Below are 141871 nucleotides of genomic sequence, written 5' to 3' on the forward strand. Positions count from 1 at the left end.
ACGCGAGGTCATTACCCACGCGAGGCCATTACCCACGCGAGGTCATTACCCACGCGAGGCTGAGGCCATTACCCACGCGAGGCCATTACACACGCGAGGCCATTACCCACGCGAGGTCATTACCCACGCGAGGCCGAGGTCATTACCCACGCGAGGCCATTACCCACGCGAGGTCATCACCCACGCGAGGCCATTACACACGCGAGGCCATTACCCACGCGAGGTCATTACCCACGCGAGGTCATTACCCACGCGAGGCCGAGGTCATTACCCACGCGAGGTCATTACCCACGCGAGGTCATTACCCACGTGAGGCCATTATCCACGCGAGGTCATCACCCACGCGAGGCCATTACCCACGCGAGGTCATTACCCACGCGAGGCCGAGGTCATTACCCATGCGAGGTCATCACCCACGCGAGGCCATTACCCACGCGAGGTCATTACCCACGCGAGGTCATTACCCACGCGAGGCCATTACCCATGCGAGGCCATTACCCAAGCGAGACCGAGGTCATTACCCACGCAAGGTCATCACCCACGCGAGGCCATTACCCATGCGAGGCCATTACCCACGCGAGGCCGAGGTCATTACCCACGCGAGGTCATCACCCACGCGAGGCCATTACCCACGCGAGGTCATTACCCACGCGAGGCTGAGGTCATTACCCACGCGAGGCCGAGGTCATTACCCACGCGAGGTCATTACCCACGCAAGGCCGAGGTCATTACCCACGCGAGGTCATTACCCACGCGAGGCCGAGGTCATTACCCACGCGAGGCCGAGGACATTACCCACGCGAGGTCATTACCCACGCGAGGTCATCACCCACGCGAGGCCATTACCCACGCGAGGCCGAGGACATTACCCACGCGAGGTCATTACCCACGCGAGGTCATCACCCACGCGAGGCCATTACCCATGCGAGGTCATTACCCACGTGAGGCCGAGGTCATTACCCACGCGAGGCCATTACCCACGCGAGGTCATTACCCACACGAGGTCATTACCCACGCGAGGCCGAGGTCATTACCCACGCGAGGTCATTACCCACGCGAGGCCGAGGTCATTACCCATGCGAGGTCATTACCCACGCGAGGCCATTACCCACGCGAGGCTATTACCCACGCGAGGTCATTACCCACGCGAGGTCATTACCCACGCGAGGCCGAGGTCATTACCCATGCGAAGTCATTACCCACGCGAGGCCATTACCCACGCGAGGCCATTACCCATGCGAGATCATTACCCACGCGAGGCCGAGGTCATTACCCACGCGAGGTCATTACCCACGCGAGGCCGAGGTCATTACCCACGCGAGGTCATTACCCACGCGAGGCCGAGGTCATTACCCACGCGAGGCCATTACCCACGCGAGGCCGAGGTCATTACCCACGCGAGGCCGAGGTCATTACCCACGCGAGGTCATTACCCACGCGAGGTCATTACCCACGCGAGGCCGAGGTCATTACCCATGCGAGGTCATTACCCACACGAGGCCGAGGTCATTACCCACGCGAGGCCGAGGTCATTACCCACGCGAGGCCATTACCCACGCGAGGCCGAGGTCATTACCCACGCGAGGTCATTACCCACGTGAGGCCGAGGCCATTACCCACGCGAGGCCATTACCCACGCGAGGCCGAGGTCATTACCCACGCGAGGTCATTACCCACGTGAGGCCGAGGCCATTACCCACGCGAGGTCATCACCCACGCGAGGCCGAGGTCATTACCCACGTGAGGCCGAGGCCATTACCCACGCGAGGTCATTACCCACGCGAGGCCGAGGCCATTACCCACGCGAGGTCATTACCCACGCGAGGCCGAGGTCATTACCCACGCGAGGCCATTACCCACGCGAGGCCGAGGTCATTACCCACGCGAGGTCATTACCCACGCGAGGTCATTTCCCACGTGAGGCCATTATCCACGCGAGGTCATCACCCACGCGAGGCCATTACCCACGCGAGGTCATTACCCACGCGAGGCCGAGGTCATTACCCACGTGAGGCCGAGGCCATTACCCACGCGAGGCCATTACCCACGCGAGGCCGAGGTCATTACCCACGCGAGGTCATTACCCACGTGAGGCCGAGGCCATTACCGACGCGAGGTCATCACCCACGCGAGTCTGAGGTCATTACCCACGCGAGATCATTACCCACGTGAGGCCGAGGCCATTACCCACGCGAGGTCATCACCCACGCGAGGCCGAGGTCATTACCCACGCGAGGTCATTACCCATGTGAGTCCATTACCCACGCGAGGTCATCACCCACGCGAGGCCATTACCCATGCGAGGCCATTACCCACGCGAGGTCATCACCCACGCGAGGTCATTACCCATGCGAGGTCATTACCCAAGCGAGGCCGAGGTCATTACCCACGCGAGGCCATTACCCACGCGAGGCCATTACCCACGTGAGGCCATTATCCACGCGAGGTCATCACCCACGCGAGGCCATTACCCACGCGATGTCATTACCCACGCGAGGCCGAGGTCATTATCCACGCGAGGCCATTACCCACGCGAGGCCATTACCCATGCGAGGCCATTACCCACGCGAGGCCATTACCCACGTGAGGCCGAGGTCATTACCCACGCGAGGCCATTACCCACGCGAGGCCGAGGTCATTACCCACGCGAGGTCATTACCCACGCGAGGCCGAGGTCATTACCCACGCGAGGTCATTACCCACGCGAGGCCGAGGTCATTACCCATGCGAGGTCATTACCCACACGAGGCCGAGGTCATTACCCACGCGAGGCCGAGGTCATTACCCACGCGAGGCCATTACCCACGCGAGGCCGAGGTCATTACCCACGCGAGGTCATTACCCACGTGAGGCCGAGGCCATTACCCACGCGAGGCCGAGGTCATTACCCACGCGAGGTCATTACCCACGTGAGGCCGAGGCCATTACCCACGCGAGGTCATCACCCACGCGAGGCCGAGGTCATTACCCACGTGAGGCCGAGGCCATTACCCACGCGAGGTCATTACCCACGCGAGGCCGAGGCCATTACCCACGCGAGGTCATTACCCACGCGAGGCCGAGGTCATTACCCACGCGAGGCCATTACCCACGCGAGGCCATTACCCACGCGAGGCCGAGGTCATTACCCACGCGAGGTCATTACCCACGCGAGGTCATTACCCACGTGAGGCCATTATCCACGCGAGGTCATCACCCACGCGAGGCCATTACCCACGCGAGGTCATTACCCACGCGAGGCCGAGGTCATTACCCACGCGAGGTCATTACCCACGTGAGGCCGAGGCCATTACCCACGCGAGGCCATTACCCACGCGAGGCCGAGGTCATTACCCACGCGAGGTCATTAACCACGTGAGGCCGAGACCATTACCCACGCGAGGTCATCACCCACGCGAGGCCGAGGTCATTACCCAAGCGAGGTCATTACCCACGTGAGGCCGAGGCCATTACCCACGCGAGGTCATCACCCACGCGAGGCCGAGGTCATTACCCACGCGAGGTCATTACCCATGTGAGTCCATTACCCACGCGAGGTCATCACCCACGCGAGGCCATTACCCATGCGAGGCCATTACCCACGCGAGGTCATCACCCACGCGAGGTCATTACCCATGCGAGGTCATTACCCACGCGAGGCCGAGGTCATTACCCACGCGAGGCCATTACCCACGCGAGGCCATTACCCACGCGAGGCCGAGGTCATTACCCACGCGAGGTCATTACCCACGGGAGGCCATTATCCACGCGAGGTCATCACCCACGCGAGGCCATTACCCACGCGATGTCATTACCCACGAGAGGCCGAGGTCATTATCCACGCGAGGCCATTACCCACGCGAGGCCATTACCCATGCGAGGCCATTACCCACGCGAGGCCATTACCCACGTGAGGCCGAGGTCATTACCCACGCGAGGTCATTACCCACGCGAGGCCATTACCCACGTGAGGCCGAGGTCATTACCCACGCGAGGCCATTACCCACGCGAGGTCATCAACCACGCGAGGTCATCACCCACGCGAGGCCATTACCCACGCGAGGCCATTACCCACGCGAGGCCGAGGTCATTACCCACGCGAGGCCGAGGCCATTAACAACGCGAGGTCATTAACCACGCGAGGCCGAGGTCATTACCCACGCGAGGTCATTACCCACGCGAGGCCGAGGTCATTACCCACGCGAGGCCATTACCCACGCGAGGCCGAGGTCATTGCCCACGCGAGGTCATTACCCACGCGAGGCCATTACCCACGCGAGGTCATTACCCACGCGAGGCCATTACCCACGCGAGGCCATTACCCACGTGAGGCCGAGGTCATTACCCACGCGAGGTCATTACCCACGCGAGGCCATTACCCACGCGAGGCCGAGGTCATTACCCACGCGAGGTCATTACCCACGCGAGGCCATTACCCACGCGAGGCCGAGGTCATTACCCACGCGAGGCCATTACCCACGCGAGGTCATCAACCACGCGAGGTCATCACCCACGCGAGGCCATTACCCACGCGAGGCCATTACCCACGCGAGGCCGAGGTCATTACCCACGCGAGGCCGAGGCCATTAACAACGCGAGGTCATTACCCACGCGAGGCCGAGGTCATTACCCATGCGAGGTCATTACCTACGCGAGGCCGAGGTCATTACACACGCGAGGCCATTACCCACGCGAGGCCATTACCCACGCGAGGTCATTACCCACGCGAGGTCATTACTCACGCGAGGCCATTACCCACGCGAGGTCATTACCCACGCGAGTCCATTACCCACGCGAGGCCCAGGTCATTACCCACGCGAGGTCATTACCCACGCGAGGCCATTACCCAAGCGAGGTCATTACCCACGCGAGGCCGAGGTCATTACCCACGCGAGGTCATTACCCACGCGAGGCCGAGGTCATTACCCACGCGAGGTCATTACCCACGCGAGGCCATTACCCACGCGAGGCCATTACCCACGCGAGGTCATTACCCACGCGAGGCCGAGGCCATTACCCACGCGAGGCCATTACACACGCGAGGCCGAGGTCATTACCCACGCGAGGCCATTACCCACGCGAGGTCATTACCCACGCGAGGTCATTACCCACGCGAGGCCATTACCCACGCGAGGTCATTACCCACGCGAGGCCGAGGCCATTACCCACGCGAGGCCATTACACACGCGAGGCCATTACCCACGCGAGGTCATTACCCACGCGAGGCCGAGGTCATTACCCACGCGAGGCCATTACCCACGCGAGGTCATTACCCACGCGAGGCCGAGGTCATTACCCACGCGAGGTCATTACCCATGCGAGGCCATTACCCACGCGAGGCCATTACCCACGTGAGGCCGAGGTCATTACCCACGCGAGGCCATTACCCACGCGAGGCCGAGGTCATTACCCACGCGAGGTCATTACCCACGCGAGGCCGAGGTCATTACCCACGCGAGGTCATTACCCACGCGAGGCCGAGGTCATTACCCATGCGAGGTCATTACCCACACGAGGCCGAGGTCATTACCCACGCGAGGCCGAGGTCATTACCCACGCGAGGCCATTACCCACGCGAGGCCGAGGTCATTACCCACGCGAGGTCATTACCCACGTGAGGCCGAGGCCATTACCCACGCGAGGCCATTACCCACGCGAGGCCGAGGTCATTACCCACGCGAGGTCATTACCCACGTGAGGCCGAGGCCATTACCCACGCGAGGTCATCACCCACGCGAGGCCGAGGTCATTACCCACGTGAGGCCGAGGCCATTACCCACGCGAGGTCATTACCCACGCGAGGCCGAGGCCATTACCCACGCGAGGTCATTACCCACGCGAGGCCGAGGTCATTACCCACGCGAGGCCATTACCCACGCGAGGCCATTACCCACGCGAGGCCGAGGTCATTACCCACGCGAGGTCATTACCCACGCGAGGTCATTACCCACGTGAGGCCATTATCCACGCGAGGTCATCACCCACGCGAGGCCATTACCCACGCGAGGTCATTACCCACGCGAGGCCGAGGTCATTACCCACGCGAGGTCATTACCCACGTGAGGCCGAGGCCATTACCCACGCGAGGCCATTACCCACGCGAGGCCGAGGTCATTACCCACGCGAGGTCATTAACCACGTGAGGCCGAGGCCATTACCCACGCGAGGTCATCACCCACGCGAGGCCGAGGTCATTACCCAAGCGAGGTCATTACCCACGTGAGGCCGAGGCCATTACCCACGCGAGGTCATCACCCACGCGAGGCCGAGGTCATTACCCACGCGAGGTCATTACCCATGTGAGTCCATTACCCACGCGAGGTCATCACCCACGCGAGGCCATTACCCATGCGAGGCCATTACCCACGCGAGGTCATCACCCACGCGAGGTCATTACCCATGCGAGGTCATTACCCACGCGAGGCCGAGGTCATTACCCACGCGAGGCCATTACCCACGCGAGGCCATTACCCACGCGAGGCCGAGGTCATTACCCACGCGAGGTCATTACCCACGGGAGGCCATTATCCACGCGAGGTCATCACCCACGCGAGGCCATTACCCACGCGATGTCATTACCCACGCGAGGCCGAGGTCATTATCCACGCGAGGCCATTACCCACGCGAGGCCATTACCCATGCGAGGCCATTACCCACGCGAGGCCATTACCCACGTGAGGCCGAGGTCATTACCCACGCGAGGTCATTACCCACGCGAGGCCATTACACACGTGAGGCCGAGGTCATTACCCACGCGAGGCCATTACCCACGCGAGGTCATCAACCACGCGAGGTCATCACCCACGCGAGGCCATTACCCACGCGAGGCCATTACCCACGCGAGGCCGAGGTCATTACCCACGTGAGGCCGAGGCCATTAACAACGCGAGGTCATTACCCACGCGAGGCCGAGGTCATTACCCACGCGAGGTCATTACCCACGCGAGGCCGAGGTCATTACCCACGCGAGGCCATTACCCACGCGAGGCCGAGGTCATTGCCCACGCGAGGTCATTACCCACGCGAGGCCATTACCCACGCGAGGTCATTACCCACGCGAGGCCATTACCCACGCGAGGCCATTACCCACGTGAGGCCGAGGTCATTACCCACGCGAGGTCATTACCCACGCGAGGCCATTACCCACGCGAGGCCGAGGTCATTACCCACGCGAGGTCATTACCCACGCGAGGCCATTACCCACGCGAGGCCGAGGTCATTACCCACGCGAGGCCATTACCCACGCGAGGTCATCAACCACGCGAGGTCATCACCCACGCGAGGCCATTACCCACGCGAGGCCATTACCCACGCGAGGCCGAGGTCATTACCCACGCGAGGCCGAGGCCATTAACAACGCGAGGTCATTACCCACGCGAGGCCGAGGTCATTACCCACGCGAGGTCATTACCCACGCGAGGCCGAGGTCATTACCCACGCGAGGCCATTACCCACGCGAGGCCGAGGTCATTGCCCACGCGAGGTCATTACCCACGCGAGGTCATTACCCACGTGAGGCCATTATCCACGCGAGGTCATCACCCACGCGAGGCCATTACCCACGCGAGGTCATTACCCACGCGAGGCCGAGGTCATTACCCACGCGAGGCCATTACCCACGCGAGGCCGAGGTCATTGCCCACGCGAGGTCATTACCCACGCGAGGTCATTACCCACGTGAGGCCATTATCCACGCGAGGTCATCACCCACGCGAGGCCATTACCCACGCGAGGTCATTACCCACGCGAGGCCGAGGTCATTACCCACGCGAGGTCATTACCCACGTGAGGCCGAGGCCATTACCCACGCGAGGCCATTACCCACGCGAGGCCGAGGTCATTACCCACGCGAGGTCATTACCCACGTGAGGCCGAGGCCATTACCCACGCGAGGTCATCACCCACGCGAGGCCGAGGCCATTACCCACGCGAGGTCATCACCCACGCGAGGCCGAGGTCATTACCCACGCGAGGCCATTACCCACGCGAGGCCGAGGTCATTACCCACGCGAGGTCATTACCCACGTGAGGCCGAGGCCATTACCCACGCGAGGCCATTACCCACGCGAGGCCGAGGTCATTACCCACGCGAGGTCATTACCCACGTGAGGCCGAGGCCATTACCCACGCGAGGTCATCACCCACGCGAGGCCGAGGTCATTACCCACGTGAGGCCGAGGCCATTACCCACGCGAGGTCATTACCCACGCGAGGCCGAGGCCATTACCCACGCGAGGTCATTACCCACGCGAGGCCGAGGTCATTACCCACGCGAGGCCATTACCCACGCGAGGCCATTACCCACGCGAGGCCGAGGTCATTACCCACGCGAGGTCATTACCCACGCGAGGTCATTACCCACGTGAGGCCATTATCCACGCGAGGTCATCACCCACGCGAGGCCATTACCCACGCGAGGTCATTACCCACGCGAGGCCGAGGTCATTACCCACGCGAGGTCATTACCCACGTGAGGCCGAGGCCATTACCCACGCGAGGCCATTACCCACGCGAGGCCGAGGTCATTACCCACGCGAGGTCATTAACCACGTGAGGCCGAGGCCATTACCCACGCGAGGTCATCACCCACGCGAGGCCGAGGTCATTACCCAAGCGAGGTCATTACCCACGTGAGGCCGAGGCCATTACCCACGCGAGGTCATCACCCACGCGAGGCCGAGGTCATTACCCACGCGAGGTCATTACCCATGTGAGTCCATTACCCACGCGAGGTCATCACCCACGCGAGGCCATTACCCATGCGAGGCCATTACCCACGCGAGGTCATCACCCACGCGAGGTCATTACCCATGCGAGGTCATTACCCACGCGAGGCCGAGGTCATTACCCACGCGAGGCCATTACCCACGCGAGGCCATTACCCACGCGAGGCCGAGGTCATTACCCACGCGAGGTCATTACCCACGGGAGGCCATTATCCACGCGAGGTCATCACCCACGCGAGGCCATTACCCACGCGATGTCATTACCCACGCGAGGCCGAGGTCATTATCCACGCGAGGCCATTACCCACGCGAGGCCATTACCCATGCGAGGCCATTACCCACGCGAGGCCATTACCCACGTGAGGCCGAGGTCATTACCCACGCGAGGTCATTACCCACGCGAGGCCATTACCCACGTGAGGCCGAGGTCATTACCCACGTGAGGCCATTACCCACGCGAGGTCATCAACCACGCGAGGTCATCACCCACGCGAGGCCATTACCCACGCGAGGCCATTACCCACGCGAGGCCGAGGTCATTACCCACGCGAGGCCGAGGCCATTAACAACGCGAGGTCATTACCCACGCGAGGCCGAGGTCATTACCCACGCGAGGTCATTACCCACGCGAGGCCGAGGTCATTACCCACGCGAGGCCATTACCCACGCGAGGCCGAGGTCATTGCCCACGCGAGGTCATTACCCACGCGAGGCCATTACCCACGCGAGGTCATTACCCACGCGAGGCCATTACCCACGCGAGGCCATTACCCAAGTGAGGCCGAGGTCATTACCCACGCGAGGTCATTACCCACGCGAGGCCATTACCCACGCGAGGCCGAGGTCATTACCCACGCGAGGCCATTACCCACGCGAGGCCGAGGTCATTACCCACGCGAGGCCATTACCCACGCGAGGTCATCAACCACGCGAGGTCATCACCCACGCGAGGCCATTACCCACGCGAGGCCATTACCCACGCGAGGCCGAGGTCATTACCCACGCGAGGCCGAGGCCATTAACAACGCGAGGTCATTACCCACGCGAGGCCGAGGTCATTACCCACGCGAGGTCATTACCCACGCGAGGCCGAGGTCATTACCCACGCGAGGCCATTACCCACGCGAGGCCGAGGTCATTGCCCACGCGAGGTCATTACCCACGCGAGGTCATTACCCACGTGAGGCCATTATCCACGCGAGGTCATCACCCACGCGAGGCCATTACCCACGCGAGGTCATTACCCACGCGAGGCCGAGGTCATTACCCACGCGAGGCCATTACCCACGCGAGGCCGAGGTCATTGCCCACGCGAGGTCATTACCCACGCGAGGTCATTACCCACGTGAGGCCATTATCCACGCGAGGTCATCACCCACGCGAGGCCATTACCCACGCGAGGTCATTACCCACGCGAGGCCGAGGTCATTACCCACGCGAGGTCATTACCCACGTGAGGCCGAGGCCATTACCCACGCGAGGCCATTACCCATGCGAGGCCGAGGTCATTACCCACGCGAGGTCATTACCCACGTGAGGCCGAGGCCATTACCCACGCGAGGTCATCACCCACGCGAGGCCGAGGCCATTACCCACGCGAGGTCATCACCCACGCGAGGCCGAGGTCATTACCCACGCGAGGCCATTACCCACGCGAGGCCGAGGTCATTACCCACGCGAGGTCATTACCTACGCGAGGCCGAGGTCATTACACACGCGAGGCCATTACCCACGCAAGGCCATTACCCACGCGAGGTCATTACCCACGCGAGGTCATTACTCACGCGAGGCCATTACCCACGCGAGGTCATTACCCACGCGAGTCCATTACCCACGCGAGGCCCAGGTCATTACCCACGCGAGGTCATTACCCACGCGAGGTCATTACCCACGTGAGGCCATTATCCACGCGAGGTCATCACCCACGCGAGGCCATTACCCACGCGAGGTCATTACCCACGCGAGGCCGAGGTCATTACCCACGCGAGGTCATTACCCACGTGAGGCCGAGGCCATTACCCACGCGAGGCCATTACCCACGCGAGGCCGAGGTCATTACCCACGCGAGGTCATTACCCACGTGAGGCCGAGGCCATTACCCACGCGAGGTCATCACCCACGCGAGGCCGAGGCCATTACCCACGCGAGGTCATCACCCACGCGAGGCCGAGGTCATTACCCACGCGAGGCCATTACCCACGCGAGGCCGAGGTCATTACCCACGCGAGGTCATTACCTACGCGAGGCCGAGGTCATTACACACGCGAGGCCATTACCCACGCGAGGCCATTACCCACGCGAGGTCATTACCCACGCGAGGTCATTACTCACGCGAGGCCATTACCCACGCGAGGTCATTACCCACGCGAGTCCATTACCCACGCGAGGCCCAGGTCATTACCCACGCGAGGTCATTACCCACGCGAGGCCGAGGTCATTACCCACGCGAGGCCATTACCCACGCGAGGCCGAGGTCATTGCCCACGCGAGGTCATTACCCACGCGAGGTCATTACCCACGTGAGGCCATTATCCACGCGAGGTCATCACCCACGCGAGGCCATTACCCACGCGAGGTCATTACCCACGCGAGGCCGAGGTCATTACCCACGCGAGGCCATTACCCACGCGAGGCCGAGGTCATTGCCCACGCGAGGTCATTACCCACGCGAGGTCATTACCCACGTGAGGCCATTATCCACGCGAGGTCATCACCCACGCGAGGCCATTACCCACGCGAGGTCATTACCCACGCGAGGCCGAGGTCATTACCCACGCGAGGTCATTACCCACGTGAGGCCGAGGCCATTACCCACGCGAGGCCATTACCCACGCGAGGCCGAGGTCATTACCCACGCGAGGTCATTACCCACGTGAGGCCGAGGCCATTACCCACGCGAGGTCATCACCCACGCGAGGCCGAGGCCATTACCCACGCGAGGTCATCACCCACGCGAGGCCGAGGTCATTACCCACGTGAGGCCATTACCCACGCGAGGCCGAGGTCATTACCCACGCGAGGTCATTACCCACGTGAGGCCGAGGCCATTACCCACGCGAGGCCATTACCCACGCGAGGCCGAGGTCATTACCCACGCGAGGTCATTACCCACGTGAGGCCGAGGCCATTACCCACGCGAGGTCATCACCCACGCGAGGCCGAGGTCATTACCCACGTGAGGCCGAGGCCATTACCCACGCGAGGTCATTACCCACGCGAGGCCGAGGCCATTACCCACGCGAGGTCATTACCCACGCGAGGCCGAGGTCATTACCCACGCGAGGCCATTACCCACGCGAGGCCATTACCCACGCGAGGCCGAGGTCATTACCCACGCGAGGTCATTACCCACGCGAGGTCATTACCCACGTGAGGCCATTATCCACGCGAGGTCATCACCCACGCGAGGCCATTACCCACGCGAGGTCATTACCCACGCGAGGCCGAGGTCATTACCCACGCGAGGTCATTACCCACGTGAGGCCGAGGCCATTACCCACGCGAGGCCATTACCCACGCGAGGCCGAGGTCATTACCCACGCGAGGTCATTAACCACGTGAGGCCGAGGCCATTACCCACGCGAGGTCATCACCCACGCGAGGCCGAGGTCATTACCCAAGCGAGGTCATTACCCACGTGAGGCCGAGGCCATTACCCACGCGAGGTCATCACCCACGCGAGGCCGAGGTCATTACCCACGCGAGGTCATTACCCATGTGAGTCCATTACCCACGCGAGGTCATCACCCACGCGAGGCCATTACCCATGCGAGGCCATTACCCACGCGAGGTCATCACCCACGCGAGGTCATTACCCATGCGAGGTCATTACCCACGCGAGGCCGAGGTCATTACCCACGCGAGGCCATTACCCACGCGAGGCCATTACCCACGCGAGGCCGAGGTCATTACCCACGCGAGGTCATTACCCACGGGAGGCCATTATCCACGCGAGGTCATCACCCACGCGAGGCCATTACCCACGCGATGTCATTACCCACGCGAGGCCGAGGTCATCACCCACGCGAGGCCATTACCCACGCGAGGTCATCAACCACGCGAGGTCATCACCCACGCGAGGCCATTACCCACGCGAGGCCATTACCCACGCGAGGCCGAGGTCATTACCCACGCGAGGCCGAGGCCATTAACAACGCGAGGTCATTACCCACGCGAGTCCGAGGTCATTACCCACGCGAGGTCATTACCCACGCGAGGCCGAGGTCATTACCCACGCGAGGCCATTACCCACGCGAGGCCGAGGTCATTGCCCACGCGAGGTCATTACCCACGCGAGGCCATTACCCACGCGAGGTCATTACCCACGCGAGGCCATTACCCACGCGAGGCCATTACCCACGTGAGGCCGAGGTCATTACCCACGCGAGGTCATTACCCACGCGAGGCCATTACCCACGCGAGGCCGAGGTCATTACCCACGCGAGGTCATTACCCACGCGAGGCCATTACCCACGCGAGGCCGAGGTCATTACCCACGCGAGGCCATTACCCACGCGAGGTCATCAACCACGCGAGGTCATCACCCACGCGAGGCCATTACCCACGCGAGGCCATTACCCACGCGAGGCCGAGGTCATTACCCACGCGAGGCCGAGGCCATTAACAACGCGAGGTCATTACCCACGCGAGGCCGAGGTCATTACCCACGCGAGGTCATTACCCACGCGAGGCCGAGGTCATTACCCACGCGAGGCCATTACCCACGCGAGGCCGAGGTCATTGCCCACGCGAGGTCATTACCCACGCGAGGTCATTACCCACGTGAGGCCATTATCCACGCGAGGTCATCACCCACGCGAGGCCATTACCCACGCGAGGTCATTACCCACGCGAGGCCGAGGTCATTACCCACGCGAGGCCATTACCCACGCGAGGCCGAGGTCATTGCCCACGCGAGGTCATTACCCACGCGAGGTCATTACCCACGTGAGGCCATTATCCACGCGAGGTCATCACCCACGCGAGGCCATTACCCACGCGAGGTCATTACCCACGCGAGGCCGAGGTCATTACCCACGCGAGGTCATTACCCACGTGAGGCCGAGGCCATTACCCACGCGAGGCCATTACCCACGCGAGGCCGAGGTCATTACCCACGCGAGGTCATTACCCACGTGAGGCCGAGGCCATTACCCACGCGAGGTCATCACCCACGCGAGGCCGAGGCCATTACCCACGCGAGGTCATCACCCACGCGAGGCCGAGGTCATTACCCACGCGAGGCCATTACCCACGCGAGGCCGAGGTCATTACCCACGCGAGGTCATTACCTACGCGAGGCCGAGGTCATTACACACGCGAGGCCATTACCCACGCGAGGCCATTACCCACGCGAGGTCATTACCCACGCGAGGTCATTACTCACGCGAGGCCATTACCCACGCGAGGTCATTACCCACGCGAGTCCATTACCCACGCGAGGCCCAGGTCATTACCCACGCGAGGTCATTACCCACGCGAGGCCATTACCCAAGCGAGGTCATTACCCACGCGAGGCCGAGGTCATTACCCACGCGAGGTCATTACCCACGCGAGGCCGAGGTCATTACCCACGCGAGGTCATTACCCACGCGAGGCCATTACCCACGCGAGGCCATTACCCACGCGAGGTCATTACCCACGCGAGGCCGAGGCCATTACCCACGCGAGGCCATTACACACGCGAGGCCGAGGTCATTACCCACGCGAGGCCATTACCCACGCGAGGTCATTACCCACGCGAGGTCATTACCCACGCGAGGCCATTACCCACGCGAGGTCATTACCCACGCGAGGCCGAGGCCATTACCCACGCGAGGCCATTACACACGCGAGGCCATTACCCACGCGAGGTCATTACCCACGCGAGGCCGAGGTCATTACCCACGCGAGGCCATTACCCACGCGAGGTCATCACCCACGCGAGGCCATTACACACGCGAGGCCATTACCCACGCGAGGTCATTACCCACGCGAGGTCATTACCCACGCGAGGCCGAGGTCATTACCCACGCGAGGTCATTACCCACGCGAGGTCATTACCCACGTGAGGCCATTATCCACGCGAGGTCATCACCCACGCGAGGCCATTACCCACGCGAGGTCATTACCCACGCGAGGCCGAGGTCATTACCCATGCGAGGTCATCACCCACGCGAGGCCATTACCCACGCGAGGTCATTACCCACGCGAGGTCATTACCCACGCGAGGCCATTACCCATGCGAGGCCATTACCCAAGCGAGACCGAGGTCATTACCCACGCAAGGTCATCACCCACGCGAGGCCATTACCCATGCGAGGCCATTACCCACGCGAGGCCATTACCCACGCGAGGCCGAGGTCATTACCCACGCGAGGTCATCACCCACGCGAGGCCATTACCCACGCGAGGTCATTACCCACGCGAGGCTGAGGTCATTACCCACGCGAGGCCGAGGTCATTACCCACGCGAGGTCATTACCCACGCAAGGCCGAGGTCATTACCCACGCGAGGTCATTACCCACGCGAGGCCGAGGTCATTACCCACGCGAGGCCGAGGACATTACCCACGCGAGGTCATTACCCACGCGAGGTCATCACCCACGCGAGGCCATTACCCACGAGAGGCCGAGGACATTACCCACGCGAGGTCATTACCCACGCGAGGTCATCACCCACGCGAGGCCATTACCCATGCGAGGTCATTACCCACGTGAGGCCGAGGTCATTACCCACGCGAGGTCATTACCCACACGAGGTCATTACCCACGCGAGGCCGAGGTCATTACCCACGCGAGGTCATTACCCACGCGAGGCCGAGGTCATTACCCATGCGAGGTCATTACCCACGCGAGGCCATTACCCACGCGAGGCTATTACCCACGCGAGGTCATTACCCACGCGAGGTCATTACCCACGCGAGGCCGAGGTCATTACCCATGCGAAGTCATTACCCACGCGAGGCCATTACCCACGCGAGGCCATTACCCATGCGAGATCATTACCCACGCGAGGCCGAGGTCATTACCCACGCGAGGTCATTACCCACGCGAGGCCGAGGTCATTACCCACGCGAGGTCATTACCCACGCGAGGCCGAGGTCATTACCCACGCGAGGCCATTACCCACGCGAGGCCGAGGTCATTACCCACGCGAGGCCGAGGTCATTACCCACGCGAGGTCATTACCCACGCGAGGTCATTACCCACGCGAGGCCGAGGTCATTACCCATGCGAGGTCATTACCCACACGAGGCCGAGGTCATTACCCACGCGAGGCCGAGGTCATTACCCACGCGAGGCCATTACCCACGCGAGGCCGAGGTCATTACCCACGCGAGGTCATTACCCACGTGAGGCCGAGGCCATTACCCACGCGAGGCCATTACCCACGCGAGGCCGAGGTCATTACCCACGCGAGGTCATCACCCACGCGAGGCCGAGGTCATTACCCACGTGAGGCCGAGGCCATTACCCACGCGAGGTCATTACCCACGCGAGGCCGAGGTCATTACCCACGCGAGGTCATCACCCACGCGAGTCCGAGGTCATTACCCACGTGAGGCCGAGGCCATTACCCACGCGAGGTCATTACCCACGCGAGGCCGAGGCCATTACCCACGCGAGGTCATTACCCACGCGAGGCCGAGGTCATTACCCACGCGAGGCCATTACCCACGCGAGGTCATTACCCACGCGAGGCCGAGGTCATTACCCACGTGAGGCCGAGGCCATTACCCACGCGAGGCCATTACCCACGCGAGGCCGAGGTCATTACCCACGCGAGGTCATTACCCACGTGAGGCCGAGGCCATTACCCACGCGAGGTCATCACCCACGCGAGTCTGAGGTCATTACCCACGCGAGATCATTACCCACGTGAGGCCGAGGCCATTACCCACGCGAGGTCATCACCCACGCGAGGCCGAGGTCATTACCCACGCGAGGTCATTACCCATGTGAGTCCATTACCCACGCGAGGTCATCACCCACGCGAGGCCATTACCCATGCGAGGCCATTACCCACGCGAGGTCATCACCCACGCGAGGTCATTACCCATGCGAGGTCATTACCCAAGCGAGGCCGAGGTCATTACCCACGCGAGGCCATTACCCACGCGAGGCCATTACCCACGCGAGGCCGAGGTCATTACCCACGCGAGGTCATTACCCATGTGAGGCCATTATCCACGCGAGGTCATCACCCACGCGAGGCCATTACCCACGCGATGTCATTACCCACGCGAGGCCGAGGTCATTATCCACGCGAGGCCATTACCCACGCGAGGCCATTACCCATGCGAGGCCATTACCCACGCGAGGCCATTACCCACGTGAGGCCGAGGTCATTACCCACGCGAGGCCATTACCCACGCGAGGCCGAGGTCATTACCCACGCGAGGTCATTACCCACGCGAGGCCGAGGTCATTACCCACGCGAGGTCATTACCCACGCGAGGCCGAGGTCATTACCCATGCGAGGTCATTACCCACACGAGGCCGAGGTCATTACCCACGCGAGGCCGAGGTCATTACCCACGCGAGGCCATTACCCACGCGAGGCCGAGGTCATTACCCACGCGAGGTCATTACCCACGTGAGGCCGAGGCCATTACCCACGCGAGGCCATTACCCACGCGAGGCCGAGGTCATTACCCACGCGAGGTCATTACCCACGTGAGGCCGAGGCCATTACCCACGCGAGGTCATCACCCACGCGAGGCCGAGGTCATTACCCACGTGAGGCCGAGGCCATTACCCACGCGAGGTCATTACCCACGCGAGGCCGAGGCCATTACCCACGCGAGGTCATTACCCACGCGAGGCCGAGGTCATTACCCACGCGAGGCCATTACCCACGCGAGGCCATTACCCACGCGAGGCCGAGGTCATTACCCACGCGAGGTCATTACCCACGCGAGGTCATTACCCACGTGAGGCCATTATCCACGCGAGGTCATCACCCACGCGAGGCCATTACCCACGCGAGGTCATTACCCACGCGAGGCCGAGGTCATTACCCACGCGAGGTCATTACCCACGTGAGGCCGAGGCCATTACCCACGCGAGGCCATTACCCACGCGAGGCCGAGGTCATTACCCACGCGAGGTCATTAACCACGTGAGGCCGAGGCCATTACCCATGCGAGGTCATCACCCACGCGAGGCCGAGGTCATTACCCAAGCGAGGTCATTACCCACGTGAGGCCGAGGCCATTACCCACGCGAGGTCATCACCCACGCGTGGCCGAGGTCATTACCCACGCGAGGTCATTACCCATGTGAGTCCATTACCCACGCGAGGTCATCACCCACGCGAGGCCATTACCCATGCGAGGCCATTACCCACGCGAGGTCATCACCCACGCGAGGTCATTACCCATGCGAGGTCATTACCCACGCGAGGCCGAGGTCATTACCCACGCGAGGCCATTACCCACGCGAGGCCATTACCCACGCGAGGCCGAGGTCATTACCCACGCGAGGTCATTACCCACGGGAGGCCATTATCCACGCGAGGTCATCACCCACGCGAGGCCATTACCCACGCGATGTCATTACCCACGCGAGGCCGAGGTCATTATCCACGCGAGGCCATTACCCACGCGAGGCCATTACCCATGCGAGGCCATTACCCACGCGAGGCCATTACCCACGTGAGGCCGAGGTCATTACCCACGCGAGGTCATTACCCACGCGAGGCCATTACCCACGTGAGGCCGAGGTCATTACCCACGCGAGGTCATTACCCACGCGAGGCCGAGGTCATTACCCACTCGAGGTCATTACCCACGCGAGGTCATTACCCACGTGAGGCCGAGGTCATTACCCACGCGAGGTCATTACCCACGCGAGGCTGAGGTCATTACCCACGCGAGGCTGAGGTCATTACCCACGCGAGGTCATTACCCACGCGAGGCCGAGGTCATTACCCACGCGAGGTCATTACCCACGTGAGGCCGAGGCCATTACCCACGCGAGGCCGAGGTCATTACCCACGCGAGGTCATTACCCACGTGAGGCCGAGGCCATTACCCACGCGAGGTCATCACCCACGCGAGGCCGAGGTCATTACCCACGCGAGGTCATTACCCACGTGAGGCCGAGGCCATTACCCACGCGAGGTCATCACCCACGCGAGGCCGAGGTCATTACCCACGCGAGGTCATTACCCATGTGAGTCCATTACCCACGCGAGGTCATCACCCACGCGAGGCCATTACCCATGCGAGGCCATTACCCACGCGAGGTCATCACCCACGCGAGGTCATTACCCATGCGAGGTCATTACCCACGCGAGGCCGAGGTCATTACCCACGCGAGGCCATTACCCACGCGAGGCCATTACCCACGCGAGGCCGAGGTCATTACCCACGCGAGGTCATTACCCACGTGAGGCCATTATCCACGCGAGGTCATCACCCACGCGAGGCCATTACCCACGCGATGTCATTACCCACGCGAGGCCGAGGTCATTATCGACGCGAGGCCATTACCCACGCGAGGCCATTACCCATGCGAGGCCATTACCCACGCGAGGCCATTACCCACGTGAGGCCGAGGTCATTACCCACGCGAGGTCATTACCCACGCGAGGTCATTACCCACGCGAGGCCGAGGCCATTACCCACGCGAAGTCATTACCCACGTGAGGCCGAGGTCATTACCCACGCGAGGTCATTACGCACGCGAGGCCGAGGTCATTACCCACGCGAGGCCGAGGTCATTACCCACGCGAGGTCATTACCCACGCGAGGTCATCACCCACGCGAGGCCATTACCCATGCGAGGTCATTACCCACGTGAGGCCGAGGTCATTACCCACGCGAGGCCATTACCCACGCGAGGTCATTACCCACACGAGGTCATTACCCACGCGAGGCCGAGGTCATTACCCACGCGAGGTCATTACCCACGCGAGGCCGAGGTCATTACCCATGCGAGGTCATTACCCACGCTAGGCCATTACCCACGCGAGGCCGAGGTCATTACCCACGCGAGGTCATTACCCACGCGAGGTCATCACCCACGCGAGGCCATTACCCATGCGAGGTCATTACCCACGTGAGGCCGAGGTCATTACCCACGCGAGGCCATTACCCACGCGAGGTCATTACCCACACGAGGTCATTACCCACGCGAGGCCGAGGTCATTACCCACGCGAGGTCATTACCCACGCGAGGTCATTACCCACGCGAGGCCGAGGTCATTACCCACGCGAGGCCATTACCCACGCGATGTCATTACCCACGCGAGGCCGAGGTCATTACCCACGCGAGGCCATTACCCACGCGAGGCCATTACCCACGCGAGGTCATTACCCACGCGAGGTCATTACCCACGCGAGGCCGAGGTCATTACCCATGTGAGGTCATTACCCACGCGAGGCCATTACCCACGCGAGGCCGAGGTCATTACCCACGCGAGGCCGAGGTCATTACCCACGCGAGGTCATTACCCACGCGAGGCCGAGGTCATTACCCACGCGAGGTCATTACCCACGCGAGGCCGAGGTCATTACCCACACGAGCTCATTACCCACGCGAGGCCGAGGTCATTACCCACGCGAGGCCGAGGTCATTACCCATGCGAGGTCATTACCCACACGAGGCCGAGGTCATTACCCACGCGAGGCCGAGGTCATTACCCACGCGAGGTCATTACCCACGTGAGGCCGAGGCCATTACCCACGCGAGGCCATTACCCACGCGAGGCCGAGGTCATTACCCACGCGAGGTCATCACCCTCGCGAGGCCGAGGTCATTACCCACGCGAGGTCATTACCCATGTGAGTCCATTACCCACGCGAGGTCATCACCCACGCGAGGCCATTACCCATGCGAGGCCATTACCCACGCGAGGTCATTACCCACGCGAGGCCGAGGTCATTACCCACGCGAGGTCATTACCCACGCGAGGCCGAGGTCATTACCCATGCGAGGTCATTACCCACACGAGGCCGAGGTCATTACCCACGCGAGGCCGAGGTCATTACCCACGCGAGGTCATTACCCACGTGAGGCCGAGGCCATTACCCACGCGAGGCCATTACCCACGCGAGGCCGAGGTCATTACCCACGCGAGGTCATCACCCTCGCGAGGCCGAGGTCATTACCCACGCGAGGTCATTACGCACGTGAGGCCGAGGCCATTACCCACGCGAGGCCGAGGTCATTACCCACGCGAGGTCATCACCCACGCAAGGCCCAGGTCATTACCCACGCGAGGTCATTACCCACGCGAGGTCATTACCCACGCGAGGCCGAGGTCATTACCCACGCGAGGCCGAGGTCATTACCCATGCGAGGTCATTACCCACACGAGGCCGAGGTCATTACCCACGCGAGGCCGAGGTCATTACCCACGCGAGGTCATTACCCACGTGAGGCCGAGGCCATTACCCACGCGAGGCCATTACCCACGCGAGGCCGAGGTCATTACCCACGCGAGGTCATCACCCTCGCGAGGCCGAGGTCATTACCCACGCGAGGTCATTACCCATGTGAGTCCATTACCCACGCGAGGTCATCACCCACGCGAGGCCATTACCCATGCGAGGCCATTACCCACGCGAGGTCATTACCCACGCGAGGCCGAGGTCATTACCCACGCGAGGTCATTACCCACGCGAGGCCGAGGTCATTACCCATGCGAGGTCATTACCCACACGAGGCCGAGGTCATTACCCACGCGAGGCCGAGGTCATTACCCACGCGAGGTCATTACCCACGTGAGGCCGAGGCCATTACCCACGCGAGGCCATTACCCACGCGAGGCCGAGGTCATTACCCACGCGAGGTCATCACCCTCGCGAGGCCGAGGTCATTACCCACGCGAGGTCATTACGCACGTGAGGCCGAGGCCATTACCCACGCGAGGCCGAGGTCATTACCCACGCGAGGTCATCACCCACGCAAGGCCCAGGTCATTACCCACGCGAGGTCATTACCCACGTGAGGTCATCACCCACGCGAGGCCGAGGTCATTACCCACGCGAGGTCATTACCCATGTGAGTCCATTACCCACGCGAGGTCATCACCCACGCGAGGCCATTACCCATGCGAGGCCATTACCCACGCGAGGTCATCACCCACGCGAGGCCATTACCCATGCGAGGTCATTACCCACGCGAGGCCATTACCCACGCGAGGCCGAGGCCATTACCCACGCGAGGCCATTACCCACGCGAGGCCATTACCCACGCGAGGTCATTACCCACGCGAGGTCATCAGTCGCCCAACCGCAGTGACACCCTCGCATCGTCGGCGGGAAATGCCGTTGCTGATGGGCGCCGCCTCTAAACCCGTTTAGCACACCGATCTAATTCGGGGGCAGCGTTTCGTAAGTATCAGAGCAGCTACCTCACTGCGAGCTACTGAAACAAACTTTCGTCGGCCGATAGATCCTACAAGCGGGGCGGGCGCGGGCCCTGTCGCACTCCTCGCTCGGTCAGTCGCTCTGTCCGGACTGCGACCGCCGTGAACCCGGTACGCGGACCTTCGGCCCTGAACTTGCCCTCTCACTGGTGTGTTGCAATGATTTTATATGTTCATATGAGGAAAACATGCACTGTGTGTTTAATATCCAAGCATTACTTAAAATGTTCTGATGCTATTGACTTGTATGTGAGTTATAACTGACTTATCACTATGTTCATGTGAGGAAAATATGGGTTGTGTGTTTAATATTAAATTCATTAGATAACCCTTTTAAAAACAATATTGAGTGTATTAGCCATTTATAAGTGACTTATAGCTGACTTGTCACCTATATTCCGGTCGATATTAACACCCACACCACCCCCCCCCCCCTTGGTCCGCAAGAATATTGTCAATATTAAACGGTCTGCAGTGCAAAAAAGGTTAGTGATCCCTGCCCAAAGATAACAATGATAATTAACTACTGTTTCAATTGTTATAATTGCTATAACATTTGGAAGATAGTCAAGGAAAAATGTCATGCTAGTGCTCAGACAGGACAGACTAGAAAGCTTATCTGCCGAGGCTAAATTGGTGGAATTGAGGAATAAGAAAGTGATGACCACATTAATGGAATTATATTATAGGGTACCCAATAGTCAGTGGGATTATTGTCAGGTCACTTGTCTGAGTGCTACTGGTCCCATGTAACCCAGAACTACATATCGCATGGTCGGGTGGTTGGTGACTAAACCAGCTCCCCCACCAGGCCTACCTGGTGAGGAGGGTAGCTATACACCCTGCAGGATGAAAAACAAGACCTGTCAAAGGGCAGACGAACCCTCTCATAGGGCTAACGGCCATCTAGTAAACACGTGCTGTGAAGCGCGGGAAGGGCATCCCTTGCATCGATGCTTGGTCTGGCCATTCACTGCAACAGAACTTCCTCCAGCTGTCTTGGACCCCACCATGCCACTGGATCAGGGAGGGGATGTCAAGAGGGTGGGTCTGGACCTGTGCAACCCCCTACTCACCTAAAATCCATTCACACACACGCTGTTCCTTTCTGAGGAGTGGGGTATCCCCACTAACTGTCTGAAAGGAATTGTCATCATCATAGCGAGAGAGTCTGGGATTTAGAGAGCAAATCTGAGGGGAGATTGTGGACCATTGCAAGAAGCTTAAAGTTGTGAGAGCAGGTGATTTTAACTTTACACATATTGTTTGGGCTCCCATACTATAAAAGGGCAGGATGGGATAGAGTGTATCAAATGTATTCAGTGAAGTCTCCTTCACCAATACATAGTCCAAAGCAATGGGAGTGCAATGCTAGATCTCCTATTAGGGAATGAGTCAGTACAGGTGACAGAAGATTGTGCAGGGGAACACTTTGCATCTAGTGATCATAATGCCATTAGTTTCAAGACAATTACCTAGAAGGATAGATCTGATTCAGGCTTGAGACTCTACACTGCAGAAAGGCCAATTTTGATGGTATCGGAAAGGATCTAAAAGGTGGATTGGGACAGGCTGTTTTTGGGCGAATGTGCACTTGGTAAGCTGGAGGCCTTCAGAAGTGAAACTTTGAGAGTACAGATTTTGCATGTTCCTGGCAGAATAAAAGGCAAGGATATCAGGCTTAGGGCATCTTGGTTTTTGACAGATATTGTACTGGTTAAGAAGTAGAAGGACGTTCATAGCAGGTACAGATAGGCAGGAACAAATGAGGTACTTGAATAATACAAGAAATGCAAGAGAACATGGAAGAAGAAAATCAAGAGAGCTGAAATAAGGCATGAGGTTGCTCTAGCAGACAAGGTGACAGACAATCCCAAGGGCTTCTACAGTTATATTAAGAACAAAAGGATAGCAAAGGACAAAATTGGTCTTCTTGAAGATTAGAGTGGTCACAGAGCAAAAGAGACGGGAAGATCTTAAATAGATTTTTTACATCTGCATTTACTTGGGAACCTAGTAATGAGGCAAAGCAGCGGGGAAGTCATGGACCGTATACAGATTCCAGAGCAGCAGAGGTTTGCAGTTTTGAGGCAAGTCCCAGGGCCTGATAAAGGGTTTCGTCAGATCTTGTGGGTGACCAGTGCAAAAGCTACAGGGACCCTATTATAGATATTTAAAATGTTTGTTCTCAGCAACTGGTAAGGTGCCAGAGGATCAGAGGATAGCTAATGTTGTTCCTTTGTTTAAGGAAGGCTTTAAAAGTAAGCCTGGAATCTAGAGGCCAATGAATCTGACATCAGTAGTGGGCAAGTTATTGGAAGGTATTCAAAGTGTCAGGATATATAAGTATTGTATTTGGATAGACAGAGACTAATTAGGGACAGTCAACATGACTTTGTGCGTGGTAGGTTGTGTCCAACCAATCTTTTCAGGAAATTACCAGGGATGTTGATGAAGACAAAGGAGTGAACATTGTCTACATGAACTTTGCAAGGCTTCTGACAAGGTCCCACATGGGAGGTCAGTCACTTGGTATTCAGGACGAGGTAGTAAATTGGATTGGACGTTGGCTTTGTGGGAGAAGCCAGGGAGTGGTAGTGGATGGTTGCCTCTCTGACTACAGGCCTGTGACAAGTGGGGAGCTGCAGGGATCGGTGCTGGGTCTATTGTTGTTTGTCATCCATGTCACCAATTTGATGACAATGTAGAAAACTAGATCAGTAAATTTGCAGATGATACCAAGATGGGGGGTGTAGTTAATGGTGATGAAGGCTATCAAAGCGTGCAGTGGGATCTGGACCACTGGAAAAATAGCAGATGGTACTTAATGCAGACAAGTATCAGTGTGAAGTGTTACACTTCTGGAGAACAGATCAGAGTAGGATTTACACAGTGCAAGGCTTACACTGAGTACAGGAGAACAGGGAGATCTGGAAGTATAAATTCATAATTTCATAAGATCATAAGGTATAGGGTAGAATTAGGGCATTTGGCAAATGGAGTCTGCTCCACCATTTCATCATGGCTGTTCCAATTTTCCTCTCAGCCAACATCTCCTGCCTTCTCCCCATATCCATTCATGCCCTGTCAACCTCTGCCTTAAATATACGTAAAGACCTGGCCTGCATAGCTGCATGTGGCAAAGAATTCCACAGATTCACCACTCTCTAGCTAAAGAAATTCCTCCTCATCTCTGGTTTAAAACGATGCCACTCTATTCTGAGGCTTTGTCCTCCTCTTCACATCCACTCTATCAAGGCCTTTCACCATTCAATAGGTTTAAATGACATCACCTCTCATTCTTCTGAATTCCAATGAATACAGGCCCCAGAGCCATCAAATGCTTGTTATATGACAAGCTGCTCAATCCTGGAGTCATTTTTCTGAACCTTTTTTGAACACTCTCCAGTTTCAGTTCATCCTTTCCAGGATAAGGGGCCCAAAACTGTTCACAATATTCCAAGTGAGGTGTCAGAAATGCTTTATAAAGTCATAACATTACATTCATGCTTTTATATTCTGGTCCTTTTGAAATTAATGCTAACTTTGCATTTGCCTTCCTCAGCACAGACTCAACCTGCACATTAAACTTTAGGCAACCCTGCACAAGGACTCACAAGTCCCTCTGCATCTCAGTTTTTTGTATTTTCTGTCCATTTAGAAAATAATCAGCCCTTTCATTTCTTCTACTGAAGTGCATGACCAGACACTTCTCGACACAGTATTCCATCTGTCATTTCTTTGTCCATTCTCCTAATCTGTCTGTCCTTCTGTAGCCTGTCTACTTTCTCAAAACTACCTGCCCCTCCCCCTACCTTAATATCATCTGAAAACTTTGCAACATAGTCATCCATTCCATCATCCAAATCATTGACCTATCAAGTAAAAAAAATCGGTCCTAACACAGACCCTGTGGAACATCACTAGTAATTGGCAGCCAACCATAACTTTCTTTATTCCCACTCTTTGCCTCTTGCCAACCAACCACAGTTTTATCCATGCTAAAATCCTTCCTGTAATACCATGGGTTCGTAGCTTGTTAAGCAGCCTCATGTTTGGCACTTTGTTAAAGGCCTTCTGAAAATCCAAGTAGATAACATCAATTGATTCTACTTTGTCTTTCCAGCTTGTTATTTCTTCAAAGTATTCCAACAGGTTTGTTGGGCAAGATTTTCCCTTGAGGAAGCCATGCTGACTATGCCCTATTTTATCATGTACTTCCAAGTACCCTGAAATCACGTCCCTAGCAATGAACTCCAACATCTTCTCAACCACTGAGGCCAGGCTAACTGGCCTATAGTTTTCTAACTTATAACTCTTTCCCTTCTTGCAGGTTGGATGACATTTGCAATTTTCCAATCTCCGGAACCATTCCAGAAGCTAGCGATTCTTGAAAGATCATTACTAACGCCTCTACAGTCTCTTCAGCCACCTCTTTCAGAACTCTGAGGTGTACATCATCTGATCCAGGTGACTTACCTACATTCAGACCTTTCAGTTTCCCAAGAACCTTCTCTCTAGTTATGATATCTTCATACATTTCGTGATCCCCGACACCTGGAACTTCCACCATACTGCTAGTGTCTTCCACAGAGAAGACTGATACAAAATATATATTCAGGTCATCTGTCATTTCTACTTCTCCAGTATCATTTTCCAGTAGTTCGATATCCACTCTCACCTCTCTTTTGAACTTTTTGTACCTGAAAAAACTTTTGGTATCCTCTTTAATATTATTGGCTGGCCTACTTTCATATTTTATCTTTACCTTCTTAATGACTATTTTTGATGCCTTCTGTTGGCTTTTAAAAGCTTCCCAATATTTTAACTTCCCACTAATTTTTGCTTACTATAGATAGATAGATAGATAGATAGATAGATACTTTATTCATCCCCATGGGGAAATTCAACATTTTTTCCAATGTCCCATACACTTATTGTAGCAAAACTAATTACATACAATACTTAACTCAGTAAAAATATGATATGCATCTAAAATCACCCTCTCAAAAAGCATTAATAATAGCTTTTAAAAAGTTCTTAAGTAGTTTCCTTAAATACATTGAGTCCTAACCCCGGCACTTTAACATATCTTACTCCTGGCGGTTGAATTGTAAAGCTGAATGGCATTGGGGAGTATTGATCTCTTCATCCTGTCTGAGGAGCATTGCATCGATAGCAACCTGTCGCTGAAACTGCTTCTCTGTCTCTGGATGGTGCTATGTAGAGGATGTTCAGGGTTTTCCATAATTGACCGTAGCCTACTCAGCGCCCTTCGCTCTGCTACCGATGTTATACTCTCCAGTACTTTGCCCACGACAGAGCCCGCCTTCCTTACCAGCTTATTAAGACGTGAGGCGTCCCTCTTCTTAATGCTGCCTCCCCAACACGCCACCACAAAGAAGAGGGCGCTCTCCACAACTGACCTATAGAACATCTTCAGCATCTCACTACAAACATTGAATGACGCCAACCTTCTAAGGAAGTACAGTCGACTCTGTGCCTTCCTGCACAAGGCATCTGTGCCTTCTCTTTAGCTTTTATGTTGGCTTTGACTTGTCTTGTTAGCCACAGTTGTGTCATCTTGCCTTTAAAATACTTCTTCCTCTTTGGGATCTATATTTCCTGTGCCTTCTGAATTGCTTCCAGAAATTCCAGCCCTTGCTGTTCTCGTACCATCCCTGCCAGTGTTCTTTTCCAATCAATTCTGGCCAACTCCTCTCTAATGCCCCTTTAATTCCCTTTACTCCACTGTAATATTGATACATCTGACTTTAGTTTCTCCTTCTCAAATTTCAGGGTGAATTCAATCATATTATGATCAGTTGTCCCTAAGGATTCTTTTACCTTAAGGTCCCTAATCAATTCTGGTTCATTGCACAACACATAGTCCAGAATAGCTGATCCTCTAGAGGGCTCAATCACAAGCTGCTCTAAAAAGCCATCTCATAAGCACTCTATGGGCGCTCAAATCCTCCTACTGGAATCCAGCACCAACCTGATTTTCCCAATCTACTTGCATATTGAAATCCCCATGACTATTGTAACATTACCCTTTTGGCAGGCATTTTCTATCTCCCATTTAATTTATAAACCACATCCTTAGTACAGTTTGGGGGTCTCATATATACAACTCCCATCAAGGTCTTTTTACCCTTGCAGTTCCTTAGCTCTATCCACATTAACACCTTCCAAACCTATGCCACCTCTTTCTAATTATTTGATTTCATTTTTTTTTACCAGTAGAGCAATTCCATCTTTTTGGGTTCCTGCCAGTCATTTTGATAGAATGTGCATCCTTGGACATTAAGATCCCAGCTATGATCTTTCAGCAATGATTCATTAATGCCTACAACATCATACCTGCCAATCTGCAACTGTGCTGCAAGTTCATCGATCTAATTCTTTGAAAGTTGTGTCACAGGTAATAAGAGTCATAAAGAGAGCCTTTGCCACATAACCTTTTTAAATCTGAATACTGGATACAGGAGTTGAGATGTTATGCTGAAGTTGTCTAAGACATTGGAGAGGCCTCACTTGAAGAGGTTGGAGAGGTGAGTTCTGCTCACCTTCCTACAGGAAAGATATCACTAAGGTTGAATAAGTGCAGAGAAAATTTACAAGAATGTTGCCAGAACCTGAGGACCTGAGTTATAGGAAAAGTTTGATTAGTGAGAACATTATTGCCTAGAGAATAGGTGAAGGAGGGGAGATTTGACAGACTTTTTTCCACTGAAGTTTGGTGAGACTAGAACTGGCGGTCATGGGTTAAGAGTGAAAGGTGAAATGCTGAAGGAGAGAATGAGGGCAAACATCTTCACTCAGAGGGTTGGTGAGAGTGTGGAACAAGCTGCAAGTGGAAGTAGATTCAGGTTTGATTTCAACATTTAAGAGGAATTTGGATAGGCACATGAATGGAAAGGAAATAGAGGGCTATGATCAGGACACAGGGACTAGGCACATAAATAGTTTGGCATGGACTAGATGGGCTGAAGGGCCAGTTCCCTCAACAGTCCAAAAACTTACCAGTTAGTAGGTTAATAGGTCATTAGGTTAGGATTAAATCATTGGATTACCAGGCGGTGTAGCTCAAAGGGTCAGAAGGGCCTGTTCTACGCTGTATCTCCAAGTAAAATTAATAAAACAATTGAAGTCTCCTGCAGTTACAATGAGACCATCCAGAGAGCTGACGATATTGTACCACTTTCCCAGCGCATCCTTTCTGTTGGAAGTTAAATTGTGTACAGGTTTTATTTCCTGAAGACTGGTTCTCATTTTAGTTAAACCAAAATTATGCTGTCCATAACTTCAAAACCCCAGAATAATCCCTAACAAGGTGGATCCAGATGAGGAGGTGTGATAGGCAGATGGAGAAAGGATGGGTGGAGTTAGCAGCAGAGACTGAGTTACCAGTCTTAAAACATCTCTGATGTCTGGATTTGAGCAAAGCCATCCAATGATCAACTGGACTCTGATTAACATGACTATGCTGTGAGTCCCAGTGTGTCTCTGACTTACTGTCTGACAGAGGCACCCTGCTTATTTAAAAGGAGATTTGGGAATGATAATGAAAGACCTGCAAAATGCTGGAGGAACTCAACAGGTCAGGCAAAATCTATGGAAATGAATAAACAGTTGACCTTTCAGGCCGAGGCCCTTCTTCAAGACTGAGAAGGAGGGAGGAAGTCACCAGAATAAAAAGGTGGAGCAGGGGAAGGAGGCTATCTGGAAAGTGATAGGTGAAGCCAAATGGGCGGGAAAGGTTAAGGGCTGGAGATGAAGGAATCTGAAAGGCGAGGAGAGTAGACCATAGGAGAAAGGGAAGGAGGAGGGGACCCAAGGGGAAGTGATAGGCATGTGAGGAAAGGTAAAAGTCAGAGTGGGGAATAGAGGAAAGTGGGGTGGATTTTTTTCACAAGAAGGAGAATCAATATTCATGTCATCAGTTGGAGACTACCCGGAAGGAATATAAGGTGTTGCGCCTCCAACACCTGAGGGTGGCCTCATCCTGTCATAAGAGGAGGCCATAGCCCAATATGTCAGAATGGGAATTGGAATTAAACTGTGCAGCCACTGGGAAGTTCTGCCTGTGGTGGATGGATGTTGGAGCTCAACAAAGCAGCCCCCCAATTTATAACGGGTCTCCCCAATGTAGAGGAGGCTGCACTGAGAGCACCAGACACAAAAGACAACCCTTGTAGAATTGCAAGTGGAGTGTTGCCTCACCTGGAAGGACTGTTTGGGGCCCTGAATGGAGCTGAGGGGGAGGTGTATGGGCGGGTGTAGCATTTAGGCCGCTTGCAGGGATAAGCAGCGGGAGGGAGATTAGTGAGGAGGGATGAATGAAGGTGAAGATTGGGAAATGAACCTGGTCAGATGTCAGATTTCTCAGTGGGAGAACATTTTGGAGATAGTGATCATAATTCTATCTCCTTTATAATAGCATTGGAGAGAGATAGGAACAGACAAGTTAGAAAAGCATTTAAATGGAGTAAAGAGAATTATGAAGCTATTAGGCAGGAAATTGGAGGCTTAAATTGGAAACAGATGTTCTCAAGGAAACTTACAGAAGAAATGTGGCAAATGTTCAAGGGATATTTGTGTAGAGTTCTGTATAGGTATGTTCCAATAAGATAGGGAGGTTATGGTAGGGTATAGGAACCATGGTGTACAAAGGCTGTAATAAGTCTAGTCGAGAAGAAAAGAAAAGCTTACAAAAGGTTCAGGGAGCTAGGTAATGTTAGAGGTCTAGAAGGTTATAAGGCTTCTAGGAATGAGATTAAGAAGGAAATTAGGAGAGCTAGAAGGGGCCATGAGAAAGCCTTGGCGGGCAGAATTAAGCAAAACCCCAAGGTATTCTACAAGCATGTGAAGAGCAAGAGAATAAGATGTGAAAAAATAGGACCTATCAAGTGTGACAGTGGGAAAGTGTGTATGGAACCAGAGGAAATAGTAGAGGTACTTAATAAATACTTTACTTCAGTATTCACTATGGAAAAGGATCTTAGTGATTGTAGTGATGACTTGCAGCAGACTGAAAAGCTTGAGCATGTAGATATTAAGAAAGAGGATGTGCTGGAGCTTTTGGAAACATCAAGTTGGATAAGTCGCTGGGAGCGGACAAAATGTACCCCAGGCTACTGTGAGAGGTGAGAGAGGAGATTGCTGAGCCTCTGGCGATGATCTTTGCATCATCAATGGGGACGGGAGAGGTTCAGGAGAATTGGAGGGTTGCGGATGTTGTTCTTTTATTCAAGAAAGGGAGTAGAGTTAGCCCAGGAAATTATAGACCAGTGAGTCTCATCTCAGTGGTTGGTAAATTGATGGAAAAGATTCTGAGAGGCAGGATTTATGAACATTTGCTGAGGTATAATATGATTAGGAGTAGTCAGCATGGCTTTATCAAGGGCAGATTGTGCCTTATGAGCCTGATTGAATTTTTTTGAGGACGTGACTAAACACATTGATGAAGAAAGAGTAGTAGATGTAGTATAGGATTTCAGCAAGGCATTTGATAAGGTACCAAAACACAAAAATACAACTGCAGATGCTGTGGATCAAAGAATACATACACAGTGCTGGAAGAACTTGGCAGGTCAGGCAGCATCCGTGAGAAAAGAGTAGCCAACGTTTCGGGCCGAGACCCTTCATCAGGAATGGGGGGGAAGAGAGGGCCGAAGCCCAGTAATAGAGATGGGGGGGGGTAGGGCCTAGAGGCGCCAGGTGGAAAACTAATCAGAGGAAAGATAAAGGGGGGAGGGGGAGGGAATAAGCATGAAAGAACTGTAGAGATAAAGAAGCAGAAAGTTGAAAGGGGAGAGAGGCAGAGAGGGATCTGGGATAGGGGGAGGGGGAGGGAATTACTGGAAATTGGAGAATTCAATGTTCATACCACCAGGCTGGAGGCTACCCAGACGGTAGATGAGGTGTTGCTCCTCCAACCTGAGTTTGGCCTCATCATGGCAGTAGAGGAGGCCATGTATGGACATATCTAGATGGGAATGAGAGACAGAGTTGAAGTGGGTGGCAACCGGGAGGTCCTGTCTATTGTGACGGACGGAGCGTAGGTGCTCGACGAAGCTGTCCCCCAATCTGCGTCGGGTCTTGCCGATGTAGAGGAGGCTGCACCGGGAGCACCGGATGCAATAGACAACTCCAGCAGACTCGCAGGTGAAGTGTTGCCTCACTTGGAAGGACTGTCTGGGGCCCGGAATGGTGGTAAGGGGGGAGGTGTGGGGACAGGTGTAGCATTTGCGCTTGCAGGGATAAGTGCCAGGTGGGGGTTCTGTGGGGAGGGACATGTGGACCAGGTAGTCGCAGAGGGAACGATCCCTGCAAAAAGCTGAGAGGGGTAGGGTTTGATAAGGTACCCCATGCAAGGCTTATTGAGAAAGTAAGGAGGCATGGGATCCAAGGGGACATTGCTTTGTGGATCCAGAACTGGCTTGCCCACAGAAGACAAAGAGTGGTTGTAGACGGGTCATATTCTGCATGGAAGTTGGCCACCAGTGGAGGGCCTCAGGGATCTGTTCTGGGACCCTTACTCTTCGTGATTTTTACAAATGACCTGGATGAGGAAGTGGAGGGATGGTTTAGTAAGTTTGCTGATGACACAAAGTTTGGGGGTGTTGTGGATAGTGTGGAGGGCTGTCAGATGTTACAGCAGGACGTTGATAGGATGCAAAACTGGGCTGAAAAGTGGCAGATGGAGTTCAACCCAGGTAAGTGTGAAGTGGTTCATTTTGTCAAATATGATGGCAGAATATAGGATTAATGGTAAGACTCTTGGCAGTGTGGAGGATCAGAGAGATCTTGGGGTCTGAGTCCATCAGACGCTCAAAGCAGCTGTGCAGGTTGACTCTAGTTAAGAAGAATGGTGTATTGGCCTTCACCAATCATGGAATTGAATTTTGGAGCTGAGAGGTAATGATAAACCCTGGTCAGACCCCACTTGGAGTACTGTGCTCAGTTCTGGTCGTCTCACTACAGGAAGGATGTGGAAGCCATAGAAAGGGTGCAGAGGACATTTACAAGGATGTTGCCTGGATTGGGGAGCATGCCTTATGAGAATAGGTTGAGTGAACTCAGCCTTTTCTCCTTGGAGCGAAGGAGGATGAGAGATGACCTGATAGAAGTTTATAAGATGATGAGAGGCATTGATCGTGTGGATAGTCAGAGGCTTTTTCCCAGGGCTGAAATGGTTGCCACATGAGGACACAGGTCTAAGGTGCTGGGGAGTAATACAGAGGAGATGTCAGGGGTAAGTTTTTTACTCAGAGAATGATGAGTGCGTGGAATGGGCTGCCGGCAGTGGTGGTGGAGGTGGATACGATAGGGTCTTTTAAGAGGCTTTTAGATAGGTACATGGAACTTAGTAAAATAGTGGGCTATAGGTAAGCCTAATAATTTCTAAGGTAGGGACATGTTCAGCACAGCTTTGTGGGCCGAAGGGCCTGTATTGTGCTGTAGGTTTTCTATGTTTCTAAGATATGTTGTGTGGTGGGATCCCTTTGGAGATGGCTGAAGCTGCAGAGGATGACCTGTTGGATACAGAGGCTGATGGGGTGGTACGTAAGGACAAAAGGAACTCTATTAAGGTGCGTGGGAAGATGGAGTGAGCACTTGTTCGGGAAATGGAGGAGATGTGGGTCAGGGCAGCATCAATAGTGGAGAGAGGAAACCCCGTTCTTTGAAGAAGGATTTCTCTGATGACCTGCAATGGATTGCTGCTTCCTGGGAACAGATGCAGCAGAGGTACAGGAACTGAGAAATGGGAGTACCATTTTTACAGGAGACAGGATAGGAAGTGGTATATTCAGGATAACTGGGAAGCAGAAGGTTTATAAAAGATGCCAGTAGGCAGTTTGTACCGAAGCATTCGGGCTCTCACGACCAGACTGTGCAACAGTTTCTTCCCCCAAGCCATCAGACTCCTCATACTCAGAGTCTAGACTGACATTGTAATTTGTCCTCTACTGTGCCTATTGTCTTGTTTATTAATTATTGTACTTCCCTGCACTTTTTTGTGCACTTTATGTAGTCCTGTGCAGGTCTGTAGTCTAGTGCAGTTTTTATGTGTTTTACGTAGTCTAGTGTAGCCTTGTGCTGTTTGACATAGTCTAATGTAGTTTTGTGTTGTTTCATGTAACACCAGGGTCCTGGAGGAATGTTGTTTCATTTTTACTGTGTACTGTACCAGCAGTTTATGGTCAAAATGACAATAAAAGCAAGTTGAACTTGAACTTGAGATGGAAAAATGGATACTAGATACTCTATCCACAGATTCTGTCTGAACTGCTGAGTATTTCAAGGTAAATTGGTAAACTGGCTTATCATTGCCACAGTAAAAAAAACATTTGCATGCCATCCATAGAGATTATTTAATCCCATCAGTGCATTGAGGTGCTACATGTGAAAACCATAGCAGAGTGTAAAACAATGTTTTACAGTTAAAGAGGGAGTGCAGAGCAGAGAGATTATGAGAACGATTCGATCCACATTGTACTAAGGGACTGTTCAATATTCCTATAACTGTGGGATACTTGTGATTGTCTGTGATAGCAACCATCAACAATGATAATTAGTTGGAGGAAGTCTCCGCCTCCACCTTTTTTCTTCCCCTACCTTCTTCCGACCTATTCATCTGCTGACCTCCCATGCCAATGCTCCCATCTCAGTTCATCTCAATGTTAGTGAAATTCACTCATATGGAAATATTGAAACATTGGCACTCAGAAAGTGTGCAACATTCTCTAAAATGAGTGTGGTACAGAGCTGCTGCCTCAAGGTGCCATAGTCCCAGGTTCAATCGTAACCTCAGAACAAGGTCAGTGTGGAGTTTGACCAAAGAGAGCCACAAAATGATAACCTCAGTGATGGACCCACCCTGACACATAATCAAACACAGACCAATGTAGAAAACAAACCAACATATAACCACACACTGAACAATGATGGTCCCACCTCCAATATTTTACACATCTCTGACCAATCATGGCTCCAGCCCAACATGTAACAACACCCTGACAATTGATGGAATCACAACAACGTATAACCAAACGCCTAACCAACCATAACTCCACCCCAAAATTATAACAATGCCCTGACACTTGATGGAAACACGCCAACATACAACCACAACTTAACTAATAATGGAAATATTCCAAATTGTTAACACGCTGACTAATGATGGATACATTGTAACATACACCACATAACCACGAGAGTCTGCAGATGCTGGAAATCCAAAGTAACACATACAAACTGCTAGAGGAACTCAGCAGTTCAGGCAGGATCTATGGAAATGAATAAACAGTTGAAGGTTCAGATGGAGACCCTTCTTCAGGACTTGTAAACCAGAGCCTGACCAATGTTGGACTCATGGCCACTTTATTAGGTACACCTGTACACTTGCTAGTTAATACATATCTAATCAGCCAATCATGTTGCAGCAAATCAATGCATAAAAACATGCATACATGATCAAGCGCGGTTCAGTTTATATTCTGACCAAACATTAGAATGTGGAAGAAATGTAACCTAAGTTACTTTGACAATTGAATGATTGTTGGTACAGATGAGGTGGTGTGAATATCACAAAAACTGATGATGTCCTGGGATTTTCATAGACAGCAGTCATAGAGTTTACAGAAAATGATGCCAAAAGCAAACAAAAAAGAATCCAGTGAGCGGTGATTCTGTGGGTGAAAATGCCTTGTGAATGAGAGAGGTCAGAGGAGAATGACTGGACTGGTTGAAGCTGACAGGAAGGCAATAGTAACTCAAATAACCACATGTTACAACAATGGCGTGCAGAAGAGCGTCCCTGAATACACATCACATTGAAGCTTGAAGTGGATGGGCTGCACAGCAGAAAACCTCACCATCTTCCACTCTTGTGCCTAATAAAATCACCAGTAAGTGTGTAACAACAGACCTGACCAATAGTGGAAAAACTGCAACATATAACCACATGCTGCCCAATAACGAGCACACCTCCAACACATAACCACACCCCGGTGGATATATGAATGGCTGCGTTTGATAAACACACCCTGAATAATGATAGACACACTCCCATGTATTAGCACACACTGTGCTAATAGTGTGTGCTAGATCTTATCTTTGATAAAAATTCTCTTATCTCAGTTCCAAAATGTGGAACAGGCCATCAGAAGGGGTCATAAGGGGACGTTGATGTGTGTGACGTCGGATGAAAACAAACAAGGCGGAATTTAGGTCAACAGGAACCCAAGAGTGCTGTCCGCCATGATGGGAGGTAGGAATATGTGCAAAGGAATTGAATTTACTGAAGAGGCTGAAACACTGTTGAGAGGCTGACCAGGTGGTCCTGGCATAAAGAATAAAACCAACCGGTACTCATAATGGCTAACCGTATACCAATTCAGCCACAGTCAGCTGCAGGTTCTCTTTTGGAGCTATTCTGAGCCCCAGCAAAACCCCTACGAAACAATCATGCCAATATTCATCCATCAGGAAACCCTCAGAGCAGATTTTAAGGAGTGATGAAACCACTTTCAAAGTCCATTGAACTGTGTGTGATAGACCCCAGTGTGATATAGCCTAATGCTACTCGCCTCCAGCCAGCTGTTCATGCACAGCATAGTCTGAAGTGTCAGTAGTAATGGCTGTAGGTGCGTTGGGGAGCGAGTGTGCCAGTAGGGTTGAGTTGGAAAGAGCTTGTCTGGTAACATCATGTGTCCTGGTCATGTCTGCTGATCAGTCAAGCAGGTGATTAGGGTTATTGTCTTTAATCGCACTATACAGGGGAAGCATAACAATAGCGGTTCACGGAATGAGGCGGTGACAGAAATTTACCATTCTTAAAAACTCCTGTAGTTGATAACTAATGTGAGGCAGTGGGAAATCCATAATGGCTGCTAATTTTGATAAGAGGGTTTTCGCACCTTCTGCAGAGATGCCAAGGCAGAGGAAGTCAATGGTGGTCAACCCAAACTGGCGATGCAATCGAAAAGTGTGCAGAGATGAGATAGGTGTTTGGAATTTGGATGCACTCGTGACAAGTCTGTCATCCAGGTAAACAAAAACAAAATCTAAGACTCTTAATGCAGAGTCTATCGGCCGTTGGGAAGTCTGTGCTGCATTTTTCAGCCCAAATGGCATGTGTAGAAACTCAGAGGCCAAATGGGGTTATCACAGGTGTTATGGGAATGTCCTCAGAGCACACAGGCACCTGACTGTAGCTCCTAACTCAATTTACTTTGAAAAATAATTAATTTTCCTGGTAAACTTGCCGAAAAGTCCTGGATGTGTGGGACCAGGTAACGATCAGAGTTGGTGGCCTTGTTAAAGCGGTGGTAATAGCCACATAGGCAGCAACCACCATTGGAATTAGAGACCATATGGAGGAGCGAAGCCAGGAGTACATGAGCAGCGTACAATGCAGTGGTGTATCTAAGGTATGGCACGTACCCTGGGCGCCACTTAAAGGGGGCACCACTGAGCAGTTTCTATTAGTCAGGCAAGCTATCCTCGGATAGTGAAAAAAGAAGTTTCTTCAGATGTATGATCTGTCTTTGATTATCATGGGTGAGAAGCACTAGGATGGCCTTATTTCAGAGCATTGTGTAAGAAGACCATGAATCATTTCTTCATGAAGAAGAAGGAAAGTGGAGCTGAAGGACAGAAAAGACAAAAGTTGGAGACAGAGAAAGCCAAGAAGTCGAGCAAGTTCTTCAAGCCCTTTGAAAAACCCACAACAAGTAGTTCGACACGTTCCATGGAGTCGCCTGCACCTGCTACATGTTTGTTACAATCCGAAGGTGGATCAAGTACAAATGCGTCACAAGCCAAGGAGGAAGTTAAGACAGATAAATCCGAGTATAACGAGATTAAGAGTGAGGCTGCCACAGAGAACGTGGACATGACAGGAGGGGAAGACAATGGTGGTGGTGATGATGTTGAGTTTATTGACAAGATTTTACCTGAAGAGATTGAACCTGATGACACTGAACCTAGTGAACTGGATGGTGTCAAAGAGCCTCGAACTGTCATACCAGAAGTGATTGAACAGCATGACACTGGACTTCTGAAGTTCGACAAGGATACTGGAAAAGCAATTCTGCCTGACACATTGAGAACAGAAATAATAAAGCTGGGTTCGAAGTATTTCCAGATAACCGCTCAATGAACAAAACTTGGTTCAAGAGGGAATTGGGAAATGGTCATGGTGAGGAAGTGACTCGCTCATTAACAGCTAAGGAGGAAATGGAAAGAATCATGAAGAGAACACTCAATTGTCTTCACAGAGAAATGGATGAAAAGTTTGCTCGTTTGCATGACACTGACACCAAGTTTGGGTTCCTTCTCGATGTCGAGGGACTGTGTTACAGCACCAACAGTAATGACCTAAAGAAGTGCGAAAATTTGGGCAAATTGTACAGCTCTGATGTTGATGGACAGCAGCTATATGAAGAAATTTTGGATTGCAGAATATTGCTATCAAGGCAGGTCAACATGAAAATATCAAGACTTGAAGAGCTTCTTGAATTTATCGTTCAGTTGCCGCATAACCTCGCTGATCTTAAATTAAATCCCTCTAGCAATGAAGGCCAACATACCATTTGCCTTCTTGATAGCCTGTTGCATCTACAAACCAACCTTTTGTGATTCATGCACAAGCACTCCTAAGTCCTTCTGCACAGCAACATGTTTTAATCTTTCACCATTTAAATAATAATCTGATTTTCCATTTTTTCCTACCAAAGTGGATGACCTCGCATTTACCAGCATTATACTCTATCTGTCACACCCTGCCCACTCACATAACCTATCTATATCTCTCTGCAGGCTCTCTGTATTCTCTTCACAATTTGCTTTTCCACTCAATTTAGTGTCATCAGAAAACTTAGATACACTACACTTGGTCCTCTCTTCCAGATCGTTAATGTATATCATGATTAGTTTTGGGCCCAGCACCAGCCCCTGTGCACACTGGTCACCACTGATTACCAACCAGAGAAACACTCATGTATCCCAACTCTCTGCTTTCTGTTGGTTAAACAATTCTCTATCCATTCTCATCCATGACCCTCAACTCCATGCATCCTTATCTCATGGATAAGTCTTCTATGTGGCACCTTATTGAATGACTTCTGTAAATCCAAGTAAATAATGTCCACCTGTTCCTCTATATCCACTGTGTTTGTGATATATTCAAAGAGCTCCAATAAGTTTGTCAAACAGGGTCTGCTTTTGGTGAATCCATGCTGCATCTGCCTGATGGATCCATTTCTTTCCAGATGCCTTGTTATTTCTTCTTTAATGTTAGCATCAAGCATTTTCACAACTACAGATGTTAACCTAACTGGCATACAGTTACTTGCCTTTTGCCTACATCTTTTTTTGAGCAGTGGTATGATATTCACCTTCTTCCAATCAGTTGAGACCTGCCCAGAATCCTGAGAATTTTGGTAATATATCACCAAATCCTCAACTATAACCTCTGCCATTTCTTTCAGTACCCTGGGATATATTCCATCAGGATCAGGGGACTTGTCTGTCTTTAGGCCCACAAGTTTGTTCAGCGCTACATCTTTAGTAATAGCTATTGTATTGAGGTCCTGACTTCCCATTGCATTCATATCATCTCTCTTCGGCATGTTAGGCATGTCCTCCACCGTGAAAACTGACACAAAATAGTCATTCAAAGCCCTCGGCCATTACTTCATTACCCAATATCAATTCCCCTTTCTTGTCCTTCAAGGGACCTACGTTCACTTTGGCCACCCTTTTCTGCTTTATAAAATTATAAAAATGTTTACTCACTACAGTATTTGTATACTTTATGCTAGTTTATTTTCATAATCTATCTTCTCTTAGTGAATTCTTTAACAATAAAACAAGGAACCCCTATTGACATCAATGGATCTGGGGTTGAGAGGACGAACAGCTTTAAGTTCCTCAGCATACACATCACCGAAGATCTCACGTGGTCTGTACATATTGGCTGTGTGGTGAAAAAAGTACAACAGCGTCTTTCACGTCAGACTGTTGAGGAAGTTAGGTTTGGGCCCCTTAATCCTAAGGACTTTCTATAGAGGCACAATTGAGAGCATCCTGACTGGCTGCATCACTGCCTGGTATGGGAACTGTACTTCCCTCAATCACAGGATTCTGCAGAGAATGGTGCGGACAGCCCAGTGCATCTGTAGACATGAACTTCCCACAATTCAGGTGTGTGAAAAGGGCCCGACGGATCACCGGGGACCGGAGTCACCCCAACCCCAGTTCGTGGTCTAAGTTAGAAGGAGATGAGTTATACAACCCTTGTTACATGCACATGCAGGTCAACTCTTTGAGTGATAATGCAGAAAGTTTGAAGTTAATAACTCAACTCCTTCTACCTTAGGCCACGAACATCAATCATCCGTTGTGGACACTTTCTGGAGGTCCAAGATCCGTATGCTCCACGACCGCTGGACTAAGTGTGTAAATGTAGGAAGGGCTATGTTGAAAAATAAACATGCTAGATTTTCTAAAATTGACTCCTTTTACCTTGGGCCACAAACTTATCAATCACCCCTCATATTTGATATTTAAGTCATATTTGAGTAATGTTATAATGTTTGATTAAGCATTCTTTCCTGTTTATATAATTCATTATGATTAAATGTAAAAATGTGCAATTTGCATACATGGTGCACGCGCACCTCACTTAAAGTAAAACAAAGTGATTTCGCAGGAGAGTCAGTACATCGTCTATATGCTCCTGCGGCTTAGCATTGCTGAGGTCAGGCAAGGAGAGCAACTGTTTAGCACACTCGGACCCCGATAGTCCAAAAGTCTGTAAAAGGGTGAATTTTCAGCAATCGGTATTTAGCATGTTCCAGCGAATGTTCTAGTAGACTTGCCACCCTCGCAGCCAAGGAGTTCTTAAGTGACGTGACTTCATTTGGTGTTGGCGGCAGGGAATTCTCACAGCGCGCATTGGGCCTCAGCTTGTATTAACCAAGCAATGGCATTTTACTCCCAAAGCCAGACATCCCACCCCGCAAAAAACTCATTTCAGTGAGGTAGCCCCACCACCCCTACCCCCCTGCTTGACTTCCAAGGGTGTATGTATACAGGACATTTGATTATGAAAGAACGCAACAATTTATTTGATCACATATTGAAACTATTTACATATATATATATTCCTTGTTGTTATTTTGTTGGCATTCTCAATGCTAACAGCTAAATGCTAATGCAAATAGCTTTTCTATTTCTTTTGCAAACTTTCCTTGTACTGTGATGTGGCATGCTTGGCAGATTTGAGCATTTTGCCAGAAGTCTCAACCTCATAGCAGTCTGTGTCAATGAATTTGTTAATATTGCAAGACATCAGATTCACAAGTGTTTTGTGAGATAGCTGACTTCTGAATTCTGTCTTAATGTGACGCACCATGCTGAATGCCCTTTCTACATCATGATTAGAATTTGGCAGCACCAAAATCAGCTTTGTCAACTGGCAGAGCTGTTTGAATTTCAATTGCCCTGTGCTCACAAATTTTACTTTGGACAGCTTTCCCCAGAACTCATCAACTGGCAAATTTTTGTAGTTTGGCACCAGTCCTTCAAGGTTAGTAGGACATCAATAGAGTAGCTCCTTAGCGGCTAGCCAGCTAGTTTAAATAACTAATAAATAACGAATGCTAATGAACGAATGACACCTGTTAAACTCACCTTAACATGTCATTTACAGTCATTTAACCCACCATGGGCAATAGAAGAGCAAACAGTGCAGCGAGCAACACTGTCATTATTTTTGACCCCTATTAGGCAGCTTTAGTGTAGTCTGGGTGAAGTACATTTTATACTCTTTTTTGGAACACTCTGCCATGACGCTGAAGGATACTAAACTGAACAATGAAGAGAGAGAGAGAGGTCGACTGTAAAGCCCGCCCACAGAGAAAACTGATAGGTCTACTTAGCACAAAGAGAGACCAATCAGGATGCTCTCTCTGTCACTCTCTCTCTACGTCCATCACTCGCTCTCTCCCTCTTGTTCACTTGAGTTCTGGGATATTGTATATAATTTGCGGGCGTCAAGAAGCCACTGCCAACATGCGGGAGACTCCTGGAACTTCCGGGATAGGTGGGATGTCTTCGCAGCTTTGGCACCAATATTGGTTTTCATAAATAAAATGGCAGAGGTATTTTATGTTTCAGAAAAAAAAACATGGAAATTGATTTATTGAGCACCAAAAACTGAACACAAAGTGCAGTAAAAGCAATTTACATAATTATGTCATCACATCAGAACAGCCTTTTAAAGTGAACACAAAACGTAGCTGTGAATTATATACAGTACATTTCCACCAATTATATTACCCTACATCCACACCATGACCTACGATTGACACATTGAACATATACACACCCCTGATCAACAAGGACCTGCCCCCACATAAACCACATCCCTGACAAATAATGTACATTCCTCCAACATATCAGAATCAATTTATTATCAGAGGCATGTGTCGTGAAATTTGTTAACAAAGTAGCAGCAGTTCAGTGCAATAAATAAATACACAAATTGCAGTGTATGTATATTGGAGATTAATAATCATGCAAAACGAATAAAACATATTGAAAAGTGAGGTAGTGTTCATTGGTTCAATGTCCATTTAGGATTTGGATGACAGAGGGGAAGAAGTGTGAACTGTCTCTCTACCCGAGGACTTTAGGTCCAGACCCAGGGAATAACTGTCAAACACTGTTTACTTAAAAGTACTTACTGTTTATCAGCAAGCTTGCAGAGTCCCCGCTCACAGAGCCTAGGAAAATCTGCAATCAAGTGAGCCACCAAGTATGGTCCGTTATCACATATCTACTTTGATAAGGGTAGACAGAGAAGCTTTCTCATGCAACAAACACTTTGTTCATACATTGTTCTCACTGAACGACTTGTCAAGCTGCCAGGAAGTCAGTTAGGCTTTAGCCCTTTTATTTCTGCATATAATTCCTCAGAAGCTGCTACTGAATCGCTGAGTGTGTGTCTTCAGGCTTCTGTACCTCCTACGTGAGGGTATCAGTGAGAAAAGGGCATGCACTGGATGCTGGGTGTCCTTAATAATACATGCTGCCTTTCTGAGACTCTGCTCCTTGAAGATGTCCTGGGTACTTTGGAGGCTAGTGGCTCAAGATGAAGCTGACTAAATTTACAACCCTCTGCAGCTTCTTTTGGTCCTGTACAGTAGCCCACCCCCATACCAGACAGTGATGCAGCCTGTCAGAATAGTCTTCATGGTACATCTGTAGAAGGTTTTGAGTGTTTTTGTTGACATACCAAATCTCTGCAAACTCCTAATGAAGTACAGTCATTGCCTTGACTTCTTTATAGCTGCAATGATATGTTGGGACCAGGTTAGGGCCTCAGAGATCTTGTTACCCAGGAACTTGAAACAGTTCACTCTCTCCACTTCTGATCCCTCTATGAGGATTAGTATGTGTTCCTTCATCTTACCTTTCTTGAAGTCCACAATCAGCTCTTTCGTCTTACTGACATTGAGTGCAAGGTTGTTGCTGTGACACCACTCCACTGGTTGGTATATGTTGCTCCTGTACGCCCTTACATCACCATCTGAGATTCTATTAACAATGGTTGTATCATCAGCAAACTTATAGATGGCATTTGAGCTATGCCTAGCCACACAGTCATGGGTGTAGAGAGAGTAGAGCAGTGGGCTAAGCACACACCCCTAAGCTGAGCTAGTGCTGATCGTCAGCGAGGAGATGTTATCACCAATCTGCACAGGTTGTGGTCTTCCGGTTTGGAAGTCGAGGATCCAGTTGCAGAGGGAGATAGAGAGGCTCAGGTTCTGTAACTTCTCAATCAGGATTGTGGGAATGATGGTATTAAATGCTGAGCTACAGTCAATGAATAGCATCCTGACATAGGTGTTTGTTTTGTGGCAGCTGTACAATGCAAAACATAAAAATGACTATATGTTACAAAAAAATAGAGCAGGAGATGAATAGAGGTAGAATTCATGGTCCATTCAAAAATCTGACGGCGGAAGAGAAAAAGCTATTCTAAAATGCTGGGTGTAGGGCTACAGGCTCCTGTACCTCCTTCCTGATGGTAGTAATGAGAAAAGGGCATGTCCCAGATGGTGAGGGTCCTTAATGATGGACACTGCCTTTTTAAAGCACCTCCTCTTGAAGATGAAGACCCAGATCTAATATTTTCTCCACCATCTGATTTCTGAATGGTCTATGAATCCATGAACAGTACCTCACTATTCTCTTGTACTGCTTATTTATGGATTTATTGTAGCTGAAGGCCCAGAGAACAACAATAAACTCACCAAGATCCAGGTCCCAAAGGAGGTAGATTTTCACTTTGTGGTCTCCACCGTTTCCCACTCCACCCAGAGCAGAGAGGATGGAGGGTGACTGCAGGAGGAGGAGGAATCTATGAAAGATGAGATTGGAGAAAGCACCAGAGTTGAAGTTAAGAGAAGTTAATTGGAGTGAGAAGGTCGGGAGGATGGGGGTTGAAAGAAGAGTTAGGTAAGGAGAATTAGTGTCTTAGGAGAGGTCAAGGATGGGTGTGTACCTCAGCAGAGTAGAGCAATTTCGGTAGAAATGAGCCAGTAGCAATGTCCTCAATAGGACACCTTCATCTTCAGTAGAAGGTTCACAATGGAAGGAACTAGTGGACAATAATGATTGTTCCTATAATTCTTTGCAGGTGAACTTCCATTCACAGAACAGAGGGAGTATCCTTAGGACCAGGAGCCATTGACATGGCCCAAAACAAGGTCTATGAACCAACAGAGAAAGACTCCTTCTCTGATTGCCTGAGTTCCCAGTTCTACTGGGCCTCCTTCAACAGATGTTGGCTGGATGATAGAGGAGAGGAGAGAGGAGGTTTGTGGTGGAATCTGGGAATCACTCCAGGGTCATTCCATCGGAGACATTGATCCCTGCAGCCCCAGCCCCAGCTGGTTGTGGGAAATATTTGGGCTGAAAGGTGGCTGTGCTTGGAGACAGGGATCTTGTCTCTGTGGGTGGTGAAGGTGACAGCTGCTCTAATGAACTGTGTAAAGAACACATCTCATGAGTCTTCAGGTCAGTCGAGGACAGACCCCTGAGGTGACCCTTCTGGCTATTGTTGCCGCATCTATCTATTTGGTGCAACAGGGGGTCATTCGTCTCAGCATATGATAAACCACGTAGAACCCTCTTTCCACAGTTCAAAATCTCATTCACGTTAAATTATTACACATTGCACTATGCGTGCAATAAGATTTATTTATTTAAGATACTTTTATGAATTTTGATCAACAGTACAATGATTTTCAAACATGAACAATGTAGTAAGTAAAGAGCTTTATTCCTACTAAAACATAGATATTTCTTCTACAGATGGTTTTAAAAAGGATATAGCATACAAGTCTGGCAGCAGTTTCCATTTATAAAGGCAGAAGAGGGGAAGGCATGACGGTTCTCTCGTGCTGGGATACTCAGTCACAGGCTAAAATCAGCACACTAAGTGGTGTGTGTGTGTGTGTGTGTGCATATATCTGTCTGCATCTGTGCAAGCGCATATGTGTGTGTGTCTGTCTGCCTCTGCTGCACGTTTTTGAGTTGTGCGTGTGCGCATTGTCTTTTATGTGCGTGTGTGTGCACATGTGCATTTGTGTGTATGTTTCTGCTAATACGTGTGCTTCAGGTCTGTGTAGTGAGTGCCTGTGTGTGAACACGTGTCTGTACTTATCTACTACATGGTGTGCATTGTGTACCTGATCTTTATGTTGAAGCTGTACAGATATAACATGATAGGACAAGGTCAAATTCAAATCTGGTATCTCGCATTAACTTTAGGTACGATTTCAACCATGTTGACACCAGATTCATATATCTCATAAGGAACAACAATCAAAATAACAGGATAACTGCGCAAAATTTGGAAATTCAGCAAAAGTCCTGACATTTATTTATAATCATATTCATCATAATACCAAATTTCACACATTCTTATACAAGCTCACTTTCATATATGCACACTTTCAGACTTTTACAAGTCAAATAATTCTGCAGGTATGACCAACCCTGCAATGGAGCTGTTCGTGCTTTGGAGTGAGAATTGAACCCACAATCTTCAGAACCAGATGCACAGCAAGAGCGAAGGAGAATGAAAGGAAGAAGCTCCGCTGAGAAGAATCTTGTCATCAGGCCTTGAATTCCTATGATTGTACTGTTTTATAAGTCTAGATAAAACAAAATGAGATTACTATTTGTTTTGCTCCAGGCAAAATCTAGTTAAAACAACTTTAAGGAGATAAAATTCTTCTATTCACTGTCCTGAGGATTCTGCCAGGAGAGTCAAAGCTCCTTGGGATTCATGGTCAGCAGGAGGGCTTGAATGGGAACAAGATCCACACTGTGTTCATCACCTGTGTTGGCCAAGAATAGTCTGTTGCAAAGCTGCTGTCTACTCGTGTGTGGTGGGCAGAGGATGGGGCAAGGACAAGATATTTTGCCATAACACTGCATGCACCACTCCCAGCAAAGGAGCAAACTGACTTGTTATTCAATCATCAGATCTCAGGTATGGTCTGAAAAGTGGGAAATAATTCACAGCCAATGACTATCTCCATCAAGGGCACATCTATTGACTTACCCCTGAGATTCAATGATGTTATTGAGTCTCCTTCCATCAACATCCTGGAGCTGTCACCATTAACTAATTGACTATTAGTACTGACCATTCACTAAAAGTACCAACCCCCTCCCACCTCACCATACAAGCAATAGCACGGTGTGCATCAGTTTTTAATCAATTGCCCATTATTTCAAATGCCAACTCCGAGATATTTCAGGTTGATTGTAGGAATGTAGGTTCCTGAAACATTCACTCTTTCTCCTTCTACAGATGTCAAAAGAGAATCATTAATGTTTTGGATCATTCATTGGAGTAATGTTGATGGAAGATCATCAACCCAAATCACTCAGTTTATTTCTGCCTCCACAGACACAGCCTGACCTTCTGAATGTATCTGCCCTTTGGAGAAAGCTTCTCACCTCAGTCGTGTTCATCTCCATCTGTGAGGACTCTGTGGTGATGCTCTTCTGTTTACTGGTCAACCATTTCTGTAATTCATCAACCACCTTCAATGAAATGAGAATGATACATTAGTCACACCTAGTTTTAACTAATTTCATTTATGCACAATTAAACTGGTCGATTCTTCACAGTAATAATGAATTTCGCACCTTTGTTCAACTTCACTTATTTATTTTTGTAATGGTTATCTCTACTTTTTGTAATGATTATGGAAATGTCATAACACGGTTATGAGTGATGAGAGAAACCTTTACACACTAACTATTATTTTGTAGCATGCTCTAAAGAATTTGTTAATTCCTACCTAGTAGAATAAAACTATCTTTCAATCACCCTTCAGAGTCTCAAGGCCAAGTAAGAATTACAATTTACGTAGTCACTGTGTCCCATTGGCACCTTCAGTGGATCACTCAGAGAGAAGGAAACCTCCAAGATACTCGGTCAGATAGGATTAGACTTTCCACATTGCCTCCCATGGAAATAGTTCATGGAACTAATACTGGGACTGGAAAGTGCTTTGAGGCTTACAGGAAGCAGATTGCTCAGGTGTCATGCCAAACCACCAACATCAAAAGAAGAGGATAAATTCACATATCAAAAGACTAAATGAATGTACAGAGGCATAACTAGTACATAACTCTCCATGTTATCATCTTCAAGGATTTCGGAAACTGCATGTCGAGGGCTCCTTGTCCCTCAAAATTCCCTCAGAACATATCATTCATTGTGTATATCCTACCCCTACTTGTTCTTATCACTTCAGACTTACCATCGTCAAATTCCATCTGCCACTGTTCTCCCACTTTGCTAACAGATCAAGATCTGGCTGTAGCCTGAGACTGCCCTCCTCACTGTCCACAACACCACCAAATTTCTTTTATCAAAGAGGAATGAAATCATGATCTTTGAAAAATTTACAGAGAGGTGGAGAGCTTCTGGGTAAGGGGATGAAAGGTTATAAAGGGGGAGGGGATGAAAATGAAGATTGGAGGTCACAATCACATCAGACTGATCGGATTAAATGTGATGAAAACCTAAAGAACCATGTGGCTGACTCTTGCTTCAAATTCATGCTTCATAAGACAAGACAAAGGAGCAGAAGTTGGCCATTCAGCCCATCGAATCTGCTGCGCCATTTTATCATGAGCTGATCCATTCTCCCATTTAGTCCCACTCCTCCCCTCCCAGTTCTCACCATAACCTTTGATGCCCTGGCTACTCAGATACATATCAATCTTTGCCTTAAATACACCCAATGACTTGACCTCCACTGCTGCCCGTGACAACAAATTCCACAGATTCATCACCCTCTGGCTAACAAAATATCACACTCTGTTCTGGATGGGTGCCCTTCAATCCTTAAGTCACTCCCTCTCGTACTAGACTCCCCCACCATGGGAAACAACTCTGCCACATCCACTCTGTCCATGCCTTTCGACATTGGAAATGTTTCTATGAGGTCCCCCCTCATTTTTCTAAACTCCAAGAGTGCTCAAACGTTCCTCATATGTTAACCCTCTCATTCCCTGAATCATTCTAGTGAATCTTCTCTGAACCCTCTCCAATGTCAGCACATCCTTTCTTAAATAAGGAGCCCAAAACAGCATGCAGTATTCCAAGTGAGGTCTTACCAGTGCCTTATAGAGCCTGCACATCACATCCCTACTCCTATACTCTATTCCTCTAGAAATGAATGTCAGCATTGCATTTACCTTCTTCACTACTGACTCAACCTGGAGGTTAACCTTAAGGGTATCCTGCATGAGGACTCCCAAGTCCCATTGCATCTCAGAACTTTGAATTCTCTCCCCATTTAAATAATAGTCTGCCCATTTATTTCTTCTACCAAAGTTCATGACCGTACACTTTCCGACATTGTAATTCATTTGCCACTTCTTTGCCCATTCCCCCAATCTATCCATGTCTCTCTGGAGACTCTCTGTCTCCTCAGCACTACCGGCCCCTCCACCTATCTTTGTATCATCAGCAAACTTAGCCACAAAGCCATCAATTCCATAATCCAAGTCATTGATATACAGCGTAAAAAGAGGCGGCCCCAAAATGGACCCCTGTGGAACACCACTGGTAACCTGCAGCCAACCAGAATAGGATCCCTTTATTCACACTCTCCATTTCCTGCCAATCAGCCAATGCTCTATCCACATATGTGACTTTCCCATAATTCCATGGGCTCTTTGTCCAGTTGAGTAAATGACTCTCTAACCATTCATCACTATAATGATTATATGCGGAGAGTAAGACCAGGAGGAGAAATTCATAGAGTTGTGGAGTCATAGAGCAATACTGTTTGGATAGAGGCCCTTTGAAAAGCTCAAGCCATATATGGTGCCCACCCATTAGTTCCAAATTCCTGTGTTGCACCATGAGACACTGCAGCAGAATTAGTCCATCCTGCCCATTGAGTCTGCTCCTTTTAACACACAACCCTCAAAGCCCCAACCGTCCATGTACATATCCAATTACTTCTTAAATTATACCACTGTACCTGCCTCAAACACTTCTTCTGGCAGCTCATTCCATATACTCACCACCCTCTAACTTTCAGGTCACTTTTAAATTGTTCCGCTCCCATCCTATATCTATGCCCCCTAGTTCTGGTCTCCCAACCCTCTGAAAAAGACTTACCATCCATCTTATATATGTTTCTCATTCATTTAAACATTTTTGCAAGGTTGACTCTCATTCTCCTATGTTCCAAGGAATAGAAACAGAAGCTGGTCAACCTCTCACTCTAACTGAGGCAGTCTAGTCCTGGAAACATCCTCAAATATTTTCTGTGCTCTTTCCAGTTTAAAAACTTTCCTACAACAGGGTGACCAAAACTGTACACAGTATTCCAATTACATCCTCACCAACAACTTATGAAACTGCAAAATTATGTCCAATAGCCAATGCTCATTGCCCTGACTAATGAAGGCCAGAGTGCCAAATGCCTTTTTCAGAACACTGTCTGCCTCTGACACAGCTTTCAAACTCATACTCATAGGTTCCCCTGTTACTTTACATCCCAAGTGCCCAACCATTCACAATATGTGTCTAAAGGGAAGAGATTCTTACCCGGCGATTGAAAACGCAGTAAATAAGGAAAACAAACAGACCCTGGAGGCTGTTGATGACTGTGAATAAGTGGGAGAACACTGCAGTGCTCTCATTAACTTGAAATATTCCAAAGATCCACGTGGTTCCCAAAACAAACATCCGTGCTGCAGCTTTAATGGTTAGGGTTCTGTAGAGAAGAAGGAAAAAGAAACCAGGTGAATGAAAATCACAGGAATGATGAAATTCCTTTCATGTGGGATCTTTCATACCCACAGGACTTTCTCAGAAGCCAACAGCACATTCTTGTGTTTATTGGATCCATTGCTGGGCCCCAGACATCACTGGAAAGGATATTGCTTATTGCATCTAAACTGCCCTTGAGAAGGCGGTGGTGTGTCACTGCCTGGAAGTGCTGCTTTCCTTCTGGTGCAGGTGCTCCATGAAATGGTGGGAAAATGAGTCCCAGGATTTAGACCCAGTCACGGCAGAGAAGCAGTGATATATTTCCAATTCAGGATGCTGTGTTACATTAGACATGAAGCAGGTGTAGAAGTTGCTTCTTTGAACCTTCCCTGTGATTTGGTAAGATCGTGGTTGGTCTAATCTTGGCTTCCACAATACTTCCCTGCATTCCACAAGCCCATTGACTCTCTCATAGCTCAAACATTTGTTAATTGCTGTCTTAAAATATTCAATAACTCCATATCTGCATCACTCTAGGGTAGAGATTCATTATCTTTCAAGGTAAGAAGTCTCTCCTGATTTGATTTTGAAATGTTTCACCCCCATCTGGAAACTGTTCTTTGCTCTAAGTACCTCCATCAACCTCTCACGCTTTCTCTGTCCCCTTCATCATCTTCTATTTTGCAAAGTGGGCCCTTCTCACCCTTCTAACCTATAATGAGTGAAGTTCCATTCTGCTTAAATGCCTCTCGAACATCAACCCAGCCTAAGAATCAGCCTGGTAAACCTTCTCTGCAGTGCACACCATTCAATTTGTCCACAGACAGCAACACAATAAGGTAAGATTATCAGGTCATGTTGATGTTCAGTAAGTTGGTCTCTTCTTTTCATGAAGAGCAAACATGAGGAAATCTGCAGATGCTGGAAATTCAAACAACAACACACAAAATGCTGGTGGAACATAGCAGGCCAGGCAGCATCGAGAGGGAGAAGACCCTTCGTCATGAAGAACCCAGAGGCCAAGAATTGGGTTTAGCATGCCTGATGTGTCAGACACTCAGGATAGGTCATCAGGTCTTTGGCCTGTGAACATCCCTCAGTGTTAGTAGAGAGAATTAAATCGACTGAATGATAGGGCCCCTTGCAAAAAGAGATGGGGAGACAGGGCTAGAGATGCTTCACTGGTGTTTAGGGTGGCTGATGGATTTGGCTGTGAAACTGCCACTCACCCGCCCAACAACCAAGAATGGAGTCTGTTTAGTGGAAAGACACCTTCAGGGCCCTCAGAATCACTTCATCTCTCCAGCCGTATCTGTTCCCAGAAGGAGTACTTCTGTCATAAAGAAAAGTCCAAATGCCTTCTGAAAACCCAATGACTCCTCCTTCTCTACCTTATTTATTATTAGATTGACGATAGGAAACATGAGTTTCCCTTCATGATACAATGTTCTGCTTGATTATGCTCAGATTGTTGAAGTGTCTTCCGAATGTGTCCCATCTTTTGGTGACACCATCAACCATTATTGGTCATTGGGCTTGAGGGTAAGTGGCAGCAATCGTGTCAGTCCTGACACTGTTCTCACGTGGCATGTACACAAGTACATTTCCCCCAGGCACCTCTGGCCAACGATAATCTCCCACTTCTAATGTCACCATCGGCAGAGATCAGCACCATGGCCAGAAATCCTTCCTGGGAAGCTGCTAGCTCTCATCCCACTCGCTCACCAGGGATCAATTGTAAAACAATATACTAATATAAAAGATAGAGTTGATTTGCTGTTACAGATCAACAAATATCATGATATACACTCAGTGGTCACTTTATTAGACACACCTGTAAACCTGTTTGTTAATGCAAATATCTAATCAGCCAATCATGTAGCAGCAATTCAATAAATAAAAGCATGCAAGCATGGTCAAGAGGTTCAGTTGTTAATGAGAATGGGGAACAAAATGAACTAAGTGGCTTTGACTATGGAATAATTGTGTTGCCAGGTGGGGTGGCTTGAGTATCTCAAAAACTGCTGATGTCCTGGTATTTTCACACACAGCATCTGGAGAATACAGAGAATGGTGCAAGAACAAACAAAAATCCAGTGAATGGCCTGTATGTGGGAAAAAACACCATGTTAATGAGAGAGGTCAGAGGAGAATAGCCAGACTGATTTAAGCTGAAATGAAGGTAACAGTAACTCAAGTAACCACACATTACAATAGTGGTGTTCAGAAAAGATTCAAACCTTGAAGCAGATGGGCTACAGCAGGAGAAAATGTTGGTGCATCTAATAGATATACCTAATAAAGTGATGTCAGTGATAGTAAAGTTTTTCAGTGCTAACAAACCTGATTCTGATTCTGAAAGGTGAGGTATGTGCAAGGAGATCTTGGTGTCCCCTTCCCATAATTATCTAAAGAGGATGCAAGTGCATATATTTACTTTGTAGCATCAAGGATGTCTCAGACATTTGGGACCTAGCCACATGGGTCACGTGCTGTTGGCTCTCAGTAGGAGTGTCTCTGTTTTGCCAGGTCATGGTGAATCTGGTGGTGGTGGTCATTGTGGTGAATCTGTGGAATTTGTGGGCAGCAGTGGAGGTCAAGTCATTGGGTGTATTTAAGGAAGAGATTGATAGGTATCTGAGTAGCCAGGGCATCAAAGGTTATGGTGAGAAGGCGGGGGAGTGGAACTAAATGGGAGAATGGATCATGATAAAATGGTGGAGCAGACTCGATGGGCCGAATGGCCGACTTCTGTTCCTTTGTCTTATGGTCATGGACAACAGCAGCTTCCATGCCAGGACTCTGCCCCATGTCAGGGTCCCGAGAGGCTGGGCTAGTGATGGACACATAGTGGAACATAGAACAGAGAACAGGCACAGTACAGACCCTACAGCCCATGATGTTGTGCTAAACTTTTAACCTACTCCAAGATTACGCTAACCCTTCCCTCCCACATAGGGCTTCATTCTTCTTTCATCCATGTGCCTATCTAAGGGTCTAATGTACTCCCCTCTACCACCACCCCTGGTAGTGTGTTCCACACTCTTGAACAACTTACCTCCAAGATCGTGCCCCACCCCTCATCAATAATTTTCCTTGAATCACCTTAAAATTATGCCATCTTATATTAGCCATTGTTGCTCTGGGAGAAAAGTACTGGCTGTCCACTCCATGCCTCATATCATCTTATTTACATCCAACAAGTCACTTACTTGGTTTCCTTAAGCTTCGAAACCTCCTTGTTGCGTGAGTTCAAATGGCGTCTCAGTAAGTAGAGAGTCAAACATAAAAGGACTGTATTGACCTGGAGAGAGACAAACAGAGTGTGCAAGATAGAGAGAGGATGTGTGTGTGAGAGAGAGCGAGAGTGAGGGAATGATAGAGGAAAGAGTAAACAAGGGTGAGAGAGAGTTTCATGAGGAAGACAGAACAGATTCTCCAAATCCCACACTCATTTCACCCCTCCCAGTTTACTGTATAACTCACTGACATTCACACTTTCTCCTCAATGATCCGTGGCTTTCATCATGACACTCTCTCATCTAAAATTCTGCTTGTCCCCATCTCTCGCCCCAAAACTCTCCAGTCAACTTTGGAAAACCAAACTTCTTCGAGCTGTAACCCACGGGATGGCATCTTCCTCAGAATCCAGATGCATTGGGATGACTAGGAAACCCAGGAGGGGAATTAACTGGAATTGTTCACCCATAACCATTATGCTGATGGTTATGATCTGTGGGCTGGGAATTCCAGGCCAGAAGACTGGGAAGTAGCCCCCAGTTTCTCTGCTTCTTTCCTCCATCCTGCCTTGAATCAAAGACCCGGTGCCCCTCAAACTGCCTATTCCTTCTCACTGCCCTTCTTAGTTATGCAAACAGACACAACCAAACCCAAGGCCTAAGTCCACTTGACTCAGTGTTAAATAAAAAGACAAAAGATGGTGGAAAGAGATACCATACTTTAACATAGTTTAACAACAGGAACTTGCTTTTAGATCAAAATCTTCCATCATCTCCAAAGTGTGAAGCATTTGACAAAGTGTCCCAACACTTGGGGTGAAGTGGTATCTAATCTGCAAATGTGCCGATGTCTCAAAGGGATGAAAGCAAGCATGAAGATTCCGTTATCACTGGGCCCAGTGCGCACACGACTCAGAGAGGGTCTGGGGAGGGGCAAATAATGGAGGAAACTACCCAGGATGTGCAGACTGGCTGCATCATTTGTGTTGCTCAGTGGCTGGGGTTCAAGATAACACAGGGTGCAGGTTGATGGGGGCAGTGACACAGGGTCAGAAGTGAAAGCAACAGATCAGGGGTCAAAGGCAAGCCCCTAGGTCAGAGGTGCGATTCACACACACCTGAGGGCCAGGTTCACTGATATTTCTTCAGTTATCAAATGTGCTGACCACACTGAGTGTCAGACACATTAACATTGAGAGGACACGATGCTTCTCACAGTCCATGAGTGATTTGTGAGGGGTTGTTACACTGGACACAGCCCCACAGCACAGGCACCACCCTTGACTGTGGTCCTTCCCCACTGAGCTTTTGCAGTGTCTGCACCGAGCTTCAGTGCATCCCCCAAGCTCGTCCTTCTCAACCCTGGGCACCGAGAGACTCCAGAGCACAGTGATATCTGGTGTCTGTGAACCCTGGGCATAGAGACACACCATGTAGACACACACAGGGGCCTGAAAGTGAAGCACACAACAAGAGAGAACCCTGGTCTGGAATGGCTAGTGTGTAGAGAGAAACAGGAAGCTTACCAGAATCACAAAACAGACCGGACCCTGGAAACTCCAGTTAAACCCCGACTCGTGCTTCAGCCAACAGCTGTGAAGATGGAAGAGTTTCGTCACTGGGTGGCAGTCAGTTTGTGAAATACATTGAGAATGTCAGCGGATCTACAGTGCAGGAATTTGGCAACCAATCTCTGCGTGGCAAGATCCCAAACAGTAGCTGTGTGCTGATGACCAATCATGCCACTGGTTACGGGATGTTGGTTTGAGTGTGGGCGAAAATGGCCTGTGCTCTTCTTTGATATAGTTTTGTGGGATAAATTCTATCCATTTGAAACTAGAGCCAGGACTTAGCTCTGATATCTCCTCCAATGACAACACCAGTGACAATGTGACTCCTCCTCAGCTCTGCACTGGAACGCAGTCTCTGTCCACAGAGTTGGGCATCCGCCGTAAAACGGAGAGGGTGGAGCTACTTAGCACAGGATGGACTTAAGGACGGGGAGGGGCACCACCCCATTTACTCCCCTGCCCCATATGCAGAGACTAGGGTTAATAGTGACCAAATCCAACAGCATCGGGCAGCTGGTCAACAGAAGCCTTGTTTGCCTCTCTCACTGTGGCCATTCCCAGAAGAAGTTGAGGGAAAGATTGGCCATTCGCTGACCGGCTCTGCAATGTTCTGTGATGCTGGGATCTCAGCCAGACTCACTTCTGCAGGTCCCTAAATGGAGATCAGTGGGATATCAGGTCACTGCAAACTCTCCCCTTTGATCACAGGTCAACAGGCTACCAAAACTAGGGTAATCAGTTCCAGGCAGGGTTGATTGGAAAACACTTGGAAATGCCAAATGCTCTCCTGTTGCCCCTATGCCTTCTGAGGATTCGCCTCTGGCCCATGGCTAATCTCAGACCTCTCAGGGGTTCAGCAACTGAAATCAGTTTGGTCAGGGTCTGTTAGCGGGTGAAGTCAAACCCTCCGCAGTCCTTGGGAGCCTTTCAGACAATACCCACAATAATCCTCGTGAGTATTTTCATTTTTACAATTTTCAATCACCATTTGGGGAATATTGAATACAATATTATCAAGGTTTCAGATGAAGGACTCTTGATGAATTGAATGGTTTGTTCTCAGAGCTGGTACAGGACTCAACTCATGCCCTGTGTTAGGGCAGTGGAATCAATCCTGATCTTGGTTGCCAACCGAGTGGAGTTTGCATGATGCCTCCAAGACTGTGTCAGGTTTTCCCCGAGAGCTCCTATTTGATCCCACATCCCAAAGGTGTGTAACAGGTAACTAACTGACAGTAAATTACCCCTTGTTGTGGGTGGGTGGAGAAAGCATCAAAGGGGAGTTGACGGGAAGGTATGGGAGGATAAGATGCAGGGGTAGAGGGAGATAGGGAGAAGGGCTAAATCTGCAAGAAGCCAGCATGGGCCAGATGGACTGAATGGCCTCTTTCTGTGTCACAGTCGGTTGTATCACTCTATCACATTTCCTTATTTAATACTCACTCTTTTTTTCTTCCATAGCCCTTGTGCTTTATTGCTGCTGAGATAATGACGATCACAGCAGGAACAGCATAAGCAGAAATGTACAGGTATCTTCGTTTGATGATATGTCTGCGAGTGTAATTGGTGACTGTCAGGTGTCTGGACATGATGAAAAGCTGCAAACTGTCCAGGAACATCCAGACGAAGACGGCAAGGAAGAGGTAATGCAGACACCCGGCAATCAGGGCGCACACAATCTAAAGAAAGAGGCAACATAGTGGATAGTGAGCAGCTCGGGGCAAAAGCAGAGGGTAGGCAGGAACATGCAGAGACGGGTCAGAGACACACAAACGGTTACAAACAAGTGAAAGAAACAGGGAGTGATAACTACAGATAAAGACATTCACACAGACACAGAGAAAAACACATGGCATCAGAAACGGACTGACAACCTTTTCCAGCTCCCTCTTACCTCTTCTCTTCTCCTCACCTGCCTATTATCTCCCCCGGTTCCCATCCTTCCCTTTCTCCCCTGCTCCACATTCCTGTCCGATCACATTCCTTTTCCTTCAGCCCTTTAACTTTTTCACCTATCACCTCCCAGCTGCTGTATTCGTACCCCACACTCCCCAGCACTCACACTCCTTCCCCGTCACCTCATCTCACCTATCACCTGCCAGCTTGTATTCCTTCCCCCTCCTCTCCCTCTGATTCTGACATCTGCCACCTTCCTTTCCAATCCTGAGGAAGGGTCTCAGCCCAAAATCTCAACTGTTTATTCCCTCCATAGATGCTGCCTGACCTGCTGAGTTTCTCCAGTGTTTTGTGTGTGTAACTCAGAGTTACTAACACAGAGACACTGAAATAAACCAGTACACCAACACATGTACACAATGGAAGAGATAATGTGCAAACATATAAAGAACACGGTGGGGATACACACCAAAGATTTATTAATGAGTAGTAATTCAGTGATACAATTAGAATAATACACAAAGGAGATGGAGGAACTCCAAGGGTCAGTAGGTATCTATGAAGGGACACGAACATTAGACGTTTCACATTGCCTGACCTCCTCTGTTCCTCCAGCTCCTTTGTGATTTGCTCCAGGTTTCCAGTGTTTACAAACTCTTGTGAGTCCATAAACTTAGAGCAACTTTGGTACTTTTTACAAAATATCTTGTTGCAGCTCCAGATCTGCAAAGTGTGCTGATGTCACTCATTCTCCAGTGACCGGGAAACTCAGTGACACGGTTAATCCACTGCACCCCAGGGTGAATGTGAATGGGGAGGTTTGGAGTGTCCCATGAGGTCATTGGGCAGGAGGGCAGAGGGAGGGAAAGGGCAACGTTCTGTGGTGACAAGACTGTGGGGAAGGGGAGGGTGTCCAATGCTCGGAGGCTTTGGCCACTATTGCAATGAGGATCTGATTAAAGGGATGGCACGCTGGTCATGATGAGCCAATGGAAGGAGAGGACACCAGAGGAGAGGGGTTGAGATCCCACCACTCCCACGTTAAGTCTGGCTTTGCAGCAGAATTTGACTAACTGCACATTCAGAAGACATCTGAGAATTAGAGGTGGTAATTTGGTTTTCTTACCCGCTGTTTAATCTTCATTCCGATCAGAAAGGTGAACTGTGCCAGGAAGAGGGTGATACTCAGGTGCTTGTGGAGACTGGTGTTAGCATTCTGGATGGATTTGCAGTTGACAAATATGGCGATGGAGGCAGCGAGGCAGAAAAGGGAGATGATGAGGCCGATGTAGGTGATCATCTCCAAGTGCCAGTCGTCAATCTGCAAGCACAAAGTGGGGAACCACGCTCAGGAATCGGCTGTGATAGAGTCTCCAGGGACAGCATTAGACATGGTGATCGTGCGGAGAAGGTACAGACTCCTTACAGGCAGTGGTGGGAATCAAACCACAATTGGTGATCACTGGTGCTATAAAGTGATTTTGCTCATCACTACGCTACCGTGTTGCCCACATCTGATACTGTACTGTATCCCTGGCATAACTAATAAAGGCAGGAACGCTACAGTGCCACCCATAACTAATACCGAACCATAACCTTGGCACGTCTAACAAAGGTAGGAGCAATAATTGATCTGCTGGAGGAACTCAGCGGGTCGAGCACCGTCTGTGGGAGGAAGGGAACTGCCGCTGTTTTGGTTTGAAACCCTGAATCAGAAGCAGCACATCAACTCAGTCCTGATACGGGGTTCCGGCCTGAAATTTTGACAATTCCTTTCCCCCTACAGATGCTGGTCGACACGATAAGTTCCTCCAGCAGATTGTTTGTTGCTCCTCAGTCCAGCGTTGGTGGTCCCTCGAGTATCTGTAATAAGGGTAGGACTTACATCATGAATGGTGAGGACCTGGTGTGTGGAGGAACAGTGTGTACAAGTCAATGTGTTCCTGAAGGTGGTAATAAAGGTCACTAAGGCAGTAAAGAAGACATCAGTTACTTGCCAGCATTAGTCAGGGAATAAAATATAAGTACAGTACAGACAGGAAATGGTAAAACTTTAAGCAACATTGTCTAGACCACAGCTAGAGTGCTGCTGAGTGAGCTTCTGGACTTGTTCTCTGAAACTGTGGCTACGTAATTTCCTGAGAAATGGTGACAGAGCGACTCCTCCTCTTACAAGCTTCCTGCTAACATTTGGCAGTTATCCTGACTCCCTCTGCACTGTGGGAAACTGTCATGAAAAATATCAGTGGAGAGGGTGAAGAGGTGATTCACGAAGCCCTAGGTCACCCAACCTATTCTCATAAGACATGCTTTCCAATCGCAAATCCCCTCTGAAGCCTCTCTAAATCTTCCACATCATCGGAGGATGAGAGGTGTCCTGATAGAGGTGTATGAGATGATGAGAGGCATTGATTGTGTGGATAGTCAGAGGCTTTTCCCAGGGCTGAAATGGCTAACACGGGAGGACACAGCTTTAAGGTGCTTGGAAGTAGGTACAGAGGAGATGCCAGGGGTAAGTTTTTTTACGCAGAGAGTGCTGTGCGTGGAATCGGCTGCCAGCAACGATGCTGGAGGCAGATACGATAGGGTATTTTAAGAGGCTCCTGGATAGATACATGGAGCTTAGTAAAAGAGAGGGCTATGGGTAACCCTTGGTAATTTCTATAGTAAAGACATGTTTGGCACAGCTTTGTGGGCTGAAGGACCTGTATTGTGCTGTAGGCTTTCTACGTTTCTAACATTCCTATAATAAGGCAAACAGAACTGAACTCAGTGCTCTGACAGTGATCTAACCACATCTGACTAAGGAAGGCCACCACACCATATGCCTTCTGAACCATCCTTTTGACTTGCATGGATCAGTGTTTTGTTTTCCTTGCAGCAGAGGGTGATGACGGAGCACAGAGTGAATAGATACTGGGAAAATTTACACCATAGCAGAAGAGTCGAAATGCAGTCGCAGAGGTTGAGCGGACGGGGTAAGGAATTTGAAGGGATTTGTGGAAGGATTGTTTTCACCCATTGGGACACACTGCCTTGAGGGGGTGGCAGAGGCAGGTGCATCACCACATTTCAGCGACATCTAGACGAGGATTTGTATCACCAGTATATAGAAAGCTACAGAACAAATTTTAATGTAGGTGACCCTCGATGATCAGCATGGAGAATGTGGGCTGAAGGGTCTGTTTCTGTGTTTGTGTCTCTCTCACTCTGACTCTCTTCATTCACCCTTTTCATCTGACTACAGATTTTTCTGTTGAATAATTTCTTACCTCAGTCTGAACCGGAGCCATTAAAACAGCAAAGCTTGTCAGATGGTTACACTGGCAGATTACATGGGTCTGATTGGAATGGATCCGTTCACAACCATCAGATAACCAGACACTTCTCTGTTTGGTATTACTCCAATAGACACATTCTGGCTCTTCGCCATCTTCCTTTTCCTGTTTCCAGATAAGGACAAATTATTTTAACAATTATCGAAAGCATTCTAATAACAGCTTAAATATTCACACATCCCAAAGTAGTACAAAGGCCGAAGTTGTTAGGTACACCCCAATCCCATAGATACAGCAAACAGAATGAACTCCTGTAGGCGGGAAACAAGTCACAGAATTGCACTCAACACAAAAGAGGGAATATCATTCTAACCAATCCCATGACACTGTTCCATCAAACAGCCACGGGACAGGAGACACTGGTTAGAAACAGAGCGAAGCTCTGTCTACATTGTCCCATGACCTTGACTTGGGGAGGGGGAGACAAGGTAAATGGAAAATGGAACTCCCAGAATATCCCATCAAATTTGTGAAGTGCAGGGTCATAAAATTAGAAAAGATTGCCTTTATTTGTCACATGAATATCAAACCTTTGAAATTTACAGTGAAATGCATCATTTGTGTCAAAGACCAACACAGTCTTTGATGAAACCCATGTGGTCACAAAGAGAAAGAACAAGCTCCTCACAGACTTATTGCTGGCACTGTAAAGTGTTATGTCAACCACTCTGCTACTGTGCAAACTCGATGGCTGAATGGGTAATTACAATGCAGTAATGGGTATTTTCCTTTCAATGAAATGGTGGTTGTACTTTGTAACCAGTTACTCAATGACCTGAGAAATTACAGCAAGGGACTCCTCCTTTGATGTGTCTCACCACCAGTCTCTAAACATTCCCCCATCTCTCTCAGGTGAGGGATCTCCACTTTCTCTATCAGGCCCCATTGTACTGTCCCTGAGTAATGGTGACTGGAAATGCCACCATAAACTGACCTGAAATGGCCCAAGCCCAGTTTCCATGGAAATGTTATACCTAAACCCAGGATCTGCGCCTGTTCAGCCTCCCATTTTGCATTTTAGCAGGAAGTTTATCTTCAATTGGGGAACATCACAGATTGTATCTACAAACCTGGTTGAGTTTCAGAGTCAAATTAAATTTTTCCTTCAGATTAGAGCTGATGGCCTTGTTGCTGATGGTGGCGGCTATCACCTTGGAGTTTAATGACACATTGTTCTGAGATGGACGGCCACCTTTAATCTCTTGGTTCAGCAGGGATTCCAAGTCTTTGAATACAATTAAGGAAACGGCCTGAAACTCTGTGGAGATAATATCAGCCTTTGGTGAATGTGGATAAACATCACTGAAACATTCCAGCAACTGGATATAAAGGCAGGTCAGCACAAAACATGCCCATTGCAGTAGCGCTTTGTAAGTCTTTGAAAATTAAAATCAGCTCTCAATGAGGATGGACAAGGAGATCATCATGTGGGCTGCTTTATCATGGATGGTGTTAAGTTAATTTGTGTTGGTTTAGCTATACTCTTCCAGGAAAGTTGGAGTCTACCACATTCCTGACCTGTGTCTTGTGGATGGTTCAAAATCTGGAGAGCCACAGAAAATGGTGCATTTCTGGGAAAGGAGATAAGACCATCAGACATAGTTACAGAATTAGGCCATTCAGCTGATCGGGTTTCCTCTGCCATTCCATTATGGCTGATTTATTCTCCCCCTCAACCCCATTCTCCTTCCTGCAGCATATCTTCATGTAGGGGAGCACAGACTGATCCCACAGAGTAATAGTTCAGTCAACAACTTGGGCAGGGTAGAACATCCCCTGTGAATGAGTCTGTAAATCACTGGCCAAACTCATTCTTATACCATGTACACAAGCATGGGAAAGAGACAGAAAACTTACCAGTGTTATTTTTATTTTCTCCAGCAATAGTTCTCCAGTAAATCTCGAAGGAATTATTCTGAGTTTCCAATTTCACCGTTTGGTCTGAATTCACATTGTTCCTTTCAGGCACCTTGACCTTAAGAACTACGAGGAAAGTTAAAGTGAAGTGAAGCATTCAGAGGCAAAACAGATGTTCTCTCTCTCTCTCTCTCTCTCTCTCTCTCTCTCTCTCTCTCTCTCTCTCTCTCTCTCTCTCTCTCTCTCTCTCTCTCTCTCTCTCTCTCTCTCTCTCTCTCTCTCTCTCTCTCTCTCTCCCTCTCCCTCTCCCTCTCCCTCTCCCTCCCTCTCTCTCCCCCTCTCTCCCTGTCCCTCTCCCTGTCCCTCTCCCTCTCCCTCTCCCTCTCCCTCTCCCTCTCCGCTGATAACTCTTTAATCAATGCCTCTCTGCAAAGTCTTGTTCAGGCTTTCTGAGAATCCCATCTGATGGATACAATTTGCAATTGGGCTTTCTTGGGCTGAATTAGCTTATCGTAGTAAGAAAACAATTAGTCTCAGCTCCCACAGAACTGAGAGAAAATACTCATGCATGTTCTTCATTGTCTGGTGGCGCTGATCAAAAGCAAGTAAAATGATAAATTCTGGCTCAAATATGTTAGTTCATGAGCTCTAATATCTTCCCAGCACTTGTTACCTGTGACACAGGCAGTGATCTCCCACTCTCATATTGTGAGCACAGAACTTACACTGACTTTTCATGACTTCAGTCTTTTTCTCAACTTTAGAATAGCCTCCAGGATGTTATTTTTGAAGTGTGGAGGAACTTCTATAAAGGATGGTTGAGTTACTTTGTGTTTGGTTACCATGCTTAGTGGGACTGCAGAGAAGATAGAGCAGGAAGATGCAGTCAATGAGGAACATCAGATCCATTGACAGACCAGAGAGTGTTCTTCACTGTTCTTCTTTAGAAGTAAAGGTTGAGAGATAATTTGATAAAAACCTTCAAGATTGGCAATGGTTTGGGCAGAATTAATGAAGAGAAAGTTCTTTCTTTGAAGAAGGGTGGAGAACCAACAACCAGAGTATTAAAGGTGACTATTGTTCAACCAGGGGTGCCGGGAGAGAAACCCTTCCACACAGTGAGTCGTCACAGAACTCACTGCATGGATGGGAAGGGGAACTGTTTCATTGTGAGCTTTCAAATGGGGAAACACATGAAGTGTTGGAGAGAAAATAATTACAGGGCTATCGAGAATCAGAGGATATTGGACTACAGTGTCCCTGTCAAGACCTAGCATGGGTTCAATGGGCAGAATGACCTTCCGCACAGTATGATAGTACTGTATTGGTGAATACCTTTGAGTATTGCAGACAGTGAGGACACAAAGAGATGAAATAACCCATTAAGTAATGTGAATGAGGGTTTGGGGATAATCTTATCTGGGACATTTGGTAGAATTCTCCTGGTCTTCTATGATATAGTGCTTTGTATTCCCACAACACAGCAAATGACAGAATGTCCCATGCAAAATGATGCACCTCTGACAGTACGGCACCCCGTCAGTTTTGCACTGGATGGAAGCCTAGACATTGTGCTCAACAATAGACAATAGGTGCAGGAGTAGGCCATTTGGCCCTTCGAGCCAGAACCGCCATTCAATGTGATCATGGCTGATCATCCACAATCAGTACTCCGTTCCTGCCTTCTCCCCATATCCCTTGACTCCACTATCTTTAAGAGCTCTATCTAACTCTTTCTTGAAAGCATTCAGAGAATTGGCCTCCACTGCCTTCTGAGGCAGAGCATTCCACAGATCCACAACTCTCTGGGTGAAAAAGTTTTTCCTGAACTCCGTTCCAAATGGCCTACCCCTTATTCTTAAACTGTGGCCTCTGGTTCTGGACTCCCCCAACACCGGGAACATGTTTCCTGCCTCTAGGGTGTCCAATCCCTTAATAATCTTATATGTTTCAATCAGATCCCCTCTCATCCTTCTAAATTCCAGTGTATACAAGCCCAGTCTCCCCAATCTTTCACCATATGACAGTCCCGCCATCCTGGGAATTAACCTCGTGAACCTAAGCTGCACTCCCTCAATAGCAAGAATGTCCTTCCTCAAATTTGGAGACCAAAACTGAACACAATACTCCAGGTGTGGTCTCACCAGCATCCTGTACAACTGCAGAAAGACCTCTTTGCTCCTATACTCAACTCCCCTTGTTATGAAGGTCAACATGCCATTAGCTTTTTCACTGACAGCAGTGAGGGTGAGAACAGAGAGAATGGTCCTACATTTAGTTGCTAGCAAAGTCAGAACCATACAGGCAAGTAAGAACCTCTTTCTTCAATCATTCCTGTTGAGTTCTGGGAAACAGGAAACCTGGCTGACAGAGATCTCATTATCAGATTTCCTGTGTTGATGTGGTAACATGTGCAAAACATGAGAACTGACACTCACAATCAGTGATGTGGCATGTTTCAGCACAGCCTTCCAAAGCAACCTCATGAAATCAGAAATAAAAGCAGAAAATGTTGGTAAATTCAGCAGGTCAGGCATCAACTTTAGAATGAGAAACAGTTAACATCTTCAATATGAACATTAACTGTTTCTCTTTCCACGGACTCTGTCTGACCAGTCAACTACTTCCAGCATTTTCCTTTCTTCCATATTTCCTGTCGCTTGGTTGAATTTTAAACTTTAGACATATTAAACAAAGATTTCTGTTAAGAGCCAACATATTAATCATTTTCAAAACTAGCTGATTATTGAGAAAGTAATCTCCACATTTCCTTCCCTGAACTTGAAACTAGTTTCACAGACTTGATAATTAGCAATGAGGGCCTTTGCTCCAGTGGTTAGTGTTTTCAGTGTCCAGTACTTTACCAAAAGAGTCTGTTTCCATGGTCTTTGACTTTGAACTGGGTAGTTTCAGAGCAATTGCCATTGCCAAGTTCTCCAAGAGGTCCACTGTGGCCGTTGCCACCTCCAGCCTTTGAGTGGTGTTCATTCTATCCACCCGTGAACTATTAAGGACATCGTTTACAAATGCTGTCATATCCTAGAGATGAAAGTGAACACCTCATCAATTGAGAACCAAAATACTACAGATGTTGAATGTCTGGGAAAAAAATGGAACATGCTGGTTTTCTAATGAAGGATCATTGAGCAAGAACATTAATTCTGTTTCCCTCTCCACAACTGCTGGCTGACCTGCAGAATCCAGCAATTTCCATTTGCTCTTCCCCCAGTTCTGTGGAAGGGTGACTGACACAAAATGTTGACTGGTTTCTCTTTCTACCGATGTTGCCAGAGTGGCTGATTTTCTCCAGCATTTTCTGCTTTAGTAAGGGCTAGTGGTGGAAAGAGTGAGTACCTTCATGTTCCTGGGTGTCAACATCTTAGAGATTCTATTCTAGGCCCAACACATTAATAAAGGCACATCAGTAGCTGTACTTCATTTGAAGTTTGAGAGATTTGGTATGTCACCAAAGGTTCTAGCACATTTATTCAATGCTAGCTAGTTGCAGTACTGCCTGAAATGAAGGCTTTAATAAACAGGATTGAAAGAGAATGATCTGGGCTGCACACTCAACCAAATCCATCATGGGTACAACCCTCCCCACCACTGAGGACATCTTCAAAAGGTAGTGCCTCAAGAATACAGCATCCATCATTCAGGACCATCACCACCAGGACATGCTCTCTTCCCATAACTACCATCAAGGAGGTAGAGAAGCCTAAAGATGCACACTCAACATTTCAGGAACAGTTTCTTTCAACTGCCATCAGATTTCTGAATGATCTGTGAACCCATGAACACTACTTCGATATTCCTCTTTTGTTCTATTTATTTATCATAATTTAAAAGTTCAAAGTACATTTAATATCAAAGTATGTATAGTATATACAACCTTAAGATTAATTTCCTTACAGGAAGCCACAAAATGAAGAAACCCAAAAGAACTCATTCAAAATGAAGACTGTCAAATCATTATAATAATTAGTACTACTGTACTACAGCTCAAAACAACAGATTTCACGAAATGTCCGTTGATCTGTGATTCTCAACATTGCACTGACACCACAACCAATAGACTTTCTTTCAACGACTCTACTACTCAGTGTCATTTATTTACATTTTTCTTTATTTACATAATTTATTGCTTTTCAATGTTGGTTATATTCACTCTTTGTTATTTATAGTTTTTAAATAAATTCTATTGTATTTCTTTATTTCCCAGTGAATGCCTGCAAGGAAATGAACCTCAGTGTTGCATATGGCGACATATATGTACTTTGATAATAAACTTACTTTAAACATTGGCAGTTCTATTGATTTCCCTGGGACTATTGAAAGCCTACCTTTAAGAAGTTCTCTTCTTTATGGAAGGATTTTTACCCCTTCCTGTTTTTATTCCTACAGCTATAATTGTTGAATCTTTCTCCACCTTTTTTCTCCCCTTCTACTCCACTCCCTTTTTCTCTCCCTTTGCTTCCCAACTTTGACTTCTTTTCTTTCTCCATTGCCTTCTGTTCCCCTGCTCCCATTTTCTTAACCCTTACTCTTTCTCCACCTCTTTATGACTCCCTTTGCCTCTTCCGTCATCCTCTGGTAACCATCCCAGTGCAGACACTGCGGGCAAGAGCAATGAACGTTGTCCCATAAAGCTGTCATTTCCAATCCTGTGCGGCTCTGGATGTAAGTGCATCTTCTGCAGCAACACACACTACAAGCTGGAGGAACTCAGTCAGTGTCAAACATCATCTATAGAGGGGAATGGAGAGTCAACATTTCAGGTCAAGACCCTTCATCGGGGCTGGGTTCTGCGATTCTGGGATGCAAATGCATTTCTCACCCAATTCTGACCAGATTCAATGTCTAATTTATACCTGTATCTCCAGTACATCTGCACAACTGCCCATATTACAGAGTGGCAGAAATACAAGGCACATCAGGCTGGCAGATGAAGAAACCCTCACCACATTTAGAAAGTACGATGCCAACACTGAGATGGGATTGGGTTGAATCAGCACAGATACAATGGGCAGAATGGCCTGTTGAGTTGTGAATATCCTATGATTCAGTGAGAAAGGTGCTATAAGAACATACTGCCATTCCGTAACACCCATGTAACCTAACTCCATCAGGTGACAATTCCCCCATCCCGTTACTACCTCCAGTTAACAAAACCCATCCCTCTCGGGTCTAAAATCCACCTTTGACCCAACATTGATGGGTCACTGAGGAGTGTTCTGAGTTTCCACCATCATCTGAGTGTACAAGTCTTTTCAAGTTTCACTCCTGAAAGGCATGGCTCTAACTTTCAGACTCTGCCCACCAGTTCTGTACCTCCCTACACCCTCCCTACCCCCTCCACACTCCCTCCCTTCACATCTACTCCTCCCCAGCTCTGTTTTCCATAATACATAGATCATAGCACAGTACAGCACAGGAACAGGCCATTCAGCCCACAATATCTGTGCTGAACATGCTGCCAAATTAAAACGATTTCTGTTCTATCTCCACATGATCTATATCCCTCCATTCCCTGAAACATCATGTGTTTATTGAATAGTGTCTTAAACACCACTATTCCCACCATTACCTCTGGCAGCCTGTTTCTGACATCCAACATTTCGTAAAAACCTGTCCCGCACATCTGTTTTAAACTTCCCCACTCTCATCTTAAATGCATGTCCGACAGTATTTGGTGTTTCTACCCTGGGAGGAAGATTCTGACTGTTTACTCTGTCTATGCCTCTCTCAGCCTCTGCCTCTGATACTCCAGAGAAAATGACCCAAGTTTGTCCAAACTCGTCTTATAGGTTGTAATGTGAAAACAACAAATCACCTTGCCAGTTCTGGCAGAAAAAATCCCTCCCCCCCCACCCCCCCCCCCCCCCGCCCCTCAGGTACTGTACTTTTTAGATACAGTATCTATGCCTCTCTTTCTGACAATGTATTCAAGATCCTCTGGCTGAGAAAAGTATCTGTTCAACTTCCTTCCCAACCTCCTGCCAAATACTTCATGTCCATTGTTATTGGTGTTTCTGGATAGGTGAAAAGACCTTTACATATCCTCAGTGCTCTCTGCTTCAAGAAAGCCAACTTTATCAATCATTCCTCAGTCAAAATCCTCCTGACTATATCCTTGTAAATATCCTCTTTACTCTCTCCACCTCAGGAACACACCACTTTTACCCCAGGATAAAATTGTTGGGCTTCTAATTCCTTACCTTGGCATCATTTGTCCCAGTGAAATTCTGACAGATTTTATCACTGTAGCAAACAGCTAAGTTCAGCACATCTTTAGCAGAGTTTAACTGGACAGTGGAAGAAGACAACAGTTAAATATAATGGAACAATCAAACAGAAAAAAAATCAAAAATAACAAGCAATCTGAAAAAAAAATGTCTGAAAATGAAGCCTTTAAAACTCCTTTGCTTCACAAGTGACTCTAACACAGTTTCCGATGGCAACTCTTACTGGAGGTCACAGGGTCAATAAAAGGACACTTCTGAGCATGGAAAAGCAGGAAGGAATAGCATAAAATATCCTTTATTCACTGCCCTTCACAGTCTCAGAGCATTCCAACATGTTGTACAGGGTCTGGCAGAACTGTGGTACAGATCTTGGCCAAACAATCCACAGGCATGGACCAACAATCAGCTGATCAAGTTGAAATTCAGTCAAAAATTCAGATAGCATGGAAACAGGCCCTTCAGCCCACTGAGTGGATGCTGTCCCTCAAACTCCCATTGATGTTAATGTTAAACTCATTCATTTATATTCTCTTTACATCACCATAGAGATGTTTAAGAGGCTCTTAGATAAGAATAGGAATGTGCAGAGAATCAGGGATATGGACATTGTGTAGGCAGAATGGATTAGTTTATCTTGGTGTTTAATAAGTTCAGCACAACATTGCAGGGTGAAGGGCCTGTTGCTTTGCGGTACTGTTCCACTTTCCAGATCCAACAATATTCCCTACATGCTACCCTTCAACAACACACTAGGGGCAATTTATAGCTGGTAATCAATGTACCAAATTGCACACTTTGGGATGTAGGAGAAAACTGGAGCTCCTGGGAGCTCCACAGGGTCACAGAGCAATTGTGCAAACTCCACACAGACAGTGCTAGAGATCTGGATTGAACCCAGGACACCAGGTGTATAAGGCAGCAACTATATCGACTGCTGCGCTGGGCTGCCTCAATGAATCCACAAAACTGGTCTGATAATCTGATACCTTGAGATTTTTTATTTGGAAAACTGTGCTGATGCGGCATGTGACTCCACAGGCAGGTCCCAGAGTGTGAATTGCAGGTGGAGTGCAATTGGAGAGTGGAGCAGGAGCTGGGTTCTGGACCGAGGCTGAAGCCTAGGGAGGTGGGCAGTGTGACTGAATATGGGATTGGGCTCGTACCACCAGGGCTCAGGAACATGAGCAGGCTTGTAGCTAGATGATGAGTCAGTATTGCTTGTATATTTCCTACTCCCTTTATTCTCATCAGGTTATTATACTACCATCTAACATGGCAGAAAAACTAAATAAAAGTGCTTTTCCAATAGTTCCAAAAGCCCAAAACACAAGAGATTCTGCACACTGGAAATCCAGTACAACACACACAAAATGCTGAAAGAACTCAGCAGGTCAGGCAGCGTCTGTGGTGGGAATAAACAGTTGATGTTTTTGAACAGTCCTGCTGAAGGGTCTGAGGTCAAAGTGTCGACTGCATATTCCTCTCCATTAATGCTGACTGAACTGCCGAGTTCCTGCATCACTTTGGTCCCAAAAGTCCACAGGCCAGGCAGCATCACAGGGTGTTGAGGAAACTTAGCAGTTAGGACAAGGCTACTGAGCTCAGGGTGTTCCAGAGTTCAGAATTCAATTCTGGTGTTGTCTGGAAGGAGTTTGTATTTTCTCCCTGTGAATCTTGTGGATTTCCTCTGGTGCTCCAGATCCTTCCAAATGCATTGGTCAGTAGGTTAATTGGTCATTGTAAATTGTCCTGTGGTTAAGCTAATGGTAAAATTAGTAGGTTGATGGGTCGTGCAGCTCACTGGCCAGAAAGACTTATTCCATGTTCTATCTCCAAATGAATCAATAAATAACTTATACTTCTGTTACAGTTTTAAACACTTTACAAACTGATCCAGTTTACAAGTCTCTCCTTAAGAATGTCTGGGTCTTTCTGACTCACACTGACAGCCCAAGAAACATCATTGATTCTGAGTTATTCCATGGGGATATAATAGATATACAGTATAGAATAAGGCCTTTTGGCCCATTGAGTCCATGCCAGCCATCAACCACCCATTTACACTAATCCTGCACTAATCCCATTTTTATCCACTCCATATTCCCAACCACTCCCCTCAAACAGCAGCACTCATTCACACCAGGGACATTTTACAGTAGCCAATTATGCAGCGGACCTCAACATGTTGGGATGTGGGAGGAATCTTGGACACATGGAAGAAACTCACACAAACACAGGGAGAAGATGCAAACTGCACCCAATGTCAGGGTAGAACCTGGGTCTCTGGTGTGGCTTCACTAATCAGTAAAGTTTCCAGGTTTCCTCCCATATCCCAAAGATGTGCAGGCCAGTCGGTTAATTGCCTGCTGTGAATTGCCCTAAGTGAGGGGTTGAATTTAGGGGATATCGATGGGAAAGTAGATGGAATAAAAAGGAATGAGTCTTGGATTAGTATAAATCGGATGGGCAACAAATGTTTGCCATGGCACCAACACCCATATCCAGGGAGTGAATTTGAACGTGTGGTTGCTGCTCAAATGTAAAAGCAGCAAGCTGGAATTACACAGAAAGTTCTCACAAAGAGTGAGGAACAGTGTTTATTCTGATGGGTGAGGAGAAGAGACGTATGTAGAAAAGGGTGATGGACAGAAACAGGGAGAGAGATACATCTAGTGAGGAAAACATTCCAAAAGATCTACATCCAGGGATAATGGAAGTTAAGTTTGCTCCTTGGAGAAACGGATTGAGTTCTCATACCTGCTGGGCGTTCGCTGAATAATCCAAGTTGCACTGCGACAGCGTAGAGTTCTGCTTCTCAGAGACAGGGCAGGAAAGAGGATCCGCTGGAATGAAGATGGCATTTTAGAGATCAGTGCGTCTACCTGCCGACTCTACTCTCACCTTCCTGCTGTTCATCGATCAGACAGGGAAGCGCTGACCTCTGTAACTCCAAGCTGGTGTACTCCCACAATGAGCAGCATCAGACCTGGACACACAGGACTGTGACTCGACGTCACATCTTCCTGACCCCAAGAACAACTGTGGATGCCTCGTCCAATCCCACACCCACTGGCACCCAAAGGAACCGATACCATGGTTGGCATTGTACTTGTAATGTTGGCACAAGCCACACTAATGTGGAAATGTTGGTATGGGCCTCATTGTTGGTTTGGGAGGGACAATTTGTAAACATCTCCACAGCCATGAAACCAGTTAAATGTGTAAGTGATCAGCACTCTCAGGTTGGATGAACAACACCTCATATTCTGTCTGGTTAGCCTCCAACCTGACAGCATAAACACTGAATTCTCAAACTCCCAGTAATTTCTCCCCCTCCCCCTTCTCTCTTTTCCATTCCTGACTCTGGCTCTCCTCTTATCCCTTCTCTTCTCCTCAGCAACCTATCATCTCCCTCTGGCGTCCCTCCTCCTCCCCTTTCTCCCTCAGTTCACTCTCCTTGACTAAAAGGTTTCCTCTTCTTCAGCCCATTTTACTTTCTCCACCTCTCTCCTCCCAGCTTCTTACTTCATACCTCCTCCTCCTCCCACCTACATTCTCCCTCACCTGACTTCACCAATCACCTGTCAGCTTGTCCCCTTCTCTCCCCCCACCTTCTTATTCTGGCTTCTTCACACTTCCTCTCCAGTCCTGATGAAGGGTCTCAGCCCAAAATAACGACTGTTTATTTCCTCTTATTAGATGCTACCTGACTGGCGAGTTCCTCCAACATTTTCTGTGTGTGACATCAGGACACATGTTTGATGTGAAGTTGTTTCAATGGGCTGGAGTGAGACCATTCAGCACCAAGTGACAAGGTGCTGAATTTAATTATCTCCATTATACATTAAATAATCTTGTCCACACTCCCCATCTCTACAAATCCACTCTCTGCTCACTCATCCCCTTCCCACCGCTCACTGAGACCAGTCCAACCTGTTCCTCCTGCAACTGACCTGCGGACTGGGGCCAGGGGGCTGAACATCATGGGGTGAGCTGCCCGTGTCTGAGATCAGTCTGAGGACTGGGGTCAGGGGGGCTGAACATCGTGGGGTGAGCTGCCCGTGTCTGAGATCAGTCTGATGACTGGGGCCAGGGGGCTGAACATCGTGGGGTGAGCTGCCCGTGTCTGAGATCAGTCTGAGGACTGGGGCCAGGGGGCTGAACATCGTGGGGTGAGCTGCCCGTGTCTGAGATCAGTCTGAGGACTGGGGCCAGGGGGCTGAACATGGTGGGGTGAGCTGCCAGTGTCTGAGATCAGTCTGAGGACTGGGGCCAGGGGGCTGAACATCGTGGGGTGAGCTGCCCGTGTCTGAGATCAGTCTGAGGACTGGGGCCAGGGGGCTGAACATCGTGGGGTGAGCTGCCCGTGTCTGTGATCAGTCTGAGGACTGGGGCCAGGGGGCTGAACATCGTGGGGTGAGCTGCCCGTGTCTGAGATCAGTCTGAGGACTGGGGCCAGGGGGCTGAACATCGTGGGGTGAGCTGCCCGTGTCTGAGATCAGTCTGAGGACTGGGGCCAGGGGGCTGAACATCGTGGGGTGAGCTGCCCGTGTCTCAGATCAGTCTGAGGACTGGGGCCAGGGGGCTGAACATCGTGGGGTGAGCTGCCCGTGTCTGAGATCAGTCTGAGGACTGGGGCCAGGGGACTGAACATCGTGGGGTGAGCTGCCCGTGTCTGAGATCAGTCTGAGGACTGGGGCCAGGGGACTGAACATCGTGGGGTGAGCTGCCCATGTCTGAGATCAGTCTGAGGACTGGGGCCAGGGGGCTGAACATCGTGGGGTGAGCTGCCCGTGTCTGAGATCAGTCTGAGGACTGGGGCCAGGGGGCTGAACATCGTGGGGTGAGCTGCCCGTGTCTGAGATCAGTCTGAGGACTGGGGCCAGGGGGCTGAACATCGTGGGGTGAGCTGCCAGTGTCTGTGATCAGTCTGAGGATTGGAGCTCTGGGATCATGAGGAATTCCTCATCAGAGGGCTGCAGACCTTTGGAATTCAGTCAGCCCTGGTTTCTCAAAACACTATGGAGATTCAAGGCTGACCTTTATAGTCCTTTGGACACCAAAGGTGCCGGGGATCGGGCGGAGTTGTGGAGTTGAGGGTGGGTGGTGGGGAGATGAACAATGACCCTCTAGTGGAGGAAAGGGTTTGAGAACTGGGAGTTGGCAGAATCATGGGGGCCGTCTTCTTTGTAATAACAATTGATCACGTCATCAATTTCCGCAATGTACAGGACATTAGCACCTATACGATCGGTTCTGCATTGATCAGAGTACCAAACAAGCGGCTAATCACGTTGTCTCTCAGAGGATCGGTTCCACGGTGTCTGGAGACTGGCTGATTAGATTTACTGTATAAATTTGAATTATAACCTCGTGTTGGCGGAGACATGTGGAAAGGTTCCCCGTGAATTCACGAATTAAGGCAGTAACTAGCTTTGAGCCTACTTTGTGTTTGATCAGTACTAAATTCTCTAACAGAATCTGGTGACGAGGATGATACGGGATCTCAACGAACCCATCCGAAAAACCTGCTTATCGTCAACATCGGACCAGGCTCCCCACCGTGAGACTTGATTGTAAGATAGAAGTCAGACCGAGGTAGGGAGCGGAGCTGCCCCATACCGGACTCAGACAAAGACGGGGATTCGAAGAAGGGGCTTGTGAGCTCTGTTTAAAATACGGTATTAAAACGAAGGCAGCTGAGACCTCAAAATTGGAGCCTGCCCCACTGGCCAATAGAAAAGGGCAAAAGGGATTACAGTATATAGAATATTAGATTGTATGTTCTTGAGTGTTTACGTCCTTTGTACAGAACAATTAACAGGCAGGTAAAATGGTTAACAGGAACAGCAAACCCCAGAAAGGGAATTGGAAAAGGAATTCTGGATCAGCACCGCACGCCAGGACTCAGCCTGCTGATCCCGTAACGACAGCAGCCACCTACAGGAACACCTGACAGAAGACAGAAACAATATAGGAGGATGGAGCAGCTCGTTGGTTCCTGGGTTTGCCTGCAGACAAGGTTTGGTTGGAAATGGGAGATGCCCAGGTACTCTGTAACTTTTTTTTTAGTGATCTCTGTGCTGGAGTGGTGGTGATTGGCTTTATGGCGGACAATTTGGTCTAAACAATGCTCAGTACTGGGGAAGTGAAACAAAAGCTAGGGAAGGAGATCCTAACTGGGATTTAGAGTATATGATGTGGTGTTTTAACAAATGGAAGGAGGTGGTTGAGTGATACCAGCCGCCAAAGGTTAAACCTATATTAAAAAGAGAGGACGAACAAATTATGCAAAAGACCGAGGTGGCCCCAGCAGGGCTCTCGGCTCCGTTGGCCTCAGGCACCGGACTATGTCCTTGAATAGCACCCCTTCCCTTTATCTGGAACTTCCGAACAGGATTTCCAAATGCGACCCGAGGACCACAAGAGGACTGGGCCCCTCCACCGGGGAGCGAAGGAAATGGTGACAGGAGTCCTACTGATGGAATAAATGATTGGCTGAACAGAGCAAAATATGCCATTCTCACAGGAGCCAGGCAATGCATTGACTTCTGAAAAGTAACTAGACGTCAGCAAAAGAAGGGGGGAGAGATTATTACTGATTTTATTGTCCGGTTTGAAGATACTTGGGAATTTAGAGCAGGGATACACTTAGCAGGAAATGACCCACTGACAGTGCAAACGCTTATAAATTGTCTCCAACCAGAGGTAGCACATTCTTTTAAATTAGCCAGTCTGGAATGGCAAAACAAAAATTAGCAGGATGCCATAACATTCCTTATTAATATGTAAAGGTGCAGCGGAGAAGAAGAGGGGATTTGAGAGAAGGGCCGAAGCACGGGGACAAGAGTTGGGATGTGTGCAGGCAGCGTGTGAAAAGGGAAGAGACCCTGATAAAGGCAAGAGAAGCTTCCTTTACCATGCGAGAACCCTTTAATCTTAACTCCTTTAACCAACAACGAAGGGCGGGTGATACAGGCTTTCAAGAAACCTCCGAGAGGACCCCATGTTTGACAAGGAGGATTCAGGCTACGGTATCGTCTATACACCCTTGTGTGGCATTACTTAAAGGCGGTGTAAGTATTAATACTGCAGGAATAGCTGAAGGTTCTATGACAGAACCCCGTGTGAGCCAGTCTTTGAAACACAAACTCTTTTTCTTTGCATAGGTTCTGGGGACTTCTGTAGTGTTTCCAGCATTGTTTGTTTTAATTGTCAGCAATCAGTAATCATTCTATTTTCACCTGTACAGGCCAGCTGAGTGTCTCCCTGCTTCTGGTGATATCCAGCTTTGCAGACGCAGTAAAAAGACCCAGCAGAGTTGCGACAGGTCATGTTCACTCTGCACGCATTTTTATAGTGGCATTCATCCACATCTGTTGTAGAGAGGAAGAGAGGTACAAATATTACCAACACAGATGTAGTCATAGAGTTATAGAGGACCACAGCACAGAAACAGGCCCTGCTGCCCATCTAGTCTGTGCTGAACTGTTATTCTGTCAGCCCCATTGACCTGCACCCAGAACATAGCCCTCCATACCCCTCGCATCTATGTACTTATTCAAATTTCTATTAAATATTGAAATTGAAACTGTTTCCAATACTTCCACTGGCAGCTCGTTCCACTCTCACTTCACCCCTCTGAGTGAAGATGATGATAATGATGACTGGAAAGTGAATGGTGTACGGAGTCCCACAGGAACATCACTCAGATCTTTGTTTCTCATACTCTACATCACACATTATTAACCATTTCCTGCACAGATTCCCCTGGATCTAGCATGAGGGAGGCACAGTGCTGCATCTACTACAGATGTTCCACAGGCCCCAGCACCCCGGGTCCAATCGGAATTCAAATTCCTCCACAGCATCTGCAACTGAGGAAATGATATGTCTTTGGGACATCTCTCACTAAAAAGAACAAGTTGTCTCAAAAGGTGATCCATAATATCCTCCTGGAATGACTCCCTGGGTTTGGAAATAGGTGTCTGATGTTCGAGGCCTGGTGTTTGGTGAATGCTGTGCCCTGGAATCGATGCTGACGATTGAGATCTGATGGTCCAATCAGAAGTCAAGGCCCATTGGCTGGAGCCAGATCTGCAGATCTCCATGAGTCCACTGGGGAGGAAGAAACCTGGTGTCTGTAGGCCCAAGTCCGGTCCGCTCGAGGCCTGTCCTGGGGTTAAAGGACTGTGTATGTGCGTCGGTGGGAGGGAGGAACTGGGCTTGTTTTTGCTGTTGTTGCTTTGTTACTTTTTGTGTTCTGTGTTGTTCTTCTGAGCATTGTGGTCATGCTATGTTGGCACTGGAATGTGTGGTGACACTCGTGGGCTGCCCCTAACACAACCTCGGGTATGCTGGTTGTTAGCACAAATGACACATTTCACTCTTGGTTTTATGTACATGACAAATAATCGAGAATCTTGAAAACTGTATCTCGGGGATGGAAATATCGTGAGCTTGCTAAGTTTGTTCTGCATGATGAGAACCACCAATATATAACTCTCAAATTTCCCTGAATCTGGAAGTTGTGCAATGAGAGCAGTTTTTGCAAATACAAACCAAGTCTACAGAAAGTGCTTAGCAGATGAAGTTGTGTCAGGGAACAGGAAGTGTGAAGGGTGAGCACAGTTTAGTGGAGCTGCTTTCATCAGTGTTTTGATACTGAAGTCCATGAGTATAGGCAACTTGGCTTTGCTGTTTCCTTCAGAATTGGCTTGTTCTACTGTAATTTATCAGTGTGCAGTTAGAAACATAGAAAACCTACAGCACAATACAGGCCGTTTGGCCTGTAATGCTGTGCCAAACATGTCTTTACTTTAGAAATTACCTAAGGTTACCCATAGCCATTTATTTTCCTAAGCTTCATTCACTTAGCCAAGAGTCTCTTAAAAGATGCTATTGTATCCACCTCCACCACCGTTGCCAGCAGCCCATTCCACACACTCACCACTCTGCATAAAAAAAAAACACCTTGCCCTTGACTTCTCCTCTGTACCTACTTCCAAGCACCTTAAAACTGTGCCCTCTCGTGTTAGTAATTTCAGTTTTGGGAAAAAGCCTCTGGCTAACCACACGATCAATGCCCCTCATCAGCTCATACAGCTCTATCAGGTCACCTCTCAACCTCCGTAGCTCCAAGGAGAAAAGGCCATGTTCACTCATTCTATTCTCATAAGGCATGCTCCCCAATCCAAGCAACATCCTTGTAAATCTCCTCTGCACCCTTTCTATAGTTTCCAGATCCTTTCTGTAGTGAGGTGACCAGAACTGAGCACAGTACTCCAAGTGGGGTCTGACCAGGGTCCTATATAGCTGTAACATAATCTCTCGGCTCTTAAACTCAATCCCACAATTGATAAAGGCCAATGCACTGTATGCCTTCTTAACCGCAGAGTCAACCTGTGCAGCAGCTTTGAGTGTCCTATGGACTCGGACCCCAAGATCTCTCTGATCCTCCACACTGCCAAGAGTCTTGCCATTGATACTATGTGCCATCATATTTGACATACCAAAGTGAACCACCTCACACTTATCTGGGTTGAACTCCATCTGCCACTTCTCAGCTCAGTTTTGCATCCTATCAATGTCCTGCTGTAACCTCTGACAACCTCCACACTATCCACAATACCCACAACATATGTGTGATCACCAAATTTACTAACCCATCCACTTCCTCATCCAGGTCATTTATAAAAATCACAAAGAGAAGGGGTCCCAGAACAGATCCCTGAGACACACCATTGGTCACCACTGCTGTTGCATGGGGTACCTTATCAAATGCCTTGCTGAAATCCATATACACTAATCTACTGCTCTACCTTCATCAATGTGTTTAGTCATATCCTCAAGAAATTCAATCAGGCTCAAAAGGCATGACCTGCCTTTGACAAAGCCATGCTGACTGTTCCTATTCATAGTATGCCTCTCCAAATGTTCAGAAATCCTGCTTCTCAGGTCCTTCTCCATCAGTTTACTAACCACTGAAGTAATACTTACTGGTCTACAGTTTCCTGGGCTATCTCTACTTCCTTTCTTGAATAAGGGAACAACCATTTGCAACCCTCTGATCCTCCAGAAAATCTCCTGTCCCCACTGATTATGTAAAGATCATCGCCAGAGGCTCAGCAATCTCCTCCCTTGCCTCCCACAGTAGCCTGGGGTACGTCTCATCCAGTCCCAGTGACTTATTCAACCTGATGCTTTCCAAAAGCTCCAGCACATCCTCTTTCTTAATATCTATATGCTCAAGCTTTTCTGTCCACTGTAAATCATCTACACAATCACCAAGATTCTTTTCCGTAGTGAATACTAAAGCAAAGTATTCATTAGATACCTCTGCTATCTCCTCAGCCTCCATACACACTTTTCTACTGTCACACTTAACTGGTCCTATTCTCTCAGGTCTTATCCTTGTGCTCTTCACATACTTGTAGAGTGCCTTGGGAGTTTTCCTTAATCCAGTCTGCCAAGGCCTTCTCATGGCCCCTTCTGGCTCTCCTAATTTCATCCTTATCTCCTTCCTGCTAGCCTTTTAATCTTCTAGATCGCTATTGCTACCTAGTTTTTTTGAACCTTTCATAAGCTTTTCTCCTTGACTGGATTTACAACAGCCTTTGTACACCACTGTTACTGTACCCTACCATCCTTTCCCCGTCTCATTGCAACGTACCTATGCAGAACACCATGCAAATATCCCCTGAACATTTGCCTCATTTCTGTCGTACATTTCCCTGAGAACATCTGTTCCCAATTTATGCTTCCAAGTTCCTGCTTGATAGCCTCATAATTCTCCTTACTCCAATTAAACACTTTCCTAGCTTGTCTGATCTTATCCCTCTCCAATGCTATGGTAAAGGAGATAGAATTGTGATCACTATCTCCAAAATGCTCTCCCACTGAGAGATCTGACACCTGACCAGGTTCATTTCCCAATACCAAATCACATACAGCCTCGCCTCTTGTAGTCTTATCTACATATTGTGTCAAGAAACCTTCCTGAACACACCTAACAAACTCCACCCCATCTAAACCCATTGTTCCAGGGAGATTCCAGTTGATATTTGGGGAATCTAACATCTCCCACCATGACAACCCAGTTATTATTACACCGTTCCAGAATCTTCTCCCTATCTGCTCCTCGATGTCTCTTTTACTATTGGTGGTCTATAAAAAACCCCAGTAGAGTTATTGAGCCCTTCCTGTTCCTAACTTCCACCCATAGAGGCTCAGTACACAATCATCGATGACTTCCTCCTTTTCTACAGCTTTGACACTATCTCTGATCAGCAGTGTCATGCCCCACCTCTTTTGCCTCCCTCTCTGTCCTTTCTGAAACATCTAAAGCCTGGCACTCTAAGTAATCATTCCTGCCCCTGAATCATCCAAGTCTCTGTAATGGCCACAACATCATAGCTCCAAATACTGATCCATGCTCTAAGCTCATCTGCTTTGTTCATAATATTCCTTGAATTAAAATAGACACATCTCAAACCATCAATCTGAGTGCATCCCTTCTCTATCACCTGCCTATCTTCCCTCTCGCACTGTCTACAAGCTTTCTCTATTTGTGAGCCAACCACCCCTTCCTCCATCTCTTCAGTTTGGTTCCCACCCCCTACCACCTGGGAGGCAAACTACCATCCATGTTTCTTTCCTGCATCTACTGAATCACTTTTCTGACCCCCTAACTATAGAGTCCCCTATCACTTCTACCATCCTCTTCCTTTCCCTACCCTTCTGAGCCACAGGGCCAGACTCTTTGTCAGAGGCATGGCCACTGTTGCTTCCCCCAGGTTGGCCATCCTCCCAGCTGTACTCAAGGGGGAGAGCCACAGGGGTACTCTTTAGTACCTGACTCCTGCTCTTCCCTCTCCTGACTGTTACCCACTTGACCTCTGACACAACTTGATCTGCTCAGCACTTTCTGCAGGCTTGATTTGCATTTCACTCTGGAGAGCTTGCTCAAGACCTGACTACTTGTATTGGTGCAGATGTTCTGGTAAAAATGCTTCAAAGTGCTGTAGGTGGGAATTGCCAAACTGTGTAATGGGGAAAGAATTCCAAATTCTTTCCAAATCAGGGAGATGAACATTGCAGATGATGGTGTTTTTCATCTGTTTGATGCCTTTTGCTATGGTGATAGAATTCACAGGCTTATAAGGTTCACTGAGATCAGAAAAAGGCATTAATTGCTTGAGTTCCAGACCCTTTCATGGGGAATTTGTGAGTTACCGCATTGGTGGTTCTCATCACACAGGCTAGACTAAGCAAGGTCACCATATTTCCATCCTTGAGATTCAGGTTTCACGATTCTGGATTATTTGTCAAGTGTTCATAAAACTTTGGAAACAGGAAACCATGCAACACAACCTTTAGTACCACATCCAAAATGGTTGACAGTTTTTTTAGCTACCGTGGTCATTACTACTCCAGTACAGCATCCCAAATTCAAGTCAATGGTGAGAGGGTTACATTTTGGGAGCATCATCCATGATGAACGTGCTACTATGGCTGTATAAGGATTGGATAACCTGTTTATTTGTGTTCAAGCCAGCATTACACCAGCGTTACTTTCTGAGCAATTTAAAGTGTGTCATAATTAAGATTATATAAATGCCACATAGATTCATGTTTAGTATGATTTGTTCACAATGCTTGTGTAATGTGCAATGCTTCTGTTGATGTTAATAATGACACTTTAGTTAAAGCCTTGGGTCTTGTGAATGCTCTGGGAAAAGTTACGTTTGAACAAATTATTTGGCAAATATTTTGTGCTAGTCCAGACTTCGAGTGATGTGACTGAACTCACTCTGCCTGATGTGATTGTATTCATTAGAGTATAGAAGAATGAGAGGGAATCTCATAGAAACATTTCAAATGTTGAAAGGGTTGGACAGAGTAGATGTGGAAAGGCTGTTTCCCTTGTTGGGTGAGTCCAGGACAAGAGGTCACAGTCTTAGAATTAGAGGGCACCCATTTAAAACAGAGATGAGGAGAAAAATTTTTAGCCAGAGGGTCGTGGATTTATGGAATTCGTTGCCACATACAGCTGTGGAGGCCCAATCATTGAGGGTGTTTAAGGAGGAGATTGATAGGTATCTAATTAGTCAAGGTATCAAGGGATATGGGGAAAAAGCCAGAAATTGGAACTAGATGGGAGAATAGTTTAGCTCATGGTGGAGTGGTGGAGCAGGCTCGTTGGGCCAAATGGCCTACTTATGCTCCTTTGTCTTGTGATCTTGTGATAGGAATAACAGGGAAGGCAGCAACACGGTCAGTTCATGTGTTTAGAGTTGCACAGGAAACAACTCCAGATCCTGCTGAAGGTGAAGATTTTCAATTCAAGTTGCTCTCTCTTCTGAGGAATGAAGTGAAAACTCTGACTGATGTTAACAATCTACTAACTCCTTCAGTTGTTGATCTCAATTCTAAGCTGGTTTCTGCTATCACATCACTGGTCGAGAAATGGCAAAGTGTATCTGCTGAGATCCAAGGTTACCATAAACTGAGAATGTTCTCTGGGGTCAAGCGCAGAGAAGAAGGATCAGGCTTAAGCTGAGCTGGATGAGAGGCAGTGCTCAGACAATATAAAGAAACAGAGACTGCTAGAGAGTTTAGAGGGCTCTGCTGCTTATTATAGTGAGGTTTCGAAAGGCAGAAAATCCTTTCACCACATCAGTTAGCTCTATGCAAGCTTTGAGAATCGCTTTTGGCACCACTGAAAGTTCAGCGGAACCTCTGGTGAGAGTCAGATACACATTCCAAGGGGAAGGAGAGAAACTCTCTGCTTCCCTCCTCCAGCTGGATAAACAGTTGCACTGCTTGTGCCACAAAGGATGCATTCAACTTTCTGATAAATTGCTTGAGGGTGCAGCAAGTTATGAAGGGCTCACTGTCACAAGTTATGGTCGCTCTACGTATTCCAATGACCCACAAGATGTGTGATCCACCATATTTTGCTGAGTCACTAAGAAAATATGATTGAGGAGTGAAATGTTTCCAAAAGCCAAGTAACGTCTTCAGTTGTAGGCCCTGTTGCTAAAGTAACCATTGATGCCACAGAAGTAGAACTTTTGAGAAATGAGGTGAGAAACATTCAAGCTGATATGTCTCAATAGATGTCTGTTAATGCTGCAGATAAACATGACGTGTCCACTGGAAAACCCAACCCTCCTGTGGAAATCACAAAGCAGAGGAATGCTGCTGCATAGGGTGAAGGATAGGACTGGTATTTTCTGTTACAAGTGTGGAGAAGATGGACATTTCAAACAAGATTGTGAGAGACAGGGAAATCTTCAAAAAGTAAACCAGTGGATAATCAAACAGAACAAGATGGGGAACGACAGAGGGACCCAGTAAAGGAACAGTCTGACGTCCTGGAGCAAACACGTTCCAATCAGTGTATCAACAACAATACTAAGGTGCAAAACATTATTCCTGAAGGCTTAGTGGGGTCAAGTTCTGACGTCTCCAGACAGCCTGAAGGTATTTATGCTAGAGTCAGACTTGACACGGGTTCTCAAGTTACTTTACTCCACAGATCCTTTTCAACAGGGATTTGACTCATTTCCTGTTGGCTCCGATCAGTGCCCTTGGGTTTGGGGGCTTAGTGCTGATGATTACCCTCATGATGATTTTTTGTCATTGACACTGGTGTATTCAGGAGCAGATATTGCGGTAGCTGAGACTATTGATACACTTGTGTTGGTTTGCCCAGATCCAGTTGTCAAAGGTAAAGCTGACATTCTTGTGGGAACAAACACTTCCATGGCAAGAAAGCTCACGGGAGCATGGAAAGAGAGAAAGGGAGAGAACTTTCTGAGAACTTTGTCTATTCTCCCTGTATTCAGAGCTGCTTTTGTGAATGTGCAAGTTTCTCCTGTGCAGGGTGATGAGAATAAAAGAGGAACTGTGTGGTGTACTCAGTCTAAACCAGTCACTTTTCCTTCTACCGGAGGAGTTCGAGTGACTGGAACACCCAGATTTTCAGGAATGCCCAGTGCCCCAGCCACTTTTGTGGATGCTCCTGACGATCAGGAAGAAAAGCCACTCTTGTCTGCAGGAGTGCTGGTGAGACCTGAACTGTAGAAATCTTTGGCTGTCTATTCTAACAGGAAAACAGTGTTTGTCAGCAACACTCAGGAGGAGATGTTACCCTCAGATGTGGCATGCAGATCGCGTATTTCTTTCCTGTGTCGGCATTTTCTAGTTTCCCAGTAAAGGAAAAGGAAGAGAAATAGAGCCCTCTATCGAGAAAGTTGACATTGAAGTCAGTCAAATTTGATGACTCACCAATACCAGAAGAATGGAAAAAGAGAATAACTGGTAAGATGTTGGAGCACAAAGATGTCTTTACTACTGCCAAGTTTCATGTTGCTTGTTCCACAAGTGATGACCACACTAGCAGAGTAACAGAAGACACACCTTTCCAAGAGATATCTCACGGTTTAGCACCAATGGAGATTAAATTCCTAGTAATAGCTAACTCATTATGAGCCTACAGTGAGGCAGTTTCAGTTACAAGGTCTATCTCTAACTCTTCCCCTTCCCTCTCTGGATCACACCGGTATCCCCATGATGGTGACATTGGATCGTGTGAGAGTCGGTGATCTTGGATTGGAATAGTAACCACCATGACAGCTACAGATGGAAATTCTGGACAGACTTGTTCCTGGAGAAATTCAGCAAGTCATGAAATCCATGTCCATCACAGTAACTCTTCTGTGGGACTTGCAAAGTACAGTGCTTCGAGGTATCTGAAGGACAATGTTGTAGGGTTGTCAATGACAACCACTTCTTTGAATTGATTCTCCATATCATGGTTATATTAAGTCCTTGCTTTCACAGATCTTCCCTGTGGTGAGGCTGGCAGTCACAGAAAATGCCAGAAACTCTATGATGTTGTTACAAGTTGCATGTTTGTCACAGGGCGAGTATTCACAATTGTCGATATCTGTGAGAAAGGACAAAATTTTTCACAATGATAAACACTGTTTGCTCCTTGTTACAGGTACACTCTGTGGGTCTGCATGGAGCAAAACACTGGCATGTTGATAAACACAGACCAGACCTTCCTTGGAACAAACAATTCAGTGATTTTCTTCAGAGTTGAGGCAAAAAGACGGGTGTGTGGAGTTAAGGTACAGACCACCCTGGATTGAATTGAATCAGGGACCCAATAGCTTCCCACCTGCTGGAGGCCAAGAAGGTTGCTAGCCTACTCTCCTGCTCATTGGATCTGGAAACTGCCAATCAACACTTGCAGATCCCACTGGAGGAATCAGTGGTAGCTCCACCTTCTCTGGTGACGTGACTAGTTAGAATGCTAAAGCTGTACCATGGAGAACATTCTGACAGGATGCATCTCAGTCTGGTTTTGAGGAGTCACCACACAGGATGAGAAAAACCTGCAGAGTTGTAAATATAGCCCACACCACTATGGGTATTCGCCTACCCACTTACCATAATTTATCAGATATTTTATGTACTACACTATACTGCTGCTGCAAAACAAGACATTTCATGACAGATGTCAGTGATAATAAACAGGAATCTGATTCTGAGTCTGATGAAGTCGTGTATTAATGACTGGGTGTTACTGGGGTGACAATGGGCAGTGGGGAGGTATACTGGATGCCAGGAACTCTGCTCATCTTTAATGTGGCGCTGAGAATGGGTTGGGGTTGATCACTTCCCAATAGATTTCCCAGCCTCTCCACTGAATGGGTTCCAACAGTAAGATGTCATTCCATGTGGGAATCTGGGATGTAGGACTGGAGTAGTGATGACCACAGCAGGTAAAACTATCAACCAGACATGGTCCTAAAAGTTCTGTTACATGATCTTCTGTTTCCAAAGATCCTGCCTGGTCAATAAATTCCTGTCCCGGTATCTAAAAATATTTGGAAACAATGATAACACAAAGAAAACCCAGTTGTTTACCAACCACGCGATTTGCATAATGCAGATCTTGTGAGATAATTCTTTAATTCCAAGAATATCTTCAGGGCAATCCTGGAAGATTGACAACACCAACCCAGCCTTATTATTTGTTTTCACTTTCATGGTGATATAAAGTCTGTACCTTCACAAAACCTTCCTGCAGTCAGTGAGGCTGACTGTCGCTGGAGATGCCTGAAACCCTACATTGCAGTTGCACAGGTAGGAACCTGATGTGATGTTACAGGTTGTGAGAGGGTGACATAGAGAGGCTTCACACTCATTGATATCTCTTACTCATCTCTCACTTTCTCGTGGTCATCGGTGTGGCTGTAGGAATTCACATCGATCAAACTACATGTGAACTTTGGTGGACACGATGAAGAGACCTTACTTCAATCCTGTCCAGACCATCTCCCTCACTGTTTCTCCAGGCCATCAACAATTGCATTGATTCTGCTTCCTACAATCATACAGAACTGTGAAACGTTATCATTTTAGATGCCTATTTCCAAGCTACTCTCATCGTTACATTGTCCAGCGCTGACCCTTCCCCTCCCTCTCAGGATCACATCCGTGTTCTCATGGATTACTCAGACCCTCACTGTACCTGTTCTGAGAGACTAACATTAGACTGTGAGAGAGTTTGGGAACCAAGATTGGAGAAGTGATTGCCATGCCAGCTCAAGTCACACCTGTCCCTAGACAATGTGATGCTCCGTCTCCTGTTCCAATAGCAACATAACTGTTCAATGAATTCCTTTCCCAAAGTGTAAAATATAGAGTTATGGAGTAATACAGCACAGGAAAAGACCCTTTGGCCCATCTCATCCATGCTGACCACAATCAGCTATTCCCATTTGCTTGTCAGTCCCTTTTACCTTCCCATTTGAACTAATGATTGGATTTATCAAAGGAAACAATAGAAAAACCAATAATTTTCCCCCCTCCCCACAACAACTCCCCTGTGTAATTTGCACAGTAGAGTGCCCATTAAATTCTTCTTTAGTTGTGGGACTCTCCAGGTGAATTGTGGAGGACTGATATCCACAATCATTTGGGATTTATTCTCCATTTTCATGCTGAGACAAAGTCCTTACCTTCACAAACTTTCCCTGCCGTGAGGTTGGCGGTCGCAGGTAATGCCTGAAACCCTGTGTTGCAGTTGCACTGGTAGGATCCCATTACGTTGATACAAGTTGCATGTTCGTGACAAGGTGAGGACTTGCATTCATCGATATCTGTGTGAACAGGGAAAATCTCTCTCAATAGTAAACATGGATTGCTCCCTTTTATACCCGGGCTCTGTGGGTCGGGATGGAGTAACTCAGCACTGTGTTGTTTAATCCAGAGAAGACCTCAGCTGGAACAAAGGATTGAGTGACTATCCTTGGGAAGGGGCCTTATGGTTTGAGAAAGAACATCAGGTGAATGGAGTTAAGGAGCAGATGGAATTGACTCAAGGGACCAAATGGCTGGTCACCTCTCAGAAGCCGGGATGGTTACTACCCTGCTCTCCATTCCATGGGACTATCAGTAACAGTGTGGAAGGTCGGCAGCAGCCTCACCTTCTGTACTGGAGCTGCTTTTCGTTGGATGGGAGCAGGGGTGGAAAGAGGACTCTGAGTGCTCCATTCATCTTTAATATGACTGTGGCAAGACCAGGTTTAGTCACATTTAAAATTCAGTTAATTGCCCACTCCCTCCCCGTATCTGCACTGGAAATATTCAGCAGGTCAGGCAGCATCTGTGGGTGAGAAACAGAATGCTGGGAGATTCCGGCACCATCCCTGGTTTCAGATCCCCAGCATGCCCTACTCTACACCTTACATTTTATTTTACTTTCTCTCTAACTGCGATCGTTCATCCATTACCTGGATGCATTGTGTCTCCTTTACCAACTTGATCTCACTGCCCTATCAGGGACACGCTTTCATGCTTCATTTTCTTACTTTTCCAGTTCCTCTCTCCACAGATGCTGTCTAATCCTCTGAGCTTCACAACTCTCTCATTTGGGATCTCCAACTTCACAATTTGCAGTATTGAAGCCATAAGACAAAGGCCCATCAAATCTGCTCCACCATTCCATTATGGCTCATTTATTTTCCCTCTCAACCCCATTATCCTAACTCTCCCTGTAACCATTGATGCGCTTCCAAATCTATCATCTATCAACTTGCACTTGAAATATACCCAATGACTTGTCCTTCATGGCCATCTGAGGATCGTTCATGGACTGTTCCTTGTTACACCTGGGCTCTCTGGGTCTGCATGTATAACTCACCCCCTTGTTGCTTAAACAGAGAGCAGAACTCCGACTGATAAAAGGACTGAGAGATTGTTCTTTGGGGGAGGGGGGAACTTAAGTGTTGAGGCAGAAAATCACTTCAAATCACAAAGTATATTTTATCTTTAAACTCCTTATATGTTGCCATAGACAACCTGATATTCATTCCCTTGTGGGCATACTCAATAAGTTTATAGAATAGTAACCATAACAGAATCTATGAAAGATGCCCAACGAGGGTAGTTAACCAAAGTGCAGAAGACAACAAACTGTATGAACAAAAAACAAAATTATAATAACAAATAAGCAATAAATATGGAGAACATGAGATGAATAATTTTGCAAGTGAGTCTATTGGTTTTGGAAAGATGTCAATGACGGGGTAAATGAATTTAAGTGACATTATCTCCTTTGATTAAAGAGATTGATGGTTAATGTGTATTAGCCATTCCTTAACCTGGTGGTGTGAGTCCTGAGGCTCTTTTATCTTCTTGCTGATGGCAGCAGAGAAAATAGTGCATGTCCTGCTTGGTGGCGGGGGGGGGGGGGGGGGGGTTGCGGGGGTGGTTCGCTGATGATGGAAGCTACTTTTATGCAACAATATTTTATGAGATGCACTCAGTGGAAGGGAGGGCTTTACCTGTGATGTACTGGGCCATTTTGTAGGATTTGGTATTCAAGGGCAATGTTGTTTCCATACTAGGCTGTGATGCAGCCAATCCATCTACTCTCCCCTACACATCTGTAGATGTTTTTCAATATTTCTATGCAATGGGATTCAGGGATAAATTGAATTGACTCAAGGAACCAAATGTTCAGTTCTCTGCTGGAAGCTGAGATGATCGGTACCCTGTTCTCCTTTCTATGGGCCTGTCAATAACAATGTGGAAGGTTTGCAGTGGCCCCACTTTCTCTACTGCCACTAATTTTCATGGGATGGGAGCAGGAGAGTTAAAAGCATCCTCATTGACCCATTGATTTTTAACGTGTCTGCTCCAAGACCAGATTTGGTTACATTCAAATCTTAGTTAATTGATTTGTCCATCCCTGTATCTGCATTGAAAATACACAGCAGGTCAGGCAGGATCTGTGAGTGAGAATCAGAATGCTGGGTGCTTCCAGCATCATTCCTTGTTTCAGTTCTCCAGCACGCTCTACACTTTATCCTACATTTTTATTTCTATTTCTTTCTAATCGCACGGATTCATCTATTTCCTGGAATCAATGTGTCCCCTTTATAAATTTGGTCTCCACCATATATGGGACCCCTCTCTTTCTCAGTTTTCCATTTCCTTGAACCAGATTCTCTTTCCACAGCTGCTGTCTGATCTTCTGAGTTTCCCCACTCTCCATTTGTAGTTCAAATTCCACCATTTGCAGTATTTAAGACCATGAAATATAGGAGCTGAATTAGGTCATTTAGCCCACAGAGTCTACTCTGCCATTCCATCATAGCTGATTTACTATCCCTCTCAACCCCATTCTCCTGCCTTCTGCCTCAAACCATTGATACCCTTACTAATTAAGAACCAATCAAATTTTGCTTTAAATATACACAATGACTTGGATTCCACGGTTATCATTTTAGCTGCCTATCATTACAAGCTGCCCTCTCTCCATCTCTCACTCTTGCATTTCCCTTTCTGGATCACACCAGTCTCCCTATGGATTTCCCAGCCCCTCACTAAAGCAGCTCCCAGATGGTGATGTTGGACCGTGAGGAGTTTGGGAGCAGGATTGGAATATTAACCACCATGCTAGCAACAGACGCCAGCTCTGGTCAGAGCTGTTCCTAACCATTGTATTACACTGTCAACAGTTCACAAAGGAACATGACTGGTCATTATATTCATCTAACAAACTAAAATATTCAGAGCTGATCATCAGTTGTGTCAAAACAAACCAAACAAAAATACAAAATGCTGGAGAAGTGCAGCAGGTTATGAACATGAAAGCCGTCACAGTGATTCTCCTGTGGGACGTGCACAGAGCAGTGCCTGTGATATTCTTCTTTATCCCAGGAATCTGCAGGACAAACCTGTAGGATTGTCAACAATAACCTCTACTCAGGGTTGCTTCTCCATGGTTATATTAAGTCCTTACCTTCACAAACCTTTCCTGCAATGAAGCAGGTGGTCACAGGTAATGTCTGAAAACCTGTGCAGTTCCACTGGAAGGAACGCACTATGTTGTTCCAAGTTGTGTATTTCTTACAGGTCAAGGATTCACATGCATCAATATATCTGCTGTGTGAACAGACAAATTCCTTCACAATGATAAACACTAGTTGCTCCCTATTACATGTGAACTGTGGGTCTGAATGGGGCAAAACATAGGTATGTTGCTTAAACATAGACCACGCCCTTGTTGGAACAAACAATTTATTGGTTTTCTTGCAAAAGGCCTTAAAAGTTGATGCAGGAAAGCAGGTGAATGGGATTAAGGAACAGGGAACCTCTGGCTTCCCACCTGCTTAAGGCTGAGATTGTTGGGAACTCATTGGATCCAGAAGTTGTCTGTCATCACCTGTAGGAGAAGGTCAGCAGTATCCCCGCCTATTCCAGTGATGCAATGGATTATAGAAACATTGATGAACTCCAACCATACCATTGACTTTGTGAGGTCATTGATGACCTATGCTCCATGAGGAGCTAAGGGCCCAAGAAGAAGAACCATCCGAACCAAAAGTGATAACTTCACACAGCTTAACTTCTGCCATCATTGAAATGTTCCCACAACCAATGGACTCAATTTCAAGGAATCTTCGTCTCCTATTCCTGATATTTATTGCTTACTTATTTATTGTTATTTATTTTTTATTTGGACAGTTTGTTGCCTTTTGCACACTGGTTGAATGCCCAAGTTGGAGCAGTCATTAACTGATTTTGTTATGGTTGTTATTCTATGGATTTATTGAGTATGCCTGGAAGAAAATGAATCTCAGGGTCATTTATGGTGACAATAAATTTATTTTTGACTTTGACTTTGACTATGATGTTGGTCCATGTGGGTATTTACAAACAGTTTGTAGGATCCAGGACTTGAATAGCAATGTCCATGGTAGCTAAAACTGCCAACCAGTTTGGATGCGGTCCTCAAGATTGCATTCATGGTGGTTTTCACACAACACAGCTTCTTCCTCTGATGCACCAGACTTCTGAACATACAATGGCCCTATGAATACTTCCTCACTATTTTCACTTTCATTTCTCATTATGTATTTCATTTTTAGTATATATTTCTAATCATATTTTATCATATATTTTATGTATTGCACTGTACTGCTGCTGCAAAACAAGACATTTCACGACAGATGTCAGTGATAATAAACAGGAATCTGATTCTGAGTCTGATGAAGTCGTGTATTAATGACTAGGTGTTACTGGGGTGACAATGGGTAGTGGGGAAGTGAACTGGATGCCAGTAACTTTGCTCATCTTTAATGTGGTCCTGAGAATGGGTTGGAGTTGATCAGATCTCAGTCCCAATAGATCTCCCAGCCCCTCCACTGAATGGGCTCCAAGAGTAAGATGTTGTTCCATGTGGGAATTTGGGATGCAGGATTGGATTACTAATGATCACAGGAGCTAAAACTGTCAATCAGATCAGACATGGTCCTCAAAGTTGTGTTGCATGATCTCCTGTTTCCAAGTGACCTGTTTAGTCAATAAATTCTTGTCACTTTATCTAAAAACATTTAGAAACAATGATAACACAAAGAAAACCCAATTTTTTACCAACCACATGATTTACACAATGCAGACCCTGTGCGATAATTCTTTAATTCCAAGAATACCTTCAGGACATTCCCGGAAGATTGCCACCAACACAGGCTTGTGATTTATTCTCACTTTTACCGTGATATAAAGTCTGTACCTTCACAACACTTCCCTGCAGTGAGGCTGACTGTCACTGAAGATGCCTGAAACCCTGCATTGGACTTGCACAGGGTACGAATCCAATGTGTTGTAACAAGTTGCGATAAGGAGACATTGAGAGGCTTTACACTCATTTACAACTCTTACTCATGTCTCACTTTCTTGTGGACAACAGTGTGGCTGTAGCAGCTCATGTGGGCTAAGCTACACCTGAACTTTGGTGGAATACGATAATAACACCTTGCTTCAATTCTGTCCAGGACATCTCCCTCACCTTTTCTCCAGTCCATCAATGATCACATTGATGCAACTTCCTGCATTCACACAGAATGTTACGTGGTTCTTTGCTGACTCCTCCCCTCTCAGGATCACATCCCTGTCCCCATGGATTACTCAGACCCCCAACGAACCTCCGAGAGGGTGACATTAGACTGTGTGAGTGTTTGGGAACCAAGATTGGATTAGTAATCACCATGCCAGCTATAGCTGCCACTTCTAGTCTCACCTGTCCTGGACAATGCAGTACTCCATCTCCTGTTCCTAATGGAACATGACTGGTCAACGAATTCATTTCCCAAACTCTAAAATATAGAGTCATAGAGTAATACAGCACAGAAAAAGACCCTTTGGCCCATCTCATCCATGCTGACCACAATGAGCTCTTCCCATTTGCTTGTCAGTCCTTTTTCCCTTCCCATTTGAACTAGTGATCAGATTTATCAAAGGAAACAACAGAAAAACCAATGATAACTTCCCCACCTCCCACAATAATTCCCCTGTGTAATTTACACTGGACAGAGCCCATTAAATTCTTCTTTAGTTGTGGGACTCACCAGGCGAATTGTGGAGGACTGATATCCACAATCAGTTGGGATTTATTCTCCATTTTCATGTTGATACAAAGTCCTTACCTTCACAAACTTTCCCCGCCGTGAGGTTGGCGGTCGCAGTTAATGCCTGAAACCCTGTTTTGCAGTTGCACTGGTAGGATCCCATTACGTTGATACAAGTTGCATGTTCGTGACAAGGTTTGGACTTGCATTCATCGATATCTGTGTGAACAGGGAAAATCTCTCTCAATAGTAAACATGGATTGCTCCCTTTTATACCCGGGCTCTGTGGGTCGGGATGGAGTAACTTAGCACTGTGTTGTTTAAACCAGAGAAGACCTCCGCTGGAACAAAGGATTGAGTGACTATTCTTGGGAAGGGGCCTTATGGTTTGAGAAAGAAAATCAGGTGAATGGAGTTAAGGAACAGGAAAAGGCCTTAAGAATTGAGGTAGAAAGGCAGCTGGATGGAGCCAACAGTTAGAATGCTACAGATGTACAATGAAGAGCATTCTGACTGTCTGCATCACCATCAGGTATGGAGGAGCCACTGCACAGCACCAGAAAAACATGCTGAGGGTTGTAAACTCAGCTGATTCCTGTGGGCATTACCCTCAGCACCGTTTAGTGCATCTTGAAAACCCGCTGCTTCAAAAAGTTGGCATCAATCATTAAGGAACCCTATCACCCAGGACATGCCCTCTTCTTACTGCCATCGTACAGGAGGTACAGAAGCCAGAGGACAACATTCAACTTTTTAGGGATATCTTCTCCTCCGCCTTCAGATTTCTGATAGACAATGAACCCATGAATATTACCTTGATATGTTTGCTCGCTTTTTTTGCTACTTGTTTAATTTTCTATATATATTTATTACTCCATTGCTGTTACACTTGCCAATACCATGTCTTCCAAGAATCCCTTCCCAGGTCTGGTAATCTGTCCCCACTCTGGCGTTAAAGACCCCGAGGACAATAAGCTTCTCTGACTGTGGGACTGCTGCTATGAGGGCGTCAAGTTCTTCATAGAACTTATCTTTGATGTCATCTGGGTTGGTTATTGTTGGGGCATATGTGCTGATCAGCGTTGCACTCCTCTTATTGCCAAGTGGGAGCCAAGTGGGAGGTCATCAGGCGATCGTTGATGTCCTCTGGAAGCTTGGCAAGTTGACGAGCGAGGTGGGATCGGATGGCAAATCCAACGCCAGCCTCTCATCGTTCAGTGCTGCTGCGACCGCTCCAGAAGAAGGTATACCCACCACCACGTTCTGTAAGCTGGCCCTTGTCTGCTAGGCGTGTTTTGCTGAGTGCTGCAATGTCCACGTTATAGCGGGCTAGTTCTTTGGCGACCAGTGCTGTTCTTCTTTCTGGTCTGACAGCCTTGGTGATGTCAAGCAAAGTTCGTACGTCCCACGTGCTAAGGTTGAGCAGCTTCACTTTCATCTTCTTTGTAGTTTGACTGCTGAGTGGGATCCCTGCCAGCTGCGGTGTGCTGGCCAGGGTAAGATGAAGCAGGCTATGTTTGAGGCACCTTTTCTAGCCCTTTCCTCCATGGAGGTGAGCAGAGCAGTTCCTAAAGAGGACTGCTCAGACACCCAGGGGGCTGCCGAGCTCCACTGCTGCTTCAGTCCAGCGGAGAACGACCCAATGCCCTGGGCCACCTGTGTGCAGGTTTGTGACTACAGCTTCCAGTGTATCCACACCTGCTGCTTCGTCACTCGCCCATCACCACAGGACTTGAAGTTTTTTAGCGGAATGGGTTTGGAGTCGTGACTTGCACTTGACTTGGATTAAAGTGAGGGAGAGTTGCGCAAATCATCAGCCTCACTCTCTTGTCCCGACCTATCTGTATCCAGTTGCAAGACGGAGTCGAGACGGCTGGAGATAAGTCTTTACACTCTTTAGCATGGTCTTCTCTGCTATGCTGAATGATGCCTTCCGCGATTGTCAGGATGGTATACACGTCAGATACAGGACTGGCAGTGAGCTATTCAACCTCCGGCGTCTACAGCCTGTTATAAAGGTAAAGGAGACCGTCGTCAGAGACCTCTTATTCGCTGATGATTGCGCCCTCAACGCCAGCACAGAGCAGAAGATGCAGCGAGAAATGGACTGCCTCTCACAAGCCTGTGACAACTTCGGACTTACAATCAGCACCAAAAAGACCGAAGTTATTGCACTGTATTGTACAAATTTCATGACATGTGTCAGTGATAGTCAACCGGAGTTTGATACTGATTCTGTTGGAGCTGGTATTAACGGCCATGTGTTACAGAGGGGGAGTGGGCAATGGGGAGGTGTATAGGGTGTGTGTGGTTCTATTGAACAGTAACGTGGCTCTGAACCTGGGCTGGGGTTGGACACATCTCAATCCCAGTGTTTGGCCCAGCCACTCCACTGAATGGATTCTGTGAGTATGACTTTGCCCAGGTGGGAATTTGGGGAACATGACTGGAATAGTGATGACCATTCCAGCTAAAGTGGCCAACGAGGTCAGACATGGTCCTAAATGATGTGTTGTGTGATCTCCTGCTTCCAATGGATCTGCCTGACCAATAAATTCATGTCACAGTATCTAAGATATTCAAAACCACAAAAAAAACATAATTTTTCCAAAACACACAACCTATCTGAGGGATTTACACAGTGCAAACACTGTCTGTTTATTCTTTAATTCCAAAAAATATCTTCAGGATAATGCTGGAGGATTGATGACACCAAAACTGCCTTGAGATAAATTCCCCATTTTCATGGAGGTAGGACGTCCTTACCTTCACAAACCTTCCTTGCAGTAGGTTTCTGAAACCCTGCAACACAGTTGCACTGGTACGAACCCACTGTGTTGTTACAAGTTGCATGTTTGTCACAGGGCGAGGACTCACACTCGTCAATATCTGTGTGAACAGACGAAATCCTTCACAATCATAAACATTGTTTGTTTCCTGTTACACATGTCTCACTTTCTCGGGACAAAGGTATAGCTGTGGTATTTCACATGTGGCAAGCTACGCCTGACCTTTGGTGGGACGCATCCTTGTTTCAATCTTGTCCAGAACATCTCACTCAACCCTTTCTCCAGTCCATCAATGATTGCATTGATTCTGCTTCCCACGATCATACAAAACTGAGAAACGTTATCATTTTAGATGCCTGATTCCGAGCTGCTCTCATCTTTAAATAGTCCATCACTGACTCTTCCCCTCCCTCTTAGGATCACATCTGTGTCCCTATGGATTACTCAGACCCTCACTGAACCTGCACCAAGAGGGTGACATTAGACTGTGCGAGAGTTTGGGAACCAAGATTGGAATAGTAATCAGCATGCCAGCTAGAGCTGCCACTTCCAGACTCACCTGTCCCTGGATAATGTACTACTCCATCTCCTGTTCCTAAAGTAATTTGACTGGTCAATAAATTCATTTCCCAAACTCTAAAATATAAAGTCATAGAGTAATACTACAGAGAAAAAGACCCTTTGGCCCATCTCATCCATACCAACCACAATGAGCTATTCCCATTTGCTTGTGAATCCCTTTCCCTTTCCATTTGAACTAATGGTCAGATTTATCAAAGAAAACAACAGAAAAACCAATGATAACTTTCCCACCTCCCCACAATAACTCCAGTGTGCAATTTCCACAATACAGTGCCCATTAAAATCTTCTTTAGCTGTACGACTCTGCAGGAGAATTGTGGAGGACTGATATCCACAATCAGTTGGGGTTTATTCTCCATTTTCATGCTGAGACAAAGTCCTTACCTTCACAAACTTTCCCTGCCGTGAGGTTGGCGGTCGCAGGTAATGCCTGAAACCCTGTTTTGCAGTTGCACTGGTAGGATCCCATTACGTTGATACAAGTTGCATGTTTGTGACAAGGTTTGGACTTGCATTCATCGATATCTGTGTGAACAGGGAAAATCTCTCTCAATAGTAAACATGGATTGCTCCCTTTTATACCCGGGCTCTGTGGGCCGGGATGGAGTAACTCAGCACTGTGCTGTTTAATCCAGAGAAGACCTCCGCTGGAACAAAGGATTGAGTGACTATTCTTGGGAAGGGGCCTTATGGTTTGAGAAAGAAAATCAGATGAATGGAGTTAAGGAACAGGAAAAGGCCTTAAGATTTGAAGTAGAAAGACAGGTGGCTGGAGCCAGCAGTTAGAATGCTACAATGGAGTGCATTCTGACTGACTGCGTCACCATCAAATATGTAGGGGTCACTGCTCAGCTCCAGCGAAAACTCCCAAGATTGTAAACTCAGCCGGTTCATGTGGGCGTTAGCCTCACCACCATTTAGGACATCTTGAAAACATGATGTTTTAAAATGGTGGCATCCATCATTAAGAAAGACCTCCACCCAGGGACATGCCCACTTCTCAATACTGCCTATCATGGAGGAGTTACAGAAGCCTGAAGACAAACATTCAACTTTTTAGGAATAGCTTCTCCTCCACCATCAGATTTCTGAACAGACAATGAACCCATTAATATTACCTCGCTAATTTTGCTCTCTTTATTTACCATTTAATTAATTTTCAAATATATATTTGTGACTCCAACTTATAGTATATTTTTATATTGGACTGTACTGTACAAATTTCATGACATATGTCAGTGATAGTCAACTGGAATTTGATGCTGATTCTGTTGGTGCCGTTATTGTTGGCTATGTGTTGCAGGGGGGACGTGGTCGATGAGGAGGTGTACAGGGTGTCTGTGGCTCTATTGAACAATAATGTGGCTCTGAGCCTGGGCTGGAGTTGGACACATCCCAATCCCAGTGTTTGGCCCAGCCGCTCCACTGAACGGGTTCTGCGACTATGACTTTGCCCAAGTGGGAATTAGGGAAACATGACTGGAATAATGATGACCACACCAGCTAAAGAGGCCAACCAGGTCAGACATGGTCCTAAACGATGTGTTGTGTGGTCTCCTGCTTCCAAGGGATCTACCTGATCAATAAATTCATGTCACAGTGTCTAAGATATTCAAAACCACAGAAAAATAATTTCATCATTTTTCCAACACCCACAACCTATCTGAGGGATTTACACAGTGCAGACTCTGTCTGTTTATTCTTTAATTCCAAAAATATCTTCAGGATAATGCTGAAGGATTGATGACACCAAAACTGCCTTGATATAAATTCCCCATTTTCATGGAGGTAGGACGTCCTTACCTTCACAAACCTTCCCTGCAGTAGGTTTCTGAAACCCTGCAACACAGTTGCACTGGTACGAACCCATCGTGTTGTTACAAGTTGCATGTTTGTCACAGGGCGAGGACTCACACTCGTCAATATCTGTGTGAACAGACAAAATCCTTCACAATCGTAAACATTGTTTGTTTCCTGTTACACATGTCTCACTTTCTTGGGACAAAGGTGTTGCTGTGGTATTTCACCTGTGACAAGCTACGCCTGACCTTTGGTGGGACGCGTCCTTGTTTCAATCTTGTCCAGACTATCTCGCTCAACCCTTTCTCCAGTCCATCAATGATTGCATTGATGCTGCTTCCTACAATCATACAGAACTGAGAAATGTTATCATTTTAGATGGCAATCTCAAAGATGCTCTCATCTTTACATGGTCCATCACAGACTCTTTCCCTCCCTCTCAGGATCACATCCGTGTCCTGATGGATTATTCAGACCCTCACTGAACCACCTCCGAGAGGGTGACATTAGACTGTGTGAAAGTTTGGGAACCAAGACTGGAGTAGTAATCACCAAGTCAGCCAGCTACAGCTGCCAATTAGTCTCACTTGTCCCTGGACAATGCAGTACTCCACCTCCTGTTCCTAATAGAATATGACTGGTCAACGAATTCATTTCTCAAACTCTGAAATATAGAGTCATGGAATAATACAACACAGAAAAAGACCACTTGGCCCATCTTATCCATGACAACCACAATGAGCTATTCCCATTTGCTAGTCAGTCCCTTTGCCTTCCCATTTGAACTAATGATCAGATTTATCAAAGGAAACAACAGAAAAAACAATGATAACTTCCCCACCTCCCCACAACTCCGCTGTGCAATTTGCACGGTACAGAGCCTATTAATTTCTTGTTTAGTTATAGGACTCAGCAGGAGAATTGTGGAGGACTGATATTCACAATCCGTTGGGATTTATTTACCATTTTCATGTTGATACAAAGTCCTTACCTTCACAAACTTTCCCTGCCGTGAGGTTGGCGGTCGCAGGTAATGCCTGAAACCCTGTTTTGCAGTTGCACTGGTAGGATCCCATTACGTTGATACAAGTTGCATGTTCATGACAAGGTGAGGACTTGCATTCATCGATATCTGTGTGAACAGGGAAAATCTCTCTCAGTAGTAAATATGGATTGCTCCCTTTTATACCCGGGCTCTGTGGGTCGGGATGGAGTAACTCAGCACTGTGTTGTTTAATCCAGAGAAGACCTCAGCTGGAACAAAGGATTAAGTGACTATTCTTGGGAAGGGGCCTTATAGTTTGAGAAAGAAAATCAGGTGAATGGATTAACAAACAGGTGGAATTGACTCAAGGGACCAAATGGTTGGTCACCTGTTAGAATCGGGGATGGTTGCCACCCTGCTCTCCACCCCATGAGCTTATTGATAAACAGTATGTAAGGTCAGCAGCAGCCCCACCTTCTGTACTGGAGCTACTTTTCACTGGAGGGGAGCAGGGGAGGAAAGAGGACTCTCAGTGCTCCACTCATCTTTAATATAACTGTGGGAGGACCAGGTTTAGTCACATTTAAATTTCAGTTAATTGCCCACTCCCTCCTTGAATCTGCATTGGAAGTACAGCATTGGAAATACTCAGCAGGTCAGGCAACATCTGTGGGGGAAAAAAAGAATTCTGGGAAATTCCAGCACTATCCCTGGTTTCAGATACCCAGCATGCTCGTCTCTGCATCTTACATTTTTATTTTACTTTCTCTCTAACTGCGGTCATTAATCCATTATCTGGATGCATTGTGTCTCCTTTACAAACTCAGTCTCCCCACCCTGTCAGGGACACACTTTCCTGTATCATTTTCTTAATTTTCCAGTTTCTCTCTCCAAAGATGCTGTCTGATCCTCTGACCTTCTCCACTCTCTGACTTGGGATCTCCGGTTTCACAATTTGCAGTATTTAAGCCATACGAGAATAAGACATAGGCCCATCGAGTCAGCTCCACCATTCTATCATGGCTGATTTATTATCCCTCTCAACCCCATTGCCCTGTAACCTTTGATGCTCTTCCTAGTCTATCATCTGTCAACTTACGCTTTAAATAGACTAAATGATTTGACCTCCACGACCATCTGAGAATATTTCATGGATTGTTCCCTGTTACCCTGTGATCCATGGGTCTGAATGGATAACTCACCTCACTGTTACTTAAACAGAGAGCAGAACTCCGCTGGAACAAAGGACTGAGAGACGGTTCTTGGGGAGGGAACTTAAGGGTTGAGGCAGAAAATAAGCTCAAATTATAAAGTAAGTTTTATTATCAAAGTGCAGATATGTCACCATATAATGCTGTCAATATAGTGCCAAAATACCCCTACCCCAAAAAAATTGCAAAAGAAGTTTTATGGTCATTTCTTGTACTTTCAGACATACTGAACAACATATCAAAAGTTGGACAGAAACGGGGCACGGGAAAGTCAAAAAATCTGATGTTAAAAAAATGGCTGCCAATGAAAAGAATCGGACACATTCCTTTCTTATTTTGCTATATTTCACTGTTTCTAACAATGGTAGTGCCATAATTGTGGTATAAAATGTAAATGGGAGTACCCGCAGGGTATGTTTTATTGCCAGAATTATGAACTATGACGTCACACTGTGGATCCACTACCAGCACATGGTCGAGATTGCTGGGGCACTTGTTGCGGCTGATTGAATGAGGTCATGGGAGATGCATCTCAGTGCCATCTCAGCTTGCTTGCCAATATTCACGGCCACTGGCCATCCGAATTATCTGAAGTCAGCTCGTCTCTATCTCCAGAAGATGCATGCATTGGAGGATGACAACCCTGAGGTTCATCAGAAGTTCCAGTCTGGGTTCCGTGTAGTCTGATGCAGCAGCCAATACTGGGCTGGCCTTGGCTCTGATCTTGTGATAGAACAGACACTAGTGCGCTCACTAAAAAGTCAAGGTGGCCTAACGTGAGGAATTGGGATGTCAGAGCACCAGAGAACAGTCTGGACTATGTCTTCCACTGTGTCATCCTCTTACAACCTTGCCATGCAAGAGCTGACCATGAATAGTTACACAACAGGTGAACAACATAAGGAGTTGTCCACCTCCAGAGTGAGTAGAGATGAGGTTGAACTTGGAAAAAGTCGCAGCAAAACTGGACTGTTCCACGCGATTTTTGGATGATGAATCATTGTACAACATCGTCACAGGGGTTTATGCAAATGAGGATGTCAATGTACATGCCCTGTTCGCAACAGGAAATGACATAGTTAGGAAGATGGACGGACACTCAGTTTTCTTGTATTCGCACAAAGGGAGTTTGAAGGTCAAGACACTAGCATCCAGCAGGGCAGTCAAAGTTGCTGAAGACCGTACCATAGATCCAGCGTTGTTATTCCAGCAGTTCCTAGTTGTGTCACAGACAGGTGATCTCTGGCTAGACGAAGTGGTGAACTATGAACCTTATCCATATCCGATGTCTTTGTTGGAAGCAAAGAATATCTAGCGCCAGCCGGATGAGCCACAACTGACAGAAGCAATAAAGAACTATGTCACCTCCAAATCGGACAATGCTGTCACCCAGACAGTGACAGATCACTGTATTCTAGATGGGGGATCACTTCTGCACCACTTAAAATGGATGGAGGGGTGCACCTACAGTTCAATTGCAGATGAATACGCCTCATTCACTGTCAAACACAATGTCAGAGCCACTGTAGTATCTGACGGTTATGGGGTTGGGCCAAGCAGAAAGGACCGTACTCATCAGCATCAAAGTGGAAATTTGAATGTGAACAAGGTGAACATTACAGGGGCGGCAAGATTTGTTGGAGAAAAGGAGGACTTCTTGTCAAATGAGACAAACAAGTAGGTAATTATCCAGCTCATCATGGAACGTTTGCGACAGAGAGGCTGCGAAGTGATTCAAGCTGAAGGAGATACCGACGTTGAGATCGCAAAAGCAGCCATCACAATGTCTGCTTTCAAATCTACCACCCTCATTGGAGAAGACACAGATCTCCTCGTACTCTTGCTCTACCATGTAGCGGTAACAAACTACACTGAACTCTATTTCCACACAGACAAGGCAAAATCAAATGCCTATAATATCAAGGTCCTTAAGCAGATACTCGGAGAAGCAGCTTGTAATGATCTATTGTTTCTCCATGCCTTTACCAGATGCAATTCAACGTCCAGAGTATTTGGGATCGGAAAGAATTCTGGGTTCCAAAGAATCATCAAGAAAGAAAAGGGAATCAGAGACTATTTGAAAACGTTCTGTTCACCAAAGCAAAGTCAGGATGTTGTGGAAACCAATGGCTGTAGGGCGATAGTGGCGTTGTTCAATGGAAATCAGAATGGCTTCCTGGCATCTATCAGATACAATATGCTCTGCAAGAATGTTGCGAGAGCTAAGACTTTCGTCACGCCTGAAAGACTGCTACCAACCTCCTCAGCCTGTAAATTTCACTCCCTGTGGACTTACTACCAGGTTATGGAGTGGATGGGCTGTACTGATGAAATGGAGCCGTCTGTGTGGGGATGGAGGTTAGAAGGGGAAAAACTCATTCCAGTGATGACAGACAAAAGGCCTGCTCCAGAGGTACTTATTCAGATGATTCACTGCAACTGTTCGGGAGGGTGCGATACACTAAAGTGTACCTGCAAAAAGCGTGTGCTGGAATGCACCAGTGCATGTGGGCATGGCCAAGATGGAAACTGTGACAATATGACAAATGAGCCAGTGATAGAAGAGGATGATGAACAAGACTGCATCTGAGAAGCCATAAGGTAGCACATTGTGTGTCATGATGTCAGTACTTAATACCAGAGATGTCCCTTGATTACATCATTGATATCGTCATGACGTCAGTACAAATGCAACTTTCATTCCAGGAACTACTGTTATTTCAAAGACATTGGTGAAAAGAGTGTTAATTAACACATCAGGTTTAAAAAACTTGCAGTTTGATGGTTATCAGTCAGATTTTGATGTTTGTCTTCTGGCAGCCATCTTGTTTTTTGATGTCATTTTTGGAGACTTTCCCGTGTGTCAAAATTGACCAACTTCAGATATGTTGTTCTCCACATCGAATAGTACAATAAACAATCATAAAACGTTATTTTGCGATTTTTTGGGGGGTTAGGTGGTATATTGACCCACCTAATATACAACCCTGAGATTCGTTTTCTTGTGGACATAATCAATAAGTTTATCGAATAATAACCATAACAGACTCAATGAAAGATACCGAACTAGAGCGATCACCCAGAGTGCAGAAGACAACAAACTCTGCTAATAGAAACAGAAATAATAATAATAATGATAATAATAATAAATAAGCAATAAATATCGACAACATGAAATGAGGAGTCTTTGAAACTGGTTCTGGGAACATGTCGATGATGCAAGTGAAGTTTCGTGAAGTTATTTCCTTTGGTTCAAGAGTCAGATGGTTTAGCGGTAGTAACAGTTCCTGAACCTAGTGGTGTGAGTCCAGAGGCTCTTACACCTTTTTACTGATGGCAGCAGCGAGAAGAGAGCATGTCCTGGTTGGTGGTGATCACTGATAATGTATGCTGCTTTTCCCATTATAGCCTGGTTTGTATCCACTATTTTTTGTAAGATTTTCTGTTCAAGGGGGTTGGTGTGTCCATACCAGGCTGTGATATAGCAAGTAAATCTACTCTCCACTACACATCTGTAGATGTTTGTCAACAGTTCTATGAAATGGAGTTCGGTAATAGATGAAATTGACTCAAGTTCATATACCCACCACTAAACATCTGTGGAAGATTGTCAATGTTTTATGAAATGGAGTTTAGGAATTGACTCAAGGAACTAAATGTTGAGTTGTCTGCTGGAAACTGAGATGTTTGGTACCCTGTTCTCCATCCCATGGGGCTGTCAATACCAATGTGGAAGGTCTGCAGTGGCCCCACTTTCTCTGCTGCCACTGCTTTTCATAGGGTTGGAGTGGGAAAGGGAAGAACGACTCTCATTGCTCCATTGATCTTTAACGTGACTGCGCCAAGACCAGGTTTGGTCACATTCGAGTCTTATTTCATTGCCTCGTCCCTGCCTGTATATGCACTGGAAATACTCAGCTGGTCAGGCAGCATCTGTGGGTGAGAATCATAACACTGGGTGCTTCCAGCATCACTCCTTGTTTCAGATTTCCAGCATTCTCTACATTGTACCCTACATTTTTATTTCTATTTCTTTCTAACCATGCTCATTCATCTATTAACTGGATGCATTGTGTACTCTTCACAAATCTGGTCTGCACCATATCAGTGACCCCTCTTTCTCATTTTTTCCAGCTCTTTGAACCAGTTTCTCTCTCACAGCTACTGCCTGATCTTCTGAGCTTCTCCACTCTCCATTTGTAGATCAAATTTCACCATTTGCAATATTTAAGACCATAAGACCATGAAATATAGGAGCAGAATTAGGTCATTTAGCCCACAGAGTCTACTCTGCCATTCCATTATAGCTGATTTATTATCCCTCTCAACCCCATTCTCACGCCTTCTACCTGTAACCATTGGCACCCTTACTAATTAAGAACCTCTCAAACTCCACTTTAAATATACACAAAGACTTGGATCTAAGGGCTTAAGAAGAAGAAAAACTACCGTATTAGGCTCTTGAACCAAAGACAATAATTTCTGAAAGTAAATGAATCTCAGTGTGGGTATATGCTGATATATATGTACTTTGATAATAAATTTACTTTGACTTTGATTATGATGTTGATCGATGTGGGAATTTAGGATTCTTGACTTAAGCAGAAATGACCATGGTAGTTAAAACTGTCAGCCAGCTTGGATGTGGTCCTAAAGGTTGTGTTGATAGTGGTTTCCTCTTTTCAAAGGATCTGCCCGGTCAATATAGGTGGACGGAGCTAACAAATTGCTACAGATGTACAACGGAGAGCATTCTGACTAAATGCATCACCATCAAGAATGGAGGAGCCACTGCACAGCAAAAGAAAAACATGCTGAGGGTTGTAACCTCAGCCAGTTCCTGTGGGTGTTAGCCTCACCACCATTTAGGACATCTTGACTACATGATGCATTAAAAAGGTGGCATCCATCATTAAAGAACCCCGCCACCCAGGACATGCCCTCTTTTCCTTACTGCCAATCATGGAGGAGGTACAAAATCCCGAAGACAAATACTCAACTTTTTAGGAATATCTTCTCCTCCACCATCGGTTTTCAGAACAGACAATGAATCCATGAATATTACCTCTATTTTTGCTCTCTTTATTTACTACTTAGTTAATTTTTGAATATATATTTCTGACTAATTTATAGTACATTTCATATATTGCACTGTACTGCTTCAGCAAAGCAACAAATTTCACAACATATGTCAGTGATAATAAACCTGATTCTGATTTCTGGTTCTGTTGGACCCATATCCCGAGGCAATAAATTCCACAGGTTCACCACCCTCTGCTAAAAAATTTCAAGCGACTACAGGCCTAGAACCATCAAACACTCCTCATACGTTAATCGTGTCATTCCTAGGATCATTCCCGTGAACGTTCTCTGGACCCCCTCCATTGCCAGAACATCTTTTCTTAGATAAGGGGCCCAAGTACGTTCTGATCAATGCCTTATCAAGCCTCAGCATTACATTCTCGTTTTTATATTTTAGTCCTCTCTTTTATTCAGCATTAATAATCAGAGCCCCCACTATTTTGTTTACCTTACCCCGTCTTTAATATTTCCTCTCAAAGCAGCAGCCACGAGATTATTCTCCAACACCGCAAATCTCTTTGACTTACCATATATTTCTTGCCAACTATCAGTGACAAAAAATCACTGTTTTTTGAACACAAACACACACAACTGATGCTACAGCAGAAACCGGTTAATTAGGGGAGCCATTTTTTGGGACAACTCTTAAAGAACAAAAACTAAGTTGAGAAAATAGCCTCATTTCCCTTCATTTATTTGGGACAACTCTGTCACTTAATTGGTGCAGGAGCCTTTCCAAACAGTTTCTAACTAGTTTGAGGCACATGCAGTTGCATGGTCATTAGACACTTATCTATGCTCAGAGCAATCAGCCTTTAAATAGCATCAGTTACATGTGTTTGTGTTCAAAAAGCAGTGACTTTTGTCATTGAAAGCTGGCAAGAAATTAGCAGCAAGAAAATTCGTGACTGTTTTGCTCACCAGAGTTTCAACCGTTCAGGCTTGAAGATACCAGAAATGGCCACGAGCGAAATTGAAGCTATTTCACTACTTCCACAAGTTAGGAATTACAAAGGTATTGACAATCATCTTGAATGTTATCAATGAAAATGAAGAACTGGAGGATGCAATTGTCCAAAGTAATAATTAATGGCAGTCCATTATCTGCACTATCTGTCTGAGCTGATTTTGTTCATTTACAACCAATCAAAACTACACAGCAGATTAATCCCTCTGTTGATAACTATTAAGAATTAATACACTGTTTTATAGTACTCTAGTAGTACTGGCAGTGTACTAAATTGTCTGTATTTCATTTAAATACGTAACTTGTTACTCAGTTAAATGATAGTTTGACTTCTTAATAAGTTATAAGTTTCCATGAAACTTTGGCTAATTGGGACAACCACTGATTAGGCCAAAATGTACTGGTCCTGATGCGTCCCAATTATCAAGAATCCATTGTATTTAAAAACTCTGCTCTCAGCAGAGTATAACATCTAATATGCACACACGTATGCGTGATTGACACTAGTTAGAAATTGTTCGGCAATCATCTTCTGCCCCAATTAAGCGGCATGGTGTCAATGTAACCGAAGAGAATTTTGGCAATGTTTGCAATTAGTTTTCATTTTTTCAGAGTTCTCCCAAATAAGCGGCTGCCCCAATTAACTGATGGCCTAATTAATCAGAATCCACTGTATTTAATGTATGTTTTTCTGGTGAATGATGCTTTTATGATGCTATGTGCCTGTGATGGTGCTGCGGTAAGACTGTAAGGTCAAAAGACATAGGAGCAGAATTAGGTCATTTGGCCCATCTGGAGAGTTTTACATTGCAATAGTGCATAAATCTATTTGTTCATATTACAATAAACTGAACTCTGACTTTGACCTTGGCCACCCTGGAGAATGGCAATTTGATCTTTATTCTATGTCATGGTTATTTATGGTCATTACCTTCACAGCTCCTCCTTTTATTGGAGCCAGCCTTCTCAGACGACTGAAAACCGGTGCTGCAGATGCACTGGAATGAACCATCTGTGTTCTGACAAGTTGCTTCCTGGGCACATGGAGAGGAATTACATTCATCGATATCTGTGGAGACAGAGAAACACTTCAGGGATCTTTCGACTATACATTAGGGTCCCTTCGTTCTTTAATATTCCCTAGTGTTCTACCATACACGGTATATAACCAATGTTTGAGATCTCCACCCTCACGCTTATCAGAGTTAAATTTCATCTCCACTACCCTGCCCTGACTTCTGTACAAAGTCCTTACAGATGGCACCGGAATTGAACTCCAAACTCTGACACCCCGAACCGCAATAGCGTCGCACTAACTGCCTCTCGACTGTAGAGTCATAGAAAAGTACAGCACAGAAGGAGGCCCATCAGCCCATCTAGTCAATGCTGATCCATTTAAACAGCCTACTGCCATCGACCTGCACCAGCCCCATAACCCTCTGTACCCCTACTATCCACGTACCTATCCAAACTTCTCTTAAATGTTGAAATGAGGTTCGCATGCACACCTTATACTGACAGCTCGTTCCACTCTCTCACAACCCTCTGAATGAAGAAGTTCCCCTCATGTTCCTTTATTTGTAGTCCCTCCCATCCTCAGTGGAAGAAGCTTGTTTGCATTTACTCTGACTATAGTATACCCCTCACAATTTTGTTTAATTCACAGTCTCTAACACATTCACAACTAATAATTCAGATCTTGAATTTTATTCTTGAATTCATAGTTATTTAAAGTCCTCACCTTCACAGTCCTGATTGATTGTCTTGTACCCATCCTTGCACTGACACTTGTAAGAACCAGCTGTGTTCCAACACTTTTTGCGAGGTCCACATGAAATCATTTCACATTCATCGATATCTGTGTAAAGAGGGAAAATTCTTTACAATCGTAAACATTTTGCTCTCCATTACAAGTGGATTCTATCTGTAGTTGGTGGAATTTAGAAAGTAACACATCGGGGCGCCACGGTAGTGAGCGGTTAGCACAACGCAATTTCAGCTCAGTGCATTCCGAAGTTCAGAGATCAATTCCGACACTGTCTGGGAGGAGCTTGTACATTCTCCCCAGGAGTGTGTGGATTTCCTCCAAGTGTTGTGGTTTCCTCCCAGTGTCCAAAGTCGTACTGGTTGGTAGGCTAATTGGTTATTGTAAAATGTCCTGTGATCAGGCTAGGGTTAAATAGGTGGGTTGCTGCAGTGTGGCTCATTGGACCAGAAGGGCCTGTTCCACTCTACATCTCTAAATAAATAAATAACATTAAAGTTGACTTTTGTAGTGATGCACTTTAAAAAAAAGTGCCAGATTGTCTTCAAAACCATTTGGTTCACACATACCCTTCATCGAAGTCCACCCACTGTCCTCACTGCTCCATGTGTCAAGTCCAGACCCACCAATGTGCTTGCCACATACATGTCAATCCCATCTTCACACCAAAGACACTCCCTGAATATTGGTAGCACTACCATCACGTTAAATCAACTGGTTAAAAAGGTATATGGCGTGTTGGCCTCCATTAGTTGAGAATTTGTGTTCAAGAGATATGAGGAAATGCTGCAGGTCTATAAAACTCTGGTTAGACCACAATCATCCATACTGGAATTTCTGTATTTACTGGAGTGGTACTCATTGAGGTCTTCTGCTGCTGTAGGTCATCCATTTAAAGGTTCAATATATTGTGCATTCAGAGATGTCCTTCTGCACACCATTGATGTAACACATCGTTATTTCAATCACTGTCACCTTCCTGTCAGTTTGAACCAGTTTGGCCATTCTTCTCTGGCCTTTCTGTTATGTATTTAATGTCTCAAAAATATTTGAGTAATATTGTAAATATATTCATTGATTAAGTGTTCTGGATCATTTAAATAAAACTAAACGTACATGAGCTATCCCTGGTTCTGGCTTCGTATTGTTGCTTTTAATTAGTTTTATGTTTCGGAGTTACAAAACATAACACTTTCTCATTACAAGGTGTTTTCGCTCACAGAACTGCCATTCACTGGATGCTCTAGAGTCTTGTGTGTGAAAATCCCAGGAGATCAGCAGTTTCTGAGATACTCAAACCACCCCGTCTGGCACCAACAATCATTCCACAGCCAAAGTCACTTACATCACATTTCTACCCCATCCTGACATTTGGTCTGAACAACAATTGAACCCCTTGACCATGTCTGCATGCTTTTGTGCATTGAGTCGCTGCCATATGATTGGTCAATTGGATATTTGCATCAATGAGCAGGTGTACATGTGTACCTAATAAAGTGGGCACTGAGTGTACGTTCATTGACACCATTAATTGGACTGTATCATCAACTTAAACTTCAAACAAACTCAGTCACCTGAGGGAATTTAAAACTCACCGAAACATTTTTTTAGTGATGGATCAAATCGATGACCTGGTTGACACTGGTGATTTTGGGACAGAATGTCTCGGAAGATACCAGAACACAAGATAACTAGAAGAAAGAAAATGAAGCAGTTAGACTTTTGTTTCGTCATTTTTACTCCTTCTCACCTGGAAAACAACACCCCAATACTGAACATAGCCAAGGCTGATGACAACCGTGAGAGGGAGAGAGAATTAATAGCCCCACCTCCTGAGATGGGTAAAACCAGTCTTTGGATTGATGGCGTTGAACACAGGAGTGTCAGTGCTTTGTTCTCAGTGACCAAAATCCAGCCACTGGTATTGACTTCTGACACTGGTGTCCAAAGCTCACATGACTCCACATCACCTGTTGAAGTTATCTACACTGGGTCGAGAGGATGATGGTTATAAGGTAATAACTTCCTGAACCTGGTGGTGTGAGAACCAAGTTTGCCTTCATTTGCATTTTGGCTGTTTGTTAGTCTTTGTTTATGTAGAGTTTTATGTACATTTTTCTGTATTTCTTTATTTTCTTGTAAATGTTTTCATAAAATAAATCTCAGGATAGTACATGGTAACTTACATATACTATGATAATAAATTTACTTTGAACTTTGAAGTGATAAATATTAACTAATTAACAAAGTGTCATGAGATAGTATTCGTGAGTTCATGGACATTTCAGAAATCTGATGACAGGACTGATGGCAGCTGTTTGGAAAACATTGAGTGTGGGTCTTCAGGCTCTGTACTGCTTTGTTGATGGGACTATTGAGAAGAGGGGAAGTCCTGGATGGTGAGATACAGGAACATTAGATCCCACAACACCAGGTTCAAGAACAGTTATTACCCAGCAACAATCAGGCTCCTAAACTACCAGGGATAACTTCACTCTCCTCAATGATGAACTGATTCCACAACCTATTGACTCACTTTCAGGAACTCTACATCTCATGTTCTCTGTATTATATATTTAATTTTTTTATTATTTGCATGGTTTGAACTGTTTTGCAGATTGGTTGTTTGTCATTCTTTATTTATAGTGTTTCATAAATTCTATTGTATTTATTTATGTTCTAGTAAATGCCTGCAAGATAATTAATTCCAAGGTAGTATATGGTGACATATACTAACTTTGATAATAAACTTACTTTGAGCTTAAGATTTCTAGTTTAAGTGTAATTTTCTCTCCACCGTCAACAAAGGAACTAATTATTTTCCATCACATCCCTCCAAAAGATGACCCCCAACGATTGGATTGTTACACCATTGGACTTGCCAGCAAATTCCATGGCATCAACATCAATACAACATATCTTGGGCCCAATACATTGATGCAGTCATGAAGAAGGGACATCAGTCGTTATACTTTGATAGGAGTTTGAGGACATTTGTTATGTCAACAAAGACTTGCAAATTTCTATGGAGGAGAGTAGTCCAACTGGTTGCATCACCACCCGGTGTGGAGGCTCCAACATACAGAATCAAAAGAGTCAGCAGAAGGCTGCAGACTCAGCCGGTTCCATCACAAGCACCACCCTTCCATCATCGAGGACATCTACAAAAGACAATGCCTCAGAAGGCAGCATTCATCTTTTGGGACCTACCCCTTTCTCAGTACTACCATTAGGGAAAAAGTGAAGATGCACACTCAACAATTTAGGAACAGCTTCTTCTCCACTATTTTCTGATTTCTGAATGGTCCAAGAACCCATGAACACTACCTCACTAGTTCCTCTTTTTGTACCATGCATTTATTTTATAATTTATAGTAATTTTATGTCTGCTCAGTACTACTCACATAAAGAACAAATTTCATGTCATATAAGGCAGTTATAATGAATCTGGTTCTGATTCTTCTGTCCCAATTTCCCAAGGACTCAATGCCTTGATTTTGCAAATATTTATCTACTTGCACCTTAAATATTCCTGATGATCCAGCCTTCACCATTCTTGGTGAATTCTGAGCTCCTGAGGTTCACTGTCCTTGGGGAAGACATTTTTGTGCATCACAACATGCTACGACTGAGGGTAAATTAGGTTACCCTGGAATTTGGAAAGAAAGATTTGGAATTCTTCTCCCCGGGACAGAAACGGACAAGGGGTTAGAGTTGCAAGACAAGGGTCAATCATTTCCCTTGTAATTAAAACACGAGAAAATCTGCAGCTGCTGGAAATCCAAGCAACACACACAAAATGCTGTAGGAACTCAGCAGGCCAGGCAGCATCTCTGGAAAAGAGTACAGTCAATGTTTTGAGCCAAGTCTCTTCAACAGAATTAGAATGGAAAGGGAGAAGGTGGGGGAAGGAGAGAAAGAAGTGCAAGGTGGCTGGTGATAGATGAAACCATGAGAAGGGGAGGAGGTGAAATAAAGAGATGAGAAGTTAATTGGTGAAGGAGATAAAGAACTGCAGAAGGGGGAATTTAATAGGAGAGGACAGAAGACCATGGAAGAAAAAGAAGGGGGAGGAACACCAGAGGGAGGTGATGGGCAGGTAAGGAGATAAGGGGAGAGAGGGAAATAGGGAATGGGGAATAGGGAATGGTAAAGGAAGGGGGGGTGCAATTACTGGATGTTCGAAAAGTTGATGTTCACACCATCAGGTTGGAGGCTACCCCGATGGAATATAAGATGTTGTTCTTCCAACCTGAATGTGGCCTCATCTTAGCAGTAGAGGAGACCACGGACTGACATGTCAGAATGGGAATAGGAATGCGATCCAGAATTGAATTGGGTGGCCACCGGGAGATCCCTTTTTGTGGCAAGTGGATCAAAGGTGTTTGGTGAAGCATTCTCCTGGTCTACGTCAGGTCTTACCAATATACAGTAGGCTACACCGGGAGCACCGGATACTGTACATGACCCCAGCAGACTCTCAGGAGAAGTATCACCTCACCTGGAAAGACTGTTTGCGGCTCTGAATAATAGTGAGGGAGGAGGTGTAGGGAAAGGTGTGACACTAGTTCTACTTATAAGGATAAGTACCAGGAGGGAGATCATTGGAGGGGGATGAGTGAACAAGGAAGTCAAGAAGGAAGTAATCCCTGTGGAAAGAAGAAACTGGGGGAGAGGTGGGAGGGAAAGATGTGCTTGACAGTGTGATCCCATTGGGGATGGCAGAAGTTATGGAGAATTATCTGCTGGAAGTGGAGGCTAGTGGGGTGGTAGGTGAGGACAAGAGGAACCCTGACCCTGGTGTAGTGGAAGGAGGATGGGGTGAGGGTAGATATGTGCAAAATGGAAGAGATGAAGGTGTGGGCAGCGTAAATGATGAAGGAAGGGAAGTCCCTTTCTCTGAAGAAGGAGGACATCTCAGTTGTTCTGGAATGAAAAGCCTCATCCTGAGAGTGGATGCAGGGTGCAGCACCAATGCAGTCATCAATGTAGTGTAGGATGAATTTGGAGATTGATGCTGGCGTAGGCTTGGGACATGGACTGTTCCACATAGCCGATGAAAAGGATGGCATTTTTGGGTCCAACTTGCCAAGGAAGTAGGGACAGAGATGGAAGCAATGGAAGAAGAGCTCGGCATCATTGCGGGAATGGCGGGTGCATGGGGGCAAAGGTGAGGCTCTTACTGAGGGCAGGGCATTCCACCTCAGAGAGGGGAAGGTCAGAAAGAATTGAGAAGACCCAGTACGGATGAGAACTGGGATCAGAGAGGGAAAAAGTTTGGTAGTATCTGAGGAGGGAGGAGAGTTGGGGTGTTCAGTTATCACCTCACCGTTCCAACTCATTGCCTGTAAGACACCACTAAATGTCTGTAGCAGTAAGGAGAAAGTAGGCATTCTGACGGGAGAGGGAAGAAGTCAGAGGCGCGTGGACCCAGGAGACACGGGGCTGGAGAGTGGTGGTGGTTGGTAGGGAGGGGGGAGACGAGAGAATGGGTTTCTAGCGACAGCATGTAAAGTCTCAGCCTGGATGTGCTGTCGGTTAAGGTCCGGGCTGGAGTCGGAAGGAGAGGTTGTGCAATTAGCGGTTTGAAGGTATCCAGGGTTGTTGGAACCAGCTTTGATGGCGGTGGAATACAGGTTCTGAATTTGCTTGGGATTGTTAGACAGGATCTCTTGTAACTAAGTCCCTTTGCCCATGACTCTCCAAGTGAAAAGAAATCCCAGATTTTGCTTCCAAATTCCATCGGAACCCAATTTACTCCCTGCAGCGCCAAATTGTGGTTCCCATGGAAGCCATTCCCGTGGCAATGCCTGCTCTCTCCTTCCTGCTGGAGTAGTTGGTGGTGAATTACAGGCAGTGAGGTGGTAAAGCATTGATCAATATGAAACGTAAATGTAAACTGATTTGCTAGTAATTTTAGTAAAGCTGTACACCAGTTTCTTTCTGATGTGCTCGCAAGTACTGTGGAGGAATCCCATCAGTCCCAATATCCCACAAAGTAATTCCAAGGCCACGTTGTCTGCTTCATACTTGCTCATGCTCCAATGTCTAACAAGAGGTGGAGATCAGTGAGGGTACATGGACACAATTTGCTTGCATGCTTGTATTCAAAATATGAAATAAGATATTTACAGAATATTCAGTTTAAAAATACATAGTTCCCCTTTACAAGTAACCTCACTTGAAGAAGTGGTTTGTTATCTGTGTGCCGATGAATAATGTTTACTGACATAGCGGCAGTTTCACAAGGGTGGGTAAGATATCTAGATTCAGCAGCTTTAAAGCTCTTATTTTTGCACAGGGTTGAAGGAATCTCAGCTGGCTCGCAGAGCAATCCCAACTATTGCCCAATCACCCATACTCTGTCCTACCACACACCTACAGTCAGGGCCAATTACAACGGCCAATCAACCTCCAACCTGCACGATTTTGGGATGCTGGAGGAAACAAACTCATCATCAGGAAAACTGCAGACACTAATTCTTATATTCTTGGCTTAACTCTTTCAAGATTAAACAAAAGAGATGCTGGAAATATTGAGCAACACACACAAGATGCTGGATGTCCTCAGCAAGTCAGGCAGCATCTATGGAAGGAAGTAAACACTCAACATTTTGGGCCAAGGCAGTCCTGATGGAGAGTCTTGGCTTGAAACATTAACTGTTTACTTTCCTCCAAAGATGCTCTTTGAGTTTCTGAGTCCCTCCTTACAGATTAAAATCTTTTTATGATAAGATAACTCAACCGAGGAATTGCTAGACATTGATAAAGAACTGTATAGCACAGTATAGGCCCTTCGGCCCAAGATGTTGTGCTGACATTTTAACTTATTCTAAGAACTATCTAACTCCTCCCTTCCACATAACCATCCACTTTTCTTTCATCCATGTGTATCTGAGTGTCTGTTAGTGTATCTTCCAGTTTGAGATGGCACTGGCGAACCATAGTGACGAAACAAGGATAGCAACTAAATATTGTTAACCACACTTATTCTGGAAAATAATCATCTCTAGTAATTGTCTATAACTTCCCTTTGGAATTGGAGGCAACCCGATGTGGCAGAACCGAGGAGAGGCGAGGTGGCAGACCCGTCAACAAGAGAGTGGAAGAGTGTGAAAGGTCGGGATAGGCTGAATTGAAGCCACGGGGTTCAGGCACCAGAGCAGATCAACACCATTGAACACGACGTGCGGATGCAGATTTACAGGCTGAATCAAGACGGCAAAGTCGGTGTATCCGTATGGCAGAACTTGTGGTTCGGAGAGAGACTTCAGCACCGGGACAGATTGAAAAGCTCAGGCCTGAAGCCAGGTATGAGCCGGTTCTGATCACTGCTCTACAGCGTTTACTCAGCTCTGCGCTGGACTCTGGGACTCTCTTTCAGTTCGGAAACGCTATTTGTTTGTGGTCACTGTCTGTATGGTGTTTGTTTTTCATTGCACATTGTCTTCTCTTTATGGGTTATTTTATTGTTTTATTTTTTAATGAGCATGACGTGGTTTTTATTCTCTGCACATTGAGTATTAGACTGTCATCTTTTTATTTATTTATATATATATGTAGTTTGTTCTTGGGTTTGATGAAGGGTTTCGGCCTGAAAAGTCATCACTACCTCCTCCCATAGATGCTGTCTGGCCTGCTGAGTTCTGCCAGCATTTTGTGTTTTTGTTCTTGGGTTTCTTTGTTTCGTGGCTGCCTGTTGGGAGATAAATCTCAAGGTTCTATAATGTCTACACACTTTGATAAGAAATGTACTTTGAACTTTGAACCACCAGACTGGCAGCACATTCCACTCACCCAGCAATTGTTAGAGTTGGAATAATACTCATTCCTGACGTTTACTCAGATCTAGGATCAAATGGATTTGCTCAGAAACTCCAACTAATTGAGGGCGGGGATTTGCTCATCCACTCAGTGTCACAAAGCAAATGTAGAGAGACAGGGCAGGAGAGGGTTAAGTACAATTTAAATATCTCTCTGTACCAGGAGTTCACAACCTGGGGTTCATGGATCCCTCGGTAAAAGGTCAGGCTCCACGACATAAAAAAGGGTTAGGAACCGCTGCTCAACACTATCCCATCGAATACTTCCAGAGCAGTGACTATGTGGGTTAAATACAGAGTAACACATATCCTGAGCAGGGATATCATGGGTTAAATAAATGGTAAATCTCCCTCTGCAATGTACCACAAGCACATCTGAGGCAGGGACATCATGGGGTAAACACAGAATGAAGCTCCCTTCACATTGTCCCATAAATATATCGTGGGTAGAGACAACATGAGCTACATTCAGAGTAAAGTTATCTCTACCACATCTAATCACACAGATGTGAGGGGGCAGACGAGAGGCTGAGGTCTGGCGTGGAATTCCTGGAGAGGGGCGCAGATTGAGACTCGGACTCAAGCTGTGAGTGAGCCTGTGCCGGGACAAAAGTACTGAGGTTTGAAGAGTCCACTGACAGACCTGCAGCTCATAATGTACTGAGACTCATATGCAAGGTCCCAGATAATTTGAACTGAGACTCGTGCTTCTAACTGGTGGGGAAATGGTGGAGGCTTCATCACCAGATCATGAAGATATACTCGATGACAGCCCCTCCTCCACATAGAAGCATAGAAGATAAGATTAGACCATTCAACCCTTCAAGCCTGTGCGGTCAGTATGATAATTATAGCTGGTCCTCCATCTCTGACCATTTTCCTGCCCTGTACCCAGTCAAGGATCCAGAGGGAATAGGAGACTAGGCCTGTACCTTTAACAGAAATGTTCTCACCTATTCAATCCAGTCAGGATGCACCCACAGTTTGTGGGACGACCTTCCAAACATTGGCTCAGATACTCTCTAACATTGGTGGAACCGACCATTGTCCTCCACCAGCTCTCAATAAGATCAGTCTCCAGGCCGTGATGACTTTGGAGATCCTCAACGATTCTGGAAGCAAGCACTTGGGAAAACCAGGTGACTGGGTGGATGCCCCTCTCATGACACTGGGTGGTCATTGCCATGTCACTGACTTGTGTGGCACCCAAAACCATTCAGCCCATCACCCCACACCAGCTCCAGCAGAGCAATCCCATCCGTCCTGTTTCCCTTCTTATTTCCCTGTTTCCTGGCAACATTCTCCCTCAGATGCCCATCAACTCCCCTTTGGTTACCTTGCTCTTTACCTACACTAAGAGGTGGTTTCTAGTGAGAATTAACCCCAAATATCCTTGGGATGTCAGAGGCAACTGGAGTACCCAGAGGAACATTTCCAGGAAGAACATTGTGAAGTCCACAGACAGTACCTGAGGTCAATACTGAACCTGGGTCCGGTGACTCACACTTCCTCAGAAGCTCGAGTCTAGTCTCCTCCCTCAGCACCAATGGCAGCATCTTTGCTCAGAGATCATTCACCCACTGGGCCATGTGCTGGCCCATGTGATTCACCCTCAACAATACTGTGAATTCATGGCTGGTCTTTTTAGGGTGACGTCCATTTTGTCTGAGATCTGGTCCAACATCCTTAGAGGGTTGGTCCACTGATTTCCTCTCCCTCTTCAACCAGGAGAAGATGCTCAACGGGGTGGGAAAAGAATATCTTTACTGGACTCTGGACTCATTCAATTGGCCCAGGACTTACTTCTGAACGCTGCCACAGAACAGGCCCCTCGGTATTCTGCTGAATTAATTAAACTAGTAATTAAACTGAACTAATGCGCAGGTGTGCCACAGGGTCGGTGCTGGGCCTGCAACTGTTCACGATATACATTAACAATCTGGAAGAGGGGACCAAGTGCAGTGTATCTAAGTTTGCTGATGATACTAAATTGAGTGGGAAATCAAATAGTGCAGAAGTTCCAGAGAGTCTGCAGAGAAATATAGATAAGTTATTTAGCTATTTAGACATTGCTCAGTTAGATGGAGATGTAATGGTAGGATTTTTACTCCTCATGTATGTGAAGGATGTGAGAAATAAAGTCATTTCAATTCAATTAAGTGAGTGGGCAAGGGTCTGGCAGATGGAGTACAATGTTAGTAAAAGAGAGATCATCTACTTTGGAAGGGAAAAAGAAAGAGCAGATTATCAATTAAATGGTGAAATATTGCAGCATGCTGCTGTGCAGAGGGACTTGGGAGTGCTTGTGCACGAATCACAAAAGGTTAATTTACAGGTGCAGCGGGCTATCAAGAAGACAAATGGAATATTGGCCTTCATTGCTAGAGGGATTGAATTTAAGAGCAGGGAGATTATGCTGCAACTATACAGGGTGCTGGTGAGGCTGCACCTGGAGTACTGCATGCAGTTCTGGTCTCCTTTCTTGAGGAAGGATATACTGGCTTTGGAGGTGGTGCAGAGGTTCACCAGATTGATCCAGAGATGAGGGGCTTAGACTATGAGGAGTGACTGAGTCACCTGGGACTGTACTCGCTGGAATTCAGAAGAATGAGAGGAGATCTCATAGAAGAACATAAAGAACATAAATCACAGGGTTGTTTATGGTGACATATATGTACAGTGATAATAAATTTAGTTTGGATTTGAACTTTGAACTTTGATTTATATTGTGCTGTATCCTTTGGCAATCTTTTATACTGTACATAATAACACCAATATATTTTTGAATGATCTGCGAACTTACTAAAGCACCCGTCCATGTTTTCATTAAAGTCATTTCTATACATCACAAACAACCGAGCTCCAAGCATTGATCCCTGTGGAACACCACTGGTCACAGACCTCCAGTCAGAATAACAGCCCTCTACCACTACTTTCTGTCTCCTATGAACAAGTCAACTTTGAATCCAATTGAATCGCCCGTGACTGTACTTGCTGCAATTCAGAAGGATGAGAGGAGATCTTATAGAAACATGTAAAAGTATGAAAGGGATAGATGAGATAGAGGCAGGAGAGTTGTTTCTACTGACACATGGGTCTAGAACTGAGGGACGTCACCTCAAGATTCAGGGGAGTAGATTTAGGACAGAGATGAGGATGAACTTCTTTTCCCAGAGGGTGGTGAATCTGTGGAATTCTCTGACCAGTGAAGCAGTGGAGACTACCTCAGTAAATATATTTAACACAAGTTTGGATAGATTTTTGCATAGTAGGGGAAGTAAGGGTGATGGAGAAAAGGCAGGTAGGTGGAGATGAGTCCATGGCCGGATCAGCCATGATCTTATTGAATGGTGGAGCAGACTCAACAGGCCAGATAGCCGACTCCTGCTCCTATTTCTTATGTTTTGATGTTCTTATGTATCAGCTCTTCGTCGATCCAATGTGCTTTAATCTTCTGGATCTGCTGACCATGACAGACCTTGTCAAAACCTTTCTAAACTCCATGTATATAAGATCCCTAGCCTGACCCTTAACAGTCATGATCTCCTGGAAATCTCAATCAAGTCTGTAAGACTTCCCTACACAAGTCCATGCTGACTATCCCTAATGTCAATGCTTTTCCAGTTGTGGATTGCTCTGTCCCTCAGCATTTTCTCTAGTGGTTTCACTACCACTTACATAAGGTTCACCAGTCTGGAATTTCCTGATTTCTCTCATTGCCCTTCTGAAATGGCAGAACAACACCAAAGTTCAATGTAAATTTAGTATCAAAGTACATACCTGTCACCATATACCACCTTGAGATTCATATTCTTCAAGCATTTTTAGTACAACTACATCAGAATCAGTGAAAAGACGCATTCATTGTTAATAGTTTATTTATTTATTTATTTTTGTATTTTCACAGTTGGTTGTCAATTTTGGTGTGTCGCTTTTCATTGATTCTATTGTACTTCTTTGTCCTACTGTGAATGCCCGCAAGTAAATGAATCTCAGGGTAGTATTTGGTGACATATACATTCTTGGAAATGCAATTTACTTTGATCTTCGAACAGAGACTTGACAAACAACCAATGCGGAAAAGAAGGCAAAGTGCCAGCTATTCTCCAGTGTTCTGCGAACTCGTCTGTAGCTAAAAAGGTTAGAAATGTCTCTGCCAAGACCCCAGCAATCTTAAGATTATAAAACTTTACTTTTATAGCAGAGACCATGCCCTTCAGTCCAAATGGTCCTTGCTGAATACAGCATCCTCCCTGCTAGTTCCAGTGGTCTGCATCTGGCCCAGAACCCTCCAAGCCCTTCCACCCTCCCCCATGTATCTATCAAAATCTCTCTTCAACGTTGCAGCTCTGACCACCTTGACCACTTTCTCTGACAACTCACTCCAGGTGCTCACTACCCTCCATGGAAAGGAGTTACCTTTACATGAATGTAGTGAGAATTCCCCATCCCGCACCAATGACCCCGTCTCCCGTTTTCAACCACCCTCCTCTTCCTGGAGACCTTGCTCTGGTCTTCAAAGTTCAAAGTAAATTTATTATCAAAGTAGATCGATGCTACCCAGAGATTAATTTTCTTGTGGGCATTCACAGTAGATACAAAGAAACTCAATAGAATCAATGAAACGCTACACACAAAGACGGACAAACAACCGATGTGCAAAAGATGATAAACTGTGCAAATCCAGAACAATTAATAATAAATACATACATAAATAAATAAGTAAAATGTGAACCTCGTGCCCTTTGAGTACTGGCCTCCACTCTCTCTGCCCCAATCCCAATCTTTCCAACAAAACTGCTGGAAAAAAGTGAGTACTGCTGTAGTCTTGAAAATTGAAATGAATGGGCAAGCAACAGGAATATGAGGAGGAAAGTTAATGGAGAGGAGAGGGGAAGAAAAAGGGAGGGGAGGGAGAGTCTAGGAAAAATGGAAATAAAGGGGAGGTGGAGGAGAGGAAGCAGAGAGGGGGAGAGGAGTGGAGAGGGCATGGAAAAGAGTGGACCAGGGACAGAAAGAGAAAAATTCCAGAATGAACACTTACCCAGAAGAGGCAGGCAGCTGCTCATGTTGCCAATACACATTCGCTGCACAACTCGCCCTTTCTAGTGTCAGCTGTCACTGTGAGCTCTGGGTTTTATACTCCGTATAATCTCACCATCACATTGACTCCACAATAGAGAAGGAAATGAAACTCTCTTCCTGAAAACGTCTAAAGGCAAGAGTCCTGATGAAAGTCTCAACATGAAACTTCAACTCCCTATTCCCCTCCATAGATGCTGAGTTCCTCCTGCATTTTCTGTGTGTTTGACTGCATTTTCAGCATCTGCACAATCTCTTGTGTGAAGTTGGGCATTGTGGGGTTGTGGCCCAACAATCAATTCAGCAGAGGTCCAAATACCTGGTCAGGATCAGTGCACCAAGTCATCAGTCTGACAGCCGGGAGTGTGGTAGATGCAACACTCTCTGTCCCAGTGAATAGATCAGTGTGAGCAGGGTGGACTCGTTAATTAGCAGCCACAGGAGTGTATCTGTCACTCAAGGGTGGAGGTTTACAATAACAGAACAAGTGAGAACAAGTAAACACAAGAGTTTATGCAAATGCTGGATATCTTGAGCAAAACACACAGAACACGAAGGAGGAACTTAACAAATAAGTTGAATAGTTACATTAAACAAGTAGAGCAAAAATAAAAATAAAAACAGTTGTGAGGTTATGTTCCTGGTTCAATGGCCATTCTGAAAGCGATGTCAGAGGGGAGGAAGCTATTTCTGAATTGCTGAGTGTGTGCCTGCAGGCTTCTGTACCTCCTTCCTGATGGTAGCAACGAGAACAAGGCATGACCTGGGGGTCATGTGGTAAACCATGCATATCTGTCTGGACATGCCGGGACACGTCCCTCTGCTGACTGCTCCTGTGGCTCCTCCCACAAACCCCTGAATAAAGGTGATTGTGTCACTGCTCCTCCCACTGTCCAGGAGAGATATACAGCATGGACGTGGATCCATTTTGTTGTTAATAAAAGCCTTTCATTATTTACTCTACTTCCAGTCTTTTGGAGCAATTGATAGTGCATCGGGTCATTATGATGGATGCCACCTTTTTGAGGCATCTCTCCTGGAAGATGTCATGGACACTACGGAGGCCATTGTTCATGTTGGAGCTGACTGATTTTACAACTTTCTGATGCTTATTTTGATCCTGTGCAATAGCTCCCCCACCCCCATACTGGATGATGACGAACCCAGTTAAAATGCTCTCCATGGTACATCTGTAGAAATTTGCAAATGACTTTAGTGACAGACCTAATCTCCTCAAACTCCTAATGAATATAGCCACTGTCCTGCCTTCTTTGTAGCTGCATTGGTATGTTGGGTCCAGGACAGATCCTCAGAGACATTGACATCCAGGAACTTTAAATTATTCACTCTTCCCATTTCTGATCCTCAATGACAACTTGTGTGTGTTCCCTCATCTTACCCTTTCTCAAGTCCACAATCAGCTCTTTGGTCTTACTGACATTGAGTGCAAAGTTGTTGCTGTAACACTGCACAAGTAGCTGACAAATCTCACTCCTTTACACCTTTTCATTACCATCTGAAATTCTGCCAACAATGGTTGTAACATCAGGAAATTTTTTAGATCGCATTTGAGGAATGCCTGGCCACACAGTCATGGGTGTAGAGAGAGTAAAACCATGGACTAAGCGTTCATCCCATGAGATGCGTCAGTATTGATTGTCAGTGAGTGGGAGATGTCATTCCTGATCAGTACAAATTGTGGTCTTCCAGTTAGGAAGTTGATGATCCAATTGTAAATGGAGGTGCAGGGGTCCAGATTCCGGAGATTTTCAATCAGAAGTATGGGAACGAACATGTTAAATGTTGAGCTGCAGTCAAAAGACAGCACTCTGACATAGAAATGTGTATAGTCCAGTTGATCCAATGAGAAGAGCCAATGAGACCGCATCCACTGTAAAACTATTGTGGCGATAGTCAAATTGCAGTGGGTCCGGGTCCTTGATGAGATGGGAGTTAATTATAGCCATAACTAACTTCTCAAAACACTTCATCACCAGATATGTGAGTGCTTCTGCACGATAGTCATTAAGGCAGATCACCTGCTCTTCTTGGACACCGGTATAATTGCTGCCCTTTTGAAGCAGGTAGGAACTCCCACGGTAGTAACGAGGGATTGAAAACCCCTCCCAATCAGTCCAAGACCCTTCATCAGGTCTGGAAATGAAGGGGGAAGAAGCCAGAATAAGAAGGTGGGGGAGGGGAGGAGTACAAGCTGTCAGGTGATAGGTGAGACCAGGTGAAGGGGAAGGTGAGAGTGTGGGGGAGGGGGATAAAGTCACAAGCTGAGGGGGGTGATCATTGGAAGAGATAAATAACTGGTAAAGGGAAAACCATGGAAGAAAGGGAAGGAGGACAGGAACAAGAGGGAGAGATGAGCAGGTGAGGAGAAGGGGCAAGAGGGTAACCAGAATGGAAAAATAGAGGAGGGAGGGAGAGTGAGGAAGAAGAAAGGTAACTTCATATAATTCCTCCTTCCTCTTTCACTCTTTTTCCATTCCCGTGGTTATCCTCTTACCCCTTTTCCTCCCACATCCCATCTCCTCCCTCCAGTCCCCATCCTCTTTCCCTTTCTTCCATGGTCCTCTGTCCTCTCCAATCAGATTCCTTCATTTTCTTCAGCCCTTTACCTCTTCCTCCTATTCCCCCACCCATCTTCTTACTTCATCCCACCTACTCACCTTCCCCTTTACCTGGTCTCACCTATCACCTGCCAACTTGATTCCCCTCCATCTTCTTGCCCCTTTGCTTTCCCATCCAGAAGAGGGTCTCAACACAAAATATCGACTGTCTATTCCCCTCCATAGATCATACGTGACCTGCTGAGTTTCAGTCGAGTTCCAGCTGCTGGAACGATTCAAACTGTCGAGGAGCTTCCAACTGGAAGTCCTGAATGAGTTTTATTTGTTTCACTGACATTTGGGCTTCTGCAGTTATAGTGACCATAACATTGAGGGTTTATCAAGAAAACACAATTAACATCCTTCAACAAATGAAGGTTATGGTCACCGCCCAGTCCAAACAACATACAGTAAACGATTAATTTTGTCTCTGCTACTCTAAAACCATTGTGAGAAGGATGTTGAAGAGATAAGCAAGAAATTTACAGAAACTGTACTCAAGGCTTGGGTTGATGTTTAGATCAGCCCTGGGCAGTGAGAACACAGGATGCGGTGTAAATGGGGACAGAGAGCATTAGAGTACTGTGGAAACCACTTTAACATCACCCACATCTCCCGCTGACTGCTCCTACCCTTCAAAGAGCTGCTGCTGGGAGGGCTGGCTGGAAAATGACTGCATCCGGAGGTGCCACTCTCACACTGTTAGCTGCTAAAAGTTTGTTATCGTGCAGGAAACTACCGATATGCATCAATATCCATGTATGGGGGTGGGGGTGGTGGAGAAAATTTGCAGCCTGCATTTTGCCTCCGGGGACAGCAAGGAGTGATGTTGTGTTGGATCCATCTTGTTTATATTTTTTGTCCAATCACCTACACTCAGTGGCCACTTTATGAGTTACCCCCTGTACCCAATAAAGTGGCCACGAAATGTATGTATGTGGTTGTCTGCTGCTGTGACGGACCCACTTCAGAATTGAATGTGTTGTGCATTTCTGCAGGGCAGTGTTGCAATGCATAGTTATTTGAATTACTGTCGCTTTCCTGTCATCTGGAACCAGTCTGGCCATTCTCCTCTGACGTCTCTCATCAACAAGGTGTTTTTCACCCACAGAACTGTTGCTTATTGAATGGTTTTAGTTTTTCACACCATTCTCTGTAAACTCTGGAGACTGTTGTGTGTGAAAGTACCAGTGAATCAACTCTTTCTGAGAAACTCAAAATAGCCCATTTGGCAACAAAAATCATTTCGCAATCCGTCACTTAAATCACTTTTCACCCCATTCTGATGTTCGGTCTGAACCTTTTGACCCTGTCTGCATGCTTTTGTGCATTGTGTTGCTGCCACATGATTGGCAGATGAGATACTTACATTAAGGAGCAGGTATACGGGTGTAGCGAATAAAATGGCCACTGAGTGTGTGTCCCGTAGTGGTGGACACCTCCACCATGGGGAAGTGGTTTTGTACTTTCTGCCCCAGTTATGCCGCCTGCTGAGTTCCAGTTAAAATCAGATCAGACCTAATCCTGTTGACGGTGGATCAGGTTTGAGGAACTGATTCTCTTTGCTGTTTCCTGATGGTGAGGAATTGCAACGATTAGCAACTTTTGCAGTGTTGGATTGGACTTGGGCACCACAGTAACACAACACTATCACAGGTCAGGGTGTCAGAGTTCAGAGTTCAATTCCAGTGCTGTCTGTAAGGAGTTTCTTCATTCTCCCCGTGGGTTTCCCCCAGTTGCTCTGGTTTCTTCCACAGTCCAAAGACGCACTGATTGGGGGGGTTAATTGGTCCTTGTGATTAGGCTCGGGTTAAATCAGTGGATTGTCGGGAGGAGTAGTTTGTTTGGTCAGGAGGGCCTGTTCCATCCACACTGTATCTCTACATAAAATAAACAAAATAATTGTTATTCCCTTGTAGTTTAATTTTCTTATGCTTTTTGGTATTTTATATAATTAACTATATACCGTACATGTAATTGCTCATTATGTTTTTAGTGCCTTTGCATCTTTCTAGAAACTTCTCAGTTTCAGTGGCGGGAATCACATTACTTGAATCGGGGCTTTCTTATTGGTTAATTTAAGCAATGGAATTTGAGTGGTATTGGTATAAGAGGACCAGACCATGTTGGTTTGTTCTGTTTTGTCTCATCTTCCCTCCGCCACTAGGCTTTGCTTTTGCTCTCCACGATCTTCCTTTCCCCTCATTTGTTTTGATCTTGTAATAATTAATAAAGTGATCGTAAGTGAAAAGTTTTCTGCCTCATTCTTGAATTCCGAAGTGGTGAATTGCAAAAACATCAGGGTACGATGCAGAGAGAGTGGACACCACACCACGAGTAGTTAAATCCATCACCTCCTCATCTCTTTTGCCATGTGTGTGTTTCCCTGCAATCAGATTTATGTTGTGAAATTTGTTGAGATGTGGCAAAAGTACAGTGCAAAGTACTATATATGATTAAATTAAATTAATTGCAAAAAGAGAGCAAAAATAGCCAGGATCACATCATCTCCTTCAATCATCTTCACAGAACTTTGCCTCAATCAACTGGGGACATTGTCAAGAATCCCTGCCGCTCTTGGCTATTCCCTTTTCTCTCTTCTACCTTCTGGGAGAAGATACAGGAGCTTGAAAGCTCGGAACTCCGGACTCAAAAACCAGATTCTTCCCCACTGCAATCAGATTCCTGAACCAGTCACCTCTTTCACACACCCTTCCCGGTGAGGCTTGGACTCTTCACTCTACCTCTCCCGGTACCTTTCACATTGCTTTCAGTACCGTTTCAGAATGCATGGCCATCGCTGTGTCATTCTGTTGTCCCGTGCTCATGTTGGATTTACATTCAGTGACCACTTTATGAGGTGCATCTGCACATCTGCCCTTTAATGCAAATATTGAATTGAATTAACTTTATTACTTACATCCTTCATATACATGAGGAGTAAAAATCTTTATGTTACGTCTCCGTCTAAATGTGCAATGTGCAATTTATACTAAATATTATGTACATCAGGATAGTCAATAGAACACAGGAATACAGCTGCATCACCATGAATTAATCAGTCTGATGGCCTGGTGGAAGAAGCTGTCTCGGAGCCTGTTGGTCCTGGCTTTTATGCTGCGGTACCGTTTCCTGGATGGTAGCAGCTGGAACAGTTTGTGGTTGGGGTGACAGCACAACTGTCCCGTTCCAGCTCCTGTCCCGTGACAGCACTGCCCTCACCTGGTCGGAGGTCACACCACCTGCCAGTCAACATTTCGCCCCTCCCAACTAATCAATGCACACTTAACCATTGGCCACCTTAATTGGATTAACCTGTCTAGCACCAAGCCATTGGCCCCCTGACCTATAAAGGGTGCTACATGTGCTTGGCTCACTCTTTTGCCATCCTCGAGGGACCACCCTGCTTCACTCCAGGTAAGGTGTGCATTGAATAGGGTTGTGGGAGTGTTTATTTTTGTCCCTTTAGCAAAGAGCCATGCTTGCCCATAGCCAAGGGGGGTGCAAGTATTGTAGTTCCTTTTCCTCTGCTTGTATGTGTACCTGTACTCTGTCTCCCGTGTATTGTACTGCAGACCTGACTTTTCCCACACTCCTCTATCCTAAGCACGTTTGTACGAGTACTGTAGCCGCTTGTTTTGTTCCCAAGCTTTTTCTCCCCTTGTAAATAAACTCTTTATTATTAAAACTGTGTGTCCTGAGTTCTTGCCTTGAGACCCAAAGAACCTTTCTCATTTCTATCACAACAGGTCCCCAATGATCCTTTTGGTTCCTTTTTACACACCTGTCTTTGTAAATGTCCTGAATAGTGAGAAGTTCACATCTACAGAGGCGCTGGGCTGTCTGCACCAGTCTCTGCAGAGGGAGGTACAGTTTCGATACTAGGCAGTGATGCAGCCAGTCAGGATGCTCTCAATTGTGCCCCTCTAGAAAGTTCTTAGGATCTGGGGGGGGGGGCAGGGGAGCGATACCAAACTTTTTCAAAAGTCTGAGGTGAAAGAAGCGCTGTTGTGCCTTTTTCACCACACAGCTGGTATGTACAGACTGTGTGAGATCCTCGGTGATGTGGATGCTGAGGAACTTGAAGCTCTTCACCCCCTCAACCCCAGATCCATTGATGTCAATAGGGGCTTGCTTATCTACATCAGCCAATCATGTGGCATAACTTGATGCATAAAATTATACAGACAGTCAAGCGCTTCAGTTGTTGTTCAGACCAAACATCACAATGTCATGGTCCTGATTGTTAATTCCCTATCTTGCTCCTAATTTTCTTTGATTATGCCATGGTGCCAATTGTTAATTTCCCTAATTTCTTCCAATTCTCTTTAATGATGACACACCTGGTTTCCATCAAAGACTCAGTATAAGAACCTTTACATCACAACCACTGGTTGCCAGCTCATTGGTCTTTTTTTCCTGTGAGATAACTACGTTCCCTGATCACTTAGAACTGTTTGTTCTAAGTCTAGCTCCTGTTTCAAGGTTTACCTATGAGCCTCCATTTCTCTGAGTCAAGGCTGTGTCAAGACTTCGTGCAAGGGCTTTAAGTCAAGGCTCCGTGTCAAGATTCCTCCTGGTTGCTGTTTGGGGTTTACGTCCATGTAAGCATCGAGACTCAATCTCTGAGCCTGTGTTCTGCACTTGGGTTCACTTCCTGCACTCTTGTAACACACAATGGCAAAGAAATGCGATCTAAGTGACTTTGACCGTAGAATGATTCTTGGTGCCAGACAGGGTGGTTTGAGTGTCTGAGAAACTGCTGATTTCCTGGGATTTTCATGGACAAGTCTCCAGAGTTTACAGAGGATGGCACAAAAAACTAAAACCATCCAGTGAGCAGCAGTGGATGAAAAAGCACTATGAGCAAGGCCCCTAACATAAGGATGACCGTGACTGTGAAACAGACGATGCTGGGTCTGTGTTCTTACCACGCTCGGTTTGATACGAATGCTAGGAAGCGCTGACTGCCTTGCAGCTTCGACAGTGCCAGTGCTCGGACTATCAGAGGTCTGAGAACACCATGGGTTCTGGCTGCCAGGGTGGTCTACTGTTCATTATGGACACCCTTTCATGGTGACGCTTCCCGTGTGACACGGGTGCTCAAGTGAGTGTGCTGCTGATGAGAAAGCGAGTGACGATACTTCGCTGGAGGCTGCCGATAGCAGCACGATCCAGACTTACGGGACACGACGGGTGACGCTCTGCTTCAGTGGGCGATGTTACTTGTGGGACTTTGTCCTGGCTAAAGTGACTAGACCTCTGCTCGGTGTGGATTTCCTGTGTGCTCAAGGACTGTTAGTTGATCTTAAGAACTGCTGGATTGTGGATGTCAAGGTCTTTGTGCAGTTACCCTGCTCCCCCAGTAAGTTCCCAACAACGACTCTGTCAAGCGCCTGCACCACTGCATGTGAGTTTATTCAACTGCTGGGTGAATTCCCAAACCTCACCAAGCCCACATTCTCCAGAATAGTTACACATCTTGAGGCCAAGTATCACATTTCCACAAATGGCCCACCATTTAATGCCCGTGTGGGTATACTAGACCCAGAGAAGCTGGCAACAATGATGGCTAAGTCTGGCAACATGGAAAGACTTGGCATTGTACACCAGAAGAATAGCTGCTGGACTTGAGCATCCATAAGGTCCCAAAGTCTGAAGGTTGCCGCCAGGTCACCATCCCCGATAATTACCAGGTCCCACACATCCAATACTTTCTAAAGTTGACTTGGTTAGGGACTACCATCAGGTACCTGCATGCTCGGAAAACATTCCAAGACGGCTATGATAACCCTGTTTGGCTTCTATCAGTTTCTGCATGTGCCATTTGGGCTGGAAAATGCAGTACCTATACAGACTTTCCAACGGCCGAAGGACTCTCTATTAAAAGACTCAGATTTCCTTCTTGTTTACCTAGATGACAGACTTGTCTCCTGTGCGTCCAAATTTGAACACATATCACATCTCCGCACACCTTTTGAGCGCTTAAGCCAACACGGGTTGACTATAGCTCCGCTAAATGCCAATTTGGGTTGTCACAGGAGCCTGAAGACACACACTCAGCAATTCAAGAACTGCTTCTTCCCCTCTGCCATCTGATTTCTAAATGAACATTTGAATGCATGAACTCCACCTCATTTTTGAATTATTTCCGTTTTTGCATGACTATTTTAAAATTTAACTGCTTAACATACATATAGATCCTTACAGTAATTAATTTATATTTTTCTGTATTATACTGCTGCTAAGTTAACAAATTTCATGACATATTCTGGTAATATTAAACCTGATTCTAATTCTGATCAAAAGTAGTCGCTATTGTGGATTTGCCACTGTCATGAACTACGAAAAAGCTACAGGAGTTTTTAGGCATGGTGAATTTCTACCACTGCTTGATTCTGTGAGCTGATGACCTTGTATGTGATGACCCCACCACATATAGTGCGCCTGAATGCGATACACCTAATCACGTGCTTGACTGGTCAGCGGACATGACCAGGGAATGAGATGATACCGAACAAGCTCTTCCCAATGCAACCCTGCTGATGCATCAGCTCGCCAACGCACCCGTAGCCACGATGCTTCTGACTGTGCTGTTGATGCTGGTCAGAGGCGTGTGGCAGCCGATCGCCTCCTTCAGTCAGCAGCTCCTTCCCCCGTAAGTGAAGTACAGGACGTTTGACCGTGAGCTTCTCAGAATCTATCTGGCTGTCTGCCATTTTCATTTTCTTCTAAAGGGCCACAGTATTTATTGATCATAAACCCCTCGTGCACACGATAGTCAAAATATCAGACCCTTGATCCATACAGCAGCAATGTCACCAGGCCTACCTATCAGTGTTCTCAACAGATATAAGATATAAGGGGGAAAATAATGTCACAACTGATTGCCTCTCGTGGGGAGACACTGAGGCCATACACATAGGGATTGACTATGCCGGCATGGCAGCCGACCAAACTACTGACCCAGAGGCCCAGACTTACCAAACAACAGTCACAAACCTGCGATTTGCTGACATTAGGTTCGGAGAAGCTGGGGTTTCCCTCCTGTACAATATCTCAACCAGTCACCCTCACCACATAATGCCCATAATGGACTGTTTTTGACTCCAAACATGGACTCTTGTGTATGGGCCAGAAGTTACACTAAAGTTTGTGTGTCAAGGCCTTAGGAAGGACATGTGTGATTGGACTGCAGCCTTTGTGGAGTGCCAATGGGCAAAAATTAACAATCTTCTGGGGTCCCTGAGCAATGGTTTGACATGTCCATGTGGACCTTGTTGGTCCTCTTTCCCCATCCCGTGGTTTTACATCCCTCCTTACCATGGTGGATCGTACCACGAGGCAGACAGGGGTCGTCTCTCCAGCATCGACAACGGTAACAGACGTGGCTCACGCTGTTGTCAGCTCAGTTTGGTACACTATCTGATATTTCCTCTGACCTCTTTCCCTAATTCATATAAAACCACTGGGCTGCAATGACCCAGAATCTCGGGGTGAGGGTACATCACACTCTGGCGAATCACATGCAGTCCAATGGCCCTTCCGAGCAGTTTCACCACTCCTCAAAGGCTGCTCTGAGGGCTTCCCCAGTGGGTGAGTGTTGACATGATCATCTCCCGTGGGTCCTGCTGGGGTTCAGAACAGCTCTAAAAGGAGGCATGGGATCCAAGGGGACATTTCTTTGTGGATCCAGAACTGGCTTGCCCACAGAAGGCAAAGAGTGGTTGTAGACAGGTCATGTTCTGCATGGAGGTCAGTGACCAGTGGTGTGTCTCAGGGATCTGTTCTGGGACCCCTACTCCGTGATTTTTATAAATGACCTGGATGAGGAAGTGGAGGGATGGGTTAGTAAGTTTGCTGATGACGCAAAGGTTGGAGGTGTTGTGGATAGTGTAGAGGGCTGTCAGAGGTTACAGCGGGACATCCATAGGATGCAAAACTGGGCTGAGAAGTAGCAGATGGAGTTCAACCCAGATAAGTGTGAAGTGGTTCATTTTGGTTGGTCAAATATGATGGCAGAATATAGGATTAATGGTAAGACTCTTGGCAGTGTGGAGGATCAGAGGGATCTTGGGGTCTGAGTCCATCGGACGCTCAATGCAGCTCTGCAGGTTGACTCTAGTTAAGAAGGCATACAGCGTATTGGCCTTCATCAATCATGGAATTGAATTTAGGAGCTGAGAGGTAATGTTGCAGCTGTATAGGACCCTGGTCAGACCCCACTTGGAGTACTGTGTTCAGTTCTGGTCGCCTCACTACAGGAAGGATGTGGAAGCCATAGAAAGGGGGCAGAGGAGATTTACAAGGATGTTGCCTGGATTGGGGAGCATGCCTTATGAGAATAGGTCGAGTGAACTCGGCCTTTTCTTCTTGGAGAGAAGGAGGATGAGAGGTGTCCTGATAGATAGTCAGAGGCTTTTTCCCAGGGCTGAAATGGTTGCCACAAGAGGACACAGGTTTAAGGTGCTGGGGAGTAGGTACAGAGGAGATGTCAGGGGTAATTTTATTACACAGAGTGGTAAGTGCGTGGAAATGGCTGCCGGCAACGGTGGTGGAGGCGGATACAATAGGGTCTTTTAAGAGACTTTTGGATAGGTACATGGAGCTTAGAAAAATAGAGGGCTATGGGTAAGCCTAGTAATTTCTAAGACAGGGACATGTTCGGCACAACTTTGTGGGCTGAAGGGCCTGTATTGTGCTGTAGGTTTTCTATCTTTCTAAAAGAGAAGCTGCAGTCATCCACAGCTAAATTGGTATATGGGCAGCCATTACAAGTGCCAGGTGATTTTATTCCTGACACTGTGACTGCCTGGCCGGCCTCTCAACAGCATTCCACCCTCCTCAGTAAATTCAATTCCTTTGTACCTATTCCTTCCTCCCCTCCTGGTGTCCAGCACTCTTGGATTCCTGTTGACCTGCATTCCATCTCATTTGTTTTTGTCCTCCATGACGCTCACCAACATCTGCTGAGGCCCCCTTACGATGGCCCATTCCGCATATTGGAACAGAGAGAAAATACTTTCATCATGGATAAGAGGAGTAAACATGGACGTATTTCAGTAGTTCGTCTTAAACCGTCCTACCAAGATTTCGAAGATTCTGCTACTGTGCCCCTGCTGTCACGACATGACCCTGAGCGCGTTAACACACCTGTGGTTCCTCCACCCATGGACCATGGCATCTGAGCTGGGCGGCTTATCCGAGTTCCGGACGGGCTCACAATGACGGTTTTAGTGAATTCTGAGGGGGAGTGTGTACGGTAATGTAACTGGTGGAAACGTACAGTATTCATTACCATTGACAATCAGTTAGGATTCACTTTAAGAGGCTGTTCTGACTTGATGACGTATTACGTAGAATTTTGTTACCGCACTTTGTGTTCAGTGTTTTGGGGTACAATACATGAATTGTTACTGTTTTTCAAAAACATAAAGACTTCACATTGTTTTATTTGTGAAAATATACAGTGGCTACTTTATTAAGTACAGTAGGCACAGAATAACGTGGCCATTCGGTGTATTAATGCTGTGTATACTGTTTACTCTGTGGGCTTCTTGCAAACAAGGAACTTCACTGCAGCCTGTATATAACAACAGGATAAGTTAAACTAAACTAGAGGCAGATACATGAGGGAAATTGAAGCAACTCTTAGACAGGCATGTGTCTGAATGCTCTCCATGGTACATCTATGGAAGTTTTTGAATGCAATTGTGGACATGGCAAATCTCTTCAAACTCCAAATGAAGTATAACCGCTGTCTTGCCTTCTTTATAAATGCGTCAATAGGTTGGGACCAGCTTAGATCCTCAGAGATCTTGACACCCAGGAACTTGAAGCTGCTCACTCTCCCCACTTCGTATGTGTTCCTTCGTCTTACCCTTCGTGAAGTCCATAGTCAGCTCTTTTGTCTTACTGACGTTGAGTGCCAGGTTGTTGCTGTGACACCACTCCACTAGTTGGCATATCTCACTCCTGTGTGCCCTCTCATTACCACCTGATATTTTACCAACAATGGTTGTATTGTCAGCATATTTATAGATGGTATTTGAGCTGCCTAGCCACACAGTCATGGGTATACAGAGAGTAGAGCATGGGCTATGCACACACCTCTGAGGTGCACCAGTGTTGATCATTAGTGAGGAGGATATGTTACCACCAATCCGCACAGATTGTGGTCTTCCGGTTAGGAAGTCGAGAATCCAATTGCAGAGGGAGGTACAGAGGCCCAGGTTCTGCAGCTTCTCGATCAGGATGGTGAGAATGAAGGTATTAAATGCTGAGCTACAGCATATTGACATTGGTGTTCGTGTTGTCCAAGTTGTCTAAAGCCTTGTGGAGAGCCATTGAGATTGCGTTTGCCGTTGTCCTATTGTGGCGATAGGCAAATTGCAGTGGGTCCATATCCTTGCTGAGGCAGGAGTTCAGTCTAGTCATGATCAACCTCTCAAAGCATTTCATCACTGTTGATGTGAGTGCTAGCAGGCAATGAGCACTATCCTCACCAGTATCGAGGACAACTTCAAAAGATGATGCCTCAAGAAGGCAGCATTTATCATTAGGGACCCCATTTCTCAGGAACAGCTTTGTCCTCTCACATTGAATTTCTGAACAGACAATCAACCAACCCATGAACAGAACCTCATTATCTTTGTTCAGATTTATTATTTGTAATTTATAGTTTTTAATGTATTGCACTGTTCTGCTGCTGAAAAACAACAAATTGCATGACATCGGTCAGTGATATTAAACCTAATTCTGATTCTGAATAAAGGACAGCTTGAAGAATTGTGCAGGGACACACACTCTCACACACTCTCACACACTCTCACACACTCTCACACACTCTCACACACTCTCACACACTCTCACACACTCTCTCACACTCTCTCACACTCTCTCACACTCTCTCACACTCTCTCACACTCTCTCACACTCTCTCACTGTAAAGATTAAATAGATAAGAAACATGAGAAAATCTGCAGTTGCTGGAAATCCAAAGCAACACACAAAATGCAGGAGGAACTCAGCAGGCCAGGAAGCATCTCTGGAAACGAGTAAACAGTTGACGTTTTGGACCGAGACCTTCCCCTCCCCCAACTTCTCATTCTGAATTCTTGCCTTTGTTTCTAGTCCTGATGATTCTGGCTGGTCTGTTGAGTTCCTCCAGCATTTTGTGTGTGTTGCTTTTAACAGATTAGAACTGTGTTCTTTAGGGTTTAGAGAAATTGTAGGGATCTCATTGAAACTTACCAATTCTTATTGCTAGAGAGCCTGCATTATGATCGGTAAGTTCACAGGAAATATATGGGAAAGATGTTTTTACACAGAGAGTTGTGGGTGATGCCGGAGGTGGTGGTGGAGGCGTATACTGTACGATAGAGGTGTTTCAGAAGCTCTCAAATAGGCAAATGAATGTGCCGAGGATGGAGGGATAGGCAGGGGTGGCACAGTAGTGTAGTGGTTAGCACAACACTTTTCAGTACAGGTGACCCAGGTTCAATTCCCACTGCTGCCTGTAAGGGGTTTGTACATTCCTCCCGTGAACATGTTCATTTCCTCCTGGTGCTCCAGTTTCCTCCCACAGTCCAAAGTCATACCAGTTGGTAGGTTAATTGGTCATTGTAAATTTTCATGTGATTAGAGTCAGATTAAATTGGGAATTGCTGGGCCTCAAAGGGCCGGATTGGCCTATTCCCCGCTGTATCTCAATAATAATAAATAAAAGAAGGGATTAGGTTAGTCAGGCATTTACTTAGTTTATCAGTTCAGTACAACATTGTGGGCTGAATGGCCTGTTCCTGTACTGTACTGTTCCTATAGTACTTTCTGCCCGTTACACCGCTGGCATTTAGGGCAGCAATGAAGTTCCTCCATCTGTCTGAGTAGAAGGTTTCTTCATTGCTGTTTCTGTAAGAATTGTTTTTTTTTACCAGTCAGGGTGGCTAGTCCAGAGCTTAACCCCCGAACATGGAGAACCAGTGGACAACTCTTCATCTGGCCTCTACCCTTTGACCTGTTTAGCAGGGGTAGCCCTACGAGCACAATGTCCTGACTCCAGCCAACATTGCTCTCAGAATCACTGAGGCACACAAGCCTCCAAACCACAACCAGGCTGTGGTGCTCTTGGAGGATGTTACTATGGGACTCAACAGAAATAGTGTGAAAGTGGAGGATGAGCCACGATGTGGATGAACAGAGGAGCAGATCTGAAGGGTCAGATGTCCTGTGCCTGCTCTTTATTCTTCTGACCCAGCTGATCAGAACTGAGACAGGATCGCTCAGTGGGCTTGAGCTGGGAGGTGGGAATTGAAATTCCACGGGCTCTTGTGTTCCACACTGTGAGAACAGGTTTCAATGGGAGAAACCAAAACTGAGATAAAGACATTATCAGATGATCAGAATTTGATAATCTTCATTGCTTACACAGTGGCAATGTTCATCCAATTTTAAATGATTTTTGGATCACCCTTTCTCTGAGACAAGTGATTCCCAGTGTTGACTGTCCCCCAAAATCACACGTTACTGTGGCTGGAAAAGCTTCTGCCTCACATCTCCGGTGATCCAGGTTCGATGTTACCTCAGGAACTGTCTGTGTGGAGTTTGAATTTGTTACTTCCCCTCAATCAAAGCTGGTAGATCTAGCCCAGTCACACACTAAATGGTTCAGTAATAGTTATTACCCTACAACTACCAGGCTCCTGAATTGGTGTAGATAACTTCACTCACCTCAATTCTGAACTGATTCCACAACTTTTAAGAACTCAGCAACTTATGTTCTCGGTATTATTTATTTTTATTTGTACAATTTATCCTCTTTAGCACATCAGTTGGAGGTCAGTCTATGTTTCAGAATAATTTTTTAACAAATTCCATTGTATTTATTTTCCTGTAAATGCCTGCGAAAGTGAATCTCAGGGTAGTGTATGGTAAACATACACATACTTTAATAATAAATTTACTTTGACATTTTTGATCATTCAGTTCATAAACTTACCAGCAAAATCACTCCCTCACCACGACAACACTATGACTCCTTAGCGCTGCAGTAAACATTTTCTCTAAACTTCTAATTGTAACATATTGTAATTGTTTAATCTGATGCACGATATGCTACCCTAAACAACAAATTTCACAGCGTAAGTCAGTGATAATAAACCTGATTCTGTTTTTTCTTTATTGCATAGGTTGATAATTAATGTTTAATTTGTTTCTCTTGTGAGTGATATGTAACTGATGCTATGTGCCTGTGATATTATTGCAAGTAAGTTTTTCATTGCACTTGTCCATACATGAATTGTACACATGACAATAAAATAGACTTTAATGCATTGTGCAACAGAAAATGTTCTGAACAGGTCACCACCCATTTCAATTCTACTCCCCATTCCCATTCCGGCATGTCAGAACATGGCCTCCTCTACTGGCACAATGAGGCCACACTCATGTTGGAGGAGCAACACCTTATATTCTCTCTGGGTAGCCTCCAACCTGATGGCATGAACATTGATTTCCTGAACTTCACGTAATTGCTTCCCCCTCTCCTTCACCATTACCCATTCCCATTTCCCTCTCACCTCATCTCCTTACCTGTCGATCTCCTCCCTCTGGTGCTCCTTCCCCCTTCCCTATCCTCCATGGCCTTCTGTCCTCTCCTATCAGATTGCCCCTTCAGTTCTTTATCTCTTCCACTAACCAAATTTTAGCTCTTTACTTCACCCACCCCTCTCTTGAGTATGCGCACAGGAAAAATAATCTCAGGGTTGTACGTGGTGACATGTATGTATTCTATCAATAAAGTTAACGTTGAAATTTTAACTATCACCTGCCACCTCGTACTTCTTCCTCCCCTCCTCCCACCTTCTTATTCCGACTTTTGTTCCCTTCCTTGACGAAGGCTCAGCCCGAAACATCAACTATTTATTCCGATGCATAGATGCTGCCTGACCTGCTGAGCTCCTCCAGCACATTGTGTGTATCACTCTCGATCTCCAGCATGGTGCAGGACCTCTTGTGTCTATGTGGCTAACTGGCGCCACCAACTGAGCTTTATTGATACTGCAGCACATTTTGCCATTAATTCCAATACATGAATGCTCACCGACCTGCAGGAGTGTTTCTTTTATGGTTCTCAGATCTTATTGTAGCTGCTGTAACATTGTCTTCTTGTAAAAAAATATCTGACTTAGAAATATTGTAAGAACCTGTACAGGCTTCCATCTGGTTATACAGAATGCACACACAGAGACAGACTGTCGAGCATGTGGCAGTGTTTCTCTTCCTCAAAATCCACTCCCACTATCAGCCTATCATTCTGTTCCTTTATCATCTTTCCTCTAAATTCTTTAATTCCATTCACCCCCAACTCGGAGGGGTTTCCACTTATCATTCAATTGATAGGTAAAGAGGTTTATCCATAAACTATAGGACATAAGAGCGGAATTAGGCCATTTGGCCCATTGACCCTGCTCTGCAATTCAATGATGACTGGATTTCTAAGTCCATTCTCCCATCTTCTCCCTGTAACCCTTAAAACCCCTTACCAATCATCAACTTATCAATTTAACTTAAATGATGACTTTGCCTCCACAGCTACCTGTGGTAACGAATTCCATTGATTCACCTCTCTCTAACTTTGTCCAATCTGAGTCTGTGCCCTTGTACCCTACTATAGGAAATATCCTCACAATATCCACTCTAGTCAAGCCTCTCAGTATCTGGTAGGTTTTCAATGAGATCCCCTCTCATCCCCTCTCATCCTTCCGAATTCCAAGCCAAGAGACATCAAATGCCCCTCATTTGTTAACCCTTTCATTCCCAGTACCATCCTTCTGGACCACTGGACCTCCAACTGCCACTGAATCCTCATCTTCCTTATTGGAAGTCCACAGTCAGCACAGGTTGGTAACAACACCACCTGCTCACTGACAATTAACACAAGCACACTTCAAGGATGGGTACTTATCCCACTGCTCTACTTCCCTCTACACATAAGGAACACCCACCGTTCTATGCCCAGTCAGCATTTCGGTAAATCAGATCACTGGGCTGTCCTACCTGCATACGGGCAGAGGCTAAAGAGCAAAGCTCCAGCGACCAGGGCAACAAGGAGGTGGCCATGGAGGCAGAGGAGCAGCTACGGGATTGGTGGATTGATGACCTCATCTGGTGATCTGAATCATGGTTGGAACAGACTTTATTAAAACAGTTGTAGGTGAGTGTATCCCCACAAAATCACTGGGAGTCTTCCCCAGCCAGAAGCCCTGGATAAACCATGAGATCAACAATCTGCTGAGTATCAGATCAGAGGTATTCAAGTCTGGTGACCAAGAAAGTTACAAGAGGTCCAGGTCCAAGCTCGGGAAGCCTCACCATGGGTGAAGTGGATTAAACTTGAATCAACAAAGAATGGTCAACAGCAGGGCAGGGCTTGAATGCTATCACCTCTTATATAGTTAAATCAAGTGACAGGTGACAACAGGGCTTCGCTTCCAGGTGAGCTCTATGCCTTTTACTCTTGTTTTGACCATCAAAGCATGGATGAATCATCAGAAACTCCCACAGCCCCTGAGGATGCTGGGATTTCAGACTCTGAGGCTGACATGCAAACAGCCTTCAGGAAGGTGAACCCACAAAAAGCGACCAGCCCAACTGGCCGAGTACTAAAAACCTGTGCTGGTCAACCGGCTGCGGTGTTCACTGAGATCTTTAACCTCTCATTCATTTCGACAGTCTGAGGTACTTCACTGCTTCAAGCAGGTTTCAATTATACTAGTGCCCAAGAAGAACCTGATAATCTGCCTCAATTACTATCATCCAGAAGCATTACAACCCAGGTCATGAAGGGTTTTGAGAGACTGGTTATGAAATATATCAACTCCTGTCTGAGAAACAGCTTTTCTCATTGCATTTAATAGCATGTACAATATTGCTGTTTATTTCAGCAAACACCAAATCCCTGTGTTTTTCAAGCCTACAAACCCACACTCAGACAGAAACTCATCCTCCCCAAGGATCTTACTCCTAAACATAACAGATCGATATTGTATAGGCTATCCCAATGCAATGAGAAGTGCTCAGATCTGCATATTGGTGAGGCAAAACAACCACCACAAACAGATGGCCCAACATAGGAAGTCTCGACTTCAGGTCAAGACTCAGCTGTATATCTACACCTAAAGGACAAGGGACACTCCTTCAATGATAATAATGTGCACATTTTGCGCAGGGCGTGGTTAAAGAAGCCACCTTTGTTAGTTTGGAAAACCCATCCCTGAACGGAGGGGGTGGGGTACGGCACCACCCATCAGTTACTTACAATGCAGTCCAAACGTCTCTACCCCAGCATCTCCACAACAGTTCACACTTCTATTCATGCTAATAGTAAAATAATAATAAGACCAATGACCCTGTCATTACCTCTGACTCAAAATCATCCTCCTGTGATTGTTGTACATACAAATACAAAGAGTCTATAATTTGGAAAATTACCTACCATGGGTTAGAACTGCAGAATCCCCTCGGATGAGTGGTGAAACACAAGACAGCAAGTCCAGTTGCCCTAATTTACTACGGTTTGATATATAATGATCTGGATGACTGGGAACCTTCATAGACATATATGAAGTTACCTTTCTCCCTCTTCTTGCTTCTCCTCCCTCCTTTTCTATTTTTCCATTCTGGTTTCCCTCTTGCCCCTTCTGCTCACCTGCTCATCTCTCCCTCTTGTTCCTGTCCTCCTTCCCTTCCTTCCCTGGTTTTACCTTTACCAGTCCTTTACCTCTTCCAATGATCACCCCCCAGCTTGTGACTTCATCCCCCTCCTCCACACACTCACCTTCCCCTTCACCTGGTCTCACCTATCACCTGACAGCTTGTACTCCTCCCCTCCCCCCACCTTCTTATTCTGGCATCTTCTCCCTTCATTTCCAGACCTGATGAAGGATTTTGGGCTGATTGGGAGGGGTTTTCAATCTCTCGTTGCTACAGTGGGAGTTCCTACCCTCAAGGTGAGGTAACACACACAAGCCCTCATTGAGGGATCAGAGCAACTTCAAGGTCCTGGGTGTCAATATCTCTGAGGATTTATCCTGGACCAATGCAGCTACAAGAAGGCATGACAGCATCTATATTCATTGGAATTTGAGGAGATTTGGTCTGTCACCAAAGACATTTGGCCTCCTATTGAAATGATTGTTGGGACATAACCTCATTATGTCCAACAAATGAGTCTTTTCAGTTTTATGCAAGAGATTCTGCAGATGTTGAAAATCCGGTCTAACACACAAAATGCTGGATGAGCTCAGCAGGTCAGGCAGCATCTATGGAGTTCATATTTCAGGCTGAGACTTTCATCAGGACTCTTGCCTTTAGTCGTTTTCAGGAAGAGAGTTTCATTTCCTTCTCTATTGTGGAGTCAATGTGATGGTGAGATTATACGGAGTATAAAACCCAGAGCTCACAGTGACAGCTGACACTAGAAAGGGCGAGTTGTGCAGCGAATGTGTATCGGCAACATGAGCAGCTGTCTGCCTCTTCTGGGTAAGTGTTCATTCTGGAATTTTTCTCTTTCTGTCCCTGGTCCACTCTTTTCCATGCCCTCTCCTCTCCCTCCCCTCCTCTCCCCCTCCCTGCTTCCTCTCCTCCACCTCCCCTCTATTTCCATTTTTCCTAGACTCTCCCTCCCCTTTTCTTCCCCTCCCCTCTCCGTTAACTTTGCTCCTCATATTCCTGTTGCTTGTCCATTCAATTCCATTTTCAAGACTACAGCAGTACCCCCTTTTTTTTCAGCAGTTTTGATGGAAAGATTGGGATTGGGGCAGAGAGAGTGGAGGCCAGTACTCAAAGGGCACGAGGTTCACATTTTATTTATTTATTTATTTATGTATTTATTATTATTTGTTCTGGATTTGCACAGTTTATCATCTTTTGCACATCGGTTGTTTGTCCGTCTTTGTGTGTAGCGTTTCATTGATTCTATTGAGTTTCTTTGTATCTACTGTGAATGCCCACAAGAAAATTAATTTCTGGGTAGCATCAATCTACTTTGATAATAAATTTACTTTGAACTTTGAAGACCAGAGCAAGGTCTCCAGGAAGAGGAGGGTGGTTGAAAACGGGAGACGGGGTCATTGGTGCGGGATGGGGAATTCTCACTACATTCGTGTAAAGGTAACTCCTTTCCATGGAGGGTAGTGAGCACCTGGAGTGAGTTGTCAGAGAAAGTGGTCAAGGTGGTCAGAGCTGCAACGTTGAAGAGAGATTTTGATAGATACATGGGGGAGGGTGGAAGGGCTTGGAAGGTTCGGGGCCAGATGCAGACCACTGGAACTAGCAGGGAGGATGCTGTATTCAGCAAGGACCATTTGGACTGAAGGGCATGGTCCCTGCTATAAAAGTAAAGTTTTATAATCTTAAGATTGCTGGGGTCTTGGCAGAAACATTTCTATCCTTTTTAGCTACAGACGAGTTTGCAGAACACTGGAGAATAGCTGGCACTTTGCCTTCTTTTCCGCATTGGTTGTTTGTCAAGTCTCTGTTCGAAGATCAAAGTAAATTGCATTTCCAAGAATGTATGTGTCACCAAATACTACCCTGAGATTCATTTACTTGCGGGCATTCACAGTAGGACAAAGAAGTACAATAGAATCAATGAAAAGCGACACACCAAAATTG

General features: G+C 46.7%; 1 protein-coding gene across 4 annotated transcripts; it reads right to left on the reverse strand.

Moving 5' to 3' along the window:
* Positions 1–45411: 45411 nt before the first annotated feature.
* LOC140740132 (adhesion G protein-coupled receptor E1-like) lies at positions 45412–120995 on the reverse strand. Of its 4 annotated transcripts, none has more exons than XR_012101802.1 (24): positions 120541–120995; positions 109269–109364; positions 107650–107766; positions 106840–106977; positions 98655–98795; positions 97667–97789; positions 96248–96388; positions 95259–95381; positions 92571–92711; positions 86595–86735; positions 75798–75929; positions 71311–71396; positions 68527–68613; positions 65173–65347; positions 62309–62434; positions 61522–61709; positions 60386–60556; positions 58240–58434; positions 56661–56896; positions 55173–55239; positions 53620–53711; positions 50284–50411; positions 47122–47208; positions 45412–46307 (listed from the first exon to the last, which is right to left on the reverse strand). XR_012101802.1 is itself a non-coding variant. In XM_073069065.1 (24 exons), exons 1-24 carry the CDS (start codon positions 120578–120580, stop codon positions 46284–46286), a joined length of 3036 nt encoding a protein of 1011 aa, XP_072925166.1. In that variant the 5' UTR covers positions 120581–120995; the 3' UTR covers positions 45412–46283. The 4 variants fall into 4 exon arrangements, 3 of the variants coding, with proteins under 3 accessions (XP_072925166.1, XP_072925168.1, XP_072925167.1); XM_073069065.1 differs by having other exon boundaries at positions 50243–50411; XM_073069067.1 differs by having other exon boundaries at positions 50243–50411; positions 120898–120985.
* Positions 120996–141871: the final 20876 nt, after the last annotated feature.

Source organism: Hemitrygon akajei, chromosome 16 (genome assembly GCF_048418815.1).
Source record: "Hemitrygon akajei chromosome 16, sHemAka1.3, whole genome shotgun sequence".
NCBI lineage: Eukaryota > Metazoa > Chordata > Chondrichthyes > Myliobatiformes > Dasyatidae > Hemitrygon > Hemitrygon akajei.

What these genes read in the sequence shown, in the direction of transcription:
- LOC140740132 (XM_073069065.1), bottom strand. Translation starts at nt 120,580, where the DNA reads ATGTGTATTGGCAACATGAGCAGCTGCCTGCCTCTTCTGG. An exon ending in CAGCTGCCTGCCTCTTCTGG is followed by an intron (nt 109,365 to 120,540) that starts GTAAGTGTTCAT and finishes TCTTTCTTCTAG; the next exon opens with TTATCTTGTGTTCTGGTATC. An exon ending in TGGAGATGAACACGACTGAG is followed by an intron (nt 46,308 to 47,121) that starts GTGAGAAGCTTT and finishes TGTTTTATCTAG; the next exon opens with ACTTATAAAACAGTACAATC.